General features: G+C 54.1%; 3 protein-coding genes across 3 annotated transcripts; all 3 read right to left on the bottom strand.

The window, feature by feature from the left end:
• Window positions 1–28,098: 28,098 nt before the first annotated feature.
• Window positions 28,099–47,554, bottom strand: LOC142362047 (uncharacterized). The gene is made up of 6 exons (XM_075427157.1): window positions 47,526–47,554; window positions 45,429–45,527; window positions 40,607–40,681; window positions 37,425–37,512; window positions 31,422–32,309; window positions 28,099–28,275 (listed from the first exon to the last, which is right to left on the bottom strand). Exons 1-6 carry the CDS (start codon window positions 47,552–47,554, stop codon window positions 28,099–28,101), a joined length of 1,356 nt encoding a protein of 451 aa, XP_075283272.1.
• A 60-nt stretch (window positions 47,555–47,614) lies between these two features.
• LOC142362046 (inositol 1,4,5-trisphosphate receptor-interacting protein-like 1) lies at window positions 47,615–120,752 on the bottom strand. The gene is made up of 2 exons (XM_075427156.1): window positions 119,841–120,752; window positions 47,615–47,626 (listed from the first exon to the last, which is right to left on the bottom strand). Exons 1-2 carry the CDS (start codon window positions 120,750–120,752, stop codon window positions 47,615–47,617), a joined length of 924 nt encoding a protein of 307 aa, XP_075283271.1.
• Window positions 120,753–122,953: 2,201 nt separating this feature from the next.
• LOC142362045 (inositol 1,4,5-trisphosphate receptor-interacting protein-like 1) lies at window positions 122,954–132,709 on the bottom strand. The gene is made up of 4 exons (XM_075427155.1): window positions 132,520–132,709; window positions 132,342–132,348; window positions 128,799–129,528; window positions 122,954–122,962 (listed from the first exon to the last, which is right to left on the bottom strand). The coding sequence occupies exons 1-4, from the start codon at window positions 132,707–132,709 to the stop codon at window positions 122,954–122,956; spliced, it is 936 nt and encodes a 311-aa protein (XP_075283270.1).
• Window positions 132,710–141,479: the final 8,770 nt, after the last annotated feature.

Genomic DNA, 141,479 nt, shown 5'->3' with positions numbered 1-141,479 from the left:
GTGGATTGAGAACTGCCTGAATGGCAGAGCTCAAAGGGTTGTCATCAGCGGCACTGAGTTTAGTTGGAGGCCTGTAACTAGTGGTGTCCCCCAGGGCTCAATACTCAGCCCAGTCTTATTCAACTTATTCAACAGTGACCTGGATGAAGAGCTAGAGTGTACCCTCAGCAAGTTTGATGATGGCACTGGGGTTACTGGTTGAAGGATCAGGGGCACAGGTGGTGTTTTCTTCAATCCCATCAGTGGCAGGGAAGAGCACTGAAAGGGACAGGAAAACTCACCTGATTAACAGATGGCTCAGGGACTGGTGCCGTCGGTGGAATTTTGGTTTCTTTGATCACGGGGAGGTGTACACAGCACCGGGCCTGCTGGCAACAGATGGAGTCCACCTGTCTCAAAGGGGAAAAAGGATTCTTGGCCACGAGCTGGCGGGGCTCATTGAGAGGGCTTTGAAGGGGGAATGGGACATCACCCAGCTCACTAGGGATGAGCCCAGGCATGGCATGCCAGTGCCAGGGGTGAGATTGACAGCGCAGCTCAAGTGCACCTACACCCATGCACGTAGCATGGGCAATAAACAGGAGGAGCTGGAAGCCATTATACAGCAGGACAGCTATGACTTGGTCGCCATCACAGAAAAGTAGCGGAACAGCTCGCATGACTGGCATGCTGTCATGGATGGCTACAGACACTTTAGGAAAGACAGGCCAACAAGGAGAGGTGGTGGAGTTGCTCTATATGTGAGGCAGCAACTGGAATGTATGGAGCTCTGCCTGGGGGCGGATGAAGAATGAGTCCAGAGCTTATGGGTTAGAATTAAGGGACAGGCTCATACAGGTGACATTACGGTGGGTGTGTACTACAGGCCACCTGACCAGGAGGAGGAGGTTGATGAGGCCTTCTACAGGCAGCTGCAAGCAGCCTCACAGTCACAGGCCCTGGTTCTCATGGGGGATTTCAACCACCCTGACATCAGCTGGGAAGACCGCACAGCTAGGCAGGCGCAATCCAGGAGGTTCCTACAGAGCATCGATGATAACTTTCTGATGCAAGTGGTGGAGGAACCAACAAGGAGAGGCACTCTGCCTCTTGAGCCATCCTCAAGCATGTGAAGGTTGGAGGTAGACTTGGCTGCAGTGACCATGAAATGGTCGAGTTCAGGATCCTGCGTGGAGGAAGCAGGGCGATAAGTAGGATCAAAACCTTGGACTTCAGGAGAGCTAACTTTGGCCTCTTCAAGGAGCTACTTGGAGGAATCCCATGGGTCAGGGCTCTCGAAGGCAGGGGCGTCCAAGATTGCTGGTCGCTGTTTAAACATCACTTCCTCCATGATCAGGATTGGTGCATCCCCCTGAGAAAGAAATCTAGAAAACGAGGCAGGAGACCAGCATGGATGAGCAAGGAGCTTCTAGCGGATCTCAGGTGGAAAAGAAAGTTCCATGGAATGTGGAAAGAGGGACAGGACACTTGGGAAGAATACAGGAATTTTGTCAGAGCATGCAGGGATGCAACGAGGAAGGCTAAGGTCCACCTGGAACTGAATCTGACCAGGGATGTCAAAGACAACAAGAAGGGCTTCTTCAACTACATCAGCAGCAAAAGGAAGACTAGGGACAATGTGGGGCCGCTGCTGAATGAGGCGGGTGTCCTGGTGATGGAGGATGCAGAGAAGGCAGAGTTAATGAATGCCTTCTTTGCTTCAGTCTGCAGTGCTAAGGCCGACCCTCAGGAATTCCAGGCCCTGGAGATAAGAGAGGAAGCCTACAAAGAGGATGACTTTCCCTTGGTCGAGGAGGACTGTGTGAGGGGTTGCTTAAGCAATCTGGACACCCACAAATCCATGGGCCCCAATGGAATGCACCCATGAGTGCTGAGGGAGCTGGCGGATGTCATTGCTGAGACACTCTCCATCATCTTTGAGAGGTCCTGGAGGACAGGAGAGGTGCCCGAGGACTGGAGAAAGGCCAGTGTCACTCCAATCTTCAAAAAGGGCAAGAAGGAGGGAACTACAGGCCGGTCAGCCTCACCTCCATCCCGGGAAAGGTGATGGAGCAGCTCATCCTGGAGGTCATCATCAAGCAAGTGGAGGAAAAGAAGGTTATCAGGAGTAGTCAACATGGATTCACCAAGGGGAAATCATGCTTGACCAATCTGATAGCTTTCTACGATGGCATGACTGGCTGGGTAGACGAAAGGAGAGTAGTGGATGTTGTCTAGCTAGACTTCAGCAAGGCTTTCGACACTGTCTCTCATAACATCCTCATAGACAAGCTCAGGAAGTGTGGGCAGGATGAGTGGTCAGTGAGGTGGATTGAGAACTGGCTGAATGGCAGAGCTCAGAGGGTTGTCATCAGCGGCACTTAGTTTAGTTGGAGGCCTGTAACTAGTGGTGTCCCCCAGGGCTCAGTACTCAGCCCAGTCTTATTCAACTTATTCAACAGTGACCTGGATGAAGAGTTAGAATGTACCCTCAGCAAGTTTGCTGATGACACCAAACTGGGAGGAGTGGTGGATACACTACCAGGCTGTGCTGCCATTCAGCGAGACCTGGATAGGCTGGAGAGTTGGGTGCAGAGGAATCTGACGAAGTACAACAAGGGCAAGTGCAGGGAGGAAAAACCCCATGCACCAGTACGGGCTTGGGGTGGACCTGCTGGAGAGCAGCTCTACGGAGAGCGACCTGGGTGTGCTGGTGGATGACAAGCTGACCTTGAGCCAGCAGTGTACCCTGGCTGCCAAGAAGGCCAATGGGATCCTGGGGTGCATCAAGAAGAGTGTGGCCAGCAGTCAAAGGAGGTTCTCCTCCCCCTCTACTCTTCCCTCTTGAGGCCCCATCTGGAGTACTGCGTCCAGTTCTGGGATCCCCAATTCAAGAAAGATGAGGAGCTACTGGAGAGGGTCCAGCGGAGGGCTATGAGGATGATGAGGGGACTGGAGCATCTCCCCTACGAGGAAAGGCTGAGGGAGCTGGGCTTGTTTAGCCTGAAGAAGAGAAGGCTGAGAGGGGACCTTAGAAATGCTTATAAATATCTGAAGGGTGGGTGTCAGGAGGATGGGGCCAGATTCTTTTCACTGGTGCCCAGCGACAGGACAAGGGTCAATGGGTACAACCTGAAGCAGAGGAAGTTCTGTCTGAACATGAGGAAGAACTTCTTCCCTCTGAGGGTGACGGAGCACTGGAACAGGCTGCCCAGGGAGGTTGTGGAGTCTCCTTCTCTGGAGATATTCAGGATTCGCTTGGACAAGGTCCTGTGCAGCCTGCTGTAGGTGACCCTGCTTCGGCAGGGGGGTTGGACTAAATGACCCACAGAGTTCCCTTCCAACCCCTGCCATTCTGTGATACTGTGATTCTCCAGCTGGATCCCTGGAGCACCAGCTGGACAACCCTGATCTGAATAAGATTGTCCATTTGTAACCAGAACAAACTCTCTGTTACAGTCTGCTAGTAAGAGTTTCCATACTTGTGATTAATTCTCCTTACCGATGTTAAGCCCATTGTCTAAAATCCACAACCAAGTCAGCCCATAGCATTCTTGTAATTCACAGCTCCTCATTATCCTATGGATATTGCTGGAACTAGAAAGTTTTCAAGGTTGAGACCATCTTTGGGTGACAATCTCTCCTTTGCCTTCTATTTATACGCATGGCAAAACAGAGCTTCATTCCCAGATGTGAAGTTGTGTGCTACATCATTATAAATGACAGTAATCAAGAACATCCCAGGACTACCAAAAGCAGATACATCAAGCTGTGGGGTGATAGTTCCCTGTGCTCATCTCTCTCTGCGAGATGCCTCATTTCCAAGCAGCCTGCTCCTCATGCCAGGTCAAGCAAGAGGCACCATCTCTGCACAGGTGGTTTTGCAGTTCTCGGTATGCTTGAGTGACCCTTTCAGTGCTGCATAGCCCTCCATGGCTTGCAAAATCGCAGGCGGATGATGGGCAAACGCCACCTCGGAGCTGACACCTGTGCAGCAGAGGCTTGTGAAATGTCTGACACCTTGGGGGAATGTGGCTTGTTTTCCTTTCAACTCCTCAATCAACCTGACAGGAGTTTGCTTTGAGTTTGCAGTTTTGGCAGTGCCAATAAATTCCCCTCACACTGTGACATTTCAGGCTCCATTCCTGCTCATTCTTGACTGCTGCCTTTGCGGCACTGCTCTACACTGGGGCAATCACTGACGCTGTGTGGGACACATTAAATTCCTCGTCAAGGAGTATACAGTAACATTGCTGCTGCTGCAGCCACCTCTGCATCTGTTCCATAACAGAAGATGCTCTGGGGCCTTAAGCTCATTTCATTCCTACCTTTTAATTAGTTCAGACACTTTCCAGGGGTGATTTTCATGTTGTTTTAGGGACATCTTTCTAGCCAGTTCACCTTGCCTTCTATTAGAGAAAGAGCAGACCGAAGAAAAGTGTCAGAAATGTGACAGTATTTGCAGACCTCTTTTACCAGTACTTCTTCCTCTCCTCCCAGTATTTTGACTGGATATTAACAAACCAGAGTATGAATTCACCTGAGTGAATAGTATTACACAGTAGACTTGTAATCTATGTTTTCAGCCTACAATGAAACCTGTTTTATCATTTGAGGCCAAGGAAACTTGAAATCTAGGATGTCAGGCAAACACAGTTTCTCATGAATTAAAGGGATTGATTCACCCTCTTCCAAGCAGGGAAGGGGAGGAAAGCTGCCTTCGCTAACTGATGCAATCTGATATTTCTGAAGCTTGTATTTACTGTTGCAGCTAGTCTGGGTTGCCTCTACCTTGAGTCTCAGTCATTATTATTTTGCATTAATATATCAGTCAGCAGTGACATGCCTCATGCTGTGGCCACAGGGTATTTGTTTTAAATAACAATTGCTTGCTTCCTGGTGTTTTCACTTCCATAATTTCTTCTCTTTTCTGCTCTGAGAATAACCAGATTTAGCTGTCAACGCCTATTCCTACCAGGAATTCAGGTGCTCTCATCAGCTCTGTCTGTCTGCTCAGAAACCCACAAATTGCCATGGGCAGCCTCAAACAGCCACCTCAGACCATGCTTTTCTCTACAGTCGATGTGCGCTGCCCTCAGGATTTGTTTTCATCTAAATTCACTACAGCAAAGAGAAATAACTTTCTCTGTCATAATGAGACATGTCGGTGCATCAGCATTTCTAGGTTAATATGGGAGAAAAAAAAAGAATAAAGAACAGTGGCATTTAAAACACTGATAGGAAAAGCAAATATCAATGTCATCATTTGCTTAACTGTTATTTGCTTAATGGGATGGATCTATTGCTTTCTCTACCAGAGGAAAAATGTAATTTGATCATTTCTTCTTTGTTCTTTTTTCTTTTCTTTTTTTTTTGACCCTTCATTGAGCTTTTCCTCACATTCCTTTCCTATTGCTCCTAGTTTAAAGTCATTGACTCATAGCAGGCTGTCTGCCTACCCACAATAAAAAAAAACCCCTCGCTTTCTAAAAATACAGCAAGCAGTGTGTGAGAAAAGATTTCAGCATTTATTTCAGCCCAGGGTGAGGAAGCATGTACACACTCAAAAAAACCAAGCAAAACCAAAACCTATTAATTGCTCGGTAACAAATCTGTGCACAGAAAAAAAAGTACAGGACCTTGTCCCTACCACTTATAACTGACCTTAACTCCATACAGATTGAAAGAACCATGCCCCCACTATGGCAGATGAAGGTCTGTCCAAAATGTGATATTTACATTGACTCTCTTGTGAGACAATTATGTGCAATGATCATTCAGAAAGGAGGCTGACAAACACATATAAGAGATATTGGAGTAGTGAATGACTTGCTTTGTACTAGGTTTTCAAATCCTACAGCCTCATATTACGATAACCTCCTTCCATGCTTATTAAACAACAACAGGCTTTCAGGACTTAAGGTTTCCCCATGACACTTGAGTCTTTCTAAAAAATAATTAGACGACTTCAAGTACAATGCATCATCTGGGGAAAGGGGGAACATTCATTCATCCTTTCAACCTATCACCACGTGAAAACACAGGAAAGATAGAGCTCATCAAACCAAGAAGTTCCAGGTTCAGCATCTTTCTGAGAATTTTTAAAACTCTCTCTGCCTTCCCTAGAAAGATTTGTTTTCCCCTCACCATCAGTGCCGTTCTGGCAGCAAGATGTCCTTGGCTCTTTCTGTGGCACATATCCGATCCGAGGGGTACTTGCATTCAGACGAGGAGAGACAGTGCTTCTCAAATTCCTCAGTCACTTGATTCATATAGATTCAGATAAAAATCAAATATTTCCCCTATCTGAAATCAGCTGAGTAAATATTGTCTGAGCCATTGTATCAATTTCCAGGCAGAGAACTTATACGTAAGTTTGATCACATTTGAAGAAATAAGTCCTGAAACTACACACCTGAATTTGCCTGCTTATTATATACCGGAACAATATGGCTTGCAACCTCTTCTCACACCTTCGTAGACATACGGAGATTGGAAAAAAAAATTCAGATCATCAAGTCCAACTATTAATGTTACACTGTCCACCACTAAACAACGTCCCTGTGAGCCACGTCTATGTATATTTTAAACACCTCCAGGGATGGTGCCTCAACCGCTTCCCTGGGAAGCCTGTTCCAATGTTTGAAAACCCTTTTGGGGAAGACATTTTTCCTAAAAGCCAAACTAACCCTGCCTTGGTGCAACCTGAGGTAGTTTACTCTCTTCCTATAATTTGTTACCTGGGAAAACCGACCAACACCCACCTTGCTACAACCTGCTGCCCAGGTGCAGTCTCTGTCACAAGTCTTCTTGGCAACCTCGCACTCTCTCTTTGGCTCCCTTTCTCTCTTTGGCCACCTAACACTGCTAAGAAGACTGATGTCCGCTTACTCAATGCGCACAAATGTGTCTGAGTCGCCGTGCTGCACCGCCAAGATCAGCTCAATGGAGCAGGATCCGTTGAAGATGTTGGAGACCTTGATCTTGCAGCCGTGTGTGGAGGGCAGCACCGTAAACTTGTATGTGTCCCGCTCAGCCACAGCAATGCAGGCTGCTGTCATCAGCTCCTGGAGCCATAAGGCGGTTTTCTGTACATTGAGGTACGGGCCGGTGCAGAGGGTTTGTAGGAGCCTGGCTTCATGAGTGCTCGCCAACAGGTCCTCAGAGTGGTGGAGGAAGCAGAGCATGTCCCCCGGCTGCCAATCCTCTGTGCACGTGCACTCCAGCTGCACACGCAGGCGGGAGTTCCTCACTGGCATCTCACCTTCGGTGCCCAGCTCCAGGTGGAAGGAGTGCCCGGTTGGTGGCTCCAGGGGCACAAGCAGGCGATAGACAAACTGGTCTTCTCCACTGGCACACACGTCTTCTCGGAAGCCGCCAAAACCTACAGGTACCTGCAGCCACGGCATGAAGTTGTTATTTAAGATTTGGCAGACAAGAAGAAGGCTGTTCACCAGCTCTTCCATCTCCTCGCATTCTTTTTCCCTGTTAGGCAGTGGCCATGATGTGTACTCGTCCGCAAATCTGTCCATGTGTAATGGGTCTTCCCCATCTTCCTCCTCCTCAAGACTTCTGGAGATGTCACGCTTTCTACTGCTTCCTGGCTTACAGCACCATTTCCTGAGCCACCAGCAAAGCCCAAAGAGCAGCAGCAGCAGCAAGACTCCAGCAATGGCCCAGAACTGCCACTGCAGCAAGGCAGCAAGGAGCAGGCCTCCCCAGGCACAGCTGCTCTGCTCCGGGCTCTTCTGCATCTGCCTCCTGTGCTCCACTTCCTGCAGCAGCCGAGTCATCTCCCGGCTCGTGTACTCCGAAAGCTGCTGCATGCGCTCGCGTGTGGCCTCATCCAGCTCCTCACCAACCATCTGCACCTGCTGGATGACCATTTCCAGAAGCAGGGAGAGGAATCGCATGGCAGCCATGGTCTGTAGGAAGAGAGAGAGAAGGGGTTCAGTGGGGCTGTGAGGGAGGGAGAGGGGCCGGGAACCGCAGGGAGCTGAGGACAGGTAGGAGAGGAGCTGATGCAGCTGGGAGGCAGCAAGGCCTGCGTCCAGCCCCGCTGCTGCCAGCGCTGTGCCCTGCCCAAGGCGCTCCCGCCAGTGGATTGGCCCTCGATGCAGGCTGAGAACCCAGGCACGGGGACCAGCGTTCCTGCCCCGGTCCTCGCCCAGCCCAGCCTCTCCCCGCATGCGCACTCACCTCTTTCCTAGGCTGTACTGGGGCAGCGCTGCCGACCGGTGCCCTGATCTATCCGCCCCCATTATGATGCGTCCCCTATGATGTCGCGGGCACCTGTCTGCATCACAACCACGCCCGCCAGCCTGCGGCCCCAACCCGGCTCAGTGACCCACACCTGCCCTGGTGTACTGGGTAAGGCTGGGCTAGACTTCATTTTCCTCACAGGAGCTTGCGCGATGCTTCTTTCTGGATCTACTACCACCTGCCTGCCACTGGTTTATCTCAGCATCCTGAGTTGGAAGGGACCCATGAGCATCATCGAGTCCAACCGCTGACGCCACACTGCGCAAACTTAAAGATAAACCATGGATCCATTGAGGTTCGAAAAGACCTTTCAGATCATCACGTCCAACCGTTAACATAACACTGCCAAGTCCACCACTAAACCATCAACCTGAGCGCCACGCCTATGTATATTTTAAACACCTCCAGGGATGGTGCCTCATCCGCTTCCCTGGGCAGCCTGTTCCAATGTTTGACAACCCTTTTGGGGAAGACATCTTTCCTAAAAGCCAAGCTAAACATGCCTTGGTGCAACCTGAGGCCGTTTGCGTTCTTCTTATCTTTTGTGACCTGCTACTAGTGAGGTGCTTCGATCTGCCCCATGATGTGCAGTGTACACTGGAGCACATCTGAAATGCCTCTGTGTTAATGTGTGCAGCACCTGCGCCGTCTCGGTGGGGGCAGTTGATGGAGATCCGTGTAGCAGCAAAGACACAAGGGCCATTGATACATTGACACATCAATACATCGGTACGTTGTGGATCCTGAGACAGCTGGCGAGAGAGCCAATTGGAGAAGGTGAACTAGGAAGGGTGTTCATCTAGGTAGTTCTTCAGCTAGGAAGAATGAACGGCGGCACGCGGGAAGGAACCATGAGAAGGATGACTACTCTGAAACGACTGCAACCCCCATTCCCCACTGCCTGTGCTGCTTGGGAGGAGGAGGTGGAGGAGTTGGGAGTGAAGCAGTCAAGTTGTGCCTGGGAGGAAGGGGTGTGTCTTTGGGGAAGGTGTTTTTCGTTTTGACTTTGCTACACACCATCCTACTCTGTTTCTGGATGGCGACAAATAAAACTAATTTTCCCCAAGCTGAGTCTGTTTTCCCTGTGATGGTAATAGGTGAGCAATCTCCCCGTCCTTATCTCAACCCACAAGCTTTTTTGTTTCGTTTTCTCCTCCTGTGGCAGCACGCCACAATAAGTTACGGCAGTCACAAAGCAAGCAAAAGAAAGCAGAAGCAGCAGCAGAAGCACTTTAATGGTTAATCATAACATTTTTATATCCCCTTGTCCCCCACCCCCAGAGTCTCCTTGGTGAGGGTCTTTGGGCATGTAGCTCCTTTGTTTTTCTGACTGGTCATCATGTGCCCGTTCACACGACCTACACGCTTATCAAAGAGTCGGATTTTCCCATCCTGTTTCTTCGTTCCTTTCCTCCTGTTTTTCAACCACAGGTGCACAAAATAATTAGCTCCTAGCTATGACTCTGTTTCATCAAGAGGGTCAAGACCGCCCACAGCCCAGCCGATTCCCACATCCTCCCATCCTGCTGAGGAGGGGGAAGGAGAGAGCAGCTCGGTGGGCACGTGGCAGCCAGCCATGGTGAACCCAGCACATCAGCAGAGGTTCCTCACCTGCCGCCCGCCTCTCTGCATCCTGCTGTAAGCTATGTGCCTTCTTTGCACCCTGCTATGCTCACACCCCAAGACTACGAATGGCTGGCGCATCCACCCCCGCTCGTTCTTGGCTCAGCATATTTACAGGCAGCTTTCAAACAAAGAAAGTTTTATTGTCATCTTGGCCCAGGCTAAAGGTCCCAGAAGGAATGGAGTCTTGTGAAGAGGTGGGGTGGGCGCTGCCCAGGTGCAGTCTCCGTCGCAAGCCTCCTTGGCCAGCTCGCACTCTCTCTCTGGCTCCCTTTCTCTCTTCGGCCACCTCACACTGCTGAGAAGACTGATGTCCGCTTACTCAATGCGCACAAATGTGTCTGAGTGCTGCACGGCCAAGATCAGCTCAATGGAGCAGGATCTGTTGAAGATGTTGGAGACCTTGATCTTGCAGCCGTGTGTGGAGGGCAGCACCGTAAACTTGTATGTGTCCCGCTCAGCCACAGCAATGCAGGCTGCTGTCATCAGCTCCTGGAGCCATAAGGCGGTTTTCTGTACATCGAGGTACGGGCCGGTGCAGAGGGTTTGTAGGAGCCTTGCTTCATGAGTGCTCGCCAACAGGTCCTCAGAGTGGTGGAGGAAGCAGAGCATGTCCCCCGGCTGCCAATCCTCTGTGCACGTGCACTCCAGCTGCACACGCAGGTGGGAGTTCCTCACTGGCATCTCACCTTCGGTGCCCAGCTCCAGGTGGAAGGAGTGCCCGGTTGGTGGCTCCAGGGGCACAAGCAGGCGATAGACAAACTGGTCTTCTCCACTGGCACACATGTCTTCTCGGAAGCCGCCAAAACCTACAGGTACCTGCAGCCACGGCATGAAGTTGTTATTTAAGATTTGGCAGACAAGAAGAAGGCTGTTCACCAGCTCTTCCACCGCCTCGCATTCTTTTTGCCTGTTAGGCAGCGGCCATGATGTGTACTCGTCCGCAAATCTGTCCATGTGTAATGGGTCTTCCCCATCTTCCTCCTCCTCAAGACTTCTGGAGATGTCATGCTTTCTACTGCTTCCTGGCTTACAGCACCTTTTCCTGAGCCACCAGCAAAGCCCAAAGAGCAGCAGCTGCAGCAGGACTCCAGCAATGGCCCAGAACTGCCACTGCAGCAAGGCAGCAAGGAGCAGGCCTCCCCAGGCACAGCTGCTCTGCTCCGGGCTCTTCTGCATCTGCCTCCTGTGCTCCAGGCCTGGCAGCAGCCGAGTCATCACCCGGCTCACGTACTCCGCAAGCTGCTGCATGTGCTCGCGTGTGGCCTCATCCAGCTCCTCACCAAGCAACTGCTCCTGCTGGATGATGCTTTGCAGAAGCAGAGAGAGGAATCGCATGGCAGCCATGGTCTGTAGGAGGAGAGAGAGAAGAGGTTCATTGGGACTGTGAGGAAGGGAGAGGGGCCGGGAGCCACAGGGAGCTGGGGACAGGTAGGAGAGGATCTGATGCAGTTGGGAGGCAGCAAATCCTGCGTCCAGACCCGCTGCTGCCAGCGCTGTGCTCTGCCCAAGGCGCTCCCGCCAGTGGCTCAAACCTCAACGCAGGCTGAGAATCCAGCCGCGGGGCCCCGAGTTCCTGAGCGCATCACAACCACGCCCGCCAGCCTGCGGCCCCAACCCGGCTCAGTGACCCACACCTGCCCTGGTGTACTGGGTAAGGCTGGGCTAGACTTCATTTTCCTCACAGGAGCTTGCGCGATGCTTCTTTCTGGATCTACTACCACCTGCCTGCCACTGGTTTATCTCAACATCCTGAGTTGGAAGGGACCCATGAAGCATCATCGAGTCCAACCGCTGACGCCACACTGCGCAAACTTAAAGATAAACCATGGATCCATTGAGGTTCGAAAAGACCTTTCAGATCATCACGTCCAACCGTTAACATAACACTGCCAAGTCCACCACTAAACCATCAACCTGAGCGCCACGCCTATGTATATTTTAAACACCTCCAGGGATGGTGCCTCATCCGCTTCCCTGGGCAGCCTGTTCCAATGTTTGACAACCCTTTTGGGGAAGACATCTTTCCTAAAAGCCAAGCTAAACATGCCTTGGTGCAACCTGAGGCCGTTTGCGTTCTTCTTATCTTTTGTGACCTGCTACTAGTGAGGTGCTTCGATCTGCCCCATGATGTGCAGTGTACACTGGAGCACATCTGAAATGCCTCTGTGTTAACGTGCGCAGCACCTGCGCCGTCTCGGTGGGGGCAGTTGATGGAGATCCGTGTAGCAGCAAAGACACAAGGGTCATTGATACATTGACACATCAATACATCGGTACGTTGTGGATCCTGAGACAGCTGGCGAGAGAGCCAATTGGAGAAGGTGAACTAGGAAGGGTGTTCATCTAGGTAGTTCTTCAGCTAGGAAGAATGAACGGCAGCACGCGGGAAGGAACCATGAGAAGGATGACTACTCTGAAACGACTGCAACCCCCATTCCCCACTGCCTGTGCTGCTTGGGAGGAGGAGGTGGAGGAGTTGGGAGTGAAGCAGTCAAGTTGTGCCTGGGAGGAAGGGGTGTGTCTTTGGGGAAGGTGTTTTTCGTTTTGACTTTGCTACACACCATCCTACTCTGTTTCTGGATGGCGACAAATAAAACTAATTTTCCCCAAGCTGAGTCTGTTTTCCCTGTGATGGTAATAGGTGAGCAATCTCCCCGTCCTTATCTCAACCCACAAGCTTTTTTGTTTCGTTTTCTCCTCCTGTGGCAGCACGCCACAATAAGTTACGGCAGTCACAAAGCAAGCAAAAGAAAGCAGAAGCAGCAGCAGAAGCACTTTAATGGTTAATCATAACATTTTTATATCCCCTTGTCCCCCACCCCCAGAGTCTCCTTGGTGAGGGTCTTTGGGCATGTAGCTCCTTTGTTTTTCTGACTGGTCATCATGTGCCCGTTCACACGACCTACACGCTTATCAAAGAGTCGGATTTTCCCATCCTGTTTCTTCGTTCCTTTCCTCCTGTTTTTCAACCACAGGTGCACAAAATAATTAGCTCCTAGCTATGACTCTGTTTCATCAAGAGGGTCAAGACCGCCCACAGCCCAGCCGATTCCCACATCCTCCCATCCTGCTGAGGAGGGGGAAGGAGAGAGCAGCTCGGTGGGCACGTGGCAGCCAGCCATGGTGAACCCAGCACATCAGCAGAGGTTCCTCACCTGCCGCCCGCCTCTCTGCATCCTGCTGTAAGCTATGTGCCTTCTTTGCACCCTGCTATGCTCACACCCCAAGACTACGAATGGCTGGCGCATCCACCCCCGCTCGTTCTTGGCTCAGCATATTTACAGGCAGCTTTCAAACAAAGAAAGTTTTATTGTCATCTTGGCCCAGGCTAAAGGTCCCAGAAGGAATGGAGTCTTGTGAAGAGGTGGGGTGGGCGCTGCCCAGGTGCAGTCTCCGTCGCAAGCCTCCTTGGCCAGCTCGCACTCTCTCTCTGGCTCCCTTTCTCTCTTCGGCCACCTCACACTGCTGAGAAGACTGATGTCCGCTTACTCAATGCGCACAAATGTGTCTGAGTGCTGCACGGCCAAGATCAGCTCAATGGAGCAGGATCTGTTGAAGATGTTGGAGACCTTGATCTTGCAGCCGTGTGTGGAGGGCAGCACCGTAAACTTGTATGTGTCCCGCTCAGCCACAGCAATGCAGGCTGCTGTCATCAGCTCCTGGAGCCATAAGGCGGTTTTCTGTACATCGAGGTACGGGCCGGTGCAGAGGGTTTGTAGGAGCCTTGCTTCATGAGTGCTCGCCAACAGGTCCTCAGAGTGGTGGAGGAAGCAGAGCATGTCCCCCGGCTGCCAATCCTCTGTGCACGTGCACTCCAGCTGCACACGCAGGTGGGAGTTCCTCACTGGCATCTCACCTTCGGTGCCCAGCTCCAGGTGGAAGGAGTGCCCGGTTGGTGGCTCCAGGGGCACAAGCAGGCGATAGACAAACTGGTCTTCTCCACTGGCACACATGTCTTCTCGGAAGCCGCCAAAACCTACAGGTACCTGCAGCCACGGCATGAAGTTGTTATTTAAGATTTGGCAGACAAGAAGAAGGCTGTTCACCAGCTCTTCCACCGCCTCGCATTCTTTTTGCCTGTTAGGCAGCGGCCATGATGTGTACTCGTCCGCAAATCTGTCCATGTGTAATGGGTCTTCCCCATCTTCCTCCTCCTCAAGACTTCTGGAGATGTCATGCTTTCTACTGCTTCCTGGCTTACAGCACCTTTTCCTGAGCCACCAGCAAAGCCCAAAGAGCAGCAGCTGCAGCAGGACTCCAGCAATGGCCCAGAACTGCCACTGCAGCAAGGCAGCAAGGAGCAGGCCTCCCCAGGCACAGCTGCTCTGCTCCGGGCTCTTCTGCATCTGCCTCCTGTGCTCCAGGCCTGGCAGCAGCCGAGTCATCACCCGGCTCACGTACTCCGCAAGCTGCTGCATGTGCTCGCGTGTGGCCTCATCCAGCTCCTCACCAAGCAACTGCTCCTGCTGGATGATGCTTTGCAGAAGCAGAGAGAGGAATCGCATGGCAGCCATGGTCTGTAGGAGGAGAGAGAGAAGAGGTTCATTGGGACTGTGAGGAAGGGAGAGGGGCCGGGAGCCACAGGGAGCTGGGGACAGGTAGGAGAGGATCTGATGCAGTTGGGAGGCAGCAAATCCTGCGTCCAGACCCGCTGCTGCCAGCGCTGTGCTCTGCCCAAGGCGCTCCCGCCAGTGGCTCAAACCTCAACGCAGGCTGAGAATCCAGCCGCGGGGCCCCGAGTTCCTGAGCGCATCACAACCACGCCCGCCAGCCTGCGGCCCCAACCCGGCTCAGTGACCCACACCTGCCCTGGTGTACTGGGTAAGGCTGGGCTAGACTTCATTTTCCTCACAGGAGCTTGCGCGATGCTTCTTTCTGGATCTACTACCACCTGCCTGCCACTGGTTTATCTCAACATCCTGAGTTGGAAGGGACCCATGAGCATCATCGAGTCCAACCGCTGACGCCACACTGCGCAAACTTAAAGATAAACCATGGATCCATTGAGGTTCGAAAAGACCTTTCAGATCATCACGTCCAACCGTTAACATAACACTGCCAAGTCCACCACTAAACCATCAACCTGAGTGCCACGCCTATGTATATTTTAAACACCTCCAGGGATGGTGCCTCATCCGCTTCCCTGGGCAGCCTGTTCCAATGTTTGACAACCCTTTTGGGGAAGACATCTTTCCTAAAAGCCAAGCTAAACATGCCTTGGTGCAACCTGAGGCCGTTTGCGTTCTTCTTATCTTTTGTGACCTGCTACTAGTGAGGTGCTTCGATCTGCCCCATGATGTGCAGTGTACACTGGAGCACATCTGAAATGCCTCTGTGTTAACGTGTGCAGCACCTGCGCCGTCTCGGTGGGGGCAGTTGATGGAGATCCGTGTAGCAGCAAAGACACAAGGGTCATTGATACATTGACACATCAATACATCGGTACGTTGTGGATCCTGAGACAGCTGGCGAGAGAGCCAATTGGAGAAGGTGAACTAGGAAGGGTGTTCATCTAGGTAGTTCTTCAGCTAGGAAGAATGAACGGCAGCACGCGGGAAGGAACCATGAGAAGGATGACTACTCTGAAACGACTGCAACCCCCATTCCCCACTGCCTGTGCTGCTTGGGAGGAGGAGGTGGAGGAGTTGGGAGTGAAGCAGTCAAGTTGTGCCTGGGAGGAAGGGGTGTGTCTTTGGGGAAGGTGTTTTTCGTTTTGACTTTGCTACACACCATCCTACTCTGTTTCTGGATGGCGACAAATAAAACTAATTTTCCCCAAGCTGAGTCTGTTTTCCCTGTGATGGTAATAGGTGAGCAATCTCCCCGTCCTTATCTCAACCCACAAGCTTTTTTGTTTCGTTTTCTCCTCCTGTGGCAGCACGCCACAATAAGTTACGGCAGTCACAAAGCAAGCAAAAGAAAGCAGAAGCAGCAGCAGAAGCACTTTAATGGTTAATCATAACATTTTTATATCCCCTTGTCCCCCACCCCCAGAGTCTCCTTGGTGAGGGTCTTTGGGCATGTAGCTCCTTTGTTTTTCTGACTGGTCATCATGTGCCCGTTCACACGACCTACACGCTTATCAAAGAGTCGGATTTTCCCATCCTGTTTCTTCGTTCCTTTCCTCCTGTTTTTCAACCACAGGTGCACAAAATAATTAGCTCCTAGCTATGACTCTGTTTCATCAAGAGGGTCAAGACCGCCCACAGCCCAGCCGATTCCCACATCCTCCCATCCTGCTGAGGAGGGGGAAGGAGAGAGCAGCTCGGTGGGCACGTGGCAGCCAGCCATGGTGAACCCAGCACATCAGCAGAGGTTCCTCACCTGCCGCCCGCCTCTCTGCATCCTGCTGTAAGCTATGTGCCTTCTTTGCACCCTGCTATGCTCACACCCCAAGACTACGAATGGCTGGCGCATCCACCCCCGCTCGTTCTTGGCTCAGCATATTTACAGGCAGCTTTCAAACAAAGAAAGTTTTATTGTCATCTTGGCCCAGGCTAAAGGTCCCAGAAGGAATGGAGTCTTGTGAAGAGGTGGGGTGGGCGCTGCCCAGGTGCAGTCTCCGTCGCAAGCCTCCTTGGCCAGCTCGCACTCTCTCTCTGGCTCCCTTTCTCTCTTCGGCCACCTCACACTGCTGAGAAGACTGATGTCCGCTTACTCAATGCGCACAAATGTGTCTGAGTGCTGCACGGCCAAGATCAGCTCAATGGAGCAGGATCTGTTGAAGATGTTGGAGACCTTGATCTTGCAGCCGTGTGTGGAGGGCAGCACCGTAAACTTGTATGTGTCCCGCTCAGCCACAGCAATGCAGGCTGCTGTCATCAGCTCCTGGAGCCATAAGGCGGTTTTCTGTACATCGAGGTACGGGCCGGTGCAGAGGGTTTGTAGGAGCCTTGCTTCATGAGTGCTCGCCAACAGGTCCTCAGAGTGGTGGAGGAAGCAGAGCATGTCCCCCGGCTGCCAATCCTCTGTGCACGTGCACTCCAGCTGCACACGCAGGTGGGAGTTCCTCACTGGCATCTCACCTTCGGTGCCCAGCTCCAGGTGGAAGGAGTGCCCGGTTGGTGGCTCCAGGGGCACAAGCAGGCGATAGACAAACTGGTCTTCTCCACTGGCACACATGTCTTCTCGGAAGCCGCCAAAACCTACAGGTACCTGCAGCCACGGCATGAAGTTGTTATTTAAGATTTGGCAGACAAGAAGAAGGCTGTTCACCAGCTCTTCCACCGCCTCGCATTCTTTTTGCCTGTTAGGCAGCGGCCATGATGTGTACTCGTCCGCAAATCTGTCCATGTGTAATGGGTCTTCCCCATCTTCCTCCTCCTCAAGACTTCTGGAGATGTCATGCTTTCTACTGCTTCCTGGCTTACAGCACCTTTTCCTGAGCCACCAGCAAAGCCCAAAGAGCAGCAGCTGCAGCAGGACTCCAGCAATGGCCCAGAACTGCCACTGCAGCAAGGCAGCAAGGAGCAGGCCTCCCCAGGCACAGCTGCTCTGCTCCGGGCTCTTCTGCATCTGCCTCCTGTGCTCCAGGCCTGGCAGCAGCCGAGTCATCACCCGGCTCACGTACTCCGCAAGCTGCTGCATGTGCTCGCGTGTGGCCTCATCCAGCTCCTCACCAAGCAACTGCTCCTGCTGGATGATGCTTTGCAGAAGCAGAGAGAGGAATCGCATGGCAGCCATGGTCTGTAGGAGGAGAGAGAGAAGAGGTTCATTGGGACTGTGAGGAAGGGAGAGGGGCCGGGAGCCACAGGGAGCTGGGGACAGGTAGGAGAGGATCTGATGCAGTTGGGAGGCAGCAAATCCTGCGTCCAGACCCGCTGCTGCCAGCGCTGTGCTCTGCCCAAGGCGCTCCCGCCAGTGGCTCAAACCTCAACGCAGGCTGAGAATCCAGCCGCGGGGCCCCGAGTTCCTGAGCGCATCACAACCACGCCCGCCAGCCTGCGGCCCCAACCCGGCTCAGTGACCCACACCTGCCCTGGTGTACTGGGTAAGGCTGGGCTAGACTTCATTTTCCTCACAGGAGCTTGCGCGATGCTTCTTTCTGGATCTACTACCACCTGCCTGCCACTGGTTTATCTCAACATCCTGAGTTGGAAGGGACCCATGAGCATCATCGAGTCCAACCGCTGACGCCACACTGCGCAAACTTAAAGATAAACCATGGATCCATTGAGGTTCGAAAAGACCTTTCAGATCATCACGTCCAACCGTTAACATAACACTGCCAAGTCCACCACTAAACCATCAACCTGAGCGCCACGCCTATGTATATTTTAAACACCTCCAGGGATGGTGCCTCATCCGCTTCCCTGGGCAGCCTGTTCCAATGTTTGACAACCCTTTTGGGGAAGACATCTTTCCTAAAAGCCAAGCTAAACATGCCTTGGTGCAACCTGAGGCCGTTTGCGTTCTTCTTATCTTTTGTGACCTGCTACTAGTGAGGTGCTTCGATCTGCCCCATGATGTGCAGTGTACACTGGAGCACATCTGAAATGCCTCTGTGTTAACGTGTGCAGCACCTGCGCCGTCTCGGTGGGGGCAGTTGATGGAGATCCGTGTAGCAGCAAAGACACAAGGGTCATTGATACATTGACACATCAATACATCGGTACGTTGTGGATCCTGAGACAGCTGGCGAGAGAGCCAATTGGAGAAGGTGAACTAGGAAGGGTGTTCATCTAGGTAGTTCTTCAGCTAGGAAGAATGAATGGCAGCACGCGGGAAGGAACCATGAGAAGGATGACTACTCTGAAACGACTGCAACCCCCATTCCCCACTGCCTGTGCTGCTTGGGAGGAGGAGGTGGAGGAGTTGGGAGTGAAGCAGTCAAGTTGTGCCTGGGAGGAAGGGGTGTGTCTTTGGGGAAGGTGTTTTTCGTTTTGACTTTGCTACACACCATCCTACTCTGTTTCTGGATGGCGACAAATAAAACTAATTTTCCCCAAGCTGAGTCTGTTTTCCCTGTGATGGTAATAGGTGAGCAATCTCCCCGTCCTTATCTCAACCCACAAGCTTTTTTGTTTCGTTTTCTCCTCCTGTGGCAGCACGCCACAATAAGTTACGGCAGTCACAAAGCAAGCAAAAGAAAGCAGAAGCAGCAGCAGAAGCACTTTAATGGTTAATCATAACATTTTTATATCCCCTTGTCCCCCACCCCCAGAGTCTCCTTGGTGAGGGTCTTTGGGCATGTAGCTCCTTTGTTTTTCTGACTGGTCATCATGTGCCCGTTCACACGACCTACACGCTTATCAAAGAGTCGGATTTTCCCATCCTGTTTCTTCGTTCCTTTCCTCCTGTTTTTCAACCACAGGTGCACAAAATAATTAGCTCCTAGCTATGACTCTGTTTCATCAAGAGGGTCAAGACCGCCCACAGCCCAGCCGATTCCCACATCCTCCCATCCTGCTGAGGAGGGGGAAGGAGAGAGCAGCTCGGTGGGCACGTGGCAGCCAGCCATGGTGAACCCAGCACATCAGCAGAGGTTCCTCACCTGCCGCCCGCCTCTCTGCATCCTGCTGTAAGCTATGTGCCTTCTTTGCACCCTGCTATGCTCACACCCCAAGACTACGAATGGCTGGCGCATCCACCCCCGCTCGTTCTTGGCTCAGCATATTTACAGGCAGCTTTCAAACAAAGAAAGTTTTATTGTCATCTTGGCCCAGGCTAAAGGTCCCAGAAGGAATGGAGTCTTGTGAAGAGGTGGGGTGGGCGCTGCCCAGGTGCAGTCTCCGTCGCAAGCCTCCTTGGCCAGCTCGCACTCTCTCTCTGGCTCCCTTTCTCTCTTCGGCCACCTCACACTGCTGAGAAGACTGATGTCCGCTTACTCAATGCGCACAAATGTGTCTGAGTGCTGCACGGCCAAGATCAGCTCAATGGAGCAGGATCTGTTGAAGATGTTGGAGACCTTGATCTTGCAGCCGTGTGTGGAGGGCAGCACCGTAAACTTGTATGTGTCCCGCTCAGCCACAGCAATGCAGGCTGCTGTCATCAGCTCCTGGAGCCATAAGGCGGTTTTCTGTACATCGAGGTACGGGCCGGTGCAGAGGGTTTGTAGGAGCCTTGCTTCATGAGTGCTCGCCAACAGGTCCTCAGAGTGGTGGAGGAAGCAGAGCATGTCCCCCGGCTGCCAATCCTCTGTGCACGTGCACTCCAGCTGCACACGCAGGTGGGAGTTCCTCACTGGCATCTCACCTTCGGTGCCCAGCTCCAGGTGGAAGGAGTGCCCGGTTGGTGGCTCCAGGGGCACAAGCAGGCGATAGACAAACTGGTCTTCTCCACTGGCACACATGTCTTCTCGGAAGCCGCCAAAACCTACAGGTACCTGCAGCCACGGCATGAAGTTGTTATTTAAGATTTGGCAGACAAGAAGAAGGCTGTTCACCAGCTCTTCCACCGCCTCGCATTCTTTTTGCCTGTTAGGCAGCGGCCATGATGTGTACTCGTCCGCAAATCTGTCCATGTGTAATGGGTCTTCCCCATCTTCCTCCTCCTCAAGACTTCTGGAGATGTCATGCTTTCTACTGCTTCCTGGCTTACAGCACCTTTTCCTGAGCCACCAGCAAAGCCCAAAGAGCAGCAGCTGCAGCAGGACTCCAGCAATGGCCCAGAACTGCCACTGCAGCAAGGCAGCAAGGAGCAGGCCTCCCCAGGCACAGCTGCTCTGCTCCGGGCTCTTCTGCATCTGCCTCCTGTGCTCCAGGCCTGGCAGCAGCCGAGTCATCACCCGGCTCACGTACTCCGCAAGCTGCTGCATGTGCTCGCGTGTGGCCTCATCCAGCTCCTCACCAAGCAACTGCACCTGCTGGATGATGCTTTGCAGAAGCAGAGAGAGGAATCGCATGGCAGCCATGGTCTGTAGGAGGAGAGAGAGAAGAGGTTCATTGGGACTGTGAGGAAGGGAGAGGGGCCGGGAGCCACAGGGAGCTGGGGACAGGTAGGAGAGGATCTGATGCAGTTGGGAGGCAGCAAATCCTGCGTCCAGACCCGCTGCTGCCAGCGCTGTGCTCTGCCCAAGGCGCTCCCGCCAGTGGCTCAAACCTCAACGCAGGCTGAGAATCCAGCCGCGGGGCCCCGAGTTCCTGAGCGCATCACAACCACGCCCGCCAGCCTGCGGCCCCAACCCGGCTCAGTGACCCACACCTGCCCTGGTGTACTGGGTAAGGCTGGGCTAGACTTCATTTTCCTCACAGGAGCTTGCGCGATGCTTCTTTCTGGATCTACTACCACCTGCCTGCCACTGGTTTATCTCAACATCCTGAGTTGGAAGGGACCCATGAGCATCATCGAGTCCAACCGCTGACGCCACACTGCGCAAACTTAAAGATAAACCATGGATCCATTGAGGTTCGAAAAGACCTTTCAGATCATCACGTCCAACCGTTAACATAACACTGCCAAGTCCACCACTAAACCATCAACCTGAGCGCCACGCCTATGTATATTTTAAACACCTCCAGGGATGGTGCCTCATCCGCTTCCCTGGGCAGCCTGTTCCAATGTTTGACAACCCTTTTGGGGAAGACATCTTTCCTAAAAGCCAAGCTAAACATGCCTTGGTGCAACCTGAGGCCGTTTGCGTTCTTCTTATCTTTTGTGACCTGCTACTAGTGAGGTGCTTCGATCTGCCCCATGATGTGCAGTGTACACTGGAGCACATCTGAAATGCCTCTGTGTTAATGTGTGCAGCACCTGCGCCGTCTCGGTGGGGGCAGTTGATGGAGATCCGTGTAGCAGCAAAGACACAAGGGCCATTGATACATTGACACATCAATACATTGGTACGTTGTGGATCCGGAGACAGCTGGCGAGAGAGCCAATTGGAGAAGGTGAACTAGGAAGGGTGTTCATCTAGGTAGTTCTTCAGCTAGGAAGAATGAACGGCGGCACGCGGGAAGGAACCATGAGAAGGATGACTACTCTGAAACGACCGCAACCCCCATTCCCCACTGCCTGTGCTGCTTGGGAGGAGGAGGTGGAGGAGTTGGGAGTGAAGCAGTCAAGTTGTGCCTGGGAGGAAGGGGTGCGTCTTTGGGGGAAGGTGTTTTTCGTTTTGACTTTGCTACACACCATCCTACTCTATTTCTGGATGGCGACAAATAAAACTAATTTTCCCCAAGCTGAGTCTGTTTTCCCTGTGATGGTAATAGGTGAGCAATCTCCCCGTCTTTATCTCAACCCACAAGCTTTTTTGTTTCGTTTTCTCCTCCTGTGGCAGCACACCACAATAAGTTACGGCAGTCACAAAGCAAGCAAAAGAAAGCAGAAGCAGCAGCAGAAGCACTTTAATGGTTAATCATAACATTTTTATATCCCCTTGTCCCCCACCCCCAGAGTCTCCTTGGTGAGGGTCTTTGGGCATGTAGCTCCTTTGTTTTTCTGACTGGTCATCATGTGCCCGTTCACACGACCTACACGCTTATCAAAGAGTTGGATTTTCCCATCCTGTTTCTTCGTTCCCTTCCTCCTGTTTTTCAGCCACAGGTGCACAAAATAATTAGCTCCTAGCTATGACTCTCTTTCATCAAGAGGGTCAAGACCGCCCACAGCCCAGCCGATTCCCACATCCTCCCATCCTGCTGAGGAGGGGGAAGGAGAGAGCAGCTCGGTGGGCACGTGGCAGCCAGCCATGGTGAACCCAGCACATCAGCAGAGGTTCCTCACCTGCCGCCCGCCTCTCTGCATCCTGCTGTAAGCTATGTGCCTTCTTTGCACCCTGCTATGCTCACACCCCAAGACTACGAATGGCTGGCGCATCCACCCCCGCTCGTTCTTGGCTCAGCATATTTACAGGCAGCTTTCAAACAAAGAAAGTTTTATTGTCATCTTGGCCCAGGCTAAAGGTCCCAGAAGGAATGGAGTCTTGTGAAGAGGTGGGGTGGGCGCTGCCCAGGTGCAGTCTCCGTCGCAAGCCTCCTTGGCCAGCTCGCACTCTCTCTCTGGCTCCCTTTCTCTCTTCGGCCACCTCACACTGCTGAGAAGACTGATGTCCGCTTACTCAATGCGCACAAATGTGTCTGAGTGCTGCACGGCCAAGATCAGCTCAATGGAGCAGGATCTGTTGAAGATGTTGGAGACCTTGATCTTGCAGCCGTGTGTGGAGGGCAGCACCGTAAACTTGTATGTGTCCCGCTCAGCCACAGCAATGCAGGCTGCTGTCATCAGCTCCTGGAGCCATAAGGCGGTTTTCTGTACATCGAGGTACGGGCCGGTGCAGAGGGTTTGTAGGAGCCTTGCTTCATGAGTGCTCGCCAACAGGTCCTCAGAGTGGTGGAGGAAGCAGAGCATGTCCCCCGGCTGCCAATCCTCTGTGCACGTGCACTCCAGCTGCACACGCAGGTGGGAGTTCCTCACTGGCATCTCACCTTCGGTGCCCAGCTCCAGGTGGAAGGAGTGCCCGGTTGGTGGCTCCAGGGGCACAAGCAGGCGATAGACAAACTGGTCTTCTCCACTGGCACACATGTCTTCTCGGAAGCCGCCAAAACCTACAGGTACCTGCAGCCACGGCATGAAGTTGTTATTTAAGATTTGGCAGACAAGAAGAAGGCTGTTCACCAGCTCTTCCACCGCCTCGCATTCTTTTTGCCTGTTAGGCAGCGGCCATGATGTGTACTCGTCCGCAAATCTGTCCATGTGTAATGGGTCTTCCCCATCTTCCTCCTCCTCAAGACTTCTGGAGATGTCATGCTTTCTACTGCTTCCTGGCTTACAGCACCTTTTCCTGAGCCACCAGCAAAGCCCAAAGAGCAGCAGCTGCAGCAGGACTCCAGCAATGGCCCAGAACTGCCACTGCAGCAAGGCAGCAAGGAGCAGGCCTCCCCAGGCACAGCTGCTCTGCTCCGGGCTCTTCTGCATCTGCCTCCTGTGCTCCAGGCCTGGCAGCAGCCGAGTCATCACCCGGCTCACGTACTCCGCAAGCTGCTGCATGTGCTCGCGTGTGGCCTCATCCAGCTCCTCACCAAGCAACTGCACCTGCTGGATGATGCTTTGCAGAAGCAGAGAGAGGAATCGCATGGCAGCCATGGTCTGTAGGAGGAGAGAGAGAAGAGGTTCATTGGGACTGTGAGGAAGGGAGAGGGGCCGGGAGCCACAGGGAGCTGGGGACAGGTAGGAGAGGATCTGATGCAGTTGGGAGGCAGCAAATCCTGCGTCCAGACCCGCTGCTGCCAGCGCTGTGCTCTGCCCAAGGCGCTCCCGCCAGTGGCTCAAACCTCAACGCAGGCTGAGAATCCAGCCGCGGGGCCCCGAGTTCCTGAGCGCATCACAACCACGCCCGCCAGCCTGCGGCCCCAACCCGGCTCAGTGACCCACACCTGCCCTGGTGTACTGGGTAAGGCTGGGCTAGACTTCATTTTCCTCACAGGAGCTTGCGCGATGCTTCTTTCTGGATCTACTACCACCTGCCTGCCACTGGTTTATCTCAACATCCTGAGTTGGAAGGGACCCATGAGCATCATCGAGTCCAACCGCTGACGCCACACTGCGCAAACTTAAAGATAAACCATGGATCCATTGAGGTTCGAAAAGACCTTTCAGATCATCACGTCCAACCGTTAACATAACACTGCCAAGTCCACCACTAAACCATCAACCTGAGCGCCACGCCTATGTATATTTTAAACACCTCCAGGGATGGTGCCTCATCCGCTTCCCTGGGCAGCCTGTTCCAATGTTTGACAACCCTTTTGGGGAAGACATCTTTCCTAAAAGCCAAGCTAAACATGCCTTGGTGCAACCTGAGGCCGTTTGCGTTCTTCTTATCTTTTGTGACCTGCTACTAGTGAGGTGCTTCGATCTGCCCCATGATGTGCAGTGTACACTGGAGCACATCTGAAATGCCTCTGTGTTAATGTGTGCAGCACCTGCGCCGTCTCGGTGGGGGCAGTTGATGGAGATCCGTGTAGCAGCAAAGACACAAGGGCCATTGATACATTGACACATCAATACATCGGTACGTTGTGGATCCGGAGACAGCTGGCGAGAGAGCCAATTGGAGAAGGTGAACTAGGAAGGGTGTTCATCTAGGTAGTTCTTCAGCTAGGAAGAATGAATGGCGGCACGCGGGAAGGAACCATGAGAAGGATGACTACTCTGAAACGACCGCAACCCCCATTCCCCACTGCCTGTGCTGCTTGGGAGGAGGAGGTGGAGGAGTTGGGAGTGAAGCAGTCAAGTTGTGCCTGGGAGGAAGGGGTGCGTCTTTGGGGGAAGGTGTTTTTCGTTTTGACTTTGCTACACACCATCCTACTCTATTTCTGGATGGCGACAAATAAAACTAATTTTCCCCAAGCTGAGTCTGTTTTCCCTGTGATGGTAATAGGTGAGCAATCTCCCCGTCTTTATCTCAACCCACAAGCTTTTTTGTTTCGTTTTCTCCTCCTGTGGCAGCACACCACAATAAGTTACGGCAGTCACAAAGCAAGCAAAAGAAAGCAGAAGCAGCAGCAGAAGCACTTTAATGGTTAATCATAACATTTTTATATCCCCTTGTCCCCCACCCCCAGAGTCTCCTTGGTGAGGGTCTTTGGGCATGTAGCTCCTTTGTTTTTCTGACTGGTCATCATGTGCCCGTTCACACGACCTACACGCTTATCAAAGAGTTGGATTTTCCCATCCTGTTTCTTCGTTCCCTTCCTCCTGTTTTTCAGCCACAGGTGCACAAAATAATTAGCTCCTAGCTATGACTCTCTTTCATCAAGAGGGTCAAGACCGCCCACAGCCCAGCCGATTCCCACATCCTCCCATCCTGCTGAGGAGGGGGAAGGAGAGAGCAGCTCGGTGGGCACGTGGCAGCCAGCCATGGTGAACCCAGCACATCAGCAGAGGTTCCTCACCTGCCACCCGCCTCTCTGCAGCCTGCTGTAAGCTATGCGCCTTCTTTGCACCCTGCTATGCTCACACCATAAGACTGCGAATGGCTGGCGCATCCAGACCCCGTTCGCTCTTGGCTCAGCATATTTACAGGCAGCTTTCAAACAAAGAAAGATTTATTGGCATCTTGGCCCAGGCTAAAGATCACACAGGGAATGGAGTCTTGTGAAGAGGTGGGGTGGGCGCTGCCCAGGTGCAGTCTCCGTCGCAAGCCTCCTTGGCCAGCTCGCACTCTCTCTCTGGCTCCCTTTCTCTCTTCGGCCACCTCACACTGCTGAGAAGACTGATGTCCGCTTACTCAATGCGCACAAATGTGTCTGAGTGCTGCACCGCCAAGATCAGCTCAATGGAGCAGGATCTGTTGAAGATGTTGGAGACCTTGATCTTGCAGCCGTGTGTGGAGGGCAGCACCGTAAACTTGTATGCGTCCCGCTCAGCCACAGCAATGCAGGCTGCTGTCATCAGCTCCTGGAGCCATAAGGCGGTTTTCTGTACATCGAGGTACGGGCCGGTGCAGAGGGTTTGTAGGAGCCTTGCTTCATGAGTGCTCGCCAACAGGTCCTCAGAGTGGTGGAGGAAGCAGAGCATGTCCCCCGGCTGCCAATCCTCTGTGCACGTGCACTCCAGCTGCACACGCAGGCGGGAGTTCCTCACTGGCATCTCACCTTCGGTGCCCAGCTCCAGGTGGAAGGAGTGCCCGGTTGGTGGCTCCAGGGGCACAAGCAGGCGATAGACAAACTGGTCTTCTCCACTGGCACACACGTCTTCTCGGAAGCCGCCAAAACCTACAGGTACCTGCAGCCACGGCATGAAGTTGTTATTTAAGATTTGGCAGACAAGAAGAAGGCTGTTCACCAGCTCTTCCACCTCCTCACATTCTTTTTCCCTGTTAGGCAGCGGCCATGATGTGTACTCGTCCGCAAATCTGTCCATATGTAATGGGTCTTCCTCATCTTCCTCCTCCTCAAGACTTCTGGAGATGTCATGCTTTCTACTGCTTCCTGGCTTACAGCACCTTTTCCTGAGCCACCAGCAAAGCCCAAAGATCAGCAGCTGCAGCAGGACTCCAGCAATGGCCCAGAACTGCCACTGCAGCAAGGCAGCAAGGAGCAGGCCTCCCCAGGCACAGCTGCTCTGCTCCGGGCTCTTCTGTATCTGCCTCCTGTGCTCCAGGCCTGGCAGCAGCCGAGTCATCTCCCGGCTCACGTACTCCGCAAGCTGCTGCATGTGCTCGCGTGTGGCCTCATACAGCTCCTTACCAAGCAACTGCACCTGCTGGATGATGCTTTGCAGAAGCAGGGAGAGGAATCGCATGGCAGCCATGCTCTGTAGGAGGAGAGAGAGAGAAGGGGTTCAGTGGGGCTGTGAGGGAGGGAGAGGGGCCGGGAGCCGCAGGGAGCTGAGGACAGGTAGGAGAGGAGCTGATGCAGCTGGGAGGCAGCAAGGCCTGCGTCCAGCCCTGCTGCTGCCAGCGCTGTGCCCTGCCCAAGGCGCTCCCGCCAGTGGATTGGCCCTCGATGCAGGCTGAGAACCCAGCCACGGGGACCAGCGTTCCTGCCCCAGCCCTCGCCCAGCCCAGCCTCTCCCCGCATGCGCACTCACCTCTTGTCTAGGCTGTACTGGGGCAGCGCTGCCGACCGTTGCCCTGATCTATCCGCCCCCATTATGATGCATCCCCTATGATGTCGCGGGCACCTGTCTGCATCACAACCACGCCCGCCGGCCTGCGGCCCCAACCCGGCTCAGTGACCCACACCTGCCCTGGTGTACTGGGTAAGGCTGGGCTAGACTTCATTTTTCTCACAGGAGCTTGCGCGATGCTTCGTTCTGGATCTATTACCACCTGCCTGCCACTGGTTTATCTCAACGTCCTGAGTTGGAAGGGACCCATGAGCATCATCGAGTCCGACCCCTGAAGCCACACTGCGCAACCTTAAGGATAAATCATAGAATCATTAAGGTTCGGAAAGACCTTTCAGATCATCACGTCCAACCATTAACGCAACACTGCCAAGTCCACCACTAAACCATGACCCTGAGCGCCGCGCCTACGTATATTTTAAACACCTCCAGGGATGGTGCCTCAACCGCTTCCCTGGGCAGCCTGTTCCAATGTTTGACAACCGTTCTGGGGAAGACATTTTTCCTAAAAGCCAAGCTAACCCTGCCTTGGTGCAACCTGAGGCCATTTCCTCTATTCCTATCATTTGTTACCTGGGAAAACCGACCAACACCCACCTCTCTACAACCTGCTGCCCAGGTGCAGTCTCCGTCGCAAGCCTCCTTAGCCACCTCGCACTCTCTCTCGGGCTCCCTTTCTCTCTTCAGCCACCTCACACTGCTAAGAAGACTGATGTCCGCTTACTCAGTGCACACAAATGTGTCTGAGTCGCCGTGCTGCACCGCCAAGATCAGCTCAATGGAGCAGGATCCGTTGAAGATGTTGGTGACCTTGATCTTGCAGAAGTGTGTGGAGGCCAGCACCGTTAACTTGTATGCGTCCCGCTCAGCCACAGCAATGCAGGCTGCTGTCATCAGCTCCTGGAGCCATAAGGTGGTATTCTGCACATCAAGGTACGGGCCGATGCAGAGGGTTTGTAGGAGCCTGGCTTCATGAGTGCTCGCCAACAGGTCCCCAGAGTGGTGGAGGAAGCAGAGCATGTCCCCCGGCTGCCAATCCTCTGTGCACGTGCACTCCAGCTGCACACTCAGGCGGGAGTTCCTCACTGGCATCTCACCTTTGGTGACCAGCTCCAGGTGGAAGGAGCACCTGGGTGATGGCTCCAGGGGCACAAGCAGGCGATAGACAAACTGGTCTTGTCCACGGGCACCCACGCCTTCTTGGAAGCAGCCCAAACCTACAGGTGCCTGAAGCCATGGCATGAAGTTGTTGTTGTATAAGATTTGGCAGACAAGAGAAGGTCGTTCACCAGCTCTTCTACCGCCTCGCATTCTTTTTGCCTGTTAGGCAGCGGCCATGATGTGTACTCGTCCGCAAATCTGTCCATGTGTAATGGGTCTTCCCCATCTTCCTCCTCCTCAAGACTTCTGGAGATGTCACGCTTTCTACTGCTTCCTGGCTTACAGCACCTTTTCCTGAGCCACCAGCAAAGCCCAAAGAGCAGCAGCTGCAGCAGGACTCCAGCAATGGCCCAGAACTGCCACTGCAGCAAGGCAGCAAGGAGCAGGCCTCCCCAGGCACAGCTGCTCTGCTCCGGGCTCTTCTGCATCTGCCTCCTGTGCTCCAGGCCTGGCAGCAGCCGAGTCATCACCCGGCTCACGTACTCCGCAAGCTGCTGCATGTGCTCGCGTGTGGCCTCATCCAGCTCCTCACCAAGCAACTGCACCTGCTGGATGATGCTTTGCAGAAGCAGAGAGAGGAATCGCATGGCAGCCATGGTCTGTAGGAGGAGAGAGAGAAGAGGTTCATTGGGACTGTGAGGAAGGGAGAGGGGCCGGGAGCCACAGGGAGCTGGGGACAGGTAGGAGAGGATCTGATGCAGTTGGGAGGCAGCAAATCCTGCGTCCAGACCCGCTGCTGCCAGCGCTGTGCTCTGCCCAAGGCGCTCCCGCCAGTGGCTCAAACCTCAACGCAGGCTGAGAATCCAGCCGCGGGGCCCCGAGTTCCTGAGCGCATCACAACCACGCCCGCCAGCCTGCGGCCCCAACCCGGCTCAGTGACCCACACCTGCCCTGGTGTACTGGGTAAGGCTGGGCTAGACTTCATTTTCCTCACAGGAGCTTGCGCGATGCTTCTTTCTGGATCTACTACCACCTGCCTGCCACTGGTTTATCTCAACATCCTGAGTTGGAAGGGACCCATGAGCATCATCGAGTCCAACCGCTGACGCCACACTGCGCAAACTTAAAGATAAACCATGGATCCATTGAGGTTCGAAAAGACCTTTCAGATCATCACGTCCAACCGTTAACATAACACTGCCAAGTCCACCACTAAACCATCAACCTGAGCGCCACGCCTATGTATATTTTAAACACCTCCAGGGATGGTGCCTCATCCGCTTCCCTGGGCAGCCTGTTCCAATGTTTGACAACCCTTTTGGGGAAGACATCTTTCCTAAAAGCCAAGCTAAACATGCCTTGGTGCAACCTGAGGCCGTTTGCGTTCTTCTTATCTTTTGTGACCTGCTACTAGTGAGGTGCTTCGATCTGCCCCATGATGTGCAGTGTACACTGGAGCACATCTGAAATGCCTCTGTGTTAATGTGTGCAGCACCTGCGCCGTCTCGGTGGGGGCAGTTGATGGAGATCCGTGTAGCAGCAAAGACACAAGGGCCATTGATACATTGACACATCAATACATCGGTACGTTGTGGATCCGGAGACAGCTGGCGAGAGAGCCAATTGGAGAAGGTGAACTAGGAAGGGTGTTCATCTAGGTAGTTCTTCAGCTAGGAAGAATGAACGGCGGCACGCGGGAAGGAACCATGAGAAGGATGACTACTCTGAAACGACCGCAACCCCCATTCCCCACTGCCTGTGCTGCTTGGGAGGAGGAGGTGGAGGAGTTGGGAGTGAAGCAGTCAAGTTGTGCCTGGGAGGAAGGGGTGCGTCTTTGGGGGAAGGTGTTTTTCGTTTTGACTTTGCTACACACCATCCTACTCTATTTCTGGATGGCGACAAATAAAACTAATTTTCCCCAAGCTGAGTCTGTTTTCCCTGTGATGGTAATAGGTGAGCAATCTCCCCGTCTTTATCTCAACCCACAAGCTTTTTTGTTTCGTTTTCTCCTCCTGTGGCAGCACACCACAATAAGTTACGGCAGTCACAAAGCAAGCAAAAGAAAGCAGAAGCAGCAGCAGAAGCACTTTAATGGTTAATCATAACATTTTTATATCCCCTTGTCCCCCACCCCCAGAGTCTCCTTGGTGAGGGTCTTTGGGCATGTAGCTCCTTTGTTTTTCTGACTGGTCATCATGTGCCCGTTCACACGACCTACACGCTTATCAAAGAGTTGGATTTTCCCATCCTGTTTCTTCGTTCCCTTCCTCCTGTTTTTCAGCCACAGGTGCACAAAATAATTAGCTCCTAGCTATGACTCTGTTTCATCAAGAGGGTCAAGACCGCCCACAGCCCAGCCGATTCCCACATCCTCCCATCCTGCTGAGGAGGGGGAAGGAGAGAGCAGCTCGGTGGGCACGTGGCAGCCAGCCATGGTGAACCCAGCACATCAGCAGAGGTTCCTCACCTGCCACCCGCCTCTCTGCAGCCTGCTGTAAGCTATGCGCCTTCTTTGCACCCTGCTATGCTCACACCATAAGACTGCGAATGGCTGGCGCATCCAGACCCCGTTCGCTCTTGGCTCAGCATATTTACAGGCAGCTTTCAAACAAAGAAAGATTTATTGGCATCTTGGCCTAGGCTAAAGGTCCCACAGGGAATGGAGTCTTGTGAAGAGGTGGGGTGGGCGCTGCCCAGGTGCAGTCTCCGTCGCAAGCCTCCTTGGCCAGCTCGCACTCTCTCTCTGGCTCCCTTTCTCTCTTCGGCCACCTCACACTGCTGAGAAGACTGATGTCCGCTTACTCAATGCGCACAAATGTGTCTGAGTGCTGCACCGCCAAGATCAGCTCAATGGAGCAGGATCTGTTGAAGATGTTGGAGACCTTGATCTTGCAGCCGTGTGTGGAGGGCAGCACCGTAAACTTGTATGCGTCCCGCTCAGCCACAGCAATGCAGGCTGCTGTCATCAGCTCCTGGAGCCATAAGGCGGTTTTCTGTACATCGAGGTACGGGCCGGTGCAGAGGGTTTGTAGGAGCCTTGCTTCATGAGTGCTCGCCAACAGGTCCTCAGAGTGGTGGAGGAAGCAGAGCATGTCCCCCGGCTGCCAATCCTCTGTGCACGTGCACTCCAGCTGCACACGCAGGCGGGAGTTCCTCACTGGCATCTCACCTTCGGTGCCCAGCTCCAGGTGGAAGGAGTGCCCGGTTGGTGGCTCCAGGGGCACAAGCAGGCGATAGACAAACTGGTCTTCTCCACTGGCACACACGTCTTCTCGGAAGCCGCCAAAACCTACAGGTACCTGCAGCCACGGCATGAAGTTGTTATTTAAGATTTGGCAGACAAGAAGAAGGCTGTTCACCAGCTCTTCCACCTCCTCACATTCTTTTTCCCTGTTAGGCAGCGGCCATGATGTGTACTCGTCCGCAAATCTGTCCATATGTAATGGGTCTTCCTCATCTTCCTCCTCCTCAAGACTTCTGGAGATGTCATGCTTTCTACTGCTTCCTGGCTTACAGCACCTTTTCCTGAGCCACCAGCAAAGCCCAAAGATCAGCAGCTGCAGCAGGACTCCAGCAATGGCCCAGAACTGCCACTGCAGCAAGGCAGCAAGGAGCAGGCCTCCCCAGGCACAGCTGCTCTGCTCCAGGCTCTTCTGTATCTGCCTCCTGTGCTCCAGGCCTGGCAGCAGCCGAGTCATCTCCCGGCTCACGTACTCCGCAAGCTGCTGCATGTGCTCGCGTGTGGCCTCATACAGCTCCTTACCAAGCAACTGCACCTGCTGGATGATGCTTTGCAGAAGCAGGGAGAGGAATCGCATGGCAGCCATGCTCTGTAGGAGGAGAGAGAGAGAAGGGGTTCAGTGGGGCTGTGAGGGAGGGAGAGGGGCCGGGAGCCGCAGGGAGCTGAGGACAGGTAGGAGAGGAGCTGATGCAGCTGGGAGGCAGCAAGGCCTGCGTCCAGCCCTGCTGCTGCCAGCGCTGTGCCCTGCCCAAGGCGCTCCCGCCAGTGGATTGGCCCTCGATGCAGGCTGAGAACCCAGCCACGGGGACCAGCGTTCCTGCCCCAGCCCTCGCCCAGCCCAGCCTCTCCCCGCATGCGCACTCACCTCTTGTCTAGGCTGTACTGGGGCAGCGCTGCCGACCGTTGCCCTGATCTATCCGCCCCCATTATGATGCATCCCCTATGATGTCGCGGGCACCTGTCTGCATCACAACCACGCCCGCCGGCCTGCGGCCCCAACCCGGCTCAGTGACCCACACCTGCCCTGGTGTACTGGGTAAGGCTGGGCTAGACTTCATTTTTCTCACAGGAGCTTGCGCGATGCTTCGTTCTGGATCTATTACCACCTGCCTGCCACTGGTTTATCTCAACGTCCTGAGTTGGAAGGGACCCATGAGCATCATCGAGTCCGACCCCTGAAGCCACACTGCGCAACCTTAAGGATAAATCATAGAATCATTAAGGTTCGGAAAGACCTTTCAGATCATCACGTCCAACCATTAACGCAACACTGCCAAGTCCACCACTAAACCATGACCCTGAGCGCCACGCCTACGTATATTTTAAACACCTCCAGGGATGGTGCCTCAACCGCTTCCCTGGGCAGCCTGTTCCAATGTTTGACAACCGTTCTGGGGAAGACATTTTTCCTAAAAGCCAAGCTAACCCTGCCTTGGTGCAACCTGAGGCCATTTCCTCTATTCCTATCATTTGTTACCTGGGAAAACCGACCAACACCCACCTCGCTACAACCTGCTGCCCAGGTGCAGTCTCCGTCGCAAGCCTCCTTAGCCACCTCGCACTCTCTCTCGGGCTCCCTTTCTCTCTTCAGCCACCTCACACTGCTAAGAAGACTGATGTCCGCTTACTCAGTGCACACAAATGTGTCTGAGTCGCCGTGCTGCACCGCCAAGATCAGCTCAATGGAGCAGGATCCGTTGAAGATGTTGGTGACCTTGATCTTGCAGAAGTGTGTGGAGGCCAGCACCGTTAACTTGTATGTGTCCCGCTCAGCCACAGCAATGCAGGCTGCTGTCATCAGCTCCTGGAGCCATAAGGTGGTATTCTGCACATCAAGGTACGGGCCGATGCAGAGGGTTTGTAGGAGCCTGGCTTCATGAGTGCTTGCCAACAGGTCCCCAGAGTGGTGGAGGAAGCAGAGCATGTCCCCCGGCTGCCAATCCTCTGTGCACGTGCACTCCAGCTGCACACGCAGGCGGGAGTTCCTCACTGGCATCTCACCTTTGGTGACCAGCTCCAGGTGGAAGGAGCACCTGGGTGATGGCTCCAGGGGCACAAGCAGGCGATAGACAAACTGGTCTTGTCCACGGGCACCCACGCCTTCTCGGAAGCAGCCCAAACCTACAGGTGCCTGAAGCCATGGCATGAAGTTGTTGTTGTATAAGATTTGGCAGACAAGAGAAGGTCGTTCACCAGCTCTTCTACCGCCTCACATTCTTTTTGCCTGTTAGGCAGCGGCCATGATGTGTACTCGTCCGCAAATCTGTCCATGTATAATGGGTCTTCCCCATCTTCCTCCTCCTCAAGACTTCTGGAGATGTCACGATTTCTACTGCTTCCTGGCTTACAGCACCTTTTCCTGAGCCACCAGCAAAGCCCAAAGAGCAGCAGCAGCAGCAGGACTCCAGCAATGGCCCAGAACTGCCACTGCAGCAAGGCAGCAAGGAGCAGGCCTCCCCAGGCACAGCTGCTCTGCTCCGGGCTCTTCTGCATCTGCCTCCTGTGCTCCAGGCCTGGCAGCAGCCGAGTCATCTCCCGGCTCATGTACTATGCAAGATGCTACCTGCGCTCGCGTGTGGCCTCATCCTGCTCCTCACCAAGCATCTGCGGCTGCTGGATGATGCTTTGCAGAAGCAGAGAGAGGAATCGCATGGCAGCCATGGTCTGTAGGAGGAGAGAGAGAAGAGGTTCATTGGGACTGTGAGGAAGGGAGAGGGGCCGGGAGCCACAGGGAGCTGGGGACAGGTAGGAGAGGATCTGATGCAGTTGGGAGGCAGCAAATCCTGCGTCCAGACCCGCTGCTGCCAGCGCTGTGCTCTGCCCAAGGCGCTTCCGCCAGTGGCTCAAACCTCAACGCAGGCTGAGAATCCAGCCGCGGGGCCCCGAGTTCCTGAGCGCATCACAACCACGCCCGCCAGCCTGCAGCCCCAACCCGGCTCAGTGACCCACACCTGCCCTGGTGTACTGGGTAAGGCTGGGCTAGACTTCATTTTCCTCACAGGAGCTTGCGCGATGCTTCTTTCTGGATCTACTACCACCTGCCTGCCACTGGTTTATCTCAACATCCTGAGTTGGAAGGGACCCATGAGCATCATCGAGTCCAACCGCTGACGCCACACTGCGCAAACTTAAAGATAAACCATGGATCCATTGAGGTTCGAAAAGACCTTTCAGATCATCACGTCCAACCGTTAACATAACACTGCCAAGTCCACCACTAAACCATCAACCTGAGCGCCACGCCTATGTATATTTTAAACACCTCCAGGGATGGTGCCTCATCTGCTTCCCTGGGCAGCCTGTTCCAATGTTTGACAACCCTTTTGGGGAAGACATCTTTCCTAAAAGCCAAGCTAAACATGCCTTGGTGCAACCTGAGGCCGTTTGCGTTCTTCTTATCTTTTGTGACCTGCTACTAGTGAGGTGCTTCGATCTGCCCCATGATGTGCAGTGTACACTGGAGCACATCTGAAATGCCTCTGTGTTAATGTGTGCAGCACCTGCGCCGTCTCGGTGGGGGCAGTTGATGGAGATCCGTGTAGCAGCAAAGACACAAGGGCCATTGATACATTGACACATCAATACATCGGTACGTTGTGGATCCGGAGACAGCTGGCGAGAGAGCCAATTGGAGAAGGTGAACTAGGAAGGGTGTTCATCTAGGTAGTTCTTCAGCTAGGAAGAATGAACGGCGGCACGCGGGAAGGAACCATGAGAAGGATGACTACTCTGAAACGACCGCAACCCCCATTCCCCACTGCCTGTGCTGCTTGGGAGGAGGAGGTGGAGGAGTTGGGAGTGAAGCAGTCAAGTTGTCCCTGGGAGGAAGGGGTGTGTCTTTGGGGAAGGTGTTTTTCGTTTTGACTTTGCTACACACCATCCTACTCTGTTTCTGGATGGCGACAAATAAAACTAATTTTCCCCAAGCTGAGTCTGTTTTCCCTGTGATGGTAATAGGTGAGCAATCTCCCCGTCCTTATCTCAACCCACAAGCTTTTTTGTTTCGTTTTCTCCTCCTGTGGCAGCACGCCACAATAAGTTACGGCAGTCACAAAGCAAGCAAAAGAAAGCAGAAGCAGCAGCAGAAGCACTTTAATGGTTAATCATAACATTTTTATATCCCCTTGTCCCCCACCCCCAGAGTCTCCTTGGTGAGGGTCTTTGGGCATGTAGCTCCTTTGTTTTTCTGACTAGTCATCATGTGCCCGTTCACACGACCTACATGCTTATCAAAGAGTTGGATTTTCCCATCCTGTTTCTTCGTTCCTTTCCTCCTGTTTTTCAGCCACAGGTGCACAAAATAATTAGCTCCTAGCTATGACTCTGTTTCATCAAGAGGGTCAAGACTGCCCACAGCCCAGCCGATTCCCACATCCTCCCATCCTGCTGAGGAGGGGGAAGGAGAGAGCAGCTCGGTGGGCACCTGGCAGCCAGCCATGGTGAACCCAGCACATCAGCAGAGGTTCCTCACCTGCCACCCGCCTCTCTGCATCCTGCTGTAAGCTATGTGCCTTCTTTGCACCCTGCTATGCTCACACCCCAAGACTACGAATGGCTGGCGCATCCACCCCCGCTCGTTCTTGGCTCAGCATATTTACAGGCAGCTTTCAAACAAAGAAAGTTTTATTGTCATCTTGGCCCAGGCTAAAGGTCCCAGAAGGAATGGAGTCTTGTGAAGAGGTGGGGTGGGCGCTGCCCAGGTGCAGTCTCCGTCGCAAGCCTCCTTGGCCAGCTCGCACTCTCTCTCTGGCTCCCTTTCTCTCTTCGGCCACCTCACACTGCTGAGAAGACTGATGTCCGCTTACTCAATGCGCACAAATGTGTCTGAGTGCTGCACGGCCAAGATCAGCTCAATGGAGCAGGATCTGTTGAAGATGTTGGAGACCTTGATCTTGCAGCCGTGTGTGGAGGGCAGCACCGTAAACTTGTATGTGTCCCGCTCAGCCACAGCAATGCAGGCTGCTGTCATCAGCTCCTGGAGCCATAAGGCGGTTTTCTGTACATCGAGGTACGGGCCGGTGCAGAGGGTTTGTAGGAGCCTTGCTTCATGAGTGCTCGCCAACAGGTCCCCAGAGTGGTGGAGGAAGCAGAGCATGTCCCCCGGCTGCCAATCCTCTGTGCACGTGCACTCCAGCTGCACACGCAGGCGGGAGTTCCTCACTGGCATCTCACCTTCGGTGCCCAGCTCCAGGTGGAAGGAGTGCCCGGTTGGTGGCTCCAGGGGCACAAGCAGGCGATAGACAAACTGGTCTTCTCCACTGGCACACATGTCTTCTCGGAAGCCGCCAAAACCTACAGGTACCTGCAGCCACGGCATGAAGTTGTTATTTAAGATTTGGCAGACAAGAAGAAGGCTGTTCACCAGCTCTTCCACCGCCTCGCATTCTTTTTGCCTGTTAGGCAGCGGCCATGATGTGTACTCGTCCGCAAATCTGTCCATGTGTAATGGGTCTTCCCCATCTTCCTCCTCCTCAAGACTTCTGGAGATGTCACGCTTTCTACTGCTTCCTGGCTTACAGCACCTTTTCCTGAGCCACCAGCAAAGCCCAAAGAGCAGCAGCTGCAGCAGGACTCCAGCAATGGCCCAGAACTGCCACTGCAGCAAGGCAGCAAGGAGCAGGCCTCCCCAGGCACAGCTGCTCTGCTCCGGGCTCTTCTGCATCTGCCTCCTGTGCTCCAGGCCTGGCAGCAGCCGAGTCATCACCCGGCTCACGTACTCCGCAAGCTGCTGCATGTGCTCGCGTGTGGCCTCATCCAGCTCCTCACCAAGCAACTGCTCCTGCTGGATGATGCTTTGCAGAAGCAGAGAGAGGAATCGCATGGCAGCCATGGTCTGTAGGAGGAGAGAGAGAAGAGGTTCATTGGGACTGTGAGGAAGGGAGAGGGGCCGGGAGCCACAGGGAGCTGGGGACAGGTAGGAGAGGATCTGATGCAGTTGGGAGGCAGCAAATCCTGCGTCCAGACCCGCTGCTGCCAGCGCTGTGCTCTGCCCAAGGCGCTTCCGCCAGTGGCTCAAACCTCAACGCAGGCTGAGAATCCAGCCGCGGGGCCCCGAGTTCCTGAGCGCATCACAACCACGCCCGCCAGCCTGCAGCCCCAACCCGGCTCAGTGACCCACACCTGCCCTTGTGTACTGGGTAAGGCTGGGCTAGACTTCATTTTCCTCACAGGAGCTTGCGCGATGCTTCTTTCTGGATCTACTACCACCTGCCTGCCACTGGTTTATCTCAACATCCTGAGTTGGAAGGGACCCATGAGCATCATCGAGTCCAACCGCTGACGCCACACTGCGCAAACTTAAAGATAAACCATGGATCCATTGAGGTTCGAAAAGACCTTTCAGATCATCACGTCCAACCGTTAACATAACACTGCCAAGTCCACCACTAAACCATCAACCTGAGCGCCACGCCTATGTATATTTTAAACACCTCCAGGGATGGTGCCTCATCTGCTTCCCTGGGCAGCCTGTTCCAATGTTTGACAACCCTTTTGGGGAAGACATCTTTCCTAAAAGCCAAGCTAAACATGCCTTGGTGCAACCTGAGGCCGTTTGCGTTCTTCTTATCTTTTGTGACCTGCTACTAGTGAGGTGCTTCGATCTGCCCCATGATGTGCAGTGTACACTGGAGCACATCTGAAATGCCTCTGTGTTAATGTGTGCAGCACCTGCGCCGTCTCGGTGGGGGCAGTTGATGGAGATCCGTGTAGCAGCAAAGACACAAGGGCCATTGATACATTGACACATCAATACATCGGTACGTTGTGGATCCGGAGACAGCTGGCGAGAGAGCCAATTGGAGAAGGTGAACTAGGAAGGGTGTTCATCTAGGTAGTTCTTCAGCTAGGAAGAATGAACGGCGGCACGCGGGAAGGAACCATGAGAAGGATGACTACTCTGAAACGACCGCAACCCCCATTCCCCACTGCCTGTGCTGCTTGGGAGGAGGAGGTGGAGGAGTTGGGAGTGAAGCAGTCAAGTTGTCCCTGGGAGGAAGGGGTGTGTCTTTGGGGAAGGTGTTTTTCGTTTTGACTTTGCTACACACCATCCTACTCTGTTTCTGGATGGCGACAAATAAAACTAATTTTCCCCAAGCTGAGTCTGTTTTCCCTGTGATGGTAATAGGTGAGCAATCTCCCCGTCCTTATCTCAACCCACAAGCTTTTTTGTTTCGTTTTCTCCTCCTGTGGCAGCACGCCACAATAAGTTACGGCAGTCACAAAGCAAGCAAAAGAAAGCAGAAGCAGCAGCAGAAGCACTTTAATGGTTAATCATAACATTTTTATATCCCCTTGTCCCCCACCCCCAGAGTCTCCTTGGTGAGGGTCTTTGGGCATGTAGCTCCTTTGTTTTTCTGACTAGTCATCATGTGCCCGTTCACACGACCTACATGCTTATCAAAGAGTTGGATTTTCCCATCCTGTTTCTTCGTTCCTTTCCTCCTGTTTTTCAGCCACAGGTGCACAAAATAATTAGCTCCTAGCTATGACTCTGTTTCATCAAGAGGGTCAAGACTGCCCACAGCCCAGCCGATTCCCACATCCTCCCATCCTGCTGAGGAGGGGGAAGGAGAGAGCAGCTCGGTGGGCACCTGGCAGCCAGCCATGGTGAACCCAGCACATCAGCAGAGGTTCCTCACCTGCCACCCGCCTCTCTGCATCCTGCTGTAAGCTATGTGCCTTCTTTGCACCCTGCTATGCTCACACCCCAAGACTACGAATGGCTGGCGCATCCACCCCCGCTCGTTCTTGGCTCAGCATATTTACAGGCAGCTTTCAAACAAAGAAAGTTTTATTGTCATCTTGGCCCAGGCTAAAGGTCCCAGAAGGAATGGAGTCTTGTGAAGAGGTGGGGTGGGCGCTGCCCAGGTGCAGTCTCCGTCGCAAGCCTCCTTGGCCAGCTCGCACTCTCTCTCTGGCTCCCTTTCTCTCTTCGGCCACCTCACACTGCTGAGAAGACTGATGTCCGCTTACTCAATGCGCACAAATGTGTCTGAGTGCTGCACGGCCAAGATCAGCTCAATGGAGCAGGATCTGTTGAAGATGTTGGAGACCTTGATCTTGCAGCCGTGTGTGGAGGGCAGCACCGTAAACTTGTATGTGTCCCGCTCAGCCACAGCAATGCAGGCTGCTGTCATCAGCTCCTGGAGCCATAAGGCGGTTTTCTGTACATCGAGGTACGGGCCGGTGCAGAGGGTTTGTAGGAGCCTTGCTTCATGAGTGCTCGCCAACAGGTCCCCAGAGTGGTGGAGGAAGCAGAGCATGTCCCCCGGCTGCCAATCCTCTGTGCACGTGCACTCCAGCTGCACACGCAGGCGGGAGTTCCTCACTGGCATCTCACCTTCGGTGCCCAGCTCCAGGTGGAAGGAGTGCCCGGTTGGTGGCTCCAGGGGCACAAGCAGGCGATAGACAAACTGGTCTTCTCCACTGGCACACATGTCTTCTCGGAAGCCGCCAAAACCTACAGGTACCTGCAGCCACGGCATGAAGTTGTTATTTAAGATTTGGCAGACAAGAAGAAGGCTGTTCACCAGCTCTTCCACCGCCTCGCATTCTTTTTGCCTGTTAGGCAGCGGCCATGATGTGTACTCGTCCGCAAATCTGTCCATGTGTAATGGGTCTTCCCCATCTTCCTCCTCCTCAAGACTTCTGGAGATGTCACGCTTTCTACTGCTTCCTGGCTTACAGCACCTTTTCCTGAGCCACCAGCAAAGCCCAAAGAGCAGCAGCTGCAGCAGGACTCCAGCAATGGCCCAGAACTGCCACTGCAGCAAGGCAGCAAGGAGCAGGCCTCCCCAGGCACAGCTGCTCTGCTCCGGGCTCTTCTGCATCTGCCTCCTGTGCTCCAGGCCTGGCAGCAGCCGAGTCATCACCCGGCTCACGTACTCCGCAAGCTGCTGCATGTGCTCGCGTGTGGCCTCATCCAGCTCCTCACCAAGCAACTGCTCCTGCTGGATGATGCTTTGCAGAAGCAGAGAGAGGAATCGCATGGCAGCCATGGTCTGTAGGAGGAGAGAGAGAAGAGGTTCATTGGGACTGTGAGGAAGGGAGAGGGGCCGGGAGCCACAGGGAGCTGGGGACAGGTAGGAGAGGATCTGATGCAGTTGGGAGGCAGCAAATCCTGCGTCCAGACCCGCTGCTGCCAGCGCTGTGCTCTGCCCAAGGCGCTTCCGCCAGTGGCTCAAACCTCAACGCAGGCTGAGAATCCAGCCGCGGGGCCCCGAGTTCCTGAGCGCATCACAACCATGCCCGCCAGCCTGCAGCCCCAACCCGGCTCAGTGACCCACACCTGCCCTTGTGTACTGGGTAAGGCTGGGCTAGACTTCATTTTCCTCACAGGAGCTTGCGCGATGCTTCTTTCTGGATCTACTACCACCTGCCTGCCACTGGTTTATCTCAACATCCTGAGTTGGAAGGGACCCATGAGCATCATCGAGTCCAACCGCTGACGCCACACTGCGCAAACTTAAAGATAAACCATGGATCCATTGAGGTTCGAAAAGACCTTTCAGATCATCACGTCCAACCGTTAACATAACACTGCCAAGTCCACCACTAAACCATCAACCTGAGCGCCACGCCTATGTATATTTTAAACACCTCCAGGGATGGTGCCTCATCCGCTTCCCTGGGCAGCCTGTTCCAATGTTTGACAACCCTTTTGGGGAAGACATCTTTCCTAAAAGCCAAGCTAAACATGCCTTGGTGCAACCTGAGGCCGTTTGCGTTCTTCTTATCTTTTGTGACCTGCTACTAGTGAGGTGCTTCGATCTGCCCCATGATGTGCAGTGTACACTGGAGCACATCTGAAATGCCTCTGTGTTAATGTGTGCAGCACCTGCGCCGTCTCGGTGGGGGCAGTTGATGGAGATCCGTGTAGCAGCAAAGACACAAGGGCCATTGATACATTGACACATCAATACATCGGTACGTTGTGGATCCGGAGACAGCTGGCGAGAGAGCCAATTGGAGAAGGTGAACTAGGAAGGGTGTTCATCTAGGTAGTTCTTCAGCTAGGAAGAATGAACGGCGGCACGCGGGAAGGAACCATGAGAAGGATGACTACTCTGAAACGACCGCAACCCCCATTCCCCACTGCCTGTGCTGCTTGGGAGGAGGAGGTGGAGGAGTTGGGAGTGAAGCAGTCAAGTTGTCCCTGGGAGGAAGGGGTGTGTCTTTGGGGAAGGTGTTTTTCGTTTTGACTTTGCTACACACCATCCTACTCTGTTTCTGGATGGCGACAAATAAAACTAATTTTCCCCAAGCTGAGTCTGTTTTACCTGTGATGGTAATAGGTGAGCAATCTCCCCGTCCTTATCTCAACCCACAAGCTTTTTTGTTTCGTTTTCTCCTCCTGTGGCAGCACGCCACAATAAGTTACGGCAGTCACAAAGCAAGCAAAAGAAAGCAGAAGCAGCAGCAGAAGCACTTTAATGGTTAATCATAACATTTTTATATCCCCTTGTCCCCCACCCCCAGAGTCTCCTTGGTGAGGGTCTTTGGGCATGTAGCTCCTTTGTTTTTCTGACTGGTCATCATGTGCCCGTTCACACGACCTACACGCTTATCAAAGAGTTGGATTTTCCCATCCTGTTTCTTCGTTCCCTTCCTCCTGTTTTTCAGCCACAGGTGCACAAAATAATTAGCTCCTAGCTATGACTCTGTTTCATCAAGAGGGTCAAGACCGCCCACAGCCCAGCCGATTCCCACATCCTCCCATCCTGCTGAGGAGGGTGAAGGAGAGAGCAGCTCGGTGGGCACGTGGCAGCCAGCCATGGTGAACCCAGCACATCAGCAGAGGTTCCTCACCTGCCACCCGCCTCTCTGCAGCCTGCTGTAACCTATGCGCCTTCTTTGCACCCTGCTATGCTCACACCATAAGACTGCGAATGGCTGGCGCATCCAGACCCCGTTCGCTCTTGGCTCAGCATATTTACAGGCAGCTTTCAAACAAAGAAAGATTTATTGGCATCTTGGCCCAGGCTAAAGGTCCCACAGGGAATGGAGTCTTGTGAAGAGGTGGGGTGGGCGCTGCCCAGGTGCAGTCTCCGTCGCAAGCCTCCTTGGCCAGCTCGCACTCTCTCTCGGGCTCCCTTTCTCTCTTCAGCCACCTCACACTGCTGAGAAGACTGATGTCCACTTACTCAATGCGCACAAATGTGTCTGAGTGCTGCACCGCCAAGATCAGCTCAATGGAGCAGGATCTGTTGAAGATGTTGGAGACCTTGATCTTGCAGCCATGTGTGGAGGGCAGCACCATAAACTTGTATGTGTCCCGCTCAGCCACAGCAATGCAGGCTGCTGTCATCAGCTCCTGGAGCCATAAGGCGGTTTTCTGTACATCGAGGTACGGGCCGGTGCAGAGGGTTTGTAGGAGCCTGGCTTCATGAGTGCTCGCCAACAGGTCCTCAGAGTGGTGGAGGAAGCAGAGCATGTCCCCCGGCTGCCAATCCTCTGTGCACGTGCACTCCAGCTGCACACGCAGGTGGGAGTTCCTCACTGGCATCTCACCTTCGGTGCCCAGCTCCAGGTGGAAGGAGTGCCCGGTTGGTGGCTCCAGGGGCACAAGCAGGCGATAGACAAACTGGTCTTCTCCACTGGCACACATGTCTTCTCGGAAGCCGCCAAAACCTACAGGTACCTGCAGCCACGGCATGAAGTTGTTATTTAAGATTTGGCAGACAAGAAGAAGGCTGTTCACCAGCTCTTCCACCTCCTCACATTCTTTTTGCCTGTTAGGCAGCGGCCATGATGTGTACTCGTCCGCAAATCTGTCCATGTGTAATGGGTCTTCCCCATCTTCCTCCTCCTCAAGACTTCTGGAGATGTCACGCTTTCTACTGCTTCCTGGCTTACAGCACCTTTTCCTGAGCCACCAGCAAAGCCCAAAGATCAGCAGCTGCAGCAGGACTCCAGCAATGGCCCAGAACTGCCACTGCAGCAAGGCAGCAAGGAGCAGGCCTCCCCAGGCACAGCTGCTCTGCTCCGGGCTCTTCTGTATCTGCCTCCTGTGCTCCAGGCCTGGCAGCAGCCGAGTCATCTCCCGGCTCACGTACTCCGCAAGCTGCTGCATGTGCTCGCGTGTGGCCTCATACAGCTCCTTACCAAGCAACTGCACCTGCTGGATGATGCTTTGCAGAAGCAGGGAGAGGAATCGCATGGCAGCCATGCTCTGTAGGAGGAGAGAGAGAGAAGGGGTTCAGTGGGGCTGTGAGGGAGGGAGAGGGGCCGGGAGCCGCAGGGAGCTGAGGACAGGTAGGAGAGGAGCTGATGCAGCTGGGAGGCAGCAAGGCCTGCGTCCAGCCCTGCTGCTGCCAGCGCTGTGCCCTGCCCAAGGCGCTCCCGCCAGTGGATTGGCCCTCGATGCAGGCTGAGAACCCAGCCACGGGGACCAGCGTTCCTGCCCCAGCCCTCGCCCAGCCCAGCCTCTCCCCGCATGCGCACTCACCTCTTGTCTAGGCTGTACTGGGGCAGCGCTGCCGACCGTTGCCCTGATCTATCCGCCCCCATTATGATGCATCCCCTATGATGTCGCGGGCACCTGTCTGCATCACAACCACGCCCGCTGGCCTGCGGCCCCAACCCGGCTCAGTGACCCACACCTGCCCTGGTGTACTGGGTAAGGCTGGGCTAGACTTCATTTTCCTCACAGGAGCTTGCGCAATGCTTCGTTCTGGATCTATTACCACCTGCCTGCCACTGGTTTATCTCAACGTCCTGAGTTGGAAGGGACCCATGAGCATCATCGAGTCCGACCCCTGAAGCCACACTGCGCAACCTTAAGGATAAATCATAGAATCATTAAGGTTCGGAAAGACCTTTCAGATCATCACGTCCAACCATTAACGCAACACTGCCAAGTCCACCACTAAACCATGACCCTGAGCGCCACGCCTACGTATATTTTAAACACCTCCAGGGATGGTGCCTCAACCGCTTCCCTGGGCAGCCTGTTCCAATGTTTGACAACCGTTCTGGGGAAGACATTTTTCCTAAAAGCCAAGCTAACCCTGCCTTGGTGCAACCTGAGGCCATTTCCTCTATTCCTATCATTTTTTACCTGGGAAAACCGACCAACACCCACCTCGCTACAACCTGCTGCCCAGGTGCAGTCTCCGTCGCAAGCCTCCTTAGCCACCTCGCACTCTCTCTCGGGCTCCCTTTCTCTCTTCAGCCACCTCACACTGCTAAGAAGACTGATGTCCGCTTACTCAGTGCACACAAATGTGTCTGAGTCGCCGTGCTGCACCGCCAAGATCAGCTCAATGGAGCAGGATCCGTTGAAGATGTTGGTGACCTTGATCTTGCAGAAGTGTGTGGAGGCCAGCACCGTTAACTTGTATGTGTCCCGCTCAGCCACAGCAATGCAGGCTGCTGTCATCAGCTCCTGGAGCCATAAGGTGGTATTCTGCACATCAAGGTACGGGCCGATGCAGAGGGTTTGTAGGAGCCTGGCTTCATGAGTGCTCGCCAACAGGTCCCCAGAGTGGTGGAGGAAGCAGAGCATGTCCCCCGGCGGCCGATCCTCTTTGCACATGCACTCCAGCTGCACACTCAGGCGGGAGTTCCTCACTGGCATCTCACCTTTGGTGACCAGCTCCAGGTGGAAGGAGCACCTGGGTGATGGCTCCAGGGGCACAAGCAGACGATAGACAAACTGGTCTTGTCCACGGGCACCCACGCCTTCTTGGAAGCAGCCCAAACCTACAGGTGCCTGAAGCCATGGCATGAAGTTGTTGTTGTATAAGATTTGGCAGACAAGAGAAGGTCGTTCACCAGCTCTTCTACCGCCTCGCATTCTTTTTGCCTGTTAGGCAGCGGCCATGATGTGTACTCGTCCGCAAATCTGTCCATGTGTAATGGGTCTTCCCCATCTTCCTCCTCCTCAAGACTTCTGGAGATGTCACGATTTCTACTGCTTCCTGGCTTACAGCACCTTTTCCTGAGCCACCAGCAAAGCCCAAAGAGCAGCAGCAGCAGCAGGACTCCAGCAATGGCCCAGAACTGCCACTGCAGCAAGGCAGCAAGGAGCAGGCCTCCCCAGGCACAGCTGCTCTGCTCCGGGCTCTTCTGCATCTGCCTCCTGTGCTCCAGGCCTGGCAGCAGCCGAGTCATCTCCCGGCTCATGTACTATGCAAGATGCTACCTGCGCTCGCGTGTGGCCTCATCCAGCTCCTCACCAAGCATCTGCGGCTGCTGGATGATGCTTTGCAGAAGCAGGGAGAGGAATCGCATGGCAGGCATGGTCTGTAGCAGGAGAGAGAGAAGAGGTTCATTGGGACTGTGAGGAAGGGAGAGGGGCCGGGAGCCACAGGGAGCTGGGGACAGGTAGGAGAGGATCTGATGCAGTTGGGAGGCAGCAAATCCTGCGTCCAGACCCGCTGCTGCCAGCGCTGTGCTCTGCCCAAGGCGCTCCCGCCAGTGGCTCAAACCTCAACGCAGGCTGAGAATCCAGCCGCGGGGCCCCGAGTTCCTGAGCGCATCACAACCACGCCCGCCAGCCTGCGGCCCCAACCCGGCTCAGTGACCCACACCTGCCCTGGTGTACTGGGTAAGGCTGGGCTAGACTTCATTTTCCTCACAGGAGCTTGCGCGATGCTTCTTTCTGGATCTACTACCACCTGCCTGCCACTGGTTTATCTCAACATCCTGAGTTGGAAGGGACCCATGAGCATCATCGAGTCCAACCGCTGACGCCACACTGCGCAAACTTAAAGATAAACCATGGATCCATTGAGGTTCGAAAAGACCTTTCAGATCATCACGTCCAACCGTTAACATAACACTGCCAAGTCCACCACTAAACCATCAACCTGAGCGCCACGCCTATGTATATTTTAAACACCTCCAGGGATGGTGCCTCATCCGCTTCCCTGGGCAGCCTGTTCCAATGTTTGACAACCCTTTTGGGGAAGACATCTTTCCTAAAAGCCAAGCTAAACATGCCTTGGTGCAACCTGAGGCCGTTTGTGTTCTTCTTATCTTTTGTGACCTGCTACTAGTGAGGTGCTTCGATCTGCCCCATGATGTGCAGTGTACACTGGAGCACATCTGAAATGCCTCTGTGTTAACGTGTGCAGCACCTGCGCCGTCTCGGTGGGGGCAGTTGATGGAGATCCGTGTAGCAGCAAAGACACAAGGGTCATTGATACATTGACACATCAATACATCGGTACGTTGTGGATCCTGAGACAGCTGGCGAGAGAGCCAATTGGAGAAGGTGAACTAGGAAGGGTGTTCATCTAGGTAGTTCTTCAGCTAGGAAGAATGAACGGCAGCACGCGGGAAGGAACCATGAGAAGGATGACTACTCTGAAACGACTGCAACCCCCATTCCCCACTGCCTGTGCTGCTTGGGAGGAGGAGGTGGAGGAGTTGGGAGTGAAGCAGTCAAGTTGTGCCTGGGAGGAAGGGGTGTGTCTTTGGGGAAGGTGTTTTTCGTTTTGACTTTGCTACACACCATCCTACTCTGTTTCTGGATGGCGACAAATAAAACTAATTTTCCCCAAGCTGAGTCTGTTTTCCCTGTGATGGTAATAGGTGAGCAATCTCCCCGTCCTTATCTCAACCCACAAGCTTTTTTGTTTCGTTTTCTCCTCCTGTGGCAGCACGCCACAATAAGTTACGGCAGTCACAAAGCAAGCAAAAGAAAGCAGAAGCAGCAGCAGAAGCACTTTAATGGTTAATCATAACATTTTTATATCCCCTTGTCCCCCACCCCCAGAGTCTCCTTGGTGAGGGTCTTTGGGCATGTAGCTCCTTTGTTTTTCTGACTAGTCATCATGTGCCCGTTCACACGACCTACATGCTTATCAAAGAGTCGGATTTTCCCATCCTGTTTCTTCGTTCCTTTCCTCCTGTTTTTCAACCACAGGTGCACAAAATAATTAGCTCCTAGCTATGACTCTGTTTCATCAAGAGGGTCAAGACCGCCCACAGCCCAGCCGATTCCCACATCCTCCCATCCTGCTGAGGAGGGGGAAGGAGAGAGCAGCTCGGTGGGCACGTGGCAGCCAGCCATGGTGAACCCAGCACATCAGCAGAGGTTCCTCACCTGCCACCCGCCTCTCTGCAGCCTGCTGTAACCTATGCGCCTTCTTTGCACCCTGCTATGCTCACACCATAAGACCGCGAATGGCTGGCGCATCCAGACCCCGTTCGCTCTTGGCTCAGCATATTTACAGGCAGCTTTCAAACAAAGAAAGATTTATTGGCATCTTGGCCCAGGCTAAAGGTCCCACAGGGAATGGAGTCTTGTGAAGAGGTGGGGTGGGCGCTGCCCAGGTGCAGTCTCCGTCGCAAGCCTCCTTGGCCAGCTCGCACTCTCTCTCTGGCTCCCTTTCTCTCTTCGGCCACCTCACACTGCTGAGAAGACTGATGTCCACTTACTCGATGCGCACAAATGTGTCTGAGTTGCCGTGCTGCACCGCCAAGATCAGCTCAATGGAGCAGGATCTGTTGAAGATGTTGGAGACCTTGATCTTGCAGCCGTGTGTGGAGGGCAGCACCGTAAACTTGTATGTGTCCCGCTCAGCCACAGCAATGCAGGCTGCTGTCATCAGCTCCTGGAGCCATAAGGCGGTTTTCTGTACATCGAGGTACGGGCCGGTGCAGAGGGTTTGTAGGAGCCTTGCTTCATGAGTGCTCGCCAACAGGTCCTCAGAGTGGTGGAGGAAGCAGAGCATGTCCCCCGGCTGCCAATCCTCTGTGCACGTGCACTCCAGCTGCACACGCAGGCGGGAGTTCCTCACTGGCATCTCACCTTCGGTGCCCAGCTCCAGGTGGAAGGAGTGCCCGGTTGGTGGCTCCAGGGGCACAAGCAGGCGATAGACAAACTGGTCTTCTCCACTGGCACACACGTCTTCTCGGAAGCCGCCAAAACCTACAGGTACCTGCAGCCACGGCATGAAGTTGTTATTTAAGATTTGGCAGACAAGAAGAAGGCTGTTCACCAGCTCTTCCACCTCCTCGCATTCTTTTTCCCTGTTAGGCAGCGGCCATGATGTGTACTCGTCCGCAAATCTGTCCATGTGTAATGGGTCTTCCCCATCTTCCTCCTCCTCAAGACTTCTGGAGATGTCACGCTTTCTACTGCTTCCTGGCTTACAGCACCTTTTCCTGAGCCACCAGCAAAGCCCAAAGATCAGCAGCTGCAGCAGGACTCCAGCAATGGCCCAGAACTGCCACTGCAGCAAGGCAGCAAGGAGCAGGCCTCCCCAGGCACAGCTCCTCTGCTCCGGGCTCTTCTGTATCTGCCTCCTGTGCTCCAGGCCTGGCAGCAGCCGAGTCATCTCCCGGCTCACGTACTCCGCAAGCTGCTGCATGTGCTCGCGTGTGGCCTCATACAGCTCCTTACCAAGCAACTGCACCTGCTGGATGATGCTTTGCAGAAGCAGGGAGAGGAATCGCATGGCAGCCATGCTCTGTAGGAGGAGAGAGAGAGAAGGGGTTCAGTGGGGCTGTGAGGGAGGGAGAGGGGCCGGGAGCCGCAGGGAGCTGAGGACAGGTAGGAGAGGAGCTGATGCAGCTGGGAGGCAGCAAGGCCTGCGTCCAGCCCTGCTGCTGCCAGCGCTGTGCCCTGCCCAAGGCGCTCCCGCCAGTGGATTGGCCCTCGATGCAGGCTGAGAACCCAGCCACGGGGACCAGCGTTCCTGCCCCAGCCCTCGCCCAGCCCAGCCTCTCCCCGCATGCGCACTCACCTCTTGTCTAGGCTGTACTGGGGCAGCGCTGCCGACCGTTGCCCTGATCTATCCGCCCCCATTATGATGCATCCCCTATGATGTCGCGGGCACCTGTCTGCATCACAACCACGCCCGCTGGCCTGCGGCCCCAACCCGGCTCAGTGACCCACACCTGCCCTGGTGTACTGGGTAAGGCTGGGCTAGACTTCATTTTCCTCACAGGAGCTTGCGCAATGCTTCGTTCTGGATCTATTACCACCTGCCTGCCACTGGTTTATCTCAACGTCCTGAGTTGGAAGGGACCCATGAGCATCATCGAGTCCGACCCCTGAAGCCACACTGCGCAAACTTAAGGATAAATCATAGAATCATTAAGGTTCGGAAAGACCTTTCAGATCATCACGTCCAACCATTAACGCAACACTGCCAAGTCCACCACTAAACCATGACCCTGAGCGCCGCGCCTACGTATATTTTAAACACCTCCAGGGATGGTGCCTCAACCGCTTCCCTGGGCAGCCTGTTCCAATGTTTGACAACCGTTCTGGGGAAGACATTTTTCCTAAAAGCCAAGCTAACCCTGCCTTGGTGCAACCTGAGGCCATTTCCTCTATTCCTATCATTTGTTACCTGGGAAAACCGACCAACACCCACCTCGCTACAACCTGCTGCCCAGGTGCAGTCTCCGTCGCAAGCCTCCTTAGCCACCTCGCACTCTCTCTCGGGCTCCCTTTCTCTCTTCAGCCACCTCACACTGCTAAGAAGACTGATGTCCGCTTACTCAGTGCACACAAATGTGTCTGAGTCGCCGTGCTGCACCGCCAAGATCAGCTCAATGGAGCAGGATCCGTTGAAGATGTTGGTGACCTTGATCTTGCAGAAGTGTGTGGAGGCCAGCACCGTTAACTTGTATGTGTCCCGCTCAGCCACAGCAATGCAGGCTGCTGTCATCAGCTCCTGGAGCCATAAGGTGGTATTCTGCACATCAAGGTACGGGCCGATGCAGAGGGTTTGTAGGAGCCTGGCTTCATGAGTGCTCGCCAACAGGTCCCCAGAGTGGTGGAGGAAGCAGAGCATGTCCCCCGGCGGCCGATCCTCTTTGCACATGCACTCCAGCTGCACACTCAGGCGGGAGTTCCTCACTGGCATCTCACCTTTGGTGACCAGCTCCAGGTGGAAGGAGCACCTGGGTGATGGCTCCAGGGGCACAAGCAGACGATAGACAAACTGGTCTTGTCCACGGGCACCCACGCCTTCTTGGAAGCAGCCCAAACCTACAGGTGCCTGAAGCCATGGCATGAAGTTGTTGTTGTATAAGATTTGGCAGACAAGAGAAGGTCGTTCACCAGCTCTTCTACCGCCTCGCATTCTTTTTGCCTGTTAGGCAGCGGCCATGATGTGTACTCGTCCGCAAATCTGTCCATGTGTAATGGGTCTTCCCCATCTTCCTCCTCCTCAAGACTTCTGGAGATGTCACGATTTCTACTGCTTCCTGGCTTACAGCACCTTTTCCTGAGCCACCAGCAAAGCCCAAAGAGCAGCAGCAGCAGCAGGACTCCAGCAATGGCCCAGAACTGCCACTGCAGCAAGGCAGCAAGGAGCAGGCCTCCCCAGGCACAGCTGCTCTGCTCCAGGCTCTTCTGCATCTGCCTCCTGTGCTCCAGGCCTGGCAGCAGCCGAGTCATCTCCCGGCTCATGTACTATGCAAGATGCTACCTGCGCTCGCGTGTGGCCTCATCCAGCTCCTCACCAAGCATCTGCGGCTGCTGGATGATGCTTTGCAGAAGCAGGGAGAGGAATCGCATGGCAGGCATGGTCTGTAGCAGGAGAGAGAGAAGAGGTTCATTGGGACTGTGAGGAAGGGAGAGGGGCCGGGAGCCACAGGGAGCTGGGGACAGGTAGGAGAGGATCTGATGCAGTTGGGAGGCAGCAAATCCTGCGTCCAGACCCGCTGCTGCCAGCGCTGTGCTCTGCCCAAGGCGCTCCCGCCAGTGGCTCAAACCTCAACGCAGGCTGAGAATCCAGCCGCGGGGCCCCGAGTTCCTGAGCGCATCACAACCACGCCCGCCAGCCTGCGGCCCCAACCCGGCTCAGTGACCCACACCTGCCCTGGTGTACTGGGTAAGGCTGGGCTAGACTTCATTTTCCTCACAGGAGCTTGCGCGATGCTTCTTTCTGGATCTACTACCACCTGCCTGCCACTGGTTTATCTCAACATCCTGAGTTGGAAGGGACCCATGAGCATCATCGAGTCCAACCGCTGACGCCACACTGCGCAAACTTAAAGATAAACCATGGATCCATTGAGGTTCGAAAAGACCTTTCAGATCATCACGTCCAACCGTTAACATAACACTGCCAAGTCCACCACTAAACCATCAACCTGAGCGCCACGCCTATGTATATTTTAAACACCTCCAGGGATGGTGCCTCATCCGCTTCCCTGGGCAGCCTGTTCCAATGTTTGACAACCCTTTTGGGGAAGACATCTTTCCTAAAAGCCAAGCTAAACATGCCTTGGTGCAACCTGAGGCCGTTTGTGTTCTTCTTATCTTTTGTGACCTGCTACTAGTGAGGTGCTTCGATCTGCCCCATGATGTGCAGTGTACACTGGAGCACATCTGAAATGCCTCTGTGTTAACGTGTGCAGCACCTGCGCCGTCTCGGTGGGGGCAGTTGATGGAGATCCGTGTAGCAGCAAAGACACAAGGGTCATTGATACATTGACACATCAATACATCGGTACGTTGTGGATCCTGAGACAGCTGGCGAGAGAGCCAATTGGAGAAGGTGAACTAGGAAGGGTGTTCATCTAGGTAGTTCTTCAGCTAGGAAGAATGAACGGCAGCACGCGGGAAGGAACCATGAGAAGGATGACTACTCTGAAACGACTGCAACCCCCATTCCCCACTGCCTGTGCTGCTTGGGAGGAGGAGGTGGAGGAGTTGGGAGTGAAGCAGTCAAGTTGTGCCTGGGAGGAAGGGGTGTGTCTTTGGGGAAGGTGTTTTTCGTTTTGACTTTGCTACACACCATCCTACTCTGTTTCTGGATGGCGACAAATAAAACTAATTTTCCCCAAGCTGAGTCTGTTTTCCCTGTGATGGTAATAGGTGAGCAATCTCCCCGTCCTTATCTCAACCCACAAGCTTTTTTGTTTCGTTTTCTCCTCCTGTGGCAGCACGCCACAATAAGTTACGGCAGTCACAAAGCAAGCAAAAGAAAGCAGAAGCAGCAGCAGAAGCACTTTAATGGTTAATCATAACATTTTTATATCCCCTTGTCCCCCACCCCCAGAGTCTCCTTGGTGAGGGTCTTTGGGCATGTAGCTCCTTTGTTTTTCTGACTAGTCATCATGTGCCCGTTCACACGACCTACATGCTTATCAAAGAGTCGGATTTTCCCATCCTGTTTCTTCGTTCCTTTCCTCCTGTTTTTCAACCACAGGTGCACAAAATAATTAGCTCCTAGCTATGACTCTGTTTCATCAAGAGGGTCAAGACCGCCCACAGCCCAGCCGATTCCCACATCCTCCCATCCTGCTGAGGAGGGGGAAGGAGAGAGCAGCTCGGTGGGCACGTGGCAGCCAGCCATGGTGAACCCAGCACATCAGCAGAGGTTCCTCACCTGCCACCCGCCTCTCTGCAGCCTGCTGTAACCTATGCGCCTTCTTTGCACCCTGCTATGCTCACACCATAAGACCGCGAATGGCTGGCGCATCCAGACCCCGTTCGCTCTTGGCTCAGCATATTTACAGGCAGCTTTCAAACAAAGAAAGATTTATTGGCATCTTGGCCCAGGCTAAAGGTCCCACAGGGAATGGAGTCTTGTGAAGAGGTGGGGTGGGCGCTGTCCAGGTGCAGTCTCCGTCGCAAGCCTCCTTGGCCACCTCGCACTCTCTCTCTGGCTCCCTTTCTCTCTTCGGCCACCTCACACTGCTGAGAAGACTGATGTCCACTTACTCGATGCGCACAAATGTGTCTGAGTTGCCGTGCTGCACCGCCAAGATCAGCTCAATGGAGCAGGATCTGTTGAAGATGTTGGAGACCTTGATCTTGCAGCCGTGTGTGGAGGGCAGCACCGTAAACTTGTATGTGTCCCGCTCAGCCACAGCAATGCAGGCTGCTGTCATCAGCTCCTGGAGCCATAAGGCGGTTTTCTGTACATCGAGGTACGGGCCGGTGCAGAGGGTTTGTAGGAGCCTTGCTTCATGAGTGCTCGCCAACAGGTCCTCAGAGTGGTGGAGGAAGCAGAGCATGTCCCCCGGCTGCCAATCCTCTGTGCACGTGCACTCCAGCTGCACACGCAGGCGGGAGTTCCTCACTGGCATCTCACCTTCGGTGCCCAGCTCCAGGTGGAAGGAGTGCCCGGTTGGTGGCTCCAGGGGCACAAGCAGGCGATAGACAAACTGGTCTTCTCCACTGGCACACACGTCTTCTCGGAAGCCGCCAAAACCTACAGGTACCTGCAGCCACGGCATGAAGTTGTTATTTAAGATTTGGCAGACAAGAAGAAGGCTGTTCACCAGCTCTTCCACCTCCTCGCATTCTTTTTCCCTGTTAGGCAGCGGCCATGATGTGTACTCGTCCGCAAATCTGTCCATGTGTAATGGGTCTTCCCCATCTTCCTCCTCCTCAAGACTTCTGGAGATGTCACGCTTTCTACTGCTTCCTGGCTTACAGCACCTTTTCCTGAGCCACCAGCAAAGCCCAAAGATCAGCAGCTGCAGCAGGACTCCAGCAATGGCCCAGAACTGCCACTGCAGCAAGGCAGCAAGGAGCAGGCCTCCCCAGGCACAGCTGCTCTGCTCCAGGCTCTTCTGTATCTGCCTCCTGTGCTCCAGGCCTGGCAGCAGCCGAGTCATCTCCCGGCTCACGTACTCCGCAAGCTGCTGCATGTGCTCGCGTGTGGCCTCATACAGCTCCTTACCAAGCAACTGCACCTGCTGGATGATGCTTTGCAGAAGCAGGGAGAGGAATCGCATGGCAGCCATGCTCTGTAGGAGGAGAGAGAGAGAAGGGGTTCAGTGGGGCTGTGAGGGAGGGAGAGGGGCCGGGAGCCGCAGGGAGCTGAGGACAGGTAGGAGAGGAGCTGATGCAGCTGGGAGGCAGCAAGGCCTGCGTCCAGCCCTGCTGCTGCCAGCGCTGTGCCCTGCCCAAGGCGCTCCCGCCAGTGGATTGGCCCTCGATGCAGGCTGAGAACCCAGCCACGGGGACCAGCGTTCCTGCCCCAGCCCTCGCCCAGCCCAGCCTCTCCCCGCATGCGCACTCACCTCTTGTCTAGGCTGTACTGGGGCAGCGCTGCCGACCGTTGCCCTGATCTATCCGCCCCCATTATGATGCATCCCCTATGATGTCGCGGGCACCTGTCTGCATCACAACCACGCCCGCTGGCCTGCGGCCCCAACCCGGCTCAGTGACCCACACCTGCCCTGGTGTACTGGGTAAGGCTGGGCTAGACTTCATTTTCCTCACAGGAGCTTGCGCAATGCTTCGTTCTGGATCTATTACCACCTGCCTGCCACTGGTTTATCTCAACGTCCTGAGTTGGAAGGGACCCATGAGCATCATCGAGTCCGACCCCTGAAGCCACACTGCGCAAACTTAAGGATAAATCATAGAATCATTAAGGTTCGGAAAGACCTTTCAGATCATCACGTCCAACCATTAACGCAACACTGCCAAGTCCACCACTAAACCATGACCCTGAGCGCCGCGCCTACGTATATTTTAAACACCTCCAGGGATGGTGCCTCAACCGCTTCCCTGGGCAGCCTGTTCCAATGTTTGACAACCGTTCTGGGGAAGACATTTTTCCTAAAAGCCAAGCTAACCCTGCCTTGGTGCAACCTGAGGCCATTTCCTCTATTCCTATCATTTGTTACCTGGGAAAACCGACCAACACCCACCTCGCTACAACCTGCTGCCCAGGTGCAGTCTCCGTCGCAAGCCTCCTTAGCCACCTCGCACTCTCTCTCGGGCTCCCTTTCTCTCTTCAGCCACCTCACACTGCTAAGAAGACTGATGTCCGCTTACTCAGTGCACACAAATGTGTCTGAGTCGCCGTGCTGCACCGCCAAGATCAGCTCAATGGAGCAGGATCCGTTGAAGATGTTGGTGACCTTGATCTTGCAGAAGTGTGTGGAGGCCAGCACCGTTAACTTGTATGTGTCCCGCTCAGCCACAGCAATGCAGGCTGCTGTCATCAGCTCCTGGAGCCATAAGGTGGTATTCTGCACATCAAGGTACGGGCCGATGCAGAGGGTTTGTAGGAGCCTGGCTTCATGAGTGCTCGCCAACAGGTCCCCAGAGTGGTGGAGGAAGCAGAGCATGTCCCCCGGCGGCCGATCCTCTTTGCACATGCACTCCAGCTGCACACTCAGGCGGGAGTTCCTCACTGGCATCTCACCTTTGGTGACCAGCTCCAGGTGGAAGGAGCACCTGGGTGATGGCTCCAGGGGCACAAGCAGACGATAGACAAACTGGTCTTGTCCACGGGCACCCACGCCTTCTTGGAAGCAGCCCAAACCTACAGGTGCCTGAAGCCATGGCATGAAGTTGTTGTTGTATAAGATTTGGCAGACAAGAGAAGGTCGTTCACCAGCTCTTCTACCGCCTCGCATTCTTTTTGCCTGTTAGGCAGCGGCCATGATGTGTACTCGTCCGCAAATCTGTCCATGTGTAATGGGTCTTCCCCATCTTCCTCCTCCTCAAGACTTCTGGAGATGTCACGCTTTCTACTGCTTCCTGGCTTACAGCACCTTTTCCTGAGCCACCAGCAAAGCCCAAAGAGCAGCAGCAGCAGCAGGACTCCAGCAATGGCCCAGAACTGCCACTGCAGCAAGGCAGCAAGGAGCAGGCCTCCCCAGGCACAGCTGCTCTGCTCCGGGCTCTTCTGCATCTGCCTCCTGTGCTCCAGGCCTGGCAGCAGCCGAGTCATCTCCCGGCTCATGTACTATGCAAGATGCTACCTGCGCTCGCGTGTGGCCTCATCCAGCTCCTCACCAAGCATCTGCGGCTGCTGGATGATGCTTTGCAGAAGCAGGGAGAGGAATCGCATGGCAGGCATGGTCTGTAGCAGGAGAGAGAGAAGAGGTTCATTGGGACTGTGAGGAAGGGAGAGGGGCCGGGAGCCACAGGGAGCTGGGGACAGGTAGGAGAGGATCTGATGCAGTTGGGAGGCAGCAAATCCTGCGTCCAGACCCGCTGCTGCCAGCGCTGTGCTCTGCCCAAGGCGCTCCCGCCAGTGGCTCAAACCTCAACGCAGGCTGAGAATCCAGCCGCGGGGCCCCGAGTTCCTGAGCGCATCACAACCACGCCCGCCAGCCTGCGGCCCCAACCCGGCTCAGTGACCCACACCTGCCCTGGTGTACTGGGTAAGGCTGGGCTAGACTACTTCATTTTCCTCACAGGAGCTTGCGCGATGCTTCTTTCTGGATCTACTACCACCTGCCTGCCACTGGTTTATCTCAACATCCTGAGTTGGAAGGGACCCATGAGCATCATCGAGTCCAACCGCTGACGCCACACTGCGCAAACTTAAAGATAAACCATGGATCCATTGAGGTTCGAAAAGACCTTTCAGATCATCACGTCCAACCGTTAACATAACACTGCCAAGTCCACCACTAAACCATCAACCTGAGCGCCACGCCTATGTATATTTTAAACACCTCCAGGGATGGTGCCTCAACCGCTTCCCTGGGCAGCCTGTTCCAATGTTTGACAACCCTTTTGGGGAAGACATCTTTCCTAAAAGCCAAGCTAAACATGCCTTGGTGCAACCTGAGGCCGTTTGTGTTCTTCTTATCTTTTGTGACCTGCTACTAGTGAGGTGCTTCGATCTGCCCCATGATGTGCAGTGTACACTGGAGCACATCTGAAATGCCTCTGTGTTAACGTGTGCAGCACCTGCGCCGTCTCGGTGGGGGCAGTTGATGGAGATCCGTGTAGCAGCAAAGACACAAGGGTCATTGATACATTGACACATCAATACATCGGTACGTTGTGGATCCTGAGACAGCTGGCGAGAGAGCCAATTGGAGAAGGTGAACTAGGAAGGGTGTTCATCTAGGTAGTTCTTCAGCTAGGAAGAATGAACGGCAGCACGCGGGAAGGAACCATGAGAAGGATGACTACTCTGAAACGACTGCAACCCCCATTCCCCACTGCCTGTGCTGCTTGGGAGGAGGAGGTGGAGGAGTTGGGAGTGAAGCAGTCAAGTTGTGCCTGGGAGGAAGGGGTGTGTCTTTGGGGAAGGTGTTTTTCGTTTTGACTTTGCTACACACCATCCTACTCTGTTTCTGGATGGCGACAAATAAAACTAATTTTCCCCAAGCTGAGTCTGTTTTCCCTGTGATGGTAATAGGTGAGCAATCTCCCCGTCCTTATCTCAACCCACAAGCTTTTTTGTTTCGTTTTCTCCTCCTGTGGCAGCACGCCACAATAAGTTACGGCAGTCACAAAGCAAGCAAAAGAAAGCAGAAGCAGCAGCAGAAGCACTTTAATGGTTAATCATAACATTTTTATATCCCCTTGTCCCCCACCCCCAGAGTCTCCTTGGTGAGGGTCTTTGGGCATGTAGCTCCTTTGTTTTTCTGACTAGTCATCATGTGCCCGTTCACACGACCTACATGCTTATCAAAGAGTCGGATTTTCCCATCCTGTTTCTTCGTTCCTTTCCTCCTGTTTTTCAACCACAGGTGCACAAAATAATTAGCTCCTAGCTATGACTCTGTTTCATCAAGAGGGTCAAGACCGCCCACAGCCCAGCCGATTCCCACATCCTCCCATCCTGCTGAGGAGGGGGAAGGAGAGAGCAGCTCGGTGGGCACGTGGCAGCCAGCCATGGTGAACCCAGCACATCAGCAGAGGTTCCTCACCTGCCACCCGCCTCTCTGCAGCCTGCTGTAACCTATGCGCCTTCTTTGCACCCTGCTATGCTCACACCATAAGACCGCGAATGGCTGGCGCATCCAGACCCCGTTCGCTCTTGGCTCAGCATATTTACAGGCAGCTTTCAAACAAAGAAAGATTTATTGGCATCTTGGCCCAGGCTAAAGGTCCCACAGGGAATGGAGTCTTGTGAAGAGGTGGGGTGGGCGCTGCCCAGGTGCAGTCTCCGTCGCAAGCCTCCTTGGCCAGCTCGCACTCTCTCTCTGGCTCCCTTTCTCTCTTCAGCCACCTCACACTGCTGAGAAGACTGATGTCCACTTACTCGATGCGCACAAATGTGTCTGAGTGCTGCACCGCCAAGATCAGCTCAATGGAGCAGGATCTGTTGAAGATGTTGGAGACCTTGATCTTGCAGCCGTGTGTGGAGGGCAGCACCGTAAACTTGTATGTGTCCCGCTCAGCCACAGCAATGCAGGCTGCTGTCATCAGCTCCTGGAGCCATAAGGCGGTTTTCTGTACATCGAGGTACGGGCCGGTGCAGAGGGTTTGTAGGAGCCTTGCTTCATGAGTGCTCGCCAACAGGTCCTCAGAGTGGTGGAGGAAGCAGAGCATGTCCCCCGGCTGCCAATCCTCTGTGCACGTGCACTCCAGCTGCACACGCAGGCGGGAGTTCCTCACTGGCATCTCACCTTCGGTGCCCAGCTCCAGGTGGAAGGAGTGCCCGGTTGGTGGCTCCAGGGGCACAAGCAGGCGATAGACAAACTGGTCTTCTCCACTGGCACACACGTCTTCTCGGAAGCCGCCAAAACCTACAGGTACCTGCAGCCACGGCATGAAGTTGTTATTTAAGATTTGGCAGACAAGAAGAAGGCTGTTCACCAGCTCTTCCACCTCCTCGCATTCTTTTTCCCTGTTAGGCAGCGGCCATGATGTGTACTCGTCCGCAAATCTGTCCATGTGTAATGGGTCTTCCCCATCTTCCTCCTCCTCAAGACTTCTGGAGATGTCACGCTTTCTACTGCTTCCTGGCTTACAGCACCTTTTCCTGAGCCACCAGCAAAGCCCAAAGATCAGCAGCTGCAGCAGGACTCCAGCAATGGCCCAGAACTGCCACTGCAGCAAGGCAGCAAGGAGCAGGCCTCCCCAGGCACAGCTGCTCTGCTCCAGGCTTTTCTGTATCTGCCTCCTGTGCTCCAGGCCTGGCAGCAGCCGAGTCATCTCCCGGCTCACGTACTCCGCAAGCTGCTGCATGTGCTCGCGTGTGGCCTCATACAGCTCCTTACCAAGCAACTGCACCTGCTGGATGATGCTTTGCAGAAGCAGGGAGAGGAATCGCATGGCAGCCATGCTCTGTAGGAGGAGAGAGAGAGAAGGGGTTCAGTGGGGCTGTGAGGGAGGGAGAGGGGCCGGGAGCCGCAGGGAGCTGAGGACAGGTAGGAGAGGATCTGATGCAGCTGGGAGGCAGCAAGGCCTGCGTCCAGCCCTGCTGCTGCCAGCGCTGTGCCCTGCCCAAGGCGCTCCCGCCAGTGGATTGGCCCTCGATGCAGGCTGAGAACCCAGCCACGGGGACCAGCATTCCTGCCCCAGCCCTCGCCCAGCCCAGCCTCTCCCCGCATGCGCACTCACCTCTTGTCTAGGCTGTACTGGGGCAGCGCTGCCGACCGTTGCCCTGATCTATCCGCCCCCATTATGATGCATCCCCTATGATGTCGCGGGCACCTGTCTGCATCACAACCACGCCCGCCGGCCTGCGGCCCCAACCCGGCTCAGTGACCCACACCTGCCCTGGTGTACTGGGTAAGGCTGGGCTAGACTTCATTTTCCTCACAGGAGCTTGCGCGATGCTTCGTTCTGAATCTATTACCACCTGCCTGCCACTGGTTTATCTCAACGTCCTGAGTTGGAAGGGACCCATGAGCATCATCGAGTCCGACCCCTGAAGCCACACTGCGCAAACTTAAGGATAAATCATAGAATCATTAAGGTTCGGAAAGACCTTTCAGATCATCACGTCCAACCATTAACGCAACACTGCCAAGTCCACCACTAAACCATGACCCTGAGCGCCACGCCTACGTATATTTTAAACACCTCCAGGGATGGTGCCTCAACCGCTTCCCTGGGCAGCCTGTTCCAATGTTTGACAACCGTTCTGGGGAAGACATTTTTCCTAAAAGCCAAGCTAACCCTGCCTTGGTGCAACCTGAGGCCATTTCCTCTATTCCTATCATTTGTTACCTGGGAAAACCGACCAACACCCACCTCGCTACAACCTGCTGCCCAGGTGCAGTCTCCGTCGCAAGCCTCCTTAGCCACCTCGCACTCTCTCTCGGGCTCCCTTTCTCTCTTCAGCCACCTCACACTGCTAAGAAGACTGATGTCCGCTTACTCAGTGCACACAAATGTGTCTGAGTCGCCGTGCTGCACCGCCAAGATCAGCTCAATGGAGCAGGATCCGTTGAAGATGTTGGTGACCTTGATCTTGCAGAAGTGTGTGGAGGCCAGCACCGTTAACTTGTATGTGTCCCGCTCAGCCACAGCAATGCAGGCTGCTGTCATCAGCTCCTGGAGCCATAAGGTGGTATTCTGCACATCAAGGTACGGGCCGATGCAGAGGGTTTGTAGGAGCCTGGCTTCATGAGTGCTCGCCAACAGGTCCCCAGAGTGGTGGAGGAAGCAGAGCATGTCCCCCGGCGGCCGATCCTCTTTGCACATGCACTCCAGCTGCACACTCAGGCGGGAGTTCCTCACTGGCATCTCACCTTTGGTGACCAGCTCCAGGTGGAAGGAGCACCTGGGTGATGGCTCCAGGGGCACAAGCAGGCGATAGACAAACTGGTCTTGTCCACGGGCACCCACGCCTTCTCGGAAGCAGCCCAAACCTACAGGTGCCTGAAGCCATGGCATGAAGTTGTTGTTGTATAAGATTTGGCAGACAAGAGAAGGTCGTTCACCAGCTCTTCTACCGCCTCGCATTCTTTTTGCCTGTTAGGCAGCGGCCATGATGTGTACTCGTCCGCAAATCTGTCCATGTGTAATGGGTCTTCCCCATCTTCCTCCTCCTCAAGACTTCTGGAGATGTCACGCTTTCTACTGCTTCCTGGCTTACAGCACCTTTTCCTGAGCCACCAGCAAAGCCCAAAGAGCAGCAGCTGCAGCAGGACTCCAGCAATGGCCCAGAACTGCCACTGCAGCAAGGCAGCAAGGAGCAGGCCTCCCCAGGCACAGCTGCTCTGCTCCGGGCTCTTCTGCATCTGCCTCCTGTGCTCCAGGCCTGGCAGCAGCCGAGTCATCTCCCGGCTCATGTACTATGCAAGATGCTACCTGCGCTCGCGTGTGGCCTCATCCAGCTCCTCACCAAGCATCTGCGGCTGCTGGATGATGCTTTGCAGAAGCAGGGAGAGGAATCGCATGGCAGGCATGGTCTGTAGCAGGAGAGAGAGAAGAGGTTCATTGGGACTGTGAGGAAGGGAGAGGGGCCGGGAGCCACAGGGAGCTGGGGACAGGTAGGAGAGGATCTGATGCAGTTGGGAGGCAGCAAATCCTGCGTCCAGACCCGCTGCTGCCAGCGCTGTGCTCTGCCCAAGGCGCTCCCGCCAGTGGCTCAAACCTCAACGCAGGCTGAGAATCCAGCCGCGGGGCCCCGAGTTCCTGAGCGCATCACCACCACGCCCGCCAGCCTGCGGCCCCAACCCGGCTCAGTGACCCACACCTGCCCTGGTGTACTGGGTAAGGCTGGGCTAGACTTCATTTTCCTCACAGGAGCTTGCGCGATGCTTCTTTCTGGATCTACTACCACCTGCCTGCCACTGGTTTATCTCAACATCCTGAGTTGGAAGGGACCCATGAGCATCATCGAGTCCAACCGCTGACGCCACACTGCGCAAACTTAAAGATAAACCATGGATCCATTGAGGTTCGAAAAGACCTTTCAGATCATCACGTCCAACCGTTAACATAACACTGCCAAGTCCACCACTAAACCATCAACCTGAGCGCCACGCCTATGTATATTTTAAACACCTCCAGGGATGGTGCCTCATCCGCTTCCCTGGGCAGCCTGTTCCAATGTTTGACAACCCTTTTGGGGAAGACATCTTTCCTAAAAGCCAAGCTAAACATGCCTTGGTGCAACCTGAGGCCGTTTGCGTTCTTCTTATCTTTTGTGACCTGCTACTAGTGAGGTGCTTCGATCTGCCCCATGATGTGCAGTGTACACTGGAGCACATCTGAAATGCCTCTGTGTTAACGTGTGCAGCACCTGCGCCGTCTCGGTGGGGGCAGTTGATGGAGATCCGTGTAGCAGCAAAGACACAAGGGTCATTGATACATTGACACATCAATACATCGGTACGTTGTGGATCCTGAGACAGCTGGCGAGAGAGCCAATTGGAGAAGGTGAACTAGGAAGGGTGTTCATCTAGGTAGTTCTTCAGCTAGGAAGAATGAACGGCAGCACGCGGGAAGGAACCATGAGAAGGATGACTACTCTGAAACGACTGCAACCCCCATTCCCCACTGCCTGTGCTGCTTGGGAGGAGGAGGTGGAGGAGTTGGGAGTGAAGCAGTCAAGTTGTGCCTGGGAGGAAGGGGTGTGTCTTTGGGGAAGGTGTTTTTCGTTTTGACTTTGCTACACACCATCCTACTCTGTTTCTGGATGGCGACAAATAAAACTAATTTTCCCCAAGTTGAGTCTGTTTTCCCTGTGATGGTAATAGGTGAGCAATCTCCCCGTCCTTATCTCAACCCACAAGCTTTTTTGTTTCGTTTTCTCCTCCTGTGGCAGCACGCCACAATAAGTTACGGCAGTCACAAAGCAAGCAAAAGAAAGCAGAAGCAGCAGCAGAAGCACTTTAATGGTTAATCATAACATTTTTATATCCCCTTGTCCCCCACCCCCAGAGTCTCCTTGGTGAGGGTCTTTGGGCATGTAGCTCCTTTGTTTTTCTGACTGGTCATCATGTGCCCGTTCACACGACCTACATGCTTATCAAAGAGTCGGATTTTCCCATCCTGTTTCTTCGTTCCTTTCCTCCTGTTTTTCAACCACAGGTGCACAAAATAATTAGCTCCTAGCTATGACTCTGTTTCATCAAGAGGGTCAAGACCGCCCACAGCCCAGCCGATTCCCACATCCTCCCATCCTGCTGAGGAGGGGGAAGGAGAGAGCAGCTCGGTGGGCACGTGGCAGCCAGCCATGGTGAACCCAGCACATCAGCAGAGGTTCCTCACCTGCCACCCGCCTCTCTGCAGCCTGCTGTAACCTATGCGCCTTCTTTGCACCCTGCTATGCTCACACCATAAGACCGCGAATGGCTGGCGCATCCAGACCCCGTTCGCTCTTGGCTCAGCATATTTACAGGCAGCTTTCAAACAAAGAAAGATTTATTGGCATCTTGGCCCAGGCTAAAGGTCCCACAGGGAATGGAGTCTTGTGAAGAGGTGGGGTGGGCGCTGTCCAGGTGCAGTCTCCGTCGCAAGCCTCCTTGGCCACCTCGCACTCTCTCTCTGGCTCCCTTTCTCTCTTCAGCCACCTCACACTGCTGAGAAGACTGATGTCCACTTACTCAATGCGCACAAATGTGTCTGAGTGCTGCACCGCCAAGATCAGCTCAATGGAGCAGGATCTGTTGAAGATGTTGGAGACCTTGATCTTGCAGCCGTGTGTGGAGGGCAGCACCATAAACTTGTATGTGTCCCGCTCAGCCACAGCAATGCAGGCTGCTGTCATCAGCTCCTGGAGCCATAAGGCGGTTTTCTGTACATCGAGGTACGGGCCGGTGCAGAGGGTTTGTAGGAGCCTTGCTTCATGAGTGCTCGCCAACAGGTCCTCAGAGTGGTGGAGGAAGCAGAGCATGTCCCCCGGCTGCCAATCCTCTGTGCACGTGCACTCCAGCTGCACACGCAGGCGGGAGTTCCTCACTGGCATCTCACCTTCGGTGCCCAGCTCCAGGTGGAAGGAGTGCCCGGTTGGTGGCTCCAGGGGCACAAGCAGGCGATAGACAAACTGGTCTTCTCCACTGGCACACACGTCTTCTCGGAAGCCGCCAAAACCTACAGGTACCTGCAGCCACGGCATGAAGTTGTTATTTAAGATTTGGCAGACAAGAAGAAGGCTGTTCACCAGCTCTTCCACCTCCTCACATTCTTTTTGCCTGTTAGGCAGCGGCCATGATGTGTACTCGTCCGCAAATCTGTCCATGTGTAATGGGTCTTCCCCATCTTCCTCCTCCTCAAGACTTCTGGAGATGTCACGCTTTCTACTGCTTCCTGGCTTACAGCACCTTTTCCTGAGCCACCAGCAAAGCCCAAAGAGCAGCAGCTGCAGCAGGACTCCAGCAATGGCCCAGAACTGCCACTGCAGCAAGGCAGCAAGGAGCAGGCCTCCCCAGGCACAGCTGCTCTGCTCCGGGCTCTTCTGCATCTGCCTCCTGTGCTCCAGGCCTGGCAGCAGCCGAGTCATCTCCCGGCTCATGTACTATGCAAGATGCTACCTGCGCTCGCGTGTGGCCTCATCCAGCTCCTCACCAAGCATCTGCGGCTGCTGGATGATGCTTTGCAGAAGCAGGGAGAGGAATCGCATGGCAGGCATGGTCTGTAGCAGGAGAGAGAGAAGAGGTTCATTGGGACTGTGAGGAAGGGAGAGGGGCCGGGAGCCACAGGGAGCTGGGGACAGGTAGGAGAGGATCTGATGCAGTTGGGAGGCAGCAAATCCTGCGTCCAGACCCGCTGCTGCCAGCGCTGTGCTCTGCCCAAGGCGCTCCCGCCAGTGGCTCAAACCTCAACGCAGGCTGAGAATCCAGCCGCGGGGCCCCGAGTTCCTGAGCGCATCACAACCACGCCCGCCAGCCTGCGGCCCCAACCCGGCTCAGTGACCCACACCTGCCCTGGTGTACTGGGTAAGGCTGGGCTAGACTTCATTTTCCTCACAGGAGCTTGCGCGATGCTTCTTTCTGGATCTACTACCACCTGCCTGCCACTGGTTTATCTCAACATCCTGAGTTGGAAGGGACCCATGAGCATCATCGAGTCCAACCGCTGACGCCACACTGCGCAAACTTAAAGATAAACCATGGATCCATTGAGGTTCGAAAAGACCTTTCAGATCATCACGTCCAACCGTTAACATAACACTGCCAAGTCCACCACTAAACCATCAACCTGAGCGCCACGCCTATGTATATTTTAAACACCTCCAGGGATGGTGCCTCATCCGCTTCCCTGGGCAGCCTGTTCCAATGTTTGACAACCCTTTTGGGGAAGACATCTTTCCTAAAAGCCAAGCTAAACATGCCTTGGTGCAACCTGAGGCCGTTTGCGTTCTTCTTATCTTTTGTGACCTGCTACTAGTGAGGTGCTTCGATCTGCCCCATGATGTGCAGTGTACACTGGAGCACATCTGAAATGCCTCTGTGTTAACGTGTGCAGCACCTGCGCCGTCTCGGTGGGGGCAGTTGATGGAGATCCGTGTAGCAGCAAAGACACAAGGGTCATTGATACATTGACACATCAATACATCGGTACGTTGTGGATCCTGAGACAGCTGGCGAGAGAGCCAATTGGAGAAGGTGAACTAGGAAGGGTGTTCATCTAGGTAGTTCTTCAGCTAGGAAGAATGAACGGCAGCACGCGGGAAGGAACCATGAGAAGGATGACTACTCTGAAACGACTGCAACCCCCATTCCCCACTGCCTGTGCTGCTTGGGAGGAGGAGGTGGAGGAGTTGGGAGTGAAGCAGTCAAGTTGTGCCTGGGAGGAAGGGGTGTGTCTTTGGGGAAGGTGTTTTTCGTTTTGACTTTGCTACACACCATCCTACTCTGTTTCTGGATGGCGACAAATAAAACTAATTTTCCCCAAGTTGAGTCTGTTTTCCCTGTGATGGTAATAGGTGAGCAATCTCCCCGTCCTTATCTCAACCCACAAGCTTTTTTGTTTCGTTTTCTCCTCCTGTGGCAGCACGCCACAATAAGTTACGGCAGTCACAAAGCAAGCAAAAGAAAGCAGAAGCAGCAGCAGAAGCACTTTAATGGTTAATCATAACATTTTTATATCCCCTTGTCCCCCACCCCCAGAGTCTCCTTGGTGAGGGTCTTTGGGCATGTAGCTCCTTTGTTTTTCTGACTAGTCATCATGTGCCCGTTCACACGACCTACATGCTTATCAAAGAGTCGGATTTTCCCATCCTGTTTCTTCGTTCCTTTCCTCCTGTTTTTCAACCACAGGTGCACAAAATAATTAGCTCCTAGCTATGACTCTGTTTCATCAAGAGGGTCAAGACCGCCCACAGCCCAGCCGATTCCCACATCCTCCCATCCTGCTGAGGAGGGGGAAGGAGAGAGCAGCTCGGTGGGCACGTGGCAGCCAGCCATGGTGAACCCAGCACATCAGCAGAGGTTCCTCACCTGCCACCCGCCTCTCTGCAGCCTGCTGTAACCTATGCGCCTTCTTTGCACCCTGCTATGCTCACACCATAAGACCGCGAATGGCTGGCGCATCCAGACCCCGTTCGCTCTTGGCTCAGCATATTTACAGGCAGCTTTCAAACAAAGAAAGATTTATTGGCATCTTGGCCCAGGCTAAAGGTCCCACAGGGAATGGAGTCTTGTGAAGAGGTGGGGTGGGCGCTGTCCAGGTGCAGTCTCCGTCGCAAGCCTCCTTGGCCAGCTCGCACTCTCTCTCTGGCTCCCTTTCTCTCTTCAGCCACCTCACACTGCTGAGAAGACTGATGTCCACTTACTCAATGCGCACAAATGTGTCTGAGTGCTGCACCGCCAAGATCAGCTCAATGGAGCAGGATCTGTTGAAGATGTTGGAGACCTTGATCTTGCAGCCGTGTGTGGAGGGCAGCACCATAAACTTGTATGTGTCCCGCTCAGCCACAGCAATGCAGGCTGCTGTCATCAGCTCCTGGAGCCATAAGGCGGTTTTCTGTACATCGAGGTACGGGCCGGTGCAGAGGGTTTGTAGGAGCCTTGCTTCATGAGTGCTCGCCAACAGGTCCTCAGAGTGGTGGAGGAAGCAGAGCATGTCCCCCGGCTGCCAATCCTCTGTGCACGTGCACTCCAGCTGCACACGCAGGCGGGAGTTCCTCACTGGCATCTCACCTTCGGTGCCCAGCTCCAGGTGGAAGGAGTGCCCGGTTGGTGGCTCCAGGGGCACAAGCAGGCGATAGACAAACTGGTCTTCTCCACTGGCACACACGTCTTCTCGGAAGCCGCCAAAACCTACAGGTACCTGCAGCCACGGCATGAAGTTGTTATTTAAGATTTGGCAGACAAGAAGAAGGCTGTTCACCAGCTCTTCCACCTCCTCACATTCTTTTTGCCTGTTAGGCAGCGGCCATGATGTGTACTCGTCCGCAAATCTGTCCATGTGTAATGGGTCTTCCCCATCTTCCTCCTCCTCAAGACTTCTGGAGATGTCACGCTTTCTACTGCTTCCTGGCTTACAGCACCTTTTCCTGAGCCACCAGCAAAGCCCAAAGATCAGCAGCTGCAGCAGGACTCCAGCAATGGCCCAGAACTGCCACTGCAGCAAGGCAGCAAGGAGCAGGCCTCCCCAGGCACAGCTGCTCTGCTGCAGGCTCTTCTGCATCTGCCTCCTGTGCTCCAGGCCTGGCAGCAGCCGAGTCATCTCCCGGCTCACGTACTCCGCAAGCTGCTGCATGTGCTCGCGTGTGGCCTCATACAGCTCCTTACCAAGCAACTGCACCTGCTGGATGATGCTTTGCAGAAGCAGGGAGAGGAATCGCATGGCAGCCATGCTCTGTAGGAGGAGAGAGAGAGAAGGGGTTCAGTGGGGCTGTGAGGGAGGGAGAGGGGCCGGGAGCCGCAGGGAGCTGAGGACAGGTAGGAGAGGAGCTGATGCAGCTGGGAGGCAGCAAGGCCTGCGTCCAGCCCTGCTGCTGCCAGCGCTGTGCCCTGCCCAAGGCGCTCCCGCCAGTGGATCGGCCCTCGACGCAGGCTGAGAACCCTGGCACGGGGCCCAGTGTTCCTGCCTTGGCCCTCGCCCAGCCCAGCCTCTCCCCGCATGCGCACTCACCTCTTTCCTAGGCTGTACTGGGGCAGCGCTGCCGACCGGTGCCCTGATCTATCCGCCCCCATTATGATGCGTCCCCTGTGATGTCGCGGGCACCTGTCTGCATCACAACCACGCCCGCCGGCCTGCGGCCCCAACCCGGCTCAGTGACCCACACCTGCCCTGGTGTACTGGGTAAGGCTGGGCTAGACTTCATTTTCCTCACAGGAGCTTGCGCGATGCTTCGTTCTGGATCTATTACCACCTGCCTGCCACTGGTTTATCTCAACATCCTGAGTTGGAAGGGACCCATGAGCATCATCGAGTCCAACCCCTGAAGCCACACAGCGCAACCTTAAGGATAAATCATAGAATCATTGAGGTTCGGAAAGACCTTTCAGATCATCACGTCCAACCATTAACGCAACACTGCCAAGTCCACCACTAAACCATGACCCTGAGCGCCACGCCTACGTATATTTTAAACACCTCCAGGGATGGTGCCTCAACCGCTTCCCTGGGCAGCCTGTTCCACTGTTTGACAACCGTTCTGGGGAAGACATTTTTCCTAAAAGCCAAGCTAACCCTGCCTTGGTGCAACCTGAGGCCATTTCCTCTATTCCTATCATTTGTTACCTGGGAAAACCGACCAACACCCACCTTGCTACAACCTGCTGCCCAGGTGCAGTCTCCATCGCAAGCCTCCTTAGCCACCTCGCACTCTCTCTCGGGCTCCCTTTCTCTCTTCAGCCACCTCACACTGCTAAGAAGACTGATGTCCGCTTACTCAGTGCACACAAATGTGTCTGAGTCGCCGTGCTGCACCGCCAAGATCAGCTCAATGGAGCAGGATCCGTTGAAGATGTTGGTGACCTTGATCTTGCAGAAGTGTGTGGAGGCCAGCACCGTTAACTTGTATGTGTCCCGCTCAGCCACAGCAATGCAGGCTGCTGTCATCAGCTCCTGGAGCCATAAGGTGGTATTCTGCACATCAAGGTACGGGCCGATGCAGAGGGTTTGTAGGAGCCTTGCTTCATGAGTGCTCGCCAACAGGTCCCCAGAGTGGTGGAGGAAGCAGAGCATGTCCCCCGGCGGCCGATCCTCTTTGCACATGCACTCCAGCTGCACACTCAGGCGGGAGTTCCTCACTGGCATCTCACCTTTGGTGACCAGCTCCAGGTGGAAGGAGCACCTGGGTGATGGCTCCAGGGGCACAAGCAGGCGATAGACAAACTGGTCTTGTCCACGGGCACCCACGCCTTCTCGGAAGCAGCCCAAACCTACAGGTGCCTGAAGCCATGGCATGAAGTTGTTGTTGTATAAGATTTGGCAGACAAGAGAAGGTCGTTCACCAGCTCTTCTACCGCCTCGCATTCTTTTTGCCTGTTAGGCAGCGGCCATGATGTGTACTCGTCCGCAAATCTGTCCATGTGTAATGGGTCTTCCCCATCTTCCTCCTCCTCAAGACTTCTGGAGATGTCACGCTTTCTACTGCTTCCTGGCTTACAGCACCTTTTCCTGAGCCACCAGCAAAGCCCAAAGAGCAGCAGCAGCAGCAGGACTCCAGCAATGGCCCAGAACTGCCACTGCAGCAAGGCAGCAAGGAGCAGGCCTCCCCAGGCACAGCTGCTCTGCTCCGGGCTCTTCTGCATCTGCCTCCTGTGCTCCAGGCCTGGCAGCAGCCGAGTCATCTCCCGGCTCATGTACTATGCAAGATGCTACCTGCGCTCGCGTGTGGCCTCATCCAGCTCCTCACCAAGCATCTGTGGCTGCTGGATGATGCTTTGCAGAAGCAGGGAGAGGAATCGCATGGCAGCCATGGTCTGTAGGAGGAGAGAGAGAGAAGGGGTTCAGTGGGGCTGTGAGGAAGGGAGAGGGGCCGGGAGCCACAGGGAGCTGGGGACAGGTAGGAGAGGATCTGATGCAGCTGGGAGGCAGCAAGGCCTGCGTCCAGACCCGCTGCTGCCAGCGCTGTGCTCTGCCCAAGGCGCTCCCGCCAGTGGCTCAAACCTCAACGCAGGCTGAGAATCCAGCCGCGGGGCCCCGAGTTCCTGAGCGCATCACAACCACGCCCGCCAGCCTGCGGCCCCAACCCGGCTCAGTGACCCACACCTGCCCTGGTGTACTGGGTAAGGCTGGGCTAGACTTCATTTTCCTCACAGGAGCTTGCGCGATGCTTCTTTCTGGATCTACTACCACCTGCCTGCCACTGGTTTATCTCAACATCCTGAGTTGGAAGGGACCCATGAGCATCATCGAGTCCAACTGCTGACGCCACACTGCGCAAACTTAAAGATAAACCATGGATCCATTGAGGTTCGAAAAGACCTTTCAGATCATCACGTCCAACCGTTAACGCAACACTGCCAAGTCCACCACTAAACCATCAACCTGAGCGCCACGCCTATGTATATTTTGAACACCTCCAGGGATGGTGCCTCATCCGCTTCCCTGGGCAGCCTGTTCCAATGTTTGACAACCCTTTTGGGGAAGACATCTTTCCTAAAAGCCAAGCTAAACATGCCTTGGTGCAACCTGAGGCCGTTTGCGTTCTTCTTATCTTTTGTGACCTGCTACTAGTGAGGTGCTTCGATCTGCCCCATGATGTGCAGTGTACACTGGAGCACATCTGAAATGCCTCTGTGTTAATGTGTGCAGCACCTGCGCCGTCTCGGTGGGGGCAGTTGATGGAGATCCGTGCAGCAGCAAAGACACAAGGGCCATTGATACATTGACACATCAATACGTCGGTACGTTGTGGATCCGGAGACAGCTGGCGAGAGAGCCAATTGGAGAAGGTGAACTAGGAAGGGTGTTCATCTAGGTAGTTCTTCAGCTAGGAAGAATGAACGGCGGCACGCGGGAAGGAACCATGAGAAGGATGACTACTCTGAAACGACCGCAACCCCCATTCCCCACTGCCTGTGCTGCTTGGGAGGAGGAGGTGGAGGAGTTGGGAGTGAAGCAGTCAAGTTGTGCCTGGGAGGAAGGGGTGCGTCTTTGGGGGAAGGTGTTTTTCGTTTTGACTTTGCTACACACCATCCTACTCTGTTTCTGGATGGCGACAAATAAAACTAATTTTCCCCAAGCTGAGTCTGTTTTACCTGTGATGGTAATAGGTGAGCAATCTCCCCGTCCTTATCTCAACCCACAAGCTTTTTTGTTTCGTTTTCTCCTCCTGTGGCAGCACGCCACAATAAGTTACGGCAGTCACAAAGCAAGCAAAAGAAAGCAGAAGCAGCAGCAGAAGCACTTTAATGGTTAATCATAACATTTTTATATCCCCTTGTTCCCCACCCCCAGAGTCTCATTGGTGAGGGTCTTTGGGCATGTAGCTCCTTTGTTTTTCTGACTGGTCATCACGTGCCCGTTCACACGACCTACACGCTTATCAAAGAGTTGGATTTTCCCATCCTGTTTCTTCGTTCCTTTCCTCCTGTTTTTCAACCACAGGTGCACAAAATAATTAGCTCCTAGCTAATTACCTTGGAAAACCGACCAACACCCAACTTGCTACAACCTGCTACCCAGGTGCAGTCTCCGTCGCAAGCCTCCTTGGCCAGCTCGCACTCTCTCTCTGGCTCCCTTTCTCTCTTTGGCCACCTAACACTGCTAAGAAGACTGATGTCCGCTTACTCGATGCGCACAAATGTGTCTGAGTTGCCGTGCTGCACCGCCAAGATCAGCTCAATGGAGCAGGATCCGTTGAAGATGTTGGAGACCTTGATCTTGCAGCCGTGTGTGGAGGGCAGCACCGTAAACTTGTATGTGTCCCGCTCAGCCACAGCAATGCAGGCTGCTGTCATCAGCTCCTGGAGCCATAAGGCGGTTTTCTGTACATCGAGGTACGGGCCGGTGCAGAGGGTTTGTAGGAGCCTGGCTTCATGAGTGCTTGCCAACAGGTCCTCAGAGTGGTGGAGGAAGCAGAGCATGTCCCCCGGCTGCCAATCCTCTGTGCACGTGCACTCCAGCTGCACACGCAGGCGGGAGTTCCTCACTGGCATCTCACCTTCGGTGCCCAGCTCCAGGTGGAAGGAGTGCCCGGTTGGTGGCTCCAGGGGCACAAGCAGGCGATAGACAAACTGGTCTTCTCCACTGGCACACACGTCTTCTCGGAAGCCGCCAAAACCTACAGGTACCTGCAGCCACGGCATGAAGTTGTTATTTAAGATTTGGCAGACAAGAAGAAGGCTGTTCACCAGCTCTTCCACCTCCTCGCATTCTTTTTCCCTGTTAGGCAGCGGCCATGATGTGTACTCGTCCGCAAATCTGTCCATGTGTAATGGGTCTTCCCCATCTTCCTCCTCCTCAAGACTTCTGGAGATGTCACGATTTCTACTGCTTCCTGGCTTACAGCACCTTTTCCTGAGCCACCAGCAAAGCCCAAAGAGCAGCAGCAGCAGCAGGACTCCAGCAATGGCCCAGAACTGCCACTGCAGCAAGGCAGCATGGAGCAGGCCTCCCCAGGCATAGCTGCTCTGCTCCGTGATCTTCTGCATCAGGCTCCTGTGCTCCACTTCCTGCAGCAGCCGAGTCATCTCCCGGCTCGTGTACTCCGAAAGCTGCTGCATGCGCTCGCGTGTGGCCTCATCCAGCTCCTCACCAACCATCTGCACCTGCTGGATGATCATTTCCAGAAGCAGGGAGAGGAATCGCATGGCAGCCATGGTCTGTAGGAAGAGAGAGAGAAGGGGTTCAGTGGGGCTGTGAGGGGGGGAGAGGGGCCGGGAGTCGCAGGGAGCCGAGGACAGGTAGGAGAGGAGCTGAGGCAGCTGGGAGGCAGCAAGGCCTGCGTCCAGCCCCGCTGCTGCCAGCGCTGTGCCCTGCCCAAGGCGCTCCCGCCAGTGGATTGGCCCTCGACGCAGGCTGAGAACCCAGCCACGGGGCGCAGCGTTCCTGCCCCGGTCCTCGCCCAGCCCAGCCTCTCCCCGCATGCGCACTCACCTCTTTCCTAGGCTGTACTGGGGCAGCGCTGCCGACCGGTGCCCTGATCTATCCGCCCCCATTATGATGCGTCCCCTGTGATGTCGCGGGCACCTGTCTGCATCACAACCACGCCCGCCGGCCTGCGGCCCCAACCCGGCTCAGTGACCCACACCTGCCCTGGTGTACTGGGTAAGGCTGGGCTAGACTTCATTTTCCTCACAGGAGCTTGCGCGATGCTTCTTTCTGGATCTACTACCACCTGCCTGCCACTGGTTTATCTCAACATCCTGAGTTGGAAGGGACCCATGAGCATCATTGAGTCCAACCGCTGACGCCACACTGCGCAAACTTAAAGATAAACCATGGATCCATTGAGGTTCGAAAAGACCTTTCAGATCATCACGTCCAACCGTTAACGCAACACTGCCAAGTCCACCACTAAACCATCAACCTGAGCGCCACGCCTATGTATATTTTAAACACCTCCAGGGATGGTGCCTCAACCGCTTCCCTGGGCAGCCTGTTCCAATGTTTGACAACCCTTTTGGGGAAGACATCTTTCCTAAAAGCCAAGCTAAACATGCCTTGGTGCAACCTGAGGCCGTTTGCGTTCTTCTTATCTTTTGTGACCTGCTACTAGTGAGGTGCTTCGATCTGCCCCATGATGTGCAGTGTACACTGGAGCACATCTGAAATGCCTCTGTGTTAATGTGTGCAGCACCTGCGCCGTCTCGGTGGGGGCAGTTGATGGAGATCCGTGCAGCAGCAAAGACACAAGGGCCATTGATACATTGACACATCAATACATCGGTACGTTGTGGATCCTGAGACAGCTGGCGAGAGAGCCAATTGGAGAAGGTGAACTAGGAAGGGTGTTCATCTAGGTAGTTCTTCAGCTAGGAAGAAGGAACGGCGGCACGCGGGAAGGAACCATGAGAAGGATGACTACTCTGAAACGACCGCAACCCCCATTCCCCACTGCCTGTGCTGCTTGGGAGGAGGAGGTGGAGGAGTTGGGAGTGAAGCAGTCAAGTTGTGCCTGGGAGGAAGGGGTGCGTCTTTGGGGGAAGGTGTTTTTCGTTTTGACTTTGCTACACACCATCCTACTCTGTTTCTGGATGGCGACAAATAAAACTAATTTTCCCCAAGCTGAGTCTGTTTTACCTGTGATGGTAATAGGTGAGCAATCTCCCCGTCCTTATCTCAACCCACAAGCTTTTTTGTTTCGTTTTCTCCTCCTGTGGCAGCACGCCACAATAAGTTACGGCAGTCACAAAGCAAGCAAAAGAAAGCAGAAGCAGCAGCAGAAGCACTTTAATGGTTAATCATAACATTTTTATATCCCCTTGTTCCCCACCCCCAGAGTCTCATTGGTGAGGGTCTTTGGGCATGTAGCTCCTTTGTTTTTCTGACTGGTCATCACGTGCCCGTTCACACGACCTACACGCTTATCAAAGAGTTGGATTTTCCCATCCTGTTTCTTCGTTCCTTTCCTCCTGTTTTTCAACCACAGGTGCACAAAATAATTAGCTCCTAGCTAATTACCTTGGAAAACCGACCAACACCCAACTTGCTACAACCTGCTACCCAGGTGCAGTCTCCGTCGCAAGCCTCCTTGGCCAGCTCGCACTCTCTCTCTGGCTCCCTTTCTCTCTTTGGCCACCTAACACTGCTAAGAAGACTGATGTCCGCTTACTCGATGCGCACAAATGTGTCTGAGTTGCCGTGCTGCACCGCCAAGATCAGCTCAATGGAGCAGGATCCGTTGAAGATGTTGGAGACCTTGATCTTGCAGCCGTGTGTGGAGGGCAGCACCGTAAACTTGTATGTGTCCCGCTCAGCCACAGCAATGCAGGCTGCTGTCATCAGCTCCTGGAGCCATAAGGCGGTTTTCTGTACATCGAGGTACGGGCCGGTGCAGAGGGTTTGTAGGAGCCTGGCTTCATGAGTGCTTGCCAACAGGTCCTCAGAGTGGTGGAGGAAGCAGAGCATGTCCCCCGGCTGCCAATCCTCTGTGCACGTGCACTCCAGCTGCACACGCAGGCGGGAGTTCCTCACTGGCATCTCACCTTCGGTGCCCAGCTCCAGGTGGAAGGAGTGCCCGGTTGGTGGCTCCAGGGGCACAAGCAGGCGATAGACAAACTGGTCTTCTCCACTGGCACACACGTCTTCTCGGAAGCCGCCAAAACCTACAGGTACCTGCAGCCACGGCATGAAGTTGTTATTTAAGATTTGGCAGACAAGAAGAAGGCTGTTCACCAGCTCTTCCACCTCCTCGCATTCTTTTTCCCTGTTAGGCAGCGGCCATGATGTGTACTCGTCCGCAAATCTGTCCATGTGTAATGGGTCTTCCCCATCTTCCTCCTCCTCAAGACTTCTGGAGATGTCACGCTTTCTACTGCTTCCTGGCTTACAGCACCTTTTCCTGAGCCACCAGCAAAGCCCAAAGAGCAGCAGCAGCAGCAGGACTCCAGCAATGGCCCAGAACTGCCACTGCAGCAAGGCAGCATGGAGCAGGCCTCCCCAGGCATAGCTGCTCTGCTCCGTGATCTTCTGCATCAGGCTCCTGTGCTCCACTTCCTGCAGCAGCCGAGTCATCTCCCGGCTCGTGTACTCCGAAAGCTGCTGCATGCGCTCGCGTGTGGCCTCACCCAGCTCCTCACCAACCATCTGCACCTGCTGGATGATCATTTCCAGAAGCAGGGAGAGGAATCGCATGGCAGCCATGGTCTGTAGGAAGAGAGACAGAAGGGGTTCAGTGGGGCTGTGAGGGAGGGAGAGGGGCCGGGAGCCGCAGGGAGCTGAGGACAGGTAGGAGAGGAGCTGATGCAGCTGGGAGGCAGCAAGGCCTGCGTCCAGCCCTGCTGCTGCCAGCGCTGTGCCCTGCCCAAGGCGCTCCCGCCAGTGGATTGGCCCTCGACGCAGGCTGAGAACCCAGCCACGGGGCGCAGCGTTCCTGCCCCGGTCCTCGCCCAGCCCAGCCTCTCCCCGCATGCGCACTCACCTCTTTCCTAGGCTGTACTGGGGCAGCGCTGCCGACCGGTGCCCTGATCTATCCGCCCCCATTATGATGCGTCCCCTATGATGTCGCGGGCACCTGTCTGCATCACAACCACGCCCGCCAGCCTGTGGCCCCAACCCGGCTCAGTGACCCACACCTGCCCTGGTGTACTGGGTAAGGCTGGGCTAGACTTCATTTTCCTCACAGGAGCTTGCGCGATGCTTCTTTCTGGATCTACTACCACCTGCCTGCCACTGGTTTATCTCAACATCCTGAGTTGGAAGGGACCCATGAGCATCATCGAGTCCAACTGCTGACGCCACACTGCGCAAACCTAAAGATAAACCATGGATCCATTGAGGTTCGAAAAGACCTTTCAGATCATCACGTCCAACCGTTAACGCAACACTGCCAAGTCCACCACTAAACCATCAACCTGAGTGCCACGCCTATGTATATTTTAAACACCTCCAGGGATGGTGCCTCAACCGCTTCCCTGGGCAGCCTGTTCCAATGTTTGACAACCCTTTTGGGGAAGACATCTTTCCTAAAAGCCAAGCTAAACATGCCTTGGTGCAACCTGAGGCCGTTTGCGTTCTTCTTATCTTTTGTGACCTGCTACTAGTGAGGTGCTTCGATCTGCCCCATGATGTGCAGTGTACACTGGAGCACATCTGAAATGCCTCTGTGTTAATGTGTGCAGCACCTGCGCCGTCTCGGTGGGGGCAGTTGATGGAGATCCGTGCAGCAGCAAAGACACAAGGGCCATTGATACATTGACACATCAATACATCGGTACGTTGTGGATCCGGAGACAGCTGGCGAGAGAGCCAATTGGAGAAGGTGAACTAGGAAGGGTGTTCATCTAGGTAGTTCTTCAGCTAGGAAGAATGAACGGCAGCACGCGGGAAGGAACCATGAGAAGGATGACTACTCTGAAACGACCGCAACCCCCATTCCCCACTGCCTGTGCTGCTTGGGAGGAGGAGGTGGAGGAGTTGGGAGTGAAGCAGTCAAGTTGTGCCTGGGAGGAAGGGGTGCGTCTTTGGGGGAAGGTGTTTTTCGTTTTGACTTTGCTACACACCATCCTACTCTGTTTCTGGATGGCGACAAATAAAACTAATTTTCCCCAAGCTGAGTCTGTTTTACCTGTGATGGTAATAGGTGAGCAATCTCCCCGTCCTTATCTCAACCCACAAGCTTTTTTGTTTCGTTTTCTCCTCCTGTGGCAGCACACCACAATAAGTTACGGCAGTCACAAAGCAAGCAAAAGAAAGCAGAAGCAGCAGCAGAAGCACTTTAATGGTTAATCATAACATTTTTATATCCCCTTGTTCCCCACCCCCAGAGTCTCATTGGTGAGGGTCTTTGGGCATGTAGCTCCTTTGTTTTTCTGACTGGTCATCACGTGCCCGTTCACACGACCTACACGCTTATCAAAGAGTTGGATTTTCCCATCCTGTTTCTTCGTTCCTTTCCTCCTGTTTTTCAACCACAGGTGCACAAAATAATTAGCTCCTAGCTAATTACCTTGGAAAACCGACCAACACCCAACTTGCTACAACCTGCTACCCAGGTGCAGTCTCCGTCGCAAGCCTCCTTGGCCAGCTCGCACTCTCTCTCTGGCTCCCTTTCTCTCTTTGGCCACCTAACACTGCTAAGAAGACTGATGTCCGCTTACTCGATGCGCACAAATGTGTCTGAGTTGCCGTGCTGCACCGCCAAGATCAGCTCAATGGAGCAGGATCCGTTGAAGATGTTGGAGACCTTGATCTTGCAGCCGTGTGTGGAGGGCAGCACCGTAAACTTGTATGTGTCCCGCTCAGCCACAGCAATGCAGGCTGCTGTCATCAGCTCCTGGAGCCATAAGGCGGTTTTCTGTACATCGAGGTACGGGCCGGTGCAGAGGGTTTGTAGAAGCCTGGCTTCATGAGTGCTTGCCAACAGGTCCTCAGAGTGGTGGAGGAAGCAGAGCATGTCCCCCGGCTGCCAATCCTCTGTGCACGTGCACTCCAGCTGCACACGCAGGCGGGAGTTCCTCACTGGCATCTCACCTTCGGTGCCCAGCTCCAGGTGGAAGGAGTGCCCGGTTGGTGGCTCCAGGGGCACAAGCAGGCGATAGACAAACTGGTCTTCTCCACTGGCACACACGTCTTCTCGGAAGCCGCCAAAACCTACAGGTACCTGCAGCCACGGCATGAAGTTGTTATTTAAGATTTGGCAGACAAGAAGAAGGCTGTTCACCAGCTCTTCCACCTCCTCGCATTCTTTTTCCCTGTTAGGCAGCGGCCATGATGTGTACTCGTCCGCAAATCTGTCCATGTGTAATGGGTCTTCCCCATCTTCCTCCTCCTCAAGACTTCTGGAGATGTCACGCTTTCTACTGCTTCCTGGCTTACAGCACCTTTTCCTGAGCCACCAGCAAAGCCCAAAGAGCAGCAGCAGCAGCAGGACTCCAGCAATGGCCCAGAACTGCCACTGCAGCAAGGCAGCATGGAGCAGGCCTCCCCAGGCATAGCTGCTCTGCTCCGTGATCTTCTGCATCAGGCTCCTGTGCTCCACTTCCTGCAGCAGCCGAGTCATCTCCCGGCTCGTGTACTCCGCAAGCTGCTGCATGCGCTCGCGTGTGGCCTCATCCAGCTCCTCACCAACCATCTGCACCTGCTGGATGATCATTTCCAGAAGCAGGGAGAGGAATCGCATGGCAGCCATGGTCTGTAGGAAGAGAGAGAGAAGGGGTTCAGTGGGGCTGTGAGGGAGGGAGAGGGGCCGGGAGCCGCAGGGAGCCGAGGACAGGTAGGAGAGGAGCTGAGGCAGCTGGGAGGCAGCAAGGCCTGCGTCCAGCCCCGCTGCTGCCAGCGCTGTGCCCTGCCCAAGGCGCTCCCGCCAGTGGATTGGCCCTCGACGCAGGCTGAGAACCCAGCCACGGGGCGCAGCGTTCCTGCCCCAGTCCTCGCCCAGCCCAGCCTCTCCCCGCATGCGCACTCACCTCTTTCCTAGGCTGTACTGGGGCAGCGCTGCCGACCGGTGCCCTGATCTATCCGCCCCCATTATGATGCGTCCCCTGTGATGTCGCGGGCACCTGTCTGCATCACAACCACGCCCGCCGGCCTGTGGCCCCAACCCGGCTCAGTGACCCACACCTGCCCTGGTGTACTGGGTAAGGCTGGGCTAGACTTCATTTTCCTCACAGGAGCTTGCGCGATGCTTCTTTCTGGATCTACTACCACCTGCCTGCCACTGGTTTATCTCAACATCCTGAGTTGGAAGGGACCCATGAGCATCATCGAGTCCAACTGCTGACGCCACACTGCGCAAACCTAAAGATAAACCATGGATCCATTGAGGTTCGAAAAGACCTTTCAGATCATCACGTCCAACCGTTAACGCAACACTGCCAAGTCCACCACTAAACCATCAACCTGAGTGCCACGCCTATGTATATTTTAAACACCTCCAGGGATGGTGCCTCAACCGCTTCCCTGGGCAGCCTGTTCCAATGTTTGACAACCCTTTTGGGGAAGACATCTTTCCTAAAAGCCAAGCTAAACATGCCTTGGTGCAACCTGAGGCCGTTTGCGTTCTTCTTATCTTTTGTGACCTGCTACTAGTGAGGTGCTTCGATCTGCCCCATGATGTGCAGTGTACACTGGAGCACATCTGAAATGCCTCTGTGTTAATGTGTGCAGCACCTGCGCCGTCTCGGTGGGGGCAGTTGATGGAGATCCGTGCAGCAGCAAAGACACAAGGGCCATTGATACATTGACACATCAATACATCGGTACGTTGTGGATCCGGAGACAGCTGGCGAGAGAGCCAATTGGAGAAGGTGAACTAGGAAGGGTGTTCATCTAGGTAGTTCTTCAGCTAGGAAGAATGAACGGCAGCACGCGGGAAGGAACCATGAGAAGGATGACTACTCTGAAACGACCGCAACCCCCATTCCCCACTGCCTGTGCTGCTTGGGAGGAGGAGGTGGAGGAGTTGGGAGTGAAGCAGTCAAGTTGTGCCTGGGAGGAAGGGGTGCGTCTTTGGGGGAAGGTGTTTTTCGTTTTGACTTTGCTACACACCATCCTACTCTGTTTCTGGATGGCGACAAATAAAACTAATTTTCCCCAAGCTGAGTCTGTTTTACCTGTGATGGTAATAGGTGAGCAATCTCCCCGTCCTTATCTCAACCCACAAGCTTTTTTGTTTCGTTTTCTCCTCCTGTGGCAGCACACCACAATAAGTTACGGCAGTCACAAAGCAAGCAAAAGAAAGCAGAAGCAGCAGCAGAAGCACTTTAATGGTTAATCATAACATTTTTATATCCCCTTGTTCCCCACCCCCAGAGTCTCATTGGTGAGGGTCTTTGGGCATGTAGCTCCTTTGTTTTTCTGACTGGTCATCACGTGCCCGTTCACACGACCTACACGCTTATCAAAGAGTTGGATTTTCCCATCCTGTTTCTTCGTTCCTTTCCTCCTGTTTTTCAACCACAGGTGCACAAAATAATTAGCTCCTAGCTAATTACCTTGGAAAACCGACCAACACCCAACTTGCTACAACCTGCTACCCAGGTGCAGTCTCCGTCGCAAGCCTCCTTGGCCAGCTCGCACTCTCTCTCTGGCTCCCTTTCTCTCTTTGGCCACCTAACACTGCTAAGAAGACTGATGTCCGCTTACTCGATGCGCACAAATGTGTCTGAGTTGCCGTGCTGCACCGCCAAGATCAGCTCAATGGAGCAGGATCCGTTGAAGATGTTGGAGACCTTGATCTTGCAGCCGTGTGTGGAGGGCAGCACCGTAAACTTGTATGTGTCCCGCTCAGCCACAGCAATGCAGGCTGCTGTCATCAGCTCCTGGAGCCATAAGGCGGTTTTCTGTACATCGAGGTACGGGCCGGTGCAGAGGGTTTGTAGAAGCCTGGCTTCATGAGTGCTTGCCAACAGGTCCTCAGAGTGGTGGAGGAAGCAGAGCATGTCCCCCGGCTGCCAATCCTCTGTGCACGTGCACTCCAGCTGCACACGCAGGCGGGAGTTCCTCACTGGCATCTCACCTTCGGTGCCCAGCTCCAGGTGGAAGGAGTGCCCGGTTGGTGGCTCCAGGGGCACAAGCAGGCGATAGACAAACTGGTCTTCTCCACTGGCACACACGTCTTCTCGGAAGCCGCCAAAACCTACAGGTACCTGCAGCCACGGCATGAAGTTGTTATTTAAGATTTGGCAGACAAGAAGAAGGCTGTTCACCAGCTCTTCCACCTCCTCGCATTCTTTTTCCCTGTTAGGCAGCGGCCATGATGTGTACTCGTCCGCAAATCTGTCCATGTGTAATGGGTCTTCCCCATCTTCCTCCTCCTCAAGACTTCTGGAGATGTCACGCTTTCTACTGCTTCCTGGCTTACAGCACCTTTTCCTGAGCCACCAGCAAAGCCCAAAGAGCAGCAGCAGCAGCAGGACTCCAGCAATGGCCCAGAACTGCCACTGCAGCAAGGCAGCATGGAGCAGGCCTCCCCAGGCATAGCTGCTCTGCTCCGTGATCTTCTGCATCAGGCTCCTGTGCTCCACTTCCTGCAGCAGCCGAGTCATCTCCCGGCTCGTGTACTCCGAAAGCTGCTGCATGCGCTCGCGTGTGGCCTCATCCAGCTCCTCACCAACCATCTGCACCTGCTGGATGATCATTTCCAGAAGCAGGGAGAGGAATCGCATGGCAGCCATGGTCTGTAGGAAGAGAGAGAGAAGGGGTTCAGTGGGGCTGTGAGGGAGGGAGAGGGGCCGGGAGCCGCAGGGAGCCGAGGACAGGTAGGAGAGGAGCTGAGGCAGCTGGGAGGCAGCAAGGCCTGCGTCCAGCCCCGCTGCTGCCAGCGCTGTGCCCTGCCCAAGGCGCTCCCGCCAGTGGATTGGCCCTCGACGCAGGCTGAGAACCCAGCCACGGGGCGCAGCGTTCCTGCCCCAGTCCTCGCCCAGCCCAGCCTCTCCCCGCATGCGCACTCACCTCTTTCCTAGGCTGTACTGGGGCAGCGCTGCCGACCGGTGCCCTGATCTATCCGCCCCCATTATGATGCGTCCCCTGTGATGTCGCGGGCACCTGTCTGCATCACAACCACGCCCGCCGGCCTGTGGCCCCAACCCGGCTCAGTGACCCACACCTGCCCTGGTGTACTGGGTAAGGCTGGGCTAGACTTCATTTTCCTCACAGGAGCTTGCGCGATGCTTCTTTCTGGATCTACTACCACCTGCCTGCCACTGGTTTATCTCAACATCCCGAGTTGGAAGGGACCCATGAGCATCATCGAGTCCAACCGCTGACGCCACACTGCGCAAACTTAAAGATAAACCATGGATCCATTGAGGTTCGAAAAGACCTTTCAGATCATCACGTCCAACCGTTAACGCAACACTGCCAAGTCCACCACTAAACCATCAACCTGAGTGCCACGCCTATGTATATTTTAAACACCTCCAGGGATGGTGCCTCAACCGCTTCCCTGGGCAGCCTGTTCCAATGTTTGACAACCCTTTTGGGGAAGACATCTTTCCTAAAAGCCAAGCTAAACATGCCTTGGTGCAACCTGAGGCCGTTTGCGTTCTTCTTATCTTTTGTGACCTGCTACTAGTGAGGTGCTTCGATCTGCCCCATGATGTGCAGTGTACACTGGAGCACATCTGAAATGCCTCTGTGTTAAAGTGTGCAGCACCTGCGCCGTCTCGGTGGGGGCAGTTGATGGAGATCCGTGCAGCAGCAAAGACACAAGGGCCATTGATACATTGACACATCAATACATCGGTACGTTGTGGATCCGGAGACAGCTGGCGAGAGAGCCAATTGGAGAAGGTGAACTAGGAAGGGTGTTCATCTAGGTAGTTCTTCAGCTAGGAAGAATGAACGGCAGCACGCGGGAAGGAACCATGAGAAGGATGACTACTCTGAAACGACCGCAACCCCCATTCCCCACTGCCTGTGCTGCTTGGGAGGAGGAGGTGGAGGAGTTGGGAGTGAAGCAGTCAAGTTGTGCCTGGGAGGAAGGGGTGCGTCTTTGGGGGAAGGTGTTTTTCGTTTTGACTTTGCTACACACCATCCTACTCTGTTTCTGGATGGCGACAAATAAAACTAATTTTCCCCAAGCTGAGTCTGTTTTACCTGTGATGGTAATAGGTGAGCAATCTCCCCGTCCTTATCTCAACCCACAAGCTTTTTTGTTTCGTTTTCTCCTCCTGTGGCAGCACACCACAATAAGTTACGGCAGTCACAAAGCAAGCAAAAGAAAGCAGAAGCAGCAGCAGAAGCACTTTAATGGTTAATCATAACATTTTTATATCCCCTTGTTCCCCACCCCCAGAGTCTCATTGGTGAGGGTCTTTGGGCATGTAGCTCCTTTGTTTTTCTGACTGGTCATCACGTGCCCGTTCACACGACCTACACGCTTATCAAAGAGTTGGATTTTCCCATCCTGTTTCTTCATTCCTTTCCTCCTGTTTTTCAACCACAGGTGCACAAAATAATTAGCTCCTAGCTAATTACCTTGGAAAACCGACCAACACCCAACTTGCTACAACCTGCTACCCAGGTGCAGTCTCCGTCGCAAGCCTCCTTGGCCAGCTCGCACTCTCTCTCTGGCTCCCTTTCTCTCTTTGGCCACCTAACACTGCTAAGAAGACTGATGTCCGCTTACTCGATGCGCACAAATGTGTCTGAGTTGCCGTGCTGCACCGCCAAGATCAGCTCAATGGAGCAGGATCCGTTGAAGATGTTGGAGACCTTGATCTTGCAGCCGTGTGTGGAGGGCAGCACCGTAAACTTGTATGTGTCCCGCTCAGCCACAGCAATGCAGGCTGCTGTCATCAGCTCCTGGAGCCATAAGGCGGTTTTCTGTACATCGAGGTACGGGCCGGTGCAGAGGGTTTGTAGGAGCCTGGCTTCATGAGTGCTTGCCAACAGGTCCTCAGAGTGGTGGAGGAAGCAGAGCATGTCCCCCGGCTGCCAATCCTCTGTGCACGTGCACTCCAGCTGCACACGCAGGCGGGAGTTCCTCACTGGCATCTCACCTTCGGTGCCCAGCTCCAGGTGGAAGGAGTGCCCGGTTGGTGGCTCCAGGGGCACAAGCAGGCGATAGACAAACTGGTCTTCTCCACTGGCACACACGTCTTCTCGGAAGCCGCCAAAACCTACAGGTACCTGCAGCCACGGCATGAAGTTGTTATTTAAGATTTGGCAGACAAGAAGAAGGCTGTTCACCAGCTCTTCCACCTCCTCGCATTCTTTTTCCCTGTTAGGCAGCGGCCATGATGTGTACTCGTCCGCAAATCTGTCCATGTGTAATGGGTCTTCCCCATCTTCCTCCTCCTCAAGACTTCTGGAGATGTCACGCTTTCTACTGCTTCCTGGCTTACAGCACCTTTTCCTGAGCCACCAGCAAAGCCCAAAGAGCAGCAGCTGCAGCAGGACTCCAGCAATGGCCCAGAACTGCCACTGCAGCAAGGCAGCATGGAGCAGGCCTCCCCAGGCATAGCTGCTCTGCTCCGTGATCTTCTGCATCAGGCTCCTGTGCTCCACTTCCTGCAGCAGCCGAGTCATCTCCCGGCTCGTGTACTCCGAAAGCTGCTGCATGCGCTCGCGTGTGGCCTCATCCAGCTCCTCACCAACCATCTGCACCTGCTGGATGATCATTTCCAGAAGCAGGGAGAGGAATCGCATGGCAGCCATGGTCTGTAGGAAGAGAGAGAGAAGGGGTTCAGTGGGGCTGTGAGGGAGGGAGAGGGGCCGGGAGCCGCAGGGAGCCGAGGACAGGTAGGAGAGGAGCTGAGGCAGCTGGGAGGCAGCAAGGCCTGCGTCCAGCCTCGCTGCTGCCAGCGCTGTGCCCTGCCCAAGGCGCTCCCGCCAGTGGATTGGCCCTCGACGCAGGCTGAGAACCCAGCCACGGGGCGCAGCGTTCCTGCCCCGGTCCTCGCCCAGCCCAGCCTCTCCCCGCATGCGCACTCACCTCTTTCCTAGGCTGTACTGGGGCAGCGCTGCCGACCGGTGCCCTGATCTATCCGCCCCCATTATGATGCGTCCCCTGTGATGTCGCGGGCACCTGTCTGCATCACAACCACGCCCGCCGGCCTGCGGCCCCAACCCGGCTCAGTGACCCACACCTGCCCTGGTGTACTGGGTAAGGCTGGGCTAGACTTCATTTTCCTCACAGGAGCTTGCGCGATGCTTCTTTCTGGATCTACTACCACCTGCCTGCCACTGGTTTATCTCAACATCCTGAGTTGGAAGGGACCCATGAGCATCATCGAGTCCAACCGCTGACGCCACACTGCGCAAACTTAAAGATAAACCATGGATCCATTGAGGTTCGAAAAGACCTTTCAGATCATCACGTCCAACCGTTAACGCAACACTGCCAAGTCCACCACTAAACCATCAACCTGAGTGCCACGCCTATGTATATTTTAAACACCTCCAGGGATGGTGCCTCAACCGCTTCCCTGGGCAGCCTGTTCCAATGTTTGACAACCCTTTTGGGGAAGACATCTTTCCTAAAAGCCAAGCTAAACATGCCTTGGTGCAACCTGAGGCCGTTTGCGTTCTTCTTATCTTTTGTGACCTGCTACTAGTGAGGTGCTTCGATCTGCCCCATGATGTGCAGTGTACACTGCAGCACATCTGAAATGCCTCTGTGTTAAAGTGTGCAGCACCTGTGCCGTCTCGGTGGGGGCAGTTGATGGAGATCCGTGCAGCAGCAAAGACACAAGGGCCATTGATACATTGACACATCAATACATCGGTACGTTGTGGATCCGGAGACAGCTGGCGAGAGAGCCAATTGGAGAAGGTGAACTAGGAAGGGTGTTCATCTAGGTAGTTCTTCAGCTAGGAAGAATGAACGGCAGCACGCGGGAAGGAACCATGAGAAGGATGACTACTCTGAAACGACCGCAACCCCCATTCCCCACTGCCTGTGCTGCTTGGGAGGAGGAGGTGGAGGAGTTGGGAGTGAAGCAGTCAAGTTGTGCCTGGGAGGAAGGGGTGCGTCTTTGGGGGAAGGTGTTTTTCGTTTTGACTTTGCTACACACCATCCTACTCTGTTTCTGGATGGCGACAAATAAAACTAATTTTCCCCAAGCTGAGTCTGTTTTACCTGTGATGGTAATAGGTGAGCAATCTCCCCGTCCTTATCTCAACCCACAAGCTTTTTTGTTTCGTTTTCTCCTCCTGTGGCAGCACGCCACAATAAGTTACGGCAGTCACAAAGCAAGCAAAAGAAAGCAGAAGCAGCAGCAGAAGCACTTTAATGGTTAATCATAACATTTTTATATCCCCTTGTTCCCCACCCCCAGAGTCTCATTGGTGAGGGTCTTTGGGCATGTAGCTCCTTTGTTTTTCTGACTGGTCATCACGTGCCCGTTCACACGACCTACACGCTTATCAAAGAGTTGGATTTTCCCATCCTGTTTCTTCGTTCCTTTCCTCCTGTTTTTCAACCACAGGTGCACAAAATAATTAGCTCCTAGCTAATTACCTTGGAAAACCGACCAACACCCAACTTGCTACAACCTGCTACCCAGGTGCAGTCTCCGTCGCAAGCCTCCTTGGCCAGCTCGCACTCTCTCTCTGGCTCCCTTTCTCTCTTTGGCCACCTAACACTGCTAAGAAGACTGATGTCCGCTTACTCGATGCGCACAAATGTGTCTGAGTTGCCGTGCTGCACCGCCAAGATCAGCTCAATGGAGCAGGATCCGTTGAAGATGTTGGAGACCTTGATCTTGCAGCCGTGTGTGGAGGGCAGCACCGTAAACTTGTATGTGTCCCGCTCAGCCACAGCAATGCAGGCTGCTGTCATCAGCTCCTGGAGCCATAAGGCGGTTTTCTGTACATCGAGGTACGGGCCGGTGCAGAGGGTTTGTAGGAGCCTGGCTTCATGAGTGCTTGCCAACAGGTCCTCAGAGTGGTGGAGGAAGCAGAGCATGTCCCCCGGCTGCCAATCCTCTGTGCACGTGCACTCCAGCTGCACACGCAGGCGGGAGTTCCTCACTGGCATCTCACCTTCGGTGCCCAGCTCCAGGTGGAAGGAGTGCCCGGTTGGTGGCTCCAGGGGCACAAGCAGGCGATAGACAAACTGGTCTTCTCCACTGGCACACACGTCTTCTCGGAAGCCGCCAAAACCTACAGGTACCTGCAGCCACGGCATGAAGTTGTTATTTAAGATTTGGCAGACAAGAAGAAGGCTGTTCACCAGCTCTTCCACCTCCTCGCATTCTTTTTCCCTGTTAGGCAGCGGCCATGATGTGTACTCGTCCGCAAATCTGTCCATGTGTAATGGGTCTTCCCCATCTTCCTCCTCCTCAAGACTTCTGGAGATGTCACGCTTTCTACTGCTTCCTGGCTTACAGCACCTTTTCCTGAGCCACCAGCAAAGCCCAAAGAGCAGCAGCTGCAGCAGGACTCCAGCAATGGCCCAGAACTGCCACTGCAGCAAGGCAGCATGGAGCAGGCCTCCCCAGGCATAGCTGCTCTGCTCCGTGATCTTCTGCATCAGGCTCCTGTGCTCCACTTCCTGCAGCAGCCGAGTCATCTCCCGGCTCGTGTACTCCGAAAGCTGCTGCATGCGCTCGCGTGTGGCCTCATCCAGCTCCTCACCAACCATCTGCACCTGCTGGATGATCATTTCCAGAAGCAGGGAGAGGAATCGCATGGCAGCCATGGTCTGTAGGAAGAGAGAGAGAAGGGGTTCAGTGGGGCTGTGAGGGAGGGAGAGGGGCCGGGAGCCGCAGGGAGCCGAGGACAGGTAGGAGAGGAGCTGAGGCAGCTGGGAGGCAGCAAGGCCTGCGTCCAGCCCCGCTGCTGCCAGCGCTGTGCCCTGCCCAAGGCGCTCCCGCCAGTGGATTGGCCCTCGACGCAGGCTGAGAACCCAGCCACGGGGCGCAGCGTTCCTGCCCCGGTCCTCGCCCAGCCCAGCCTCTCCCCGCATGCGCACTCACCTCTTTCCTAGGCTGTACTGGGGCAGCGCTGCCGACCGGTGCCCTGATCTATCCGCCCCCATTATGATGCGTCCCCTGTGATGTCGCGGGCACCTGTCTGCATCACAACCACGCCCGCCGGCCTGCGGCCCCAACCCGGCTCAGTGACCCACACCTGCCCTGGTGTACTGGGTAAGGCTGGGCTAGACTTCATTTTCCTCACAGGAGCTTGCGCGATGCTTCTTTCTGGATCTACTACCACCTGCCTGCCACTGGTTTATCTCAACATCCTGAGTTGGAAGGGACCCATGAGCATCATCGAGTCCAACCGCTGACGCCACACTGCGCAAACTTAAAGATAAACCATGGATCCATTGAGGTTCGAAAAGACCTTTCAGATCATCACGTCCAACCGTTAACGCAACACTGCCAAGTCCACCACTAAACCATCAACCTGAGTGCCACGCCTATGTATAGTTTAAACACCTCCAGGGATGGTGCCTCAACCGCTTCCCTGGGCAGCCTGTTCCAATGTTTGACAACCCTTTTGGGGAAGACATCTTTCCTAAAAGCCAAGCTAAACATGCCTTGGTGCAACCTGAGGCCGTTTGCGTTCTTCTTATCTTTTGTGACCTGCTACTAGTGAGGTGCTTCGATCTGCCCCATGATGTGCAGTGTACACTGCAGCACATCTGAAATGCCTCTGTGTTAAAGTGTGCAGCACCTGTGCCGTCTCGGTGGGGGCAGTTGATGGAGATCCGTGCAGCAGCAAAGACACAAGGGCCATTGATACATTGACACATCAATACATCGGTACGTTGTGGATCCTGAGACAGCTGGCGAGAGAGCCAATTGGAGAAGGTGAACTAGGAAGGGTGTTCATCTAGGTAGTTCTTCAGCTAGGAAGAATGAACGGCAGCACGCGGGAAGGAACCATGAGAAGGATGACTACTCTGAAACGACCGCAACCCCCATTCCCCACTGCCTGTGCTGCTTGGGAGGAGGAGGTGGAGGAGTTGGGAGTGAAGCAGTCAAGTTGTGCCTGGGAGGAAGGGGTGCGTCTTTGGGGGAAGGTGTTTTTCGTTTTGACTTTGCTACACACCATCCTACTCTGTTTCTGGATGGCGACAAATAAAACTAATTTTCCCCAAGCTGAGTCTGTTTTACCTGTGATGGTAATAGGTGAGCAATCTCCCCGTCCTTATCTCAACCCACAAGCTTTTTTGTTTCGTTTTCTCCTCCTGTGGCAGCACGCCACAATAAGTTACGGCAGTCACAAAGCAAGCAAAAGAAAGCAGAAGCAGCAGCAGAAGCACTTTAATGGTTAATCATAACATTTTTATATCCCCTTGTTCCCCACCCCCAGAGTCTCATTGGTGAGGGTCTTTGGGCATGTAGCTCCTTTGTTTTTCTGACTGGTCATCACGTGCCCGTTCACACGACCTACACGCTTATCAAAGAGTTGGATTTTCCCATCCTGTTTCTTCGTTCCTTTCCTCCTGTTTTTCAACCACAGGTGCACAAAATAATTAGCTCCTAGCTAATTACCTTGGAAAACCGACCAACACCCAACTTGCTACAACCTGCTACCCAGGTGCAGTCTCCGTCGCAAGCCTCCTTGGCCAGCTCGCACTCTCTCTCTGGCTCCCTTTCTCTCTTTGGCCACCTAACACTGCTAAGAAGACTGATGTCCGCTTACTCGATGCGCACAAATGTGTCTGAGTTGCCGTGCTGCACCGCCAAGATCAGCTCAATGGAGCAGGATCCGTTGAAGATGTTGGAGACCTTGATCTTGCAGCCGTGTGTGGAGGGCAGCACCGTAAACTTGTATGTGTCCCGCTCAGCCACAGCAATGCAGGCTGCTGTCATCAGCTCCTGGAGCCATAAGGCGGTTTTCTGTACATCGAGGTACGGGCCGGTGCAGAGGGTTTGTAGGAGCCTGGCTTCATGAGTGCTTGCCAACAGGTCCTCAGAGTGGTGGAGGAAGCAGAGCATGTCCCCCGGCTGCCAATCCTCTGTGCACGTGCACTCCAGCTGCACACGCAGGCGGGAGTTCCTCACTGGCATCTCACCTTCGGTGCCCAGCTCCAGGTGGAAGGAGTGCCCGGTTGGTGGCTCCAGGGGCACAAGCAGGCGATAGACAAACTGGTCTTCTCCACTGGCACACACGTCTTCTCGGAAGCCGCCAAAACCTACAGGTACCTGCAGCCACGGCATGAAGTTGTTATTTAAGATTTGGCAGACAAGAAGAAGGCTGTTCACCAGCTCTTCCACCTCCTCGCATTCTTTTTCCCTGTTAGGCAGCGGCCATGATGTGTACTCGTCCGCAAATCTGTCCATGTGTAATGGGTCTTCCCCATCTTCCTCCTCCTCAAGACTTCTGGAGATGTCACGATTTCTACTGCTTCCTGGCTTACAGCACCTTTTCCTGAGCCACCAGCAAAGCCCAAAGAGCAGCAGCAGCAGCAGGACTCCAGCAATGGCCCAGAACTGCCACTGCAGCAAGGCAGCATGGAGCAGGCCTCCCCAGGCATAGCTGCTCTGCTCCGTGATCTTCTGCATCAGGCTCCTGTGCTCCACTTCCTGCAGCAGCCGAGTCATCTCCCGGCTCGTGTACTCCGAAAGCTGCTGCATGCGCTCGCGTGTGGCCTCATCCAGCTCCTCACCAACCATCTGCACCTGCTGGATGATCATTTCCAGAAGCAGGGAGAGGAATCGCATGGCAGCCATGGTCTGTAGGAAGAGAGAGAGAAGGGGTTCAGTGGGGCTGTGAGGGGGGGAGAGGGGCCGGGAGTCGCAGGGAGCCGAGGACAGGTAGGAGAGGAGCTGAGGCAGCTGGGAGGCAGCAAGGCCTGCGTCCAGCCCCGCTGCTGCCAGGGCTGTGCCCTGCCCAAGGCGCTCCCGCCAGTGGCTCAAACCTCAACGCAGGCTGAGAACCCAGCCACGGGGCGCAGCGTTCCTGCCCCGGTCCTCGCCCAGCCCAGCCTCTCCCCGCATGCGCACTCACCTCTTTCCTAGGCTGTACTGGGGCAGCGCTGCCGACCGGTGCCCTGATCTATCCGCCCCCATTATGATGCGTCCCCTGTGATGTCGCGGGCACCTGTCTGCATCACAACCACGCCCGCCGGCCTGCGGCCCCAACCCGGCTCAGTGACCCACACCTGCCCTGGTGTACTGGGTAAGGCTGGGCTAGACTTCATTTTCCTCACAGGAGCTTGCGCGATGCTTCTTTCTGGATCTACTACCACCTGCCTGCCACTGGTTTATCTCAACATCCTGAGTTGGAAGGGACCCATGAGCATCATCGAGTCCAACCGCTGACGCCACACTGCGCAAACTTAAAGATAAACCATGGATCCATTGAGGTTCGAAAAGACCTTTCAGATCATCACGTCCAACCGTTAACGCAACACTGCCAAGTCCACCACTAAACCATCAACCTGAGCGCCACGCCTATGTATATTTTAAACACCTCCAGGGATGGTGCCTCAACCGCTTCCCTGGGCAGCCTGTTCCAATGTTTGACAACCCTTTTGGGGAAGACATCTTTCCTAAAAGCCAAGCTAAACATGCCTTGGTGCAACCTGAGGCCGTTTGCGTTCTTCTTATCTTTTGTGACCTGCTACTAGTGAGGTGCTTCGATCTGCCCCATGATGTGCAGTGTACACTGGAGCACATCTGAAATGCCTCTGTGTTAATGTGTGCAGCACCTGCGCCGTCTCGGTGGGGGCAGTTGATGGAGATCCGTGCAGCAGCAAAGACACAAGGGCCATTGATACATTGACACATCAATACATCGGTACGTTGTGGATCCTGAGACAGCTGGCGAGAGAGCCAATTGGAGAAGGTGAACTAGGAAGGGTGTTCATCTAGGTAGTTCTTCAGCTAGGAAGAAGGAACGGCGGCACGCGGGAAGGAACCATGAGAAGGATGACTACTCTGAAACGACCGCAACCCCCATTCCCCACTGCCTGTGCTGCTTGGGAGGAGGAGGTGGAGGAGTTGGGAGTGAAGCAGTCAAGTTGTGCCTGGGAGGAAGGGGTGCGTCTTTGGGGGAAGGTGTTTTTCGTTTTGACTTTGCTACACACCATCCTACTCTGTTTCTGGATGGCGACAAATAAAACTAATTTTCCCCAAGCTGAGTCTGTTTTACCTGTGATGGTAATAGGTGAGCAATCTCCCCGTCCTTATCTCAACCCACAAGCTTTTTTGTTTCGTTTTCTCCTCCTGTGGCAGCACGCCACAATAAGTTACGGCAGTCACAAAGCAAGCAAAAGAAAGCAGAAGCAGCAGCAGAAGCACTTTAATGGTTAATCATAACATTTTTATATCCCCTTGTTCCCCACCCCCAGAGTCTCATTGGTGAGGGTCTTTGGGCATGTAGCTCCTTTGTTTTTCTGACTGGTCATCACGTGCCCGTTCACACGACCTACACGCTTATCAAAGAGTTGGATTTTCCCATCCTGTTTCTTCGTTCCTTTCCTCCTGTTTTTCAACCACAGGTGCACAAAATAATTAGCTCCTAGCTAATTACCTTGGAAAACCGACCAACACCCAACTTGCTACAACCTGCTACCCAGGTGCAGTCTCCGTCGCAAGCCTCCTTGGCCAGCTCGCACTCTCTCTCTGGCTCCCTTTCTCTCTTTGGCCACCTAACACTGCTAAGAAGACTGATGTCCGCTTACTCGATGTGCACAAATGTGTCTGAGTTGCCGTGCTGCACCGCCAAGATCAGCTCAATGGAGCAGGATCCGTTGAAGATGTTGGAGACCTTGATCTTGCAGCCATGTGTGGAGGGCAGCACCGTAAACTTGTATGTGTCCCGCTCAGCCACAGCAATGCAGGCTGCTGTCATCAGCTCCTGGAGCCATAAGGCGGTTTTCTGTACATCGAGGTACGGGCCGGTGCAGAGGGTTTGTAGGAGCCTGGCTTCATGAGTGCTTGCCAACAGGTCCTCAGAGTGGTGGAGGAAGCAGAGCATGTCCCCCGGCTGCCAATCCTCTGTGCACGTGCACTCCAGCTGCACACGCAGGCGGGAGTTCCTCACTGGCATCTCACCTTCGGTGCCCAGCTCCAGGTGGAAGGAGTGCCCGGTTGGTGGCTCCAGGGGCACAAGCAGGCGATAGACAAACTGGTCTTCTCCACTGGCACACACGTCTTCTCGGAAGCCGCCAAAACCTACAGGTACCTGCAGCCACGGCATGAAGTTGTTATTTAAGATTTGGCAGACAAGAAGAAGGCTGTTCACCAGCTCTTCCACCTCCTCGCATTCTTTTTCCCTGTTAGGCAGCGGCCATGATGTGTACTCGTCCGCAAATCTGTCCATGTGTAATGGGTCTTCCCCATCTTCCTCCTCCTCAAGACTTCTGGAGATGTCACGCTTTCTACTGCTTCCTGGCTTACAGCACCTTTTCCTGAGCCACCAGCAAAGCCCAAAGAGCAGCAGCTGCAGCAGGACTCCAGCAATGGCCCAGAACTGCCACTGCAGCAAGGCAGCATGGAGCAGGCCTCCCCAGGCATAGCTGCTCTGCTCCGTGATCTTCTGCATCAGGCTCCTGTGCTCCACTTCCTGCAGCAGCCGAGTCATCTCCCGGCTCGTGTACTCCGAAAGCTGCTGCATGCGCTCGCGTGTGGCCTCATCCAGCTCCTCACCAACCATCTGCACCTGCTGGATGATCATTTCCAGAAGCAGGGAGAGGAATCGCATGGCAGCCATGGTCTGTAGGAAGAGAGAGAGAAGGGGTTCAGTGGGGCTGTGAGGGAGGGAGAGGGGCCGGGAGCCGCAGGGAGCCGAGGACAGGTAGGAGAGGAGCTGAGGCAGCTGGGAGGCAGCAAGGCCTGCGTCCAGCCCCGCTGCTGCCAGCGCTGTGCCCTGCCCAAGGCGCTCCCGCCAGTGGATTGGCCCTCGACGCAGGCTGAGAACCCAGCCACGGGGCGCAGCGTTCCTGCCCCGGTCCTCGCCCAGCCCAGCCTCTCCCCGCATGCGCACTCACCTCTTTCCTAGGCTGTACTGGGGCAGCGCTGCCGACCGGTGCCCTGATCTATCCGCCCCCATTATGATGCGTCCCCTGTGATGTCGCGGGCACCTGTCTGCATCACAACCACGCCCGCCGGCCTGCGGCCCCAACCCGGCTCAGTGACCCACACCTGCCCTGGTGTACTGGGTAAGGCTGGGCTAGACTTCATTTTCCTCACAGGAGCTTGCGCGATGCTTCTTTCTGGATCTACTACCACCTGCCTGCCACTGGTTTATCTCAACATCCTGAGTTGGAAGGGACCCATGAGCATCATCGAGTCCAACCGCTGACGCCACACTGCGCAAACTTAAAGATAAACCATGGATCCATTGAGGTTCGAAAAGACCTTTCAGATCATCACGTCCAACCGTTAACGCAACACTGCCAAGTCCACCACTAAACCATCAACCTGAGTGCCACGCCTATGTATAGTTTAAACACCTCCAGGGATGGTGCCTCAACCGCTTCCCTGGGCAGCCTGTTCCAATGTTTGACAACCCTTTTGGGGAAGACATCTTTCCTAAAAGCCAAGCTAAACATGCCTTGGTGCAACCTGAGGCCGTTTGCGTTCTTCTTATCTTTTGTGACCTGCTACTAGTGAGGTGCTTCGATCTGCCCCATGATGTGCAGTGTACACTGCAGCACATCTGAAATGCCTCTGTGTTAAAGTGTGCAGCACCTGTGCCGTCTCGGTGGGGGCAGTTGATGGAGATCCGTGCAGCAGCAAAGACACAAGGGCCATTGATACATTGACACATCAATACATCGGTACGTTGTGGATCCTGAGACAGCTGGCGAGAGAGCCAATTGGAGAAGGTGAACTAGGAAGGGTGTTCATCTAGGTAGTTCTTCAGCTAGGAAGAATGAACGGCAGCACGCGGGAAGGAACCATGAGAAGGATGACTACTCTGAAACGACCGCAACCCCCATTCCCCACTGCCTGTGCTGCTTGGGAGGAGGAGGTGGAGGAGTTGGGAGTGAAGCAGTCAAGTTGTGCCTGGGAGGAAGGGGTGCGTCTTTGGGGGAAGGTGTTTTTCGTTTTGACTTTGCTACACACCATCCTACTCTGTTTCTGGATGGCGACAAATAAAACTAATTTTCCCCAAGCTGAGTCTGTTTTACCTGTGATGGTAATAGGTGAGCAATCTCCCCGTCCTTATCTCAACCCACAAGCTTTTTTGTTTCGTTTTCTCCTCCTGTGGCAGCACGCCACAATAAGTTACGGCAGTCACAAAGCAAGCAAAAGAAAGCAGAAGCAGCAGCAGAAGCACTTTAATGGTTAATCATAACATTTTTATATCCCCTTGTTCCCCACCCCCAGAGTCTCATTGGTGAGGGTCTTTGGGCATGTAGCTCCTTTGTTTTTCTGACTGGTCATCACGTGCCCGTTCACACGACCTACACGCTTATCAAAGAGTTGGATTTTCCCATCCTGTTTCTTCGTTCCTTTCCTCCTGTTTTTCAACCACAGGTGCACAAAATAATTAGCTCCTAGCTAATTACCTTGGAAAACCGACCAACACCCAACTTGCTACAACCTGCTACCCAGGTGCAGTCTCCGTCGCAAGCCTCCTTGGCCAGCTCGCACTCTCTCTCTGGCTCCCTTTCTCTCTTTGGCCACCTAACACTGCTAAGAAGACTGATGTCCGCTTACTCGATGCGCACAAATGTGTCTGAGTTGCCGTGCTGCACCGCCAAGATCAGCTCAATGGAGCAGGATCCGTTGAAGATGTTGGAGACCTTGATCTTGCAGCCGTGTGTGGAGGGCAGCACCGTAAACTTGTATGTGTCCCGCTCAGCCACAGCAATGCAGGCTGCTGTCATCAGCTCCTGGAGCCATAAGGCGGTTTTCTGTACATCGAGGTACGGGCCGGTGCAGAGGGTTTGTAGGAGCCTGGCTTCATGAGTGCTTGCCAACAGGTCCTCAGAGTGGTGGAGGAAGCAGAGCATGTCCCCCGGCTGCCAATCCTCTGTGCACGTGCACTCCAGCTGCACACGCAGGCGGGAGTTCCTCACTGGCATCTCACCTTCGGTGCCCAGCTCCAGGTGGAAGGAGTGCCCGGTTGGTGGCTCCAGGGGCACAAGCAGGCGATAGACAAACTGGTCTTCTCCACTGGCACACACGTCTTCTCGGAAGCCGCCAAAACCTACAGGTACCTGCAGCCACGGCATGAAGTTGTTATTTAAGATTTGGCAGACAAGAAGAAGGCTGTTCACCAGCTCTTCCACCTCCTCGCATTCTTTTTCCCTGTTAGGCAGCGGCCATGATGTGTACTCGTCCGCAAATCTGTCCATGTGTAATGGGTCTTCCCCATCTTCCTCCTCCTCAAGACTTCTGGAGATGTCACGCTTTCTACTGCTTCCTGGCTTACAGCACCTTTTCCTGAGCCACCAGCAAAGCCCAAAGAGCAGCAGCTGCAGCAGGACTCCAGCAATGGCCCAGAACTGCCACTGCAGCAAGGCAGCATGGAGCAGGCCTCCCCAGGCATAGCTGCTCTGCTCCGTGATCTTCTGCATCAGGCTCCTGTGCTCCACTTCCTGCAGCAGCCGAGTCATCTCCCGGCTCGTGTACTCCGAAAGCTGCTGCATGCGCTCGCGTGTGGCCTCATCCAGCTCCTCACCAACCATCTGCACCTGCTGGATGATCATTTCCAGAAGCAGGGAGAGGAATCGCATGGCAGCCATGGTCTGTAGGAAGAGAGAGAGAAGGGGTTCAGTGGGGCTGTGAGGGAGGGAGAGGGGCCGGGAGCCGCAGGGAGCCGAGGACAGGTAGGAGAGGAGCTGAGGCAGCTGGGAGGCAGCAAGGCCTGCGTCCAGCCCCGCTGCTGCCAGCGCTGTGCCCTGCCCAAGGCGCTCCCGCCAGTGGATTGGCCCTCGACGCAGGCTGAGAACCCAGCCACGGGGCGCAGCGTTCCTGCCCCGGTCCTCGCCCAGCCCAGCCTCTCCCCGCATGCGCACTCACCTCTTTCCTAGGCTGTACTGGGGCAGCGCTGCCGACCGGTGCCCTGATCTATCCGCCCCCATTATGATGCGTCCCCTATGATGTCGCGGGCACCTGTCTGCATCACAACCACGCCCGCCGGCCTGCGGCCCCAACCCGGCTCAGTGACCCACACCTGCCCTGGTGTACTGGGTAAGGCTGGGCTAGACTTCATTTTCCTCACAGGAGCTTGCGCGATGCTTCTTTCTGGATCTACTACCACCTGCCTGCCACTGGTTTATCTCAACATCCCGAGTTGGAAGGGACCCATGAGCATCATCGAGTCCAACCGCTGACGCCACACTGCGCAAACTTAAAGATAAACCATGGATCCATTGAGGTTCGAAAAGACCTTTCAGATCATCACGTCCAACCGTTAACGCAACACTGCCAAGTCCACCACTAAACCATCAACCTGAGTGCCACGCCTATGTATAGTTTAAACACCTCCAGGGATGGTGCCTCAACCGCTTCCCTGGGCAGCCTGTTCCAATGTTTGACAACCCTTTTGGGGAAGACATCTTTCCTAAAAGCCAAGCTAAACATGCCTTGGTGCAACCTGAGGCCGTTTGCGTTCTTCTTATCTTTTGTGACCTGCTACTAGTGAGGTGCTTCGATCTGCCCCATGATGTGCAGTGTACACTGGAGCACATCTGAAATGCCTCTGTGTTAATGTGTGCAGCACCTGCGCCGTCTCGGTGGGGGCAGTTGATGGAGATCCGTGCAGCAGCAAAGACACAAGGGCCATTGATACATTGACACATCAATACATCGGTACGTTGTGGATCCGGAGACAGCTGGCGAGAGAGCCAATTGGAGAAGGTGAACTAGGAAGGGTGTTCATCTAGGTAGTTCTTCAGCTAGGAAGAATGAACGGCAGCACGCGGGAAGGAACCATGAGAAGGATGACTACTCTGAAACGACCGCAACCCCCATTCCCCACTGCCTGTGCTGCTTGGGAGGAGGAGGTGGAGGAGTTGGGAGTGAAGCAGTCAAGTTGTGCCTGGGAGGAAGGGGTGCGTCTTTGGGGGAAGGTGTTTTTCGTTTTGACTTTGCTACACACCATCCTACTCTGTTTCTGGATGGCGACAAATAAAACTAATTTTCCCCAAGCTGAGTCTGTTTTACCTGTGATGGTAATAGGTGAGCAATCTCCCCGTCCTTATCTCAACCCACAAGCTTTTTTGTTTCGTTTTCTCCTCCTGTGGCAGCACGCCACAATAAGTTACGGCAGTCACAAAGCAAGCAAAAGAAAGCAGAAGCAGCAGCAGAAGCACTTTAATGGTTAATCATAACATTTTTATATCCCCTTGTTCCCCACCCCCAGAGTCTCATTGGTGAGGGTCTTTGGGCATGTAGCTCCTTTGTTTTTCTGACTGGTCATCACGTGCCCGTTCACACGACCTACACGCTTATCAAAGAGTTGGATTTTCCCATCCTGTTTCTTCGTTCCTTTCCTCCTGTTTTTCAACCACAGGTGCACAAAATAATTAGCTCCTAGCTAATTACCTTGGAAAACCGACCAACACCCAACTTGCTACAACCTGCTACCCAGGTGCAGTCTCCGTCGCAAGCCTCCTTGGCCAGCTCGCACTCTCTCTCTGGCTCCCTTTCTCTCTTTGGCCACCTAACACTGCTAAGAAGACTGATGTCCGCTTACTCGATGCGCACAAATGTGTCTGAGTTGCCGTGCTGCACCGCCAAGATCAGCTCAATGGAGCAGGATCCGTTGAAGATGTTGGAGACCTTGATCTTGCAGCCGTGTGTGGAGGGCAGCACCGTAAACTTGTATGTGTCCCGCTCAGCCACAGCAATGCAGGCTGCTGTCATCAGCTCCTGGAGCCATAAGGCGGTTTTCTGTACATCGAGGTACGGGCCGGTGCAGAGGGTTTGTAGGAGCCTGGCTTCATGAGTGCTTGCCAACAGGTCCTCAGAGTGGTGGAGGAAGCAGAGCATGTCCCCCGGCTGCCAATCCTCTGTGCACGTGCACTCCAGCTGCACACGCAGGCGGGAGTTCCTCACTGGCATCTCACCTTCGGTGCCCAGCTCCAGGTGGAAGGAGTGCCCGGTTGGTGGCTCCAGGGGCACAAGCAGGCGATAGACAAACTGGTCTTCTCCACTGGCACACACGTCTTCTCGGAAGCCGCCAAAACCTACAGGTACCTGCAGCCACGGCATGAAGTTGTTATTTAAGATTTGGCAGACAAGAAGAAGGCTGTTCACCAGCTCTTCCACCTCCTCGCATTCTTTTTCCCTGTTAGGCAGCGGCCATGATGTGTACTCGTCCGCAAATCTGTCCATGTGTAATGGGTCTTCCCCATCTTCCTCCTCCTCAAGACTTCTGGAGATGTCACGCTTTCTACTGCTTCCTGGCTTACAGCACCTTTTCCTGAGCCACCAGCAAAGCCCAAAGAGCAGCAGCAGCAGCAGGACTCCAGCAATGGCCCAGAACTGCCACTGCAGCAAGGCAGCATGGAGCAGGCCTCCCCAGGCATAGCTGCTCTGCTCCGTGATCTTCTGCATCAGGCTCCTGTGCTCCACTTCCTGCAGCAGCCGAGTCATCTCCCGGCTCGTGTACTCCGAAAGCTGCTGCATGCGCTCGCGTGTGGCCTCATCCAGCTCCTCACCAACCATCTGCACCTGCTGGATGATCATTTCCAGAAGCAGGGAGAGGAATCGCATGGCAGCCATGGTCTGTAGGAAGAGAGAGAGAAGGGGTTCAGTGGGGCTGTGAGGGAGGGAGAGGGGCCGGGAGCCGCAGGGAGCCGAGGACAGGTAGGAGAGGAGCTGAGGCAGCTGGGAGGCAGCAAGGCCTGCGTCCAGCCCCGCTGCTGCCAGCACTGTGCCCTGCCCAAGGCGCTCCCGCCAGTGGATTGGCCCTCGACGCAGGCTGAGAACCCAGCCACGGGGCGCAGCGTTCCTGCCCCGGTCCTCGCCCAGCCCAGCCTCTCCCCGCATGCGCACTCACCTCTTTCCTAGGCTGTACTGGGGCAGCGCTGCCGACCGGTGCCCTGATCTATCCGCCCCCATTATGATGCGTCCCCTATGATGTCGCGGGCACCTGTCTGCATCACAACCACGCCCGCCGGCCTGCGGCCCCAACCCGGCTCAGTGACCCACACCTGCCCTGGTGTACTGGGTAAGGCTGGGCTAGACTTCATTTTCCTCACAGGAGCTTGCGCGATGCTTCTTTCTGGATCTACTACCACCTGCCTGCCACTGGTTTATCTCAACATCCTGAGTTGGAAGGGACCCATGAGCATCATCGAGTCCAACCGCTGACGCCACACTGCGCAAACTTAAAGATAAACCATGGATCCATTGAGGTTCGAAAAGACCTTTCAGATCATCACGTCCAACCGTTAACGCAACACTGCCAAGTCCACCACTAAACCATCAACCTGAGTGCCACGCCTATGTATAGTTTAAACACCTCCAGGGATGGTGCCTCAACCGCTTCCCTGGGCAGCCTGTTCCAATGTTTGACAACCCTTTTGGGGAAGACATCTTTCCTAAAAGCCAAGCTAAACATGCCTTGGTGCAACCTGAGGCCGTTTGCGTTCTTCTTATCTTTTGTGACCTGCTACTAGTGAGGTGCTTCGATCTGCCCCATGATGTGCAGTGTACACTGGAGCACATCTGAAATGCCTCTGTGTTAAAGTGTGCAGCACCTGCGCCGTCTCGGTGGGGGCAGTTGATGGAGATCCGTGCAGCAGCAAAGACACAAGGGCCATTGATACATTGACACATCAATACATCGGTACGTTGTGGATCCGGAGACAGCTGGCGAGAGAGCCAATTGGAGAAGGTGAACTAGGAAGGGTGTTCATCTAGGTAGTTCTTCAGCTAGGAAGAATGAACGGCAGCACGCGGGAAGGAACCATGAGAAGGATGACTACTCTGAAACGACCGCAACCCCCATTCCCCACTGCCTGTGCTGCTTGGGAGGAGGAGGTGGAGGAGTTGGGAGTGAAGCAGTCAAGTTGTGCCTGGGAGGAAGGGGTGCGTCTTTGGGGGAAGGTGTTTTTCGTTTTGACTTTGCTACACACCATCCTACTCTGTTTCTGGATGGCGACAAATAAAACTAATTTTCCCCAAGCTGAGTCTGTTTTACCTGTGATGGTAATAGGTGAGCAATCTCCCCGTCCTTATCTCAACCCACAAGCTTTTTTGTTTCGTTTTCTCCTCCTGTGGCAGCACGCCACAATAAGTTACGGCAGTCACAAAGCAAGCAAAAGAAAGCAGAAGCAGCAGCAGAAGCACTTTAATGGTTAATCATAACATTTTTATATCCCCTTGTTCCCCACCCCCAGAGTCTCATTGGTGAGGGTCTTTGGGCATGTAGCTCCTTTGTTTTTCTGACTGGTCATCACGTGCCCGTTCACACGACCTACACGCTTATCAAAGAGTTGGATTTTCCCATCCTGTTTCTTCGTTCCTTTCCTCCTGTTTTTCAACCACAGGTGCACAAAATAATTAGCTCCTAGCTAATTACCTTGGAAAACCGACCAACACCCAACTTGCTACAACCTGCTACCCAGGTGCAGTCTCCGTCGCAAGCCTCCTTGGCCAGCTCGCACTCTCTCTCTGGCTCCCTTTCTCTCTTTGGCCACCTAACACTGCTAAGAAGACTGATGTCCGCTTACTCGATGCGCACAAATGTGTCTGAGTTGCCGTGCTGCACCGCCAAGATCAGCTCAATGGAGCAGGATCCGTTGAAGATGTTGGAGACCTTGATCTTGCAGCCGTGTGTGGAGGGCAGCACCGTAAACTTGTATGTGTCCCGCTCAGCCACAGCAATGCAGGCTGCTGTCATCAGCTCCTGGAGCCATAAGGCGGTTTTCTGTACATCGAGGTACGGGCCGGTGCAGAGGGTTTGTAGGAGCCTGGCTTCATGAATGCTTGCCAACAGGTCCTCAGAGTGGTGGAGGAAGCAGAGCATGTCCCCCGGCTGCCAATCCTCTGTGCACGTGCACTCCAGCTGCACACGCAGGCGGGAGTTCCTCACTGGCATCTCACCTTCGGTGCCCAGCTCCAGGTGGAAGGAGTGCCCGGTTGGTGGCTCCAGGGGCACAAGCAGGCGATAGACAAACTGGTCTTCTCCACTGGCACACACGTCTTCTCGGAAGCCGCCAAAACCTACAGGTACCTGCAGCCACGGCATGAAGTTGTTATTTAAGATTTGGCAGACAAGAAGAAGGCTGTTCACCAGCTCTTCCACCTCCTCGCATTCTTTTTCCCTGTTAGGCAGCGGCCATGATGTGTACTCGTCCGCAAATCTGTCCATGTGTAATGGGTCTTCCCCATCTTCCTCCTCCTCAAGACTTCTGGAGATGTCACGCTTTCTACTGCTTCCTGGCTTACAGCACCTTTTCCTGAGCCACCAGCAAAGCCCAAAGAGCAGCAGCTGCAGCAGGACTCCAGCAATGGCCCAGAACTGCCACTGCAGCAAGGCAGCATGGAGCAGGCCTCCCCAGGCATAGCTGCTCTGCTCCGTGATCTTCTGCATCAGGCTCCTGTGCTCCACTTCCTGCAGCAGCCGAGTCATCTCCCGGCTCGTGTACTCCGAAAGCTGCTGCATGCGCTCGCGTGTGGCCTCATCCAGCTCCTCACCAACCATCTGCACCTGCTGGATGATCATTTCCAGAAGCAGGGAGAGGAATCGCATGGCAGCCATGGTCTGTAGGAAGAGAGAGAGAAGGGGTTCAGTGGGGCTGTGAGGGAGGGAGAGGGGCCGGGAGCCGCAGGGAGCTGAGGACAGGTAGGAGAGGAGCTGAGGCAGCTGGGAGGCAGCAAGGCCTGCGTCCAGCCTCGCTGCTGCCAGCGCTGTGCCCTGCCCAAGGTGCTCCCGCCAGTGGATTGGCCCTCGAGGCAGGCTGAGAACCCAGCCACGGGGCGCAGCGTTCCTGCCCCGGTCCTCGCCCAGCCCAGCCTCTCCCCGCATGCGCACTCACCTCTTTCCTAGGCTGTACTGGGGCAGCGCTGCCGATCGGTGCCCTGATCTATCCGCCCCCATTATGATGCGTCCCCTATGATGTCGCGGGCACCTGTCTGCATCACAATCACGCCCGCCGGCCTGTGGCCCCAACCCGGCTCAGTGACCCACACCTGCCCTGGTGTACTGGGTAAGGCTGGGCTAGACTTCATTTTCCTCACAGGAGCTTGCGCGATGCTTCTTTCTGGATCTACTACCACCTGCCTGCCACTGGTTTATCTCAACATCCTGAGTTGGAAGGGACCCATGAGCATCATCGAGTCCAACCGCTGACGCCACACTGCGCAAACTTAAAGATAAACCATGGATCCATTGAGGTTCGAAAAGACCTTTCAGATCATCACGTCCAACCGTTAACGCAACACTGCCAAGTCCACCACTAAACCATCAACCTGAGTGCCACGCCTATGTATATTTTAAACACCTCCAGGGATGGTGCCTCAACCGCTTCCCTGGGCAGCCTGTTCCAATGTTTGACAACCCTTTTGGGGAAGACATCTTTCCTAAAAGCCAAGCTAAACATGCCTTGGTGCAACCTGAGGCCGTTTGCGTTCTTCTTATCTTTTGTGACCTGCTACTAGTGAGGTGCTTCGATCTGCCCCATGATGTGCAGTGTACACTGGAGCACATCTGAAATGCCTCTGTGTTAAAGTGTGCAGCACCTGCGCCGTCTCGGTGGGGGCAGTTGATGGAGATCCGTGCAGCAGCAAAGACACAAGGGCCATTGATACATTGACACATCAATACATCGGTACGTTGTGGATCCGGAGACAGCTGGCGAGAGAGCCAATTGGAGAAGGTGAACTAGGAAGGGTGTTCATCTAGGTAGTTCTTCAGCTAGGAAGAATGAACGGCAGCACGCGGGAAGGAACCATGAGAAGGATGACTACTCTGAAACGACCGCAACCCCCATTCCCCACTGCCTGTGCTGCTTGGGAGGAGGAGGTGGAGGAGTTGGGAGTGAAGCAGTCAAGTTGTGCCTGGGAGGAAGGGGTGCGTCTTTGGGGGAAGGTGTTTTTCGTTTTGACTTTGCTACACACCATCCTACTCTGTTTCTGGATGGCGACAAATAAAACTAATTTTCCCCAAGCTGAGTCTGTTTTACCTGTGATGGTAATAGGTGAGCAATCTCCCCGTCCTTATCTCAACCCACAAGCTTTTTTGTTTCGTTTTCTCCTCCTGTGGCAGCACGCCACAATAAGTTACGGCAGTCACAAAGCAAGCAAAAGAAAGCAGAAGCAGCAGCAGAAGCACTTTAATGGTTAATCATAACATTTTTATATCCCCTTGTTCCCCACCCCCAGAGTCTCATTGGTGAGGGTCTTTGGGCATGTAGCTCCTTTGTTTTTCTGACTGGTCATCACGTGCCCGTTCACACGACCTACACGCTTATCAAAGAGTTGGATTTTCCCATCCTGTTTCTTCGTTCCTTTCCTCCTGTTTTTCAACCACAGGTGCACAAAATAATTAGCTCCTAGCTAATTACCTTGGAAAACCGACCAACACCCAACTTGCTACAACCTGCTACCCAGGTGCAGTCTCCGTCGCAAGCCTCCTTGGCCAGCTCGCACTCTCTCTCTGGCTCCCTTTCTCTCTTTGGCCACCTAACACTGCTAAGAAGACTGATGTCCGCTTACTCGATGCGCACAAATGTGTCTGAGTTGCCGTGCTGCACCGCCAAGATCAGCTCAATGGAGCAGGATCCGTTGAAGATGTTGGAGACCTTGATCTTGCAGCCGTGTGTGGAGGGCAGCACCGTAAACTTGTATGTGTCCCGCTCAGCCACAGCAATGCAGGCTGCTGTCATCAGCTCCTGGAGCCATAAGGCGGTTTTCTGTACATCGAGGTACGGGCCGGTGCAGAGGGTTTGTAGGAGCCTGGCTTCATGAATGCTTGCCAACAGGTCCTCAGAGTGGTGGAGGAAGCAGAGCATGTCCCCCGGCTGCCAATCCTCTGTGCACGTGCACTCCAGCTGCACACGCAGGCGGGAGTTCCTCACTGGCATCTCACCTTCGGTGCCCAGCTCCAGGTGGAAGGAGTGCCCGGTTGGTGGCTCCAGGGGCACAAGCAGGCGATAGACAAACTGGTCTTCTCCACTGGCACACACGTCTTCTCGGAAGCCGCCAAAACCTACAGGTACCTGCAGCCACGGCATGAAGTTGTTATTTAAGATTTGGCAGACAAGAAGAAGGCTGTTCACCAGCTCTTCCACCTCCTCGCATTCTTTTTCCCTGTTAGGCAGCGGCCATGATGTGTACTCGTCCGCAAATCTGTCCATGTGTAATGGGTCTTCCCCATCTTCCTCCTCCTCAAGACTTCTGGAGATGTCACGCTTTCTACTGCTTCCTGGCTTACAGCACCTTTTCCTGAGCCACCAGCAAAGCCCAAAGAGCAGCAGCTGCAGCAGGACTCCAGCAATGGCCCAGAACTGCCACTGCAGCAAGGCAGCATGGAGCAGGCCTCCCCAGGCATAGCTGCTCTGCTCCGTGATCTTCTGCATCAGGCTCCTGTGCTCCACTTCCTGCAGCAGCCGAGTCATCTCCCGGCTCGTGTACTCCGAAAGCTGCTGCATGCGCTCGCGTGTGGCCTCATCCAGCTCCTCACCAACCATCTGCACCTGCTGGATGATCATTTCCAGAAGCAGGGAGAGGAATCGCATGGCAGCCATGGTCTGTAGGAAGAGAGAGAGAAGGGGTTCAGTGGGGCTGTGAGGGAGGGAGAGGGGCCGGGAGCCGCAGGGAGCTGAGGACAGGTAGGAGAGGAGCTGAGGCAGCTGGGAGGCAGCAAGGCCTGCGTCCAGCCTCGCTGCTGCCAGCGCTGTGCCCTGCCCAAGGTGCTCCCGCCAGTGGATTGGCCCTCGAGGCAGGCTGAGAACCCAGCCACGGGGCGCAGCGTTCCTGCCCCGGTCCTCGCCCAGCCCAGCCTCTCCCCGCATGCGCACTCACCTCTTTCCTAGGCTGTACTGGGGCAGCGCTGCCGATCGGTGCCCTGATCTATCCGCCCCCATTATGATGCGTCCCCTATGATGTCGCGGGCACCTGTCTGCATCACAATCACGCCCGCCGGCCTGTGGCCCCAACCCGGCTCAGTGACCCACACCTGCCCTGGTGTACTGGGTAAGGCTGGGCTAGACTTCATTTTCCTCACAGGAGCTTGCGCGATGCTTCTTTCTGGATCTACTACCACCTGCCTGCCACTGGTTTATCTCAACATCCTGAGTTGGAAGGGACCCATGAGCATCATCGAGTCCAACCGCTGACGCCACACTGCGCAAACTTAAAGATAAACCATGGATCCATTGAGGTTCGAAAAGACCTTTCAGATCATCACGTCCAACCGTTAACGCAACACTGCCAAGTCCACCACTAAACCATCAACCTGAGTGCCACGCCTATGTATATTTTAAACACCTCCAGGGATGGTGCCTCAACCGCTTCCCTGGGCAGCCTGTTCCAATGTTTGACAACCCTTTTGGGGAAGACATCTTTCCTAAAAGCCAAGCTAAACATGCCTTGGTGCAACCTGAGGCCGTTTGCGTTCTTCTTATCTTTTGTGACCTGCTACTAGTGAGGTGCTTCGATCTGCCCCATGATGTGCAGTGTACACTGGAGCACATCTGAAATGCCTCTGTGTTAAAGTGTGCAGCACCTGCGCCGTCTCGGTGGGGGCAGTTGATGGAGATCCGTGCAGCAGCAAAGACACAAGGGCCATTGATACATTGACACATCAATACATCGGTACGTTGTGGATCCGGAGACAGCTGGCGAGAGAGCCAATTGGAGAAGGTGAACTAGGAAGGGTGTTCATCTAGGTAGTTCTTCAGCTAGGAAGAATGAACGGCAGCACGCGGGAAGGAACCATGAGAAGGATGACTACTCTGAAACGACCGCAACCCCCATTCCCCACTGCCTGTGCTGCTTGGGAGGAGGAGGTGGAGGAGTTGGGAGTGAAGCAGTCAAGTTGTGCCTGGGAGGAAGGGGTGCGTCTTTGGGGGAAGGTGTTTTTCGTTTTGACTTTGCTACACACCATCCTACTCTGTTTCTGGATGGCGACAAATAAAACTAATTTTCCCCAAGCTGAGTCTGTTTTACCTGTGATGGTAATAGGTGAGCAATCTCCCCATCCTTATCTCAACCCACAAGCTTTTTTGTTTCGTTTTCTCCTCCTGTGGCAGCACGCCACAATAAGTTACGGCAGTCACAAAGCAAGCAAAAGAAAGCAGAAGCAGCAGCAGAAGCACTTTAATGGTTAATCATAACATTTTTATATCCCCTTGTTCCCCACCCCCAGAGTCTCATTGGTGAGGGTCTTTGGGCATGTAGCTCCTTTGTTTTTCTGACTGGTCATCACGTGCCCGTTCACACGACCTACACGCTTATCAAAGAGTTGGATTTTCCCATCCTGTTTCTTCGTTCCTTTCCTCCTGTTTTTCAACCACAGGTGCACAAAATAATTAGCTCCTAGCTAATTACCTTGGAAAACCGACCAACACCCAACTTGCTACAACCTGCTACCCAGGTGCAGTCTCCGTCGCAAGCCTCCTTGGCCAGCTCGCACTCTCTCTCTGGCTCCCTTTCTCTCTTTGGCCACCTAACACTGCTAAGAAGACTGATGTCCGCTTACTCGATGCGCACAAATGTGTCTGAGTTGCCGTGCTGCACCGCCAAGATCAGCTCAATGGAGCAGGATCCGTTGAAGATGTTGGAGACCTTGATCTTGCAGCCGTGTGTGGAGGGCAGCACCGTAAACTTGTATGTGTCCCGCTCAGCCACAGCAATGCAGGCTGCTGTCATCAGCTCCTGGAGCCATAAGGCGGTTTTCTGTACATCGAGGTACGGGCCGGTGCAGAGGGTTTGTAGGAGCCTGGCTTCATGAGTGCTTGCCAACAGGTCCTCAGAGTGGTGGAGGAAGCAGAGCATGTCCCCCGGCTGCCAATCCTCTGTGCACGTGCACTCCAGCTGCACACGCAGGCGGGAGTTCCTCACTGGCATCTCACCTTCGGTGCCCAGCTCCAGGTGGAAGGAGTGCCCGGTTGGTGGCTCCAGGGGCACAAGCAGGCGATAGACAAACTGGTCTTCTCCACTGGCACACACGTCTTCTCGGAAGCCGCCAAAACCTACAGGTACCTGCAGCCACGGCATGAAGTTGTTATTTAAGATTTGGCAGACAAGAAGAAGGCTGTTCACCAGCTCTTCCACCTCCTCGCATTCTTTTTCCCTGTTAGGCAGCGGCCATGATGTGTACTCGTCCGCAAATCTGTCCATGTGTAATGGGTCTTCCCCATCTTCCTCCTCCTCAAGACTTCTGGAGATGTCACGCTTTCTACTGCTTCCTGGCTTACAGCACCTTTTCCTGAGCCACCAGCAAAGCCCAAAGAGCAGCAGCTGCAGCAGGACTCCAGCAATGGCCCAGAACTGCCACTGCAGCAAGGCAGCATGGAGCAGGCCTCCCCAGGCATAGCTGCTCTGCTCCGTGATCTTCTGCATCAGGCTCCTGTGCTCCACTTCCTGCAGCAGCCGAGTCATCTCCCGGCTCGTGTACTCCGAAAGCTGCTGCATGCGCTCGCGTGTGGCCTCATCCAGCTCCTCACCAACCATCTGCACCTGCTGGATGATCATTTCCAGAAGCAGGGAGAGGAATCGCATGGCAGCCATGGTCTGTAGGAAGAGAGAGAGAAGGGGTTCAGTGGGGCTGTGAGGGAGGGAGAGGGGCCGGGAGCCGCAGGGAGCCGAGGACAGGTAGGAGAGGAGCTGATGCAGCTGGGAGGCAGCAAGGCCTGCGTCCAGCCTCGCTGCTGCCAGCGCTGTGCCCTGCCCAAGGCGCTCCCGCCAGTGGATTGGCCCTCGACGCAGGCTGAGAACCCAGCCACGGGGCGCAGCGTTCCTGCCCCGGTCCTCGCCCAGCCCAGCCTCTCCCCGCATGCGCACTCACCTCTTTCCTAGGCTGTACTGGGGCAGCGCTGCCGATCGGTGCCCTGATCTATCCGCCCCCATTATGATGCGTCCCCTATGATGTCGCGGGCACCTGTCTGCATCACAATCACGCCCGCCGGCCTGTGGCCCCAACCCGGCTCAGTGACCCACACCTGCCCTGGTGTACTGGGTAAGGCTGGGCTAGACTTCATTTTCCTCACAGGAGCTTGCGCGATGCTTCTTTCTGGATCTACTACCACCTGCCTGCCACTGGTTTATCTCAACATCCTGAGTTGGAAGGGACCCATGAGCATCATCGAGTCCAACCGCTGACGCCACACTGCGCAAACTTAAAGATAAACCATGGATCCATTGAGGTTCGAAAAGACCTTTCAGATCATCACGTCCAACCGTTAACGCAACACTGCCAAGTCCACCACTAAACCATCAACCTGAGTGCCACGCCTATGTATATTTTAAACACCTCCAGGGATGGTGCCTCAACCGCTTCCCTGGGCAGCCTGTTCCAATGTTTGACAACCCTTTTGGGGAAGACATCTTTCCTAAAAGCCAAGCTAAACATGCCTTGGTGCAACCTGAGGCCGTTTGCGTTCTTCTTATCTTTTGTGACCTGCTACTAGTGAGGTGCTTCGATCTGCCCCATGATGTGCAGTGTACACTGGAGCACATCTGAAATGCCTCTGTGTTAAAGTGTGCAGCACCTGCGCCGTCTCGGTGGGGGCAGTTGATGGAGATCCGTGCAGCAGCAAAGACACAAGGGCCATTGATACATTGACACATCAATACATCGGTACGTTGTGGATCCGGAGACAGCTGGCGAGAGAGCCAATTGGAGAAGGTGAACTAGGAAGGGTGTTCATCTAGGTAGTTCTTCAGCTAGGAAGAATGAACGGCAGCACGCGGGAAGGAACCATGAGAAGGATGACTACTCTGAAACGACCGCAACCCCCATTCCCCACTGCCTGTGCTGCTTGGGAGGAGGAGGTGGAGGAGTTGGGAGTGAAGCAGTCAAGTTGTGCCTGGGAGGAAGGGGTGCGTCTTTGGGGGAAGGTGTTTTTCGTTTTGACTTTGCTACACACCATCCTACTCTGTTTCTGGATGGCGACAAATAAAACTAATTTTCCCCAAGCTGAGTCTGTTTTACCTGTGATGGTAATAGGTGAGCAATCTCCCCGTCCTTATCTCAACCCACAAGCTTTTTTGTTTCGTTTTCTCCTCCTGTGGCAGCACGCCACAATAAGTTACGGCAGTCACAAAGCAAGCAAAAGAAAGCAGAAGCAGCAGCAGAAGCACTTTAATGGTTAATCATAACATTTTTATATCCCCTTGTTCCCCACCCCCAGAGTCTCATTGGTGAGGGTCTTTGGGCATGTAGCTCCTTTGTTTTTCTGACTGGTCATCACGTGCCCGTTCACACGACCTACACGCTTATCAAAGAGTTGGATTTTCCCATCCTGTTTCTTCGTTCCTTTCCTCCTGTTTTTCAACCACAGGTGCACAAAATAATTAGCTCCTAGCTAATTACCTTGGAAAACCGACCAACACCCAACTTGCTACAACCTGCTACCCAGGTGCAGTCTCCGTCGCAAGCCTCCTTGGCCAGCTCGCACTCTCTCTCTGGCTCCCTTTCTCTCTTTGGCCACCTAACACTGCTAAGAAGACTGATGTCCGCTTACTCGATGCGCACAAATGTGTCTGAGTTGCCGTGCTGCACCGCCAAGATCAGCTCAATGGAGCAGGATCCGTTGAAGATGTTGGAGACCTTGATCTTGCAGCCGTGTGTGGAGGGCAGCACCGTAAACTTGTATGTGTCCCGCTCAGCCACAGCAATGCAGGCTGCTGTCATCAGCTCCTGGAGCCATAAGGCGGTTTTCTGTACATCGAGGTACGGGCCGGTGCAGAGGGTTTGTAGGAGCCTGGCTTCATGAATGCTTGCCAACAGGTCCTCAGAGTGGTGGAGGAAGCAGAGCATGTCCCCCGGCTGCCAATCCTCTGTGCACGTGCACTCCAGCTGCACACGCAGGCGGGAGTTCCTCACTGGCATCTCACCTTCGGTGCCCAGCTCCAGGTGGAAGGAGTGCCCGGTTGGTGGCTCCAGGGGCACAAGCAGGCGATAGACAAACTGGTCTTCTCCACTGGCACACACGTCTTCTCGGAAGCCGCCAAAACCTACAGGTACCTGCAGCCACGGCATGAAGTTGTTATTTAAGATTTGGCAGACAAGAAGAAGGCTGTTCACCAGCTCTTCCACCTCCTCGCATTCTTTTTCCCTGTTAGGCAGCGGCCATGATGTGTACTCGTCCGCAAATCTGTCCATGTGTAATGGGTCTTCCCCATCTTCCTCCTCCTCAAGACTTCTGGAGATGTCACGCTTTCTACTGCTTCCTGGCTTACAGCACCTTTTCCTGAGCCACCAGCAAAGCCCAAAGAGCAGCAGCTGCAGCAGGACTCCAGCAATGGCCCAGAACTGCCACTGCAGCAAGGCAGCATGGAGCAGGCCTCCCCAGGCATAGCTGCTCTGCTCCGTGATCTTCTGCATCAGGCTCCTGTGCTCCACTTCCTGCAGCAGCCGAGTCATCTCCCGGCTCGTGTACTCCGAAAGCTGCTGCATGCGCTCGCGTGTGGCCTCATCCAGCTCCTCACCAACCATCTGCACCTGCTGGATGATCATTTCCAGAAGCAGGGAGAGGAATCGCATGGCAGCCATGGTCTGTAGGAAGAGAGAGAGAAGGGGTTCAGTGGGGCTGTGAGGGAGGGAGAGGGGCCGGGAGCCGCAGGGAGCTGAGGACAGGTAGGAGAGGAGCTGAGGCAGCTGGGAGGCAGCAAGGCCTGCGTCCAGCCTCGCTGCTGCCAGCGCTGTGCCCTGCCCAAGGCGCTCCCGCCAGTGGATTGGCCCTCGAGGCAGGCTGAGAACCCAGCCACGGGGCACAGCGTTCCTGCCCCGGTCCTCGCCCAGCCCAGCCTCTCCCCGCATGCGCACTCACCTCTTTCCTAGGCTGTACTGGGGCAGCGCTGCCGATCGGTGCCCTGATCTATCCGCCCCCATTATGATGCGTCCCCTATGATGTCGCGGGCACCTGTCTGCATCACAATCACGCCCGCCGGCCTGTGGCCCCAACCCGGCTCAGTGACCCACACCTGCCCTGGTGTACTGGGTAAGGCTGGGCTAGACTTCATTTTCCTCACAGGAGCTTGCGCGATGCTTCTTTCTGGATCTACTACCACCTGCCTGCCACTGGTTTATCTCAACATCCTGAGTTGGAAGGGACCCATGAGCATCATCGAGTCCAACCGCTGACGCCACACTGCGCAAACTTAAAGATAAACCATGGATCCATTGAGGTTCGAAAAGACCTTTCAGATCATCACGTCCAACCGTTAACGCAACACTGCCAAGTCCACCACTAAACCATCAACCTGAGTGCCACGCCTATGTATATTTTAAACACCTCCAGGGATGGTGCCTCAACCGCTTCCCTGGGCAGCCTGTTCCAATGTTTGACAACCCTTTTGGGGAAGACATCTTTCCTAAAAGCCAAGCTAAACATGCCTTGGTGCAACCTGAGGCCGTTTGCGTTCTTCTTATCTTTTGTGACCTGCTACTAGTGAGGTGCTTCGATCTGCCCCATGATGTGCAGTGTACACTGCAGCACATCTGAAATGCCTCTGTGTTAAAGTGTGCAGCACCTGCGCCGTCTCGGTGGGGGCAGTTGATGGAGATCCGTGCAGCAGCAAAGACACAAGGGCCATTGATACATTGACACATCAATACATCGGTACGTTGTGGATCCGGAGACAGCTGGCGAGAGAGCCAATTGGAGAAGGTGAACTAGGAAGGGTGTTCATCTAGGTAGTTCTTCAGCTAGGAAGAATGAACGGCAGCACGCGGGAAGGAACCATGAGAAGGATGACTACTCTGAAACGACCGCAACCCCCATTCCCCACTGCCTGTGCTGCTTGGGAGGAGGAGGTGGAGGAGTTGGGAGTGAAGCAGTCAAGTTGTGCCTGGGAGGAAGGGGTGCGTCTTTGGGGGAAGGTGTTTTTCGTTTTGACTTTGCTACACACCATCCTACTCTGTTTCTGGATGGCGACAAATAAAACTAATTTTCCCCAAGCTGAGTCTGTTTTACCTGTGATGGTAATAGGTGAGCAATCTCCCCGTCCTTATCTCAACCCACAAGCTTTTTTGTTTCGTTTTCTCCTCCTGTGGCAGCACGCCACAATAAGTTACGGCAGTCACAAAGCAAGCAAAAGAAAGCAGAAGCAGCAGCAGAAGCACTTTAATGGTTAATCATAACATTTTTATATCCCCTTGTTCCCCACCCCCAGAGTCTCATTGGTGAGGGTCTTTGGGCATGTAGCTCCTTTGTTTTTCTGACTGGTCATCACGTGCCCGTTCACACGACCTACACGCTTATCAAAGAGTTGGATTTTCCCATCCTGTTTCTTCGTTCCTTTCCTCCTGTTTTTCAACCACAGGTGCACAAAATAATTAGCTCCTAGCTAATTACCTTGGAAAACCGACCAACACCCAACTTGCTACAACCTGCTACCCAGGTGCAGTCTCCGTCGCAAGCCTCCTTGGCCAGCTCGCACTCTCTCTCTGGCTCCCTTTCTCTCTTTGGACACCTAACACTGCTAAGAAGACTGATGTCCGCTTACTCGATGCGCACAAATGTGTCTGAGTTGCCGTGCTGCACCGCCAAGATCAGCTCAATGGAGCAGGATCCGTTGAAGATGTTGGAGACCTTGATCTTGCAGCCGTGTGTGGAGGGCAGCACCGTAAACTTGTATGTGTCCCGCTCAGCCACAGCAATGCAGGCTGCTGTCATCAGCTCCTGGAGCCATAAGGCGGTTTTCTGTACATCGAGGTACGGGCCGGTGCAGAGGGTTTGTAGGAGCCTGGCTTCATGAGTGCTTGCCAACAGGTCCTCAGAGTGGTGGAGGAAGCAGAGCATGTCCCCCGGCTGCCAATCCTCTGTGCACGTGCACTCCAGCTGCACACGCAGGCGGGAGTTCCTCACTGGCATCTCACCTTCGGTGCCCAGCTCCAGGTGGAAGGAGTGCCCGGTTGGTGGCTCCAGGGGCACAAGCAGGCGATAGACAAACTGGTCTTCTCCACTGGCACACACGTCTTCTCGGAAGCCGCCAAAACCTACAGGTACCTGCAGCCACGGCATGAAGTTGTTATTTAAGATTTGGCAGACAAGAAGAAGGCTGTTCACCAGCTCTTCCACCTCCTCGCATTCTTTTTCCCTGTTAGGCAGCGGCCATGATGTGTACTCGTCCGCAAATCTGTCCATGTGTAATGGGTCTTCCCCATCTTCCTCCTCCTCAAGACTTCTGGAGATGTCACGCTTTCTACTGCTTCCTGGCTTACAGCACCTTTTCCTGAGCCACCAGCAAAGCCCAAAGAGCAGCAGCTGCAGCAGGACTCCAGCAATGGCCCAGAACTGCCACTGCAGCAAGGCAGCATGGAGCAGGCCTCCCCAGGCATAGCTGCTCTGCTCCGTGATCTTCTGCATCAGGCTCCTGTGCTCCACTTCCTGCAGCAGCCGAGTCATCTCCCGGCTCGTGTACTCCGAAAGCTGCTGCATGCACTCGCGTGTGGCCTCACCCAGCTCCTCACCAACCATCTGCACCTGCTGGATGATCATTTCCAGAAGCAGGGAGAGGAATCGCATGGCAGCCATGGTCTGTAGGAAGAGAGAGAGAAGGGGTTCAGTGGGGCTGTGAGGGAGGGAGAGGGGCCGGGAGCCGCAGGGAGCCGAGGACAGGTAGGAGAGGAGCTGAGGCAGCTGGGAGGCAGCAAGGCCTGCGTCCAGCCTCGCTGCTGCCAGCGCTGTGCCCTGCCCAAGGCGCTCCCGCCAGTGGATTGGCCCTCGACGCAGGCTGAGAACCCAGCCACGGGGCGCAGCGTTCCTGCCCCGGTCCTCGCCCAGCCCAGCCTCTCCCCGCATGCGCACTCACCTCTTTCCTAGGCTGTACTGGGGCAGCGCTGCCGACCGGTGCCCTGATCTATCCGCCCCCATTATGATGCGTCCCCTGTGATGTCGCGGGCACCTGTCTGCATCACAACCACGCCCGCCGGCCTGCGGCCCCAACCCGGCTCAGTGACCCACACCTGCCCTGGTGTACTGGGTAAGGCTGGGCTAGACTTCATTTTCCTCACAGGAGCTTGCGCGATGCTTCTTTCTGGATCTACTACCACCTGCCTGCCACTGGTTTATCTCAACATCCTGAGTTGGAAGGGACCCATGAGCATCATCGAGTCCAACCGCTGACGCCACACTGCGCAAACTTAAAGATAAACCATGGATCCATTGAGGTTCGAAAAGACCTTTCAGATCATCACGTCCAACCGTTAACGCAACACTGCCAAGTCCACCACTAAACCATCAACCTGAGTGCCACGCCTATGTATATTTTAAACACCTCCAGGGATGGTGCCTCAACCGCTTCCCTGGGCAGCCTGTTCCAATGTTTGACAACCCTTTTGGGGAAGACATCTTTCCTAAAAGCCAAGCTAAACATGCCTTGGTGCAACCTGAGGCCGTTTGCGTTCTTCTTATCTTTTGTGACCTGCTACTAGTGAGGTGCTTCGATCTGCCCCATGATGTGCAGTGTACACTGGAGCACATCTGAAATGCCTCTGTGTTAAAGTGTGCAGCACCTGCGCCGTCTCGGTGGGGGCAGTTGATGGAGATCCGTGCAGCAGCAAAGACACAAGGGCCATTGATACATTGACACATCAATACATCGGTACGTTGTGGATCCGGAGACAGCTGGCGAGAGAGCCAATTGGAGAAGGTGAACTAGGAAGGGTGTTCATCTAGGTAGTTCTTCAGCTAGGAAGAATGAACGGCAGCACGCGGGAAGGAACCATGAGAAGGATGACTACTCTGAAACGACCGCAACCCCCATTCCCCACTGCCTGTGCTGCTTGGGAGGAGGAGGTGGAGGAGTTGGGAGTGAAGCAGTCAAGTTGTGCCTGGGAGGAAGGGGTGCGTCTTTGGGGGAAGGTGTTTTTCGTTTTGACTTTGCTACACACCATCCTACTCTGTTTCTGGATGGCGACAAATAAAACTAATTTTCCCCAAGCTGAGTCTGTTTTACCTGTGATGGTAATAGGTGAGCAATCTCCCCGTCCTTATCTCAACCCACAAGCTTTTTTGTTTCGTTTTCTCCTCCTGTGGCAGCACGCCACAATAAGTTACGGCAGTCACAAAGCAAGCAAAAGAAAGCAGAAGCAGCAGCAGAAGCACTTTAATGGTTAATCATAACATTTTTATATCCCCTTGTTCCCCACCCCCAGAGTCTCATTGGTGAGGGTCTTTGGGCATGTAGCTCCTTTGTTTTTCTGACTGGTCATCACGTGCCCGTTCACACGACCTACACGCTTATCAAAGAGTTGGATTTTCCCATCCTGTTTCTTCGTTCCTTTCCTCCTGTTTTTCAACCACAGGTGCACAAAATAATTAGCTCCTAGCTAATTACCTTGGAAAACTGACCAACACCCAACTTGCTACAACCTGCTACCCAGGTGCAGTCTCCGTCGCAAGCCTCCTTGGCCAGCTCGCACTCTCTCTCTGGCTCCCTTTCTCTCTTTGGCCACCTAACACTGCTGAGAAGACTGATGTCCGCTTACTCGATGCGCACAAATGTGTCTGAGTTGCCGTGCTGCACCGCCAAGATCAGCTCAATGGAGCAGGATCCGTTGAAGATGTTGGAGACCTTGATCTTGCAGCCGTGTGTGGAGGGCAGCACCGTAAACTTGTATGTGTCCCGCTCAGCCACAGCAATGCAGGCTGCTGTCATCAGCTCCTGGAGCCATAAGGCGGTTTTCTGTACATCGAGGTACGGGCCGGTGCAGAGGGTTTGTAGGAGCCTGGCTTCATGAGTGCTTGCCAACAGGTCCTCAGAGTGGTGGAGGAAGCAGAGCATGTCCCCCGGCTGCCAATCCTCTGTGCACGTGCACTCCAGCTGCACACGCAGGCGGGAGTTCCTCACTGGCATCTCACCTTCGGTGCCCAGCTCCAGGTGGAAGGAGTGCCCGGTTGGTGGCTCCAGGGGCACAAGCAGGCGATAGACAAACTGGTCTTCTCCACTGGCACACACGTCTTCTCGGAAGCCGCCAAAACCTACAGGTACCTGCAGCCACGGCATGAAGTTGTTATTTAAGATTTGGCAGACAAGAAGAAGGCTGTTCACCAGCTCTTCCACCTCCTCGCATTCTTTTTCCCTGTTAGGCAGCGGCCATGATGTGTACTCGTCCGCAAATCTGTCCATGTGTAATGGGTCTTCCCCATCTTCCTCCTCCTCAAGACTTCTGGAGATGTCACGCTTTCTACTGCTTCCTGGCTTACAGCACCTTTTCCTGAGCCACCAGCAAAGCCCAAAGAGCAGCAGCTGCAGCAGGACTCCAGCAATGGCCCAGAACTGCCACTGCAGCAAGGCAGCATGGAGCAGGCCTCCCCAGGCATAGCTGCTCTGCTCCGTGATCTTCTGCATCAGGCTCCTGTGCTCCACTTCCTGCAGCAGCCGAGTCATCTCCCGGCTCGTGTACTCCGAAAGCTGCTGCATGCGCTCGCGTGTGGCCTCACCCAGCTCCTCACCAACCATCTGCACCTGCTGGATGATCATTTCCAGAAGCAGGGAGAGGAATCGCATGGCAGCCATGGTCTGTAGGAAGAGAGAGAGAAGGGGTTCAGTGGGGCTGTGAGGGAGGGAGAGGGGCCGGGAGCCGCAGGGAGCCGAGGACAGGTAGGAGAGGAGCTGAGGCAGCTGGGAGGCAGCAAGGCCTGCGTCCAGCCTCGCTGCTGCCAGCGCTGTGCCCTGCCCAAGGCGCTCCCGCCAGTGGATTGGCCCTCGAGGCAGGCTGAGAACCCAGCCACGGGGCGCAGCGTTCCTGCCCCGGTCCTCGCCCAGCCCAGCCTCTCCCCGCATGCGCACTCACCTCTTTCCTAGGCTGTACTGGGGCAGCGCTGCCGACCGGTGCCCTGATCTATCCGCCCCCATTATGATGCGTCCCCTGTGATGTCGCGGGCACCTGTCTGCATCACAACCACGCCCGCCGGCCTGCGGCCCCAACCCGGCTCAGTGACCCACACCTGCCCTGGTGTACTGGGTAAGGCTGGGCTAGACTTCATTTTCCTCACAGGAGCTTGCGCGATGCTTCTTTCTGGATCTACTACCACCTGCCTGCCACTGGTTTATCTCAACATCCTGAGTTGGAAGGGACCCATGAGCATCATCGAGTCCAACCGCTGACGCCACACTGCGCAAACTTAAAGATAAACCATGGATCCATTGAGGTTCGAAAAGACCTTTCAGATCATCACGTCCAACCGTTAACGCAACACTGCCAAGTCCACCACTAAACCATCAACCTGAGTGCCACGCCTATGTATAGTTTAAACACCTCCAGGGATGGTGCCTCAACCGCTTCCCTGGGCAGCCTGTTCCAATGTTTGACAACCCTTTTGGGGAAGACATCTTTCCTAAAAGCCAAGCTAAACATGCCTTGGTGCAACCTGAGGCCGTTTGCGTTCTTCTTATCTTTTGTGACCTGCTACTAGTGAGGTGCTTCGATCTGCCCCATGATGTGCAGTGTACACTGCAGCACATCTGAAATGCCTCTGTGTTAAAGTGTGCAGCACCTGCGCCGTCTCGGTGGGGGCAGTTGATGGAGATCCGTGCAGCAGCAAAGACACAAGGGCCATTGATACATTGACACATCAATACATCGGTACGTTGTGGATCCGGAGACAGCTGGCGAGAGAGCCAATTGGAGAAGGTGAACTAGGAAGGGTGTTCATCTAGGTAGTTCTTCAGCTAGGAAGAATGAACGGCAGCACGCGGGAAGGAACCATGAGAAGGATGACTACTCTGAAACGACCGCAACCCCCATTCCCCACTGCCTGTGCTGCTTGGGAGGAGGAGGTGGAGGAGTTGGGAGTGAAGCAGTCAAGTTGTGCCTGGGAGGAAGGGGTGCGTCTTTGGGGGAAGGTGTTTTTCGTTTTGACTTTGCTACACACCATCCTACTCTGTGTCTGGATGGCGACAAATAAAACTAATTTTCCCCAAGCTGAGTCTGTTTTACCTGTGATGGTAATAGGTGAGCAATCTCCCCGTCCTTATCTCAACCCACAAGCTTTTTTGTTTCGTTTTCTCCTCCTGTGGCAGCACGCCACAATAAGTTACGGCAGTCACAAAGCAAGCAAAAGAAAGCAGAAGCAGCAGCAGAAGCACTTTAATGGTTAATCATAACATTTTTATATCCCCTTGTTCCCCACCCCCAGAGTCTCATTGGTGAGGGTCTTTGGGCATGTAGCTCCTTTGTTTTTCTGACTGGTCATCACGTGCCCGTTCACACGACCTACACGCTTATCAAAGAGTTGGATTTTCCCATCCTGTTTCTTCGTTCCTTTCCTCCTGTTTTTCAACCACAGGTGCACAAAATAATTAGCTCCTAGCTAATTACCTTGGAAAACCGACCAACACCCAACTTGCTACAACCTGCTACCCAGGTGCAGTCTCCGTCGCAAGCCTCCTTGGCCAGCTCGCACTCTCTCTCTGGCTCCCTTTCTCTCTTTGGCCACCTAACACTGCTAAGAAGACTGATGTCCGCTTACTCGATGCGCACAAATGTGTCTGAGTTGCCGTGCTGCACCGCCAAGATCAGCTCAATGGAGCAGGATCCGTTGAAGATGTTGGAGACCTTGATCTTGCAGCCGTGTGTGGAGGGCAGCACCGTAAACTTGTATGTGTCCCGCTCAGCCACAGCAATGCAGGCTGCTGTCATCAGCTCCTGGAGCCATAAGGCGGTTTTCTGTACATCGAGGTACGGGCCGGTGCAGAGGGTTTGTAGGAGCCTGGCTTCATGAATGCTTGCCAACAGGTCCTCAGAGTGGTGGAGGAAGCAGAGCATGTCCCCCGGCTGCCAATCCTCTGTGCACGTGCACTCCAGCTGCACACGCAGGCGGGAGTTCCTCACTGGCATCTCACCTTCGGTGCCCAGCTCCAGGTGGAAGGAGTGCCCGGTTGGTGGCTCCAGGGGCACAAGCAGGCGATAGACAAACTGGTCTTCTCCACTGGCACACACGTCTTCTCGGAAGCCGCCAAAACCTACAGGTACCTGCAGCCACGGCATGAAGTTGTTATTTAAGATTTGGCAGACAAGAAGAAGGCTGTTCACCAGCTCTTCCACCTCCTCGCATTCTTTTTCCCTGTTAGGCAGCGGCCATGATGTGTACTCGTCCGCAAATCTGTCCATGTGTAATGGGTCTTCCCCATCTTCCTCCTCCTCAAGACTTCTGGAGATGTCACGCTTTCTACTGCTTCCTGGCTTACAGCACCTTTTCCTGAGCCACCAGCAAAGCCCAAAGAGCAGCAGCTGCAGCAGGACTCCAGCAATGGCCCAGAACTGCCACTGCAGCAAGGCAGCATGGAGCAGGCCTCCCCAGGCATAGCTGCTCTGCTCCGTGATCTTCTGCATCAGGCTCCTGTGCTCCACTTCCTGCAGCAGCCGAGTCATCTCCCGGCTCGTGTACTCCGAAAGCTGCTGCATGCGCTCGCGTGTGGCCTCATCCAGCTCCTCACCAACCATCTGCACCTGCTGGATGATCATTTCCAGAAGCAGGGAGAGGAATCGCATGGCAGCCATGGTCTGTAGGAAGAGAGAGAGAAGGGGTTCAGTGGGGCTGTGAGGGAGGGAGAGGGGCCGGGAGCCGCAGGGAGCCGAGGACAGGTAGGAGAGGAGCTGAGGCAGCTGGGAGGCAGCAAGGCCTGCGTCCAGCCTCGCTGCTGCCAGCGCTGTGCCCTGCCCAAGGCGCTCCCGCCAGTGGATTGGCCCTCGACGCAGGCTGAGAACCCAGCCACGGGGCGCAGCGTTCCTGCCCCGGTCCTCGCCCAGCCCAGCCTCTCCCCGCATGCGCACTCACCTCTTTCCTAGGCTGTACTGGGGCAGCGCTGCCGACCGGTGCCCTGATCTATCCGCCCCCATTATGATGCGTCCCCTGTGATGTCGCGGGCACCTGTCTGCATCACAACCACGCCCGCCGGCCTGCGGCCCCAACCCGGCTCAGTGACCCACACCTGCCCTGGTGTACTGGGTAAGGCTGGGCTAGACTTCATTTTCCTCACAGGAGCTTGCGCGATGCTTCTTTCTGGATCTACTACCACCTGCCTGCCACTGGTTTATCTCAACATCCTGAGTTGGAAGGGACCCATGAGCATCATCGAGTCCAACCGCTGACGCCACACTGCGCAAACTTAAAGATAAACCATGGATCCATTGAGGTTCGAAAAGACCTTTCAGATCATCACGTCCAACCGTTAACGCAACACTGCCAAGTCCACCACTAAACCATCAACCTGAGTGCCACGCCTATGTATATTTTAAACACCTCCAGGGATGGTGCCTCAACCGCTTCCCTGGGCAGCCTGTTCCAATGTTTGACAACCCTTTTGGGGAAGACATCTTTCCTAAAAGCCAAGCTAAACATGCCTTGGTGCAACCTGAGGCCGTTTGCGTTCTTCTTATCTTTTGTGACCTGCTACTAGTGAGGTGCTTCGATCTGCCCCATGATGTGCAGTGTACACTGGAGCACATCTGAAATGCCTCTGTGTTAAAGTGTGCAGCACCTGCGCCGTCTCGGTGGGGGCAGTTGATGGAGATCCGTGCAGCAGCAAAGACACAAGGGCCATTGATACATTGACACATCAATACATCGGTACGTTGTGGATCCGGAGACAGCTGGCGAGAGAGCCAATTGGAGAAGGTGAACTAGGAAGGGTGTTCATCTAGGTAGTTCTTCAGCTAGGAAGAATGAACGGCAGCACGCGGGAAGGAACCATGAGAAGGATGACTACTCTGAAACGACCGCAACCCCCATTCCCCACTGCCTGTGCTGCTTGGGAGGAGGAGGTGGAGGAGTTGGGAGTGAAGCAGTCAAGTTGTGCCTGGGAGGAAGGGGTGCGTCTTTGGGGGAAGGTGTTTTTCGTTTTGACTTTGCTACACACCATCCTACTCTGTGTCTGGATGGCGACAAATAAAACTAATTTTCCCCAAGCTGAGTCTGTTTTACCTGTGATGGTAATAGGTGAGCAATCTCCCCGTCCTTATCTCAACCCACAAGCTTTTTTGTTTCGTTTTCTCCTCCTGTGGCAGCACGCCACAATAAGTTACGGCAGTCACAAAGCAAGCAAAAGAAAGCAGAAGCAGCAGCAGAAGCACTTTAATGGTTAATCATAACATTTTTATATCCCCTTGTTCCCCACCCCCAGAGTCTCATTGGTGAGGGTCTTTGGGCATGTAGCTCCTTTGTTTTTCTGACTGGTCATCACGTGCCCGTTCACACGACCTACACGCTTATCAAAGAGTTGGATTTTCCCATCCTGTTTCTTCGTTCCTTTCCTCCTGTTTTTCAACCACAGGTGCACAAAATAATTAGCTCCTAGCTAATTACCTTGGAAAACCGACCAACACCCAACTTGCTACAACCTGCTACCCAGGTGCAGTCTCCGTCGCAAGCCTCCTTGGCCAGCTCGCACTCTCTCTCTGGCTCCCTTTCTCTCTTTGGCCACCTAACACTGCTAAGAAGACTGATGTCCGCTTACTCGATGCGCACAAATGTGTCTGAGTTGCCGTGCTGCACCGCCAAGATCAGCTCAATGGAGCAGGATCCGTTGAAGATGTTGGAGACCTTGATCTTGCAGCCGTGTGTGGAGGGCAGCACCGTAAACTTGTATGTGTCCCGCTCAGCCACAGCAATGCAGGCTGCTGTCATCAGCTCCTGGAGCCATAAGGCGGTTTTCTGTACATCGAGGTACGGGCCGGTGCAGAGGGTTTGTAGGAGCCTGGCTTCATGAATGCTTGCCAACAGGTCCTCAGAGTGGTGGAGGAAGCAGAGCATGTCCCCCGGCTGCCAATCCTCTGTGCACGTGCACTCCAGCTGCACACGCAGGCGGGAGTTCCTCACTGGCATCTCACCTTCGGTGCCCAGCTCCAGGTGGAAGGAGTGCCCGGTTGGTGGCTCCAGGGGCACAAGCAGGCGATAGACAAACTGGTCTTCTCCACTGGCACACACGTCTTCTCGGAAGCCGCCAAAACCTACAGGTACCTGCAGCCACGGCATGAAGTTGTTATTTAAGATTTGGCAGACAAGAAGAAGGCTGTTCACCAGCTCTTCCACCTCCTCGCATTCTTTTTCCCTGTTAGGCAGCGGCCATGATGTGTACTCGTCCGCAAATCTGTCCATGTGTAATGGGTCTTCCCCATCTTCCTCCTCCTCAAGACTTCTGGAGATGTCACGCTTTCTACTGCTTCCTGGCTTACAGCACCTTTTCCTGAGCCACCAGCAAAGCCCAAAGAGCAGCAGCTGCAGCAGGACTCCAGCAATGGCCCAGAACTGCCACTGCAGCAAGGCAGCATGGAGCAGGCCTCCCCAGGCATAGCTGCTCTGCTCCGTGATCTTCTGCATCAGGCTCCTGTGCTCCACTTCCTGCAGCAGCCGAGTCATCTCCCGGCTCGTGTACTCCGAAAGCTGCTGCATGCGCTCGCGTGTGGCCTCATCCAGCTCCTCACCAACCATCTGCACCTGCTGGATGATCATTTCCAGAAGCAGGGAGAGGAATCGCATGGCAGCCATGGTCTGTAGGAAGAGAGAGAGAAGGGGTTCAGTGGGGCTGTGAGGGAGGGAGAGGGGCCGGGAGCCGCAGGGAGCTGAGGACAGGTAGGAGAGGAGCTGAGGCAGCTGGGAGGCAGCAAGGCCTGCGTCCAGCCTCGCTGCTGCCAGCGCTGTGCCCTGCCCAAGGCGCTCCCGCCAGTGGATTGGCCCTCGACGCAGGCTGAGAACCCAGCCACGGGGCGCAGCGTTCCTGCCCCGGTCCTCGCCCAGCCCAGCCTCTCCCCGCATGCGCACTCACCTCTTTCCTAGGCTGTACTGGGGCAGCGCTGCCGACCGGTGCCCTGATCTATCCGCCCCCATTATGATGCGTCCCCTGTGATGTCGCGGGCACCTGTCTGCATCACAACCACGCCCGCCGGCCTGCGGCCCCAACCCGGCTCAGTGACCCACACCTGCCCTGGTGTACTGGGTAAGGCTGGGCTAGACTTCATTTTCCTCACAGGAGCTTGCGCGATGCTTCTTTCTGGATCTACTACCACCTGCCTGCCACTGGTTTATCTCAACATCCTGAGTTGGAAGGGACCCATGAGCATCATCGAGTCCAACCGCTGACGCCACACTGCGCAAACTTAAAGATAAACCATGGATCCATTGAGGTTCGAAAAGACCTTTCAGATCATCACGTCCAACCGTTAACGCAACACTGCCAAGTCCACCACTAAACCATCAACCTGAGTGCCACGCCTATGTATATTTTAAACACCTCCAGGGATGGTGCCTCAACCGCTTCCCTGGGCAGCCTGTTCCAATGTTTGACAACCCTTTTGGGGAAGACATCTTTCCTAAAAGCCAAGCTAAACATGCCTTGGTGCAACCTGAGGCCGTTTGCGTTCTTCTTATCTTTTGTGACCTGCTACTAGTGAGGTGCTTCGATCTGCCCCATGATGTGCAGTGTACACTGGAGCACATCTGAAATGCCTCTGTGTTAAAGTGTGCAGCACCTGCGCCGTCTCGGTGGGGGCAGTTGATGGAGATCCGTGCAGCAGCAAAGACACAAGGGCCATTGATACATTGACACATCAATACATCGGTACGTTGTGGATCCGGAGACAGCTGGCGAGAGAGCCAATTGGAGAAGGTGAACTAGGAAGGGTGTTCATCTAGGTAGTTCTTCAGCTAGGAAGAATGAACGGCAGCACGCGGGAAGGAACCATGAGAAGGATGACTACTCTGAAACGACCGCAACCCCCATTCCCCACTGCCTGTGCTGCTTGGGAGGAGGAGGTGGAGGAGTTGGGAGTGAAGCAGTCAAGTTGTGCCTGGGAGGAAGGGGTGCGTCTTTGGGGGAAGGTGTTTTTCGTTTTGACTTTGCTACACACCATCCTACTCTGTGTCTGGATGGCGACAAATAAAACTAATTTTCCCCAAGCTGAGTCTGTTTTACCTGTGATGGTAATAGGTGAGCAATCTCCCCGTCCTTATCTCAACCCACAAGCTTTTTTGTTTCGTTTTCTCCTCCTGTGGCAGCACGCCACAATAAGTTACGGCAGTCACAAAGCAAGCAAAAGAAAGCAGAAGCAGCAGCAGAAGCACTTTAATGGTTAATCATAACATTTTTATATCCCCTTGTTCCCCACCCCCAGAGTCTCATTGGTGAGGGTCTTTGGGCATGTAGCTCCTTTGTTTTTCTGACTGGTCATCACGTGCCCGTTCACACGACCTACACGCTTATCAAAGAGTTGGATTTTCCCATCCTGTTTCTTCGTTCCTTTCCTCCTGTTTTTCAACCACAGGTGCACAAAATAATTAGCTCCTAGCTAATTACCTTGGAAAACCGACCAACACCCAACTTGCTACAACCTGCTACCCAGGTGCAGTCTCCGTCGCAAGCCTCCTTGGCCAGCTCGCACTCTCTCTCTGGCTCCCTTTCTCTCTTTGGCCACCTAACACTGCTAAGAAGACTGATGTCCGCTTACTCGATGCGCACAAATGTGTCTGAGTTGCCGTGCTGCACCGCCAAGATCAGCTCAATGGAGCAGGATCCGTTGAAGATGTTGGAGACCTTGATCTTGCAGCCGTGTGTGGAGGGCAGCACCGTAAACTTGTATGTGTCCCGCTCAGCCACAGCAATGCAGGCTGCTGTCATCAGCTCCTGGAGCCATAAGGCGGTTTTCTGTACATCGAGGTACGGGCCGGTGCAGAGGGTTTGTAGGAGCCTGGCTTCATGAGTGCTTGCCAACAGGTCCTCAGAGTGGTGGAGGAAGCAGAGCATGTCCCCCGGCTGCCAATCCTCTGTGCACGTGCACTCCAGCTGCACACGCAGGCGGGAGTTCCTCACTGGCATCTCACCTTCGGTGCCCAGCTCCAGGTGGAAGGAGTGCCCGGTTGGTGGCTCCAGGGGCACAAGCAGGCGATAGACAAACTGGTCTTCTCCACTGGCACACACGTCTTCTCGGAAGCCGCCAAAACCTACAGGTACCTGCAGCCACGGCATGAAGTTGTTATTTAAGATTTGGCAGACAAGAAGAAGGCTGTTCACCAGCTCTTCCACCTCCTCGCATTCTTTTTCCCTGTTAGGCAGCGGCCATGATGTGTACTCGTCCGCAAATCTGTCCATGTGTAATGGGTCTTCCCCATCTTCCTCCTCCTCAAGACTTCTGGAGATGTCACGCTTTCTACTGCTTCCTGGCTTACAGCACCTTTTCCTGAGCCACCAGCAAAGCCCAAAGAGCAGCAGCTGCAGCAGGACTCCAGCAATGGCCCAGAACTGCCACTGCAGCAAGGCAGCATGGAGCAGGCCTCCCCAGGCATAGCTGCTCTGCTCCGTGATCTTCTGCATCAGGCTCCTGTGCTCCACTTCCTGCAGCAGCCGAGTCATCTCCCGGCTCGTGTACTCCGAAAGCTGCTGCATGCGCTCGCGTGTGGCCTCATCCAGCTCCTCACCAACCATCTGCACCTGCTGGATGATCATTTCCAGAAGCAGGGAGAGGAATCGCATGGCAGCCATGGTCTGTAGGAAGAGAGAGAGAAGGGGTTCAGTGGGGCTGTGAGGGAGGGAGAGGGGCCGGGAGCCGCAGGGAGCTGAGGACAGGTAGGAGAGGAGCTGAGGCAGCTGGGAGGCAGCAAGGCCTGCGTCCAGCCTCGCTGCTGCCAGCGCTGTGCCCTGCCCAAGGCGCTCCCGCCAGTGGATTGGCCCTCGACGCAGGCTGAGAACCCAGCCACGGGGCGCAGCGTTCCTGCCCCGGTCCTCGCCCAGCCCAGCCTCTCCCCGCATGCGCACTCACCTCTTTCCTAGGCTGTACTGGGGCAGCGCTGCCGACCGGTGCCCTGATCTATCCGCCCCCATTATGATGCGTCCCCTGTGATGTCGCGGGCACCTGTCTGCATCACAACCACGCCCGCCGGCCTGCGGCCCCAACCCGGCTCAGTGACCCACACCTGCCCTGGTGTACTGGGTAAGGCTGGGCTAGACTTCATTTTCCTCACAGGAGCTTGCGCGATGCTTCTTTCTGGATCTACTACCACCTGCCTGCCACTGGTTTATCTCAACATCCTGAGTTGGAAGGGACCCATGAGCATCATCGAGTCCAACCGCTGACGCCACACTGCGCAAACTTAAAGATAAACCATGGATCCATTGAGGTTCGAAAAGACCTTTCAGATCATCACGTCCAACCGTTAACGCAACACTGCCAAGTCCACCACTAAACCATCAACCTGAGTGCCACGCCTATGTATATTTTAAACACCTCCAGGGATGGTGCCTCAACCGCTTCCCTGGGCAGCCTGTTCCAATGTTTGACAACCCTTTTGGGGAAGACATCTTTCCTAAAAGCCAAGCTAAACATGCCTTGGTGCAACCTGAGGCCGTTTGCGTTCTTCTTATCTTTTGTGACCTGCTACTAGTGAGGTGCTTCGATCTGCCCCATGATGTGCAGTGTACACTGGAGCACATCTGAAATGCCTCTGTGTTAAAGTGTGCAGCACCTGCGCCGTCTCGGTGGGGGCAGTTGATGGAGATCCGTGCAGCAGCAAAGACACAAGGGCCATTGATACATTGACACATCAATACATCGGTACGTTGTGGATCCGGAGACAGCTGGCGAGAGAGCCAATTGGAGAAGGTGAACTAGGAAGGGTGTTCATCTAGGTAGTTCTTCAGCTAGGAAGAATGAACGGCAGCACGCGGGAAGGAACCATGAGAAGGATGACTACTCTGAAACGACCGCAACCCCCATTCCCCACTGCCTGTGCTGCTTGGGAGGAGGAGGTGGAGGAGTTGGGAGTGAAGCAGTCAAGTTGTGCCTGGGAGGAAGGGGTGCGTCTTTGGGGGAAGGTGTTTTTCGTTTTGACTTTGCTACACACCATCCTACTCTGTGTCTGGATGGCGACAAATAAAACTAATTTTCCCCAAGCTGAGTCTGTTTTACCTGTGATGGTAATAGGTGAGCAATCTCCCCGTCCTTATCTCAACCCACAAGCTTTTTTGTTTCGTTTTCTCCTCCTGTGGCAGCACGCCACAATAAGTTACGGCAGTCACAAAGCAAGCAAAAGAAAGCAGAAGCAGCAGCAGAAGCACTTTAATGGTTAATCATAACATTTTTATATCCCCTTGTTCCCCACCCCCAGAGTCTCATTGGTGAGGGTCTTTGGGCATGTAGCTCCTTTGTTTTTCTGACTGGTCATCACGTGCCCGTTCACACGACCTACACGCTTATCAAAGAGTTGGATTTTCCCATCCTGTTTCTTCGTTCCTTTCCTCCTGTTTTTCAACCACAGGTGCACAAAATAATTAGCTCCTAGCTAATTACCTTGGAAAACCGACCAACACCCAACTTGCTACAACCTGCTACCCAGGTGCAGTCTCCGTCGCAAGCCTCCTTGGCCAGCTCGCACTCTCTCTCTGGCTCCCTTTCTCTCTTTGGCCACCTAACACTGCTAAGAAGACTGCTGTCCGCTTACTCGATGCGCACAAATGTGTCTGAGTTGCCGTGCTGCACCGCCAAGATCAGCTCAATGGAGCAGGATCCGTTGAAGATGTTGGAGACCTTGATCTTGCAGCCGTGTGTGGAGGGCAGCACCGTAAACTTGTATGTGTCCCGCTCAGCCACAGCAATGCAGGCTGCTGTCATCAGCTCCTGGAGCCATAAGGCGGTTTTCTGTACATCGAGGTACGGGCCGGTGCAGAGGGTTTGTAGGAGCCTGGCTTCATGAGTGCTTGCCAACAGGTCCTCAGAGTGGTGGAGGAAGCAGAGCATGTCCCCCGGCTGCCAATCCTCTGTGCACGTGCACTCCAGCTGCACACGCAGGCGGGAGTTCCTCACTGGCATCTCACCTTCGGTGCCCAGCTCCAGGTGGAAGGAGTGTCCGGTTGGTGGCTCCAGGGGCACAAGCAGGCGATAGACAAACTGGTCTTCTCCACTGGCACACACGTCTTCTTGGAAGCCGCCAAAACCTACAGGTACCTGCAGCCACGGCATGAAGTTGTTATTTAAGATTTGGCAGACAAGAAGAAGGCTGTTCACCAGCTCTTCCACCTCCTCGCATTCTTTTTCCCTGTTAGGCAGCGGCCATGATGTGTACTCGTCCGCAAATCTGTCCATGTGTAATGGGTCTTCCCCATCTTCCTCCTCCTCAAGACTTCTGGAGATGTCACGCTTTCTACTGCTTCCTGGCTTACAGCACCTTTTCCTGAGCCACCAGCAAAGCCCAAAGAGCAGCAGCAGCAGCAGGACTCCAGCAATGGCCCAGAACTGCCACTGCAGCAAGGCAGCATGGAGCAGGCCTCCCCAGGCATAGCTGCTCTGCTCCGTGATCTTCTGCATCAGGCTCCTGTGCTCCACTTCCTGCAGCAGCCGAGTCATCTCCCGGCTCGTGTACTCCGAAAGCTGCTGCATGCACTCGCGTGTGGCCTCATCCAGCTCCTCACCAACCATCTGCACCTGCTGGATGATCATTTCCAGAAGCAGGGAGAGGAATCGCATGGCAGCCATGGTCTGTAGGAAGAGAGAGAGAAGGGGTTCAGTGGGGCTGTGAGGGAGGGAGAGGGGCCGGGAGCCGCAGGGAGCTGAGGACAGGTAGGAGAGGAGCTGAGGCAGCTGGGAGGCAGCAAGGCCTGCGTCCAGCCCCGCTGCTGCCAGCGCTGTGCCCTGCCCAAGGCGCTCCCGCCAGTGGATTGGCCCTCGAGGCAGGCTGAGAACCCAGCCACGGGGCGCAGCGTTCCTGCCCCGGTCCTCGCCCAGCCCAGCCTCTCCCCGCATGCGCACTCACCTCTTTCCTAGGCTGTACTGGGGCAGCGCTGCCGACCGGTGCCCTGATCTATCCGCCCCCACTATGATGCGTCCCCTATGATGTCGCGGGCACCTGTCTGCATCACAACCACGCCCGCCGGCCTGTGGCCCCAACCCGGCTCAGTGACCCACACCTGCCCTGGTGTACTGGGTAAGGCTGGGCTAGACTTCATTTTCCTCACAGGAGCTTGCGCGATGCTTCTTTCTGGATCTACTACCACCTGCCTGCCACTGGTTTATCTCAACATCCTGAGTTGGAAGGGACCCATGAGCATCATCGAGTCCAACCGCTGACGCCACACTGCGCAAACTTAAAGATAAACCATGGATCCATTGAGGTTCGAAAAGACCTTTCAGATCATCACGTCCAACCGTTAACGCAACACTGCCAAGTCCACCACTAAACCATCAACCTGAGTGCCACGCCTATGTATAGTTTAAACACCTCCAGGGATGGTGCCTCAACCGCTTCCCTGGGCAGCCTGTTCCAATGTTTGACAACCCTTTTGGGGAAGACATCTTTCCTAAAAGCCAAGCTAAACATGCCTTGGTGCAACCTGAGGCCGTTTGCGTTCTTCTTATCTTTTGTGACCTGCTACTAGTGAGGTGCTTCGATCTGCCCCATGATGTGCAGTGTACACTGGAGCACATCTGAAATGCCTCTGTGTTAAAGTGTGCAGCACCTGCGCCGTCTCGGTGGGGGCAGTTGATGGAGATCCGTGCAGCAGCAAAGACACAAGGGCCATTGATACATTGACACATCAATACATCGGTACGTTGTGGATCCGGAGACAGCTGGCGAGAGAGCCAATTGGAGAAGGTGAACTAGGAAGGGTGTTCATCTAGGTAGTTCTTCAGCTAGGAAGAATGAACGGCAGCACGCGGGAAGGAACCATGAGAAGGATGACTACTCTGAAACGACCGCAACCCCCATTCCCCACTGCCTGTGCTGCTTGGGAGGAGGAGGTGGAGGAGTTGGGAGTGAAGCAGTCAAGTTGTGCCTGGGAGGAAGGGGTGCGTCTTTGGGGGAAGGTGTTTTTCGTTTTGACTTTGCTACACACCATCCTACTCTGTTTCTGGATGGCGACAAATAAAACTAATTTTCCCCAAGCTGAGTCTGTTTTACCTGTGATGGTAATAGGTGAGCAATCTCCCCGTCCTTATCTCAACCCACAAGCTTTTTTGTTTCGTTTTCTCCTCCTGTGGCAGCACGCCACAATAAGTTACGGCAGTCACAAAGCAAGCAAAAGAAAGCAGAAGCAGCAGCAGAAGCACTTTAATGGTTAATCATAACATTTTTATATCCCCTTGTTCCCCACCCCCAGAGTCTCATTGGTGAGGGTCTTTGGGCATGTAGCTCCTTTGTTTTTCTGACTGGTCATCACGTGCCCGTTCACACGACCTACACGCTTATCAAAGAGTTGGATTTTCCCATCCTGTTTCTTCGTTCCTTTCCTCCTGTTTTTCAACCACAGGTGCACAAAATAATTAGCTCCTAGCTAATTACCTTGGAAAACCGACCAACACCCAACTTGCTACAACCTGCTACCCAGGTGCAGTCTCCGTCGCAAGCCTCCTTGGCCAGCTCGCACTCTCTCTCTGGCTCCCTTTCTCTCTTTGGCCACCTAACACTGCTGAGAAGACTGATGTCCGCTTACTTGATGCGCACAAATGTGTCTGAGTTGCCGTGCTGCACCGCCAAGATCAGCTCAATGGAGCAGGATCTGTTGAAGAAGTTGGAGACCTTGATCTTGCAGCCGCGTGTGGAGGCCAGCACCGTAAACTTGTATGTGTCCCGCTCAGCCACAGCAATGCAGGCTGCTGTCATCAGCTCCTGGAGCCATAAGGCGGTTTTCTGCACGTCAAGGTACGGGCCGGTGGACAGGGTTTGTAAGAGGCTGGCTTCATGAGTGCTTGCCAAAACCTGAGAGTGGTGGTTCGTCAGAGTGGTGGAGGAAGCAGAGCATGTCCCCCGACTGCCGATCCTCTTTGCACATGCACTCCAGCTGCACACGCAGGCGGGAGTTCCTCACTGGCATCTCACCTTCGGTGCCCAGCTCCAGGTGGAAGGAGTGCCTGGGCGGTGGCTCCAGGGGTACAAGCAGGCGATAGACAAACTGGTCTTGTCCACGGGCACCCACGCCTTCTCGGAAGCAGCCCAAACCTACAGGTGCCTGAAGCCATGGCATGAAGTTGTTGTTGTATAAGATTTGGCAGACAAGAGAAGGTCGTTCACCAGCTCTTCTACCGCCTCGCATTCTTTTTCCCTGTTAGGCAGCGGCCATGATGTGTACTCGTCCGCAAATCTGTCCATATGTAATGGGTCTTCCCCATCTTCCTCCTCCTCAAGACTTCAGGAGCTGTCACGCTTTCTACTGCTTCCTGGCTTACAGCACCTTTTCCTGAGCCACCAGCAAAGCCCAAAGAGCAGCAGCAGCAGCAGGACTCCAGCAATGGCCCAGAACTGCCCAAAGCAAGGCAGCAAGGAGCAGGCCTCCCCAGGCGCAGCTGCTCTGCTCTGGGGTCTTCTGCATCTGCCTCCTGTGCTCCAGGTCCTGCAGCAGCCGAGTCATCTCCCGGCTCACGTACTCCGCAAGCTGCTGCATGCGCTCGCGTGTGGCCTCATCCAGCTCCTCACCAAGCATCTGCGGCTGCTGGATGATGCTTTGCAGAAGCAGGGAGAGGAATCGCATGGCAGCCATGCTCTGTAGGAGGAGAGAGAGAGAAGGGGTTCAGTGGGGCTGTGAGGGAGGGAGAGGGGCCGGGAGCCGCAGGGAGCTGGGGACAGGTAGGAGAGGATCTGATGCAGCTGGGAGGCAGCAAGGCCTGCGTCCAGCCCCGCTGCTGCCAGTGCTGTGCCCTGCCCAAGGCGCTCCCGCCAGTGGATCGGCCCTCGACGCAGGCTGAGAACCCAGCCACGGGGCCCAGCGTTCCTGCCCCGGCCCTTGCCCAGCCCAGCCTCTCCCCGCATGCTCACTCACCTCTTGCCTAGGCTGTACTGGGGCAGCGCTGCCGACCGGTGCCCTGATCTATCCGCCCCCATTATGATGCGTCCCCTATGATGTCGCGGGCACCTGTCTGCATCACAAACACACCCGCCGGCCTGCGGCCCCAACCCGGCTCAGTGACCCACACCTGCCCTGGTGTACTGGGTAAGGCTGGGCTAGACTTCATTTTCCTCACAGGAGCTTGGGTGATGCTTCGTTCTGGATCTACTACCACCTGCCTGCCACTGGTTTATCTCAACATCCTGAGTTGGAAGGGACCCATGAGCATCACCGAGTCCAACCCCTGAAGCCACACTGCGCAACCTTAAGGATAAATCATAGAGTCATTGAGGTTCGAAAAGACCTTTCAGATCATCACGTCCAACCATTAACGCATTAAGACATCTTTCCTAAAAGCCATGCTAAACCTGCCCTTGTGCCACTTGAGACCGTTTACTCTCTTCCTATCATTTGTTACCTGGGAAAACAGACCAACACCCACGTTGCTACAGCCTCCTTTCAGGTAATTGGAGACAGGGATGAGATCTCCCCTCAGCTTCCTTTTCTCTAGACTAAACAACCCCAGCCCCCTCAGCTCCTCCTCATAAGACTTCTGCTCTAGACCCTTCACCAGCTTCATTGCCATTTTTGGGACGTGTTCCAGCTCCTCAATGTCTTTCTTGTAGTGAGGGGCTCAAAACTGAACACAGGCTTTGAGGCCTGACCTCACCAGTGCCAAGTACGGGGCACAATCACTACCCTACTCCTGCTGGCCACACTATTCCTGATACAAGCCAGGATGCCATCGTCCTTCTTTGTCACCTGGGCACACTGCCAGCCATCCACCAACACCCCCAGGTCCTTTTCCTCCAGGCAGCTTTCCAGACACTCTTCCCCAAGCCTAGAGAATTGCATGGGGTTATTGTTACCCAGGTGCAGGACCCAGCACTTATCGTGGTTGAATCTCATACAGTTGGCCTCAGCCCATCAGTCCAGCGTGTCCAGATCCTTCTGCAGAGCCTTTCTACCCTCAAGCAGATCAACACTTTTGCCCAACTTGGTGTCACCTGCAAACTTGCAGAGGGAGAGTTCGGTCCTCTCATCCAGAGCATTGATGAAGATATTAAACAAACTAGCCCCAATACTGAGCCCTGGGGAACAGTGCTTGTGACTAGCTGCCGACTAGATTTAACTTCATTCACAACTCTTTGGGCCCAGTCATCCAGCCAGTTTTTACCCAACTAAGATTACACCCATCTAGAATCACAGAATCACAGAATCACAGAATGGTAGGGGTTGGAAGGGACCTCTGTGGGTCATCTAGTCCAACCCTCCTGCCGAAGCAGGGTCACCTACAGTAGGTTTTAGAGGACCTTGTCCAGGCGGGTCTTGAGTATCTCCAGAATATCTAAGTCTATCTAAGTCATGAGCAGCCTGCTTATCCAGGATAATGCTGTGGGAAAGTGTCAAAGGCTTTACTATAGTCTAGGTAGACAACATCCACAGCGTTTCCCTCATCCACTATCCAAGTCACCTTGTCATAGGAGATCTGGTTAGTCAAGCAGGACCTGCCTTTCATAAACACATTCTGACTGGGCCTGAATACCTTGTTGTCCTTTATGTGCTGTGTGATGGCATTCCAGATGAACTGCTCCGTAACCTGCTCTGGTACTTCCCCATATCCTCCTTACAGCCCTTCTTGTAGACAGGTGTCACATTTTGTAACCTCTAGTCCACTGGGACCTCCTCATTTAGCCAGGACTGCTGATAAATGATTCAAAGTAACTTGGTGAGCACTTCTGCCAGCTCCCTCAGCGGATCCCATCCAGCTCCACAACTTGTGTGTGTCTAAGTGGTGTAGCAGGTCACGAACCATTTCTCCATGGATTAGGAGTGCTTCATTCTGCTCCCCATCCCTGTCCTCCAGCTCAGGGGGCTGGGTACCCAGAGAAGGTACTTGTCCATACTTGTCATTAATTCTCCTTACCGATGTTAAGCCCATTGTCTAAAATCCACAACCAAGTCAGCCCATAGCATTCTTGTAATTCACAGCTCCTCATTATCCTATGGATATTGCTGGAACTAGAAAGTTTTCAAGGTTGAGATCATCTTTGGGTGACAGCTTCTCCTTTGCCTTGTATTTATACGCATGGCAAAACAGAGCTTCATTCCCAGGTGTGAAGTTGTGTGCTACATCATTATAAATGACAGTAATCAAGAACATCCCAGGGCTACTAAAAGCAGATACATCAAGCTGTGGGGTGACAGTTCCCTGTGCTCATCTCTCTCTGCGAGATGCCTCATTTCCAAGCAGCCTGCCCCTCATGCCAGGTCAAGCAAGAGGCACCATCTCTGCACAGGTGGTTTTGCAGTTCTCAGTATGCTTGAGTGATCCTTTCAGTGCTGCAGAGCCCTCCGTGGCTTGCAAAATAACTAGTGTTACTATTAAAGACTGAGGCAAAGAAGGCATTAACTACCTCAGCCTTTTCCTCATCTTTTGTCACTATGTTTCACCCGCATCCAATAAAGGATGGAGATTCTCCTTAGCCCTCCTTTTGTGCTAATGTATTTACATAAACATTTTTTATTGTCTTTTACAGCAATAGCCAGATTGAGCTCTAGCTGGGCTTTAGCCCTTCTAATTTTCTCCCTGCATAACCTCATGACATCCTTGTAGTCCTCCTGAGTTTTCTGACCCTTCTTCCAAAGCTCATAAACTCTTCTTTTTTTCCCCAAGTTCCAGACAAAGCTACCTGTTCAACCACGACCAGTCTTCTTCCCTGCCAGCTCATCTTTCAGCACATGGAGACGGTCTGCTCCTGCACATTTAAGATTTCCTTCCTGAATAGTGTTGATCCTTCCCGGACTCCTTTGTCCTTCAGAACTTTCTCCCAATGGACTCTGTCAACCAGGTTCCTAAACAGGCCAAAGCCTGCCCTCTGGAAGTTCTAGGTGGCAGTTCTGCTAACCCCTCTCCTTACTTCTCCAAGAATCAAAAACTCATAAGATTTCATAATCACTGTGCCCAGCTATCATATCACCCACAAGTTCTTCTCTCTGTGCAACCAACAGGTCCAGCAGGGTACCTCCCCCAGCTGGCTCACTCACGAGCAGTGTCAGGAATTTATCTTCCACACGCTCCAGGACCTCCTAGACTGTTTTGTCCCTGCTGCATTGCATTTCCAGCAGACACCTGGTAAGCTGAAGTCCCCCTCAAGCAGAAGGGATAGAGATTGGGATACAGCTCCCAACTTCTTATAGAATATTTTGTCTGCCTCCTCATCCTGGGTGGCTGGTCTATAACAGACTCTCACCATGATATCTGCTTTGTTGGACTTCCCCCTGATTCTTACCTGTAAACACTCAACACTATTGTCGCCATCATTAAGCTATAGACAATCAAAACACTCCCTAACGTACAGGGCTACCCCATTGCCTCTCCTTCCTTGCCTATCCCTTTTGAAGAGTTCATAGCCATCCACTGCAGTACTCCAGTTGTGTGAGTCATCCCACCATGTTTCCATGATGACAACTATACCATAATTTTCCTGCTGCACAATGGCTTCCAGCTCGTCCTGTTTGTTGCAAATGCTGCATGCATTGGTGTAGATGCACTTCAGTCAGGCTACTCATTCCACCACCTTTTTAGGCAGGGGGAGAAGCCATAATTCCTGTGTGACCATTCTCTAGAATTTCTGTGGTTTCTAAAACATCTATAACCCTTGTGTCTTTGCTCTTGCATGGATCTCCATCCTCTACCTCCATTGAAAGGGTAGACCGAAGAACCCTTCTAGCATGCCTTCCCTCAAACATTGACGTGCTGCCCCCAAGCTTATCTCTATTTATCTCTTTCCCCCTTCAAATCTAGTTTAAAGTTCTTTCAATAAGACCTGCAGTAGCTGCTGTGCAAAGATTCTTCTCCGTCTTTCAAAGAGTTGTACCCTGTCTGTTGCCAGCAGGCCTGGTGTCTTGTAAATAGACCTGCGATCAAAAAAACCCTAATTCTGCCACTGACACCAGCTCAGAGCCAGGTATTGATCTGCTGGCTCTTCCTGTTTCTTCCCTCATCATTCCCTGCAACTGGAAGGATACAAGAGAACACTACTTGTGCTCCTGATCCCTTAACCAATAAGTCCCAAGGCCCTGAAGTCTCTCTTTTCACCTCCTTTGTTATTTAACATTCTATAAGATAAATTTCTCTCAAGGAAGTACTATAAACATCACTTTGCTAATGCAGAACCACAAGAACCACCAGAGATAGCTACATTCTGGGAAAGAAAAAAGGGCTTGTCTGTTTTTAAACATCCACCCCCACTTTTGCCCTCCTCTGGCTCTCCAGCTCTGAAGTTCCCAGCTGGGATCCTGCAACCTGTGGGTGGACCTGTCTGCCCACAGGCAAGTCACGCAGCTCTACCACGCGTGGCTCCAGGCACGTAGTACAAGGTACAGCGCTGGGCCTTGCTCTTCCTGCATGCTTGTGTCAGCAAGGGAATTGTCAAAGTGCCACTGGTCTGACTTCAGGATATTTAAACCCACAGGCATTAACAATAACAGCACACAGTTGCTTTTCCAGGACATCATCCATCTGCCAGATGACATATAGACTGCACAAATCTCATTTCATTTGCTCAATGTTTCCCTGTCATTACATAGACTTTAAAAAAAAAAATACTGTGGGGAAAAACGTTTTAATTCTGAAATGGATATATTTACAGGCATTAAGGAAGCATGAAAAGGATGCTGTAGGACCACTGAAGTCAGTAAGAGTCTTTCTGTTGACGTCAATGAGGTTTTGGATCAGATTCTAATTTATGGGATAGATTATTCATTAACAAGTCTTCATCTTTAACAGGAACAGACCATGATACAAGTAAGAACCTGGGCAGAGAAAATATATTTGTATAAAAGCATTAGGTCAAATGTTCAGACTGAATAAATTGGATCAGCAGGGTGAAATATGACACTTTCGCGGACAGAGACATATGGCTTTTCACATAGGAAGGACTGAAGAAAGGCCCACATCAAAAGATGCAATTTTACCATTTCCTGTGACATCTACAGTACATAACATTACAGCATGGGGAAAAAAAATAAAAAATAAAGGATGCTATCAGCACCAGTGTGGAGTGACTCACCCATGGTTTTCACTGCAGTTAATGGTTTGACAGGACTTTTTCTTCTGCTGCGTGACTGCCAGCCCCAAGCGGTGGTACGCGCAGAGCAAACTGAAGCATAGCAATCAACAGGTCAACTTGCACCAAGGTGGCTTTCAACGGCTGAAGACAAATGTATGCCCCTGTCTAGCAGGTTACATCAATCTTATTCTCCAGGAGCAACAATTTACTCCTGGCTCAGCTGCCTGACTTTGAGTGGAATGACACCTCCAGTCATCCTCAGACACTTTGATGTAAACAAAATGATAAAGGACAGCAAAATCTGACTCTTTGACAGCTTTGGAATAGTATGTCATGTAATGTAACCTATATCCATGCAACGTGTAAAAGCATGTGTGTGCAATACTGTTATATCTCTCTGAAAGCATGTAGGTGGTGTAAACATAACTTTCTGAGATCTCAGGGCTGTAAATGGGAAACTGCTGCTTTGAAGTGAATGGAGTAACTCACTTGCCAAATCTTTAGTTGCTAGCAGCAAGCAGGTCACCTTTCTAGCAGTCAGAACTCTGTCACTTTTACTACTAGTATTTGATTAAGGCGAGAGATTTCAGAGTCAAAAAAACATGTGTAAAATATGAGTTCTATACAGAAAGCATCCTGTTTTCCTTTTTTTGCAGATAAATCAACAAGGAGCAATGTCACCAAAGAGTAAGTCTCTTCTTTACAAAAACTGTCCCCTCCACACATGTGTGAGAGTTTCAGTTTTGTATTTGGAGCTACAGATCATTTCCCTTCCTTCCCCCCCATGGGACAGACGCCAGCTTGGTATTCGAATCCTTACACATTCCTTTCCAGTCATGAAAGATCAGAAGACTTTTCTGGAAATTAAGAAAAAAGGAGCAGAGCACAACAGTCAAACTCTCTCAACAAGTCTTGTTACCACTTGAAATTTGCTGGGAATACAAGTTTACTGCTCATAAATTTGCTATGAACACTAGAAAGTAACGAGCCTAGCCTTGTTCCAGACCATTCTTACTAACTCCCTGGCATACGTCTTCCACTTAAATAGTTTCAGTTTTAGCTCAGCTGCCTGCTCGAGGACATTTAAAGAATGGTTAGAGTCCACAGCAGGCTTTTTCTCTTCTGAATAGAGGCAATAGGCAACTCTGTTTCTGTTGTTTGTTTTTAAGAACAGAAATAATCCATGCCATTCTTAGAAAATGAAGTGATAAATTCTGATGTACACATTAAAATTAAAAGCAAATCCAAACAGAAGATAGATATGACTTCTAAAATCAAAACCCAGCAAACAAGCCACTACTTTAGCTACTAAAGCCCGACATGTAATTTGTTAGGCTAGACTTTGATCAGACTTCCCACTTGAAAATCAGGACAACGAATTGTATCAGACCAATAATTTAGTGGGGTTAGTGCCAATGAGCCTATGGATTTAGCCTTTATCCACACCACTTCAAGCTAAAACGAATGACTAAACACAGAGCAAATCAAAACCAGCCACACCGTGTTATTTACAGAATTAGCTGCTGTTCTCCTGTAGTAATTAACTGTATTTCCAGTAGCTCCAAGTTCACAGGCACTGCTTCTCGTTTTCCACTCCGTTCTGGTCTTTATGGTAAAAACAGAGTCAGCTGAGTCTAAATACCAGTTGATGAAATCAAAGCATGTGGCTTGCAAGATATCAGTAATATCTGGATGTGATCTGCAGGATGATAAAAATTTCCCAGCCACATAGGCTTTGGTGTGGCAGCACCTATGCAATTTTTAATCAGTGCAATTAGCACAGCTGAAGCCTTTCCACATCACAGCTGTTCATCACAACTGGGCAGCATCTCTTCCCAGGCTGGTTTCAAGTACTTCCAAAGTAAGTCTGAAAAGTGGACAGTGCTGGAGGCACCTGAATTGACTAGCCATGGTCACAACAGCATACTCCTAGTTAGGTGAAAAGGAAGATCCTCTCCAGCAACTCCTCATGCCTTCATGTTGAAGGGGCAGAGCTACACTTAATCCTGCTCATCTGGCTGGCACAGAATCACAGAAAGTTACAGGTTGGAAGGGACCTCTGTGGGTCATCTAGTCCAACTCTCCTGCTGAAGCAGGGTCACCTACAGCAGGCTGCAGAGGACCGCGTCCAGGCGGGTCTTGAATATCTCCAGGGAAGGAGACTCCACAACCTCCCTGGGCAAACTGTTCCAGTGCTCCGTCACCCTCAGAGGGAAGAAGTTCTTCCTCATGTTCAGATGGAACTTCCTATGCTTCAGTTTGTGCCCTTTGCCCCTTGTCCTGTCGCTGGGCACCACTGAAAAGAGTCTTGCCCCATCCTCCTGACACCCACCCTTCAGATATTTATAAGCATTTATAAGGTCCCCTCTCAGCCTTCTCTTCTTCAGGCTGAACAAGCCCAGCTCTCTTAGCCTTTCCTCATAGGAGAGATGCTCCAGTCCCCTCATCATCCCCGTAGCCCTCCGCTGGACTCTCTCCAGTAGCTCTTCATCCTTCTTGAACTGCGGAGCCCAGAACTGGACGCAGTACTCCAGATGGGGCCTCACTAGGGCTGAGTAGAGGGGGAGAAGAACATCCCTTGACCTGCTGGCCACACTCTTCTTAATGCACCCCAGGATCCCATTGGCTTTCTTGGCAGTCAGGGCACACTGCTGGCTCATGGTTAACCTGCCATCCACCAGCACACTCAGGTCCCTCTCCACAGAGCTGGTCTGCAGCAGGTCCACCCCAAGCCTGTACTGGTGCATGGGGTTGTTCCTCCCCAGGTGCAGGACCCTGCACTTGCCCTTCTTGAACTTTATCAGGTTCCTGTCTGCCCAAATCTCCAGCCTGTCCAGATCTCACTGAATAGCAGCACAGCCTTCTGGTGTATCAGCCACTCCTCCCAGTTTTGTGTCATCATCAAACTTGCTGAGGGTACACTCTAACTCTTCATCCAGGTCATTGATGAATAAGCTGAATAAGACTGGGCCAAGTACCAACCCCTGGGGGAATCCTTTTCACGTCCTCTCTTCAGTTACTGCTCACTACAAAAGAAGATTCACCTGGAAGGGAAGAACTCATCTGCTCCTGTTTGGACATCTGAAAGGCAGTTTTACCTGTAAGAGATGAAAGTCAATTCCTATAGTGATTCTTCTCATCCTGAAATAAATTTAAGGCTTTGATTTCTTGTGCACTCATTCCTCACCCTCTATCCACTCAGATGTGTGTCTGCTCAGAGCGTGCAAAGGCTCCTACCAAGTACACGCCTTTGCCATCCCTTAGGTGAAACCAGGAAAGGGCTGGTGCTTGCCCAGGTCCCATCCCAGTGTGGGTCAAGATGTGGCCAAGGTGCCTTAGGACATGGGAAA

The sequence above is a fragment of the Opisthocomus hoazin genome, chromosome 7 (assembly GCF_030867145.1).
Source record: "Opisthocomus hoazin isolate bOpiHoa1 chromosome 7, bOpiHoa1.hap1, whole genome shotgun sequence".
NCBI classification, from domain to species: domain Eukaryota; kingdom Metazoa; phylum Chordata; class Aves; order Opisthocomiformes; family Opisthocomidae; genus Opisthocomus; species Opisthocomus hoazin.
Note: the sequence above shows the minus strand (reverse complement) of the source record. Positions and strands in the feature narration are given on the sequence as shown.

Excerpts from the sequence above, each read along its gene's own strand:
- LOC142362047 (XM_075427157.1), bottom strand. The coding sequence starts at position 47,554 with ATGGGAAAATCCGACTCTTTGATAAGCAT. Across the intron at positions 32,310-37,424 it reads TTGCGGAGTACGTGAGCCGG|AGCATGGCTGCCATGCGATT; the intron begins GTGATGACTCGG and ends CTCCTCCTACAG. Across the intron at positions 28,276-31,421 it reads CAGCAGCCTGCATTGCTGTG|CTGATGACAGCAGCCTGCAT; the intron begins GCTGAGCGGGAC and ends TGGCTCCAGGAG.
- LOC142362045 (XM_075427155.1), bottom strand. The coding sequence starts at position 132,709 with ATGGCTGCCATGCGATTCCTCTCCCTGCTTCTGCAAAGCATCATCCAG.
- LOC142362046 (XM_075427156.1), bottom strand. The coding sequence starts at position 120,752 with ATGGCTGCCATGCGATTCCTCTCCCTGCTTCTGGAAATGATCATCCAG.